Below are 144,179 nucleotides of genomic sequence, written 5' to 3' on the forward strand. Positions count from 1 at the left end.
GTTGAGACTGCTTTTCTGTTGCCACTTGAAGAGCGAAAGTTTCTTCAAGCAGATGAAAGGGACGTTTTAGAAGGGATGCTAAAACCATTCCGATAAAGAAATAAACCAACATTTTGTACAATTACTCTACAGTTTGTTAATAATGCAAGAGTTAAATCACAGTTCCTAGTGATAGTGATTTTGGCACCTGTCCCTAGCTTGGAGAGATCTTGCTTCGAATCCCGTCGAAGGCCCAGGAGGAATTCTTAAAGGGCTCTTAAACTGGGAGCATAGCCGATATCAGGCTAAGAGATTGGGATTTTCTTCGTGAGTTATTCTGATTATTCAGCCCACACAACGTGTACAAGTCGACTCGTAATCACATATAATATAATAAAATGACGATACCGGGTACCATATGAAAACTTTAATTATGATCACAGTGTTCAATGTGCTAAATAGCCCTCATGACAACCAATTAGTTAAATCAAGGTCAAATAGGTCAAGAAAACTGGAGGACAGGTATCGATGAAGGTTGAAGAGAGTCCCAATTCCATCATACTGAAAAAAAATCAGAATTGCGTCTACTGTTCTTAGATAAGCTGTGAACAGTTCTTACATAAGCTATGAACTTGGTTTTCATGGAAGAGCTGCAGCTTACAAATCCTATATAACACTAAGAAACGTTAAACGCCGTTTGGAGTCGAATATTCCTGATATTTCGTGGATTGAGCAATGGAAAGATGTCCTATGGAACGACGAGTAGCACTTCGAGTTTTGATTTTAAGAATAACAGTAGACGCTTTCTGTCATAGAGTATCATCACAACAGACAGGCTCAGAGGTGGAAGTATTGTGGTGTGGGATTTCTTCTCGTACTTCAAATTTGAACATAGCCGAAAATCTTCAATATTTGTCATTACAGACAGTTCACGGTACGCTTACTCTGCGAATCGGGCCAATAGGGCCCATGGTATGCTACTGACACCTAGCACCATTTATTTTTATTTCTATTTAATTTATACACTGCTCTACCATTAATATTCGGACACCTGCCTTTAGACAAAAAATAGAGCTTTTATTGTGCCATTTAATATTTTGTTCTGAAGCCTTTTGCTTTTATGATGGCATTCAACCTTCGCAGCATACTCTCAACCAACATTTTATAGATGTCAGGTGATATGTTCCTCAACTCGGCCTTTAACGCAGCCACCAGCCTTGTTCGGCCTTGTTCTTTGAGCGATCGATCTCGACGTGCACGTACTCGACGATCCAATATATTCCAAATACTGCTCGATAGGGTTCAGATCAGAACTCTGGGCTGGCCAATCCAACTTTTCCACACCCATGTCCGTCCTCAGACCACTCTGTTACGACCCGAGCTGTATGGCATGGCGCGTTGTCTTGCTGATTAGGCATGGGTCTTCCCCGAAGTATTGCCATAATGTTGGAAGTGCATAATTGTGAAGGATGTCCTGGTATTGCACAGCATTCATGGTTTTGGTCGATAACGACTAATGGGCCCAAGCCAAACCACGAAAGGAGCCCCATACCATGACACTGCCTCCACCAAACTTCATTGTTGGGAGGATACAATCAGGAAGGAACTGTTCGCCTGGAATTCGCCACACCCAGGAACGAACATCAGACTGGTAGAGTGCGAATCTCAACTTGTCTGTCCATAGGACTGTTTTCTACTGCTCTACAGTCCAGGATCTCCTTACACCGTGTTAATTGGCGTCTAGTATTTGTTGAGGTGATCAATTCTGTTGAACTGTTGAGGTAATTCTGTTGAACATGTCATCTTGCATGCCCACTTTTTTTAATTGGCTGTTCAAAGTCCAGTGTGCATATTTATAGCAGGTTTTGTGACGTGTTGCATGCATAGGACCTGTTTCCCCCATCCATGGAAGGGTGTCCGGATATTAATGGTAGGGCAATGTATATATATATATATATTATATATTATAGAGGCAATATGGAAAAAAATGTGTAAAATGAGCAACGCAACAAGTGAATAACGAAGATGGAAGTAGAAATGGAAGGAATATGTATCTAAAACTTGTGGACAATATTAAGTATGGGGAAATTACAACCAAAGTTATAAGACAATAAATCATAAATTTAGAACTGCGCCATCTGACCACGCCGAGGCCAAAAAAGTATGAAATATATCACTATATATAAAATAAATATCAATCCACTGTAGGATGGAAGCCTCCTCAATAATTCATGTTGAGGGAAATGGACCATAATCTGCCACATTCGTTCAGTGCGGGTTGGCAAATCGACCGTATTTAGCAGTCAGTGGCTTGAATCCTGGTATACTCAAAGAGCGTGTGCTACTGCACTCCCACTCTTGACCACTCGTCTGCGACCATTATTTATATATGATACGATAAACCAACCACAAAAGAAAAATTGAACAAACAAGCAAAGCAAGGAACAAAAAATTGAGATTTGCGGTCATCTCTTTCTTTATTTATTTATTTTTACTATTAAATATTTTTACAGTTACGAGTATATACAGTATATATAAACTCCTATATATGTAATAATAGGCAAAAATTAATTGTTTTCTTAATAAAAAGACAAAAATAAGCATTTATGGCATTTTTCCTGAACACTGGGGCTTTCACTATTCGAACAAAGACTGGGATTTGTGGGTAAGATACTTGCCTGGTGCCATCTAGATGATTGCTTTCGCCATCAGGTTATTAAAGATGCCCACGGGGAACTAATATTTTTGATTTCGTCATTATTAAAGATTTGTCTGATATTACAGGAACATTAGCTGTCACCGATGGACGTATTCAAGTAAATTACGGTCATAAAGGAAGGAATTTAATTTTCTTATATGGATTATGTAGCCTTTAACGTCAAATCATTTGATTTGATTCAAGAGCAGCTGTAATTTCTGAGAAATACACATTATAAATGGGAGATCTTCAGAAAATAATTCTAGAAGCTGTATACCACCACTTTATGCCTTTTGAAGGATGTGGCACAAGATGGAAACCGAAATGGATAACCAAAGAATTGATGAAATTGGTACCGGAAGAAAAAAGCTGCTTGGGTTATCTAGATCATCATGAGGTTATCGGTTTATAATATAAATTTGAAAAACCCAGTTAAACGCGAAAGTTGTAATCAGGTTTCTCAGGGATAGAGGAAAGTGCTATGGCAGATTACGAAAAGGATTTGACAAGTGTTCTTTGCAATTGTAAACACGAAAAGGAAAGGAAATCATGTTAGCCTATATAGGTGTAAACATCAGGAATCAGTATAGACGACCCCCAAGCGAATAGCTGATGAGTTGAAAAAATTATTTGCATTTTTATACGTTTCCGATAACAATTATCCAACATTTAACGAATTCTATGATTACAGATGCAGCGCAGGGTCACCGCGATAGTAATTATATTATAAAAATCACAAGGTTTTATTAAGGGAAGATCTTGTCTGACAATCCGGTAAGGTTTTATGAGGTAATCACTAAGAAACTTGTTGCAGGAATTAATTTTGATAAATATACTAAACGTCGTGATTGGACAGTGGAACAATGGAAGAAAGTCATGTACTCAGACAAATCACGATACATTTTGTTTTGCATTGATGTTATGTAGAGAGAGTGGCGAGTATCTTACGAAGTGATAGACCCAGCTTACCTTGTTAATACACCCCGAGCATCTAGAGTTGGTATCATGCTATGGGGAACGTTTTGTTGGCACGGACTGGGTTCGTTTATACTGGTGGAAGCTCGAATGTTATCCAGTGAGTACCTAGATTACTCCACACTGCTAATCTGGCAATTACGCACTTATCTACACTGTGAGAGCACTATTGGGGAGGGGAGGGGAGGGGTTCTTTTCTGTTTCTTGGTCATACAGAAGCTTCATTCGCCTTCCCAGAACTCCGACCTTAAACCCATTGGAATTAACTAGAAAGTCAGATTTGGGCCATGCAAACACGCATGAATCGATAGACGAGTTGGCCGTTGTGCTGAAGGAGGAATGGACTAAAATACTACTTCGTCTTGTGAAAAAGTGGTTCGGAGTCTGTCGACAAGGGAAGAATATACAGGTGTATAATTAATGCCAATGTTAGGTCAACATTATTAAATATCGTGTCAATAAAGGGTTACTCGAAACATGAATGTATCCGGTTTGGCAATATAGGGTAGTGATTCAAATTAAGGTTAGATATTTTAGGTGGGACTTAAGAAAATTGACATTTAGGCAGAGTAATCAACTATTGGAACAAGTTACCGCCTAACTTCGCAAAGTAAGAGAGTGTTCAAATTTAAAGAGGGATTAGATAAATACGTGTATCTGGAATAAGTATAGAAAAACTAGGAAGATATTTTCTTTTTATTTTATTATTTCTACTATTACTTATTTTTATGACAGATATTTCAGCCCAAAACTGCTAGGCAAATTATCATCAGATGCTTTTGCAAAGAATATGGGAGGAGGGAACTTGCCCTCTTCGATGACATTATAGTTTGGAATCGAAGAAAATGAAAACTGATTTCGAAGACAGCAGTCATTACCGTCTCAGAGAAATGTTTCCTAGCTACCACTCATCGGTTGCAGTTTTTAATTTTAATCCATGTGCTTGACGTAAGCTTCAAGAACTTCAGACAGTATTTCAAGATGGTTGCAATCAACTTTGTCCTCCTGAGGAGGGTAAAAATGATTTTACCCTCCCGAAATGCTGTCTGAAGACTAAAAACTAAAGTCTAAATAAAAATAATCGATTTTATTGGTATTCTAATTGGTACTTTATTGGTATTCGAGTCAAGAAAAGCTACAAATAACGAACTCTAGGGATTAATCCCGTGGGATGAATTCCTCAAGTTAAAAATCGTGTTACGAAGCGAGACATCACTTTGACTAAAGCCTCCGATTCCTTTTTTAAGCCAGTTTGTTAAAGATCATTCTATGGTAAGGACTTTATTCTTTCCTTAAGCAGCACGTGGTCGGTTGCAAAAATATATCTTTCTTCACTCTCTTTTCCCTTCTCCCTTATGATTAAGAAAATTTGTTAGTTAATTTTACAAAACTTTAGGTTAATTTATATTTATGATCAGATATTTGAGGTTTATTATGTAAGGATTGCAATATTCTGTGCTTCGTGATTTTCACAAAGACGTAGTCTAAGCAAGAGTCAGACACATATCTTGTAAACCTCCATGGATTAAACTGCTTGCATCCAGTGTCCATAGATAATTTTGGTGGAGAAATTCTGGGATAGTTCTATGGTAATTTACGGTCATCACAAAATATGCAGAAATTCTGGATGATTAAGAAGAATTTTCTTAATAACTTCTAAAAATAATTAAATTTTGACTATCAGGATGCGATCTACTGGGAAAACAAGAATATCGTTTTAAACAATTCTAATATACGGTTGTGAAGAAGCTTTGCCAATCTTCCTTACCTTATAAAAAATTAAATTTTCTCATTAATTTAAAATAGCGAAGGCAGTGAAGTAATACCATTGTTTCGAAGTTTGAAATTACTCTTCCCCATTCGAATCCCATTCCAGTTTTGTATTTTCAATCCCCATTCGCCCCCCAAACAGATTTTGTTTCAAAATTGTTTTCGTCAGTCGTCGAAGAAATATTATAAATCTCATTCACACATTAAGTTCGTTTTCTTATAGCCTTATTTCGCAACCTGCCACTTGAACTACACGCAGAAATAATTCTTAAATGTAACAGACAAAATGCTTTTCCCCTAATAACTGCCTCCCCTTAGCAACTCACTCTCCAAGCGTGAAACTATGTCAGGAAGCAAGAAAACCAGCCAAGTATGCCAATATTGCATTTTTCTATCTGTACCAACCCACTGTCTAGTACACCCGGACAATAGTAGTGCATTGCATTGTCCACAGAGAAAGAGAGAGAGACTTTCGCTCTCCTTTAGAATGCCAGCGACTTGCCCAACCCAAATATCGTTCATAGAAAAACAAACAGAAATCACGAGCGTTATTACGGGTCCCCGATGAAAAATGCCCTCCACATAACGTTAAATTATCTTGGAAACCGGCTGCTGACGATAAAGATCATAATAACCGTACGTTTCACGAACATGAAGGGATTTTTATGCAAATACCTGTACTGCGAAATAAAACCAAAAGCAGAGCGAAGTAAGGAAGGATATTGAATCATTAGCTAACAGTGAAGGAAGTAAAGTGACAACCGCAGGTTGGTCCATAGTTTTAAGATAGGATTTTATGAGGACTATCAGGAGCTGACTGGTTCACAAATCAGATGAACAGTGTGAACGAAGAATGCTTCATTAGAATGAAAAGGCAGCTTTCCCTGGGGATTAGGAAAGAGAAACTAAAGTGATTTAAAAGTCAGCTCTTTCACATTATTTTATATACCTTAAAACTCCTCGTATTTTAGTGCTCCTTTCAGGCATGAATAAAGTGGTGTTTTCTGATACTTGTTCACTTCAATTTGTTCAATGAAGACCGCATTCGACATTCTTGCAAGATTTCGTGGATAAGTTATGTTAAAATGACATTATCCTTTCTTAGGATAATAAATGCGAAGTCCACGAAGTAATTGCTATAAAAACCATGCCGTCCATCTCCCAAAAAAAGTAATTCGCAGTAAATTAACGGAGAATAGTGTGCTGTTAAAAGCCACAAAAAGAAACAATAAATCTTCTCGTGACATTTTAGAGAGTAAAGTACTTGTACTGAGACAAAACATTAAGTTTTCTTAAAATCAAGAACTTCTTACCTTCCGAAACTTTTCCTAAAAATGCTGCGTGTTAATCGATAGAAGCGAAGAAGAAAACTTGCAACAAAAAACCTTCATCAGAAAACCTTCACGATAAAAACATTGTGAAATAGAAAAAACGATCTTTTAAAGCTGTTCTGGAGAATTACGGCGCTGAAAACACCATGGGATTCAACTGTAAAGAACATAAACTCCCAATAACCCCAAATAAGATTATATTTTTCAATATTGTATATTATATATACTACTGCTGTCTTTTAGATTGTTATTACTATCATTATAACAAAATCGATTCATTCACATGAGTGAATACGTCTGTGACAATGACAAAAAGAGAATTACAATGTATGTTTGTAGTTCAGTATTTAAAATTTTACTGTTGCATATTTTTAGTAGTTTGCTGTTTATAATTGGTGCTTTATTGAATATATTGATGTATTTTTGTAATTTAAATTTAATTAAATTCAGTTTATATAACGGTAAATATTACTTCTACTAGAGTTGGTAATTATAGTCAAAATGGGGTGACTGAAGAGGAATTTTCCATTGGAGATTCACTGTGGTCGCGATGTCGTTCTAACGGACTTTTCGACTGACTGTGGCATGTATGTGAACCTGTCTCTAGATAACGGTGAAGGATTTATATGAGCTCGATGTAAGGAATCCATGGACCTTAAGTTGAAATTTGAGGATTGACTTAAAGACAGCACACAGAGGTATTCACAAATGGACATTCTTCTGGGTGGACCAATGTAGCGAGTAGATTCAGTCAGTGGATCTGTGACACAGCTCTCCTCTCTTGTTTCTTATCTTCCTTAATGACATTGATGAAGAACTACAGAGGAAGCTGTTAAAGTTTACTGATGACTGGAAGACTGGAAAGGTGGTTAACCAGAACACGCTTAAAAAAGAGTTGGCACTTTTACAAAGTGGTCTGAAAAATGGCTAAGGTTTAACACTATTAAATTAATGTAGTACTTTGGAGGGGGCAACTTACATTCTGGGTGAAGGAGGGTTTAAGGCGGTAGTACTATTTGCAGTAGCACCTTAGAAACGCTATCTTAAAAGAAAAACAAAAAATATGTCAAAGGGAAATAAAAGGTGAAAAGTAACTTAAAAAATTCAATTTTTTTTACAAAACTCATCAAATAGCAGGAGCAAATCGAAAATTCCAGCCTCACAACATAGATAAACGTGTGAGGAGCGGCGCAGCAATGAATAGCCGAGCAGTGAATTACCCGTGCATAGCTTGGTGGGATGTTTGGTTAGGTAAGTGTTTATCAAAATAGGGTGTATCCTTAGGTTAGTTTGCTGCTTTGCTCGACAATAAACCGAAGTATCCACAGGCAGGCATATTTGCGCTCTGGGCTCAAGTATGTTCCTTTCCCCCCACTCCTCTGCTTACTCGTGTATTTAAATCCACGTTGCTTGTAACATGGATTTAAATACACGACATTCGAAATTTGAAGGAAAGCTGCTTTGGATTGTCTATATTAACTTAGGTGTGTGTTTTTTTGGTTGGCTATTGTAGGGTTTTAGGCGTACAGAAACTAGGCTGTATTGCGTCTTATACTATATTTGTAAATTGCGTGTGTTCTGTGGTCGATTTGCTGTTCTCTCTACGAAAAACACGAATTTTCGGGAGAAAAAACCATGTTTTCTTCAGCCACGTTTAAAAAAGACCCATAAAAATTCTTCGCATCACTGACGGAATTCGAACTCTGGTCTTTTCCACCCAGTATGGAGAGGACGGTGATAATAACAACTGTGCTACCCACCAGGGCTCGTGCGTGTTTTTGTGTGTTGTGAGAGTGTGTTTTTTATCCTCATTGGATGAAAAACTCTGGAAACAGTTCCTCCGGTCATACGCGTAATTTGAATCCAAATTTTCCTATTACGTATTCTTCTTTAAGTATCTATAAAATATAAACAGCCAAACGATGGTACACCATTCTGAAAGATGGTAATAACATTTCTTCAATATTTCTTATTCCGTAACTCTTACAAATGTCGATTTTTTTTTTTTTCCAGTGCAATAACGACCGAAATATTAGTAGACATTTCGGTAGTTACAAAGAGCCAAAACATCAGTAGAGTTCGCAACAGACAGAGGACTATAATAGTCGGATATCTTTAATGGAGTAGTTCTTTGCTATCCACAAAAATAAAAGAAAAAAGGGGTAAGATAAATGCCGACCAAACGTCGATGTTCGTCAGGAGAGAAAACAAAGAAGGAACAGAGGCAGCCCCCCGGTTGTTGACAGAGCTTTAGAAGGAAGTTAGTTTGTATAAAGACGCAACCCTTCGGGAAGCCACCGTCGGAGTGGAACCAAACATTTCAATAAAAGTCTGTGCGTTTTGTCTCAAGTTTATCTTTTATTTATGACATTGATGAGTAATGTGGCATCGCTTCAAAGGAAACAGCGCGATCTAACGCAGGGCAACACACACTTCACTGGCCATCTGGTTTGTCCCGAGTTATTGTACACACTTTGCTCTCGGCGAATTTGAAGACCCACGCATAAATCAACCACAAGAATGAAAACGGGGAAGGGTGGAGGGGACAGAAAGAGTTCAGCATCGAACTGAGCGGGTTTCTTGGTACATGCAGGAAACTTAACAAAGAAATGCATTGATCACCAATTCAGCTGGAACGTGCGGTTTTTCTTTGAGAATAATTTATTGAATGGATGTATTATTAGAGCTGTACTGTATGTTAGATCTGAGCCTCTACCTTTAAAAATACGAGTCACACAGAATGGAATGGAAAGAGAGACAGAAAAATTGGTGAAACAGGAATTTTCATTAATCCTGAATAAGGAATGTCTTCAAAATAGCAGCTGTTGGCATTACAGAATCTCGGGGTAAATGGGATGCATCTGCAAAACAATTCTTCCTCTTCTTATATAATATCTTAAGCTGATCAATGCATACAACGCTTGCTGAATAAGTTAAAATTTAATTGATGTTTCGTCATATTTTATCAGGTCAATGAGGAACTAACACTGCAGATGTATTTCACGTTGGTTGATTATATTACTAATTATTTCGGCCAACTAATAAATCCGATTTGCATACTTTAGATTCGTTTTTAATTTTGATTAAAGTCATCTTCGACAAAGATACTTATAATTTGGGAAGAAGAAATAGTGTACTATTAAAATTCAAATTCTGTTTCCTTCTTAGAAATAAAAACTATATTTCTTTATCAAACAGAAACAGTTGACGAAGCTGTCAGAAATATTTTATTTTCCGGTTATGGGTTGCATGACCCTCCTCCAAGGGCGAAGCATCCAATGGTACTAAATAAATATGGTGCTAAACATCCCCATGTAGTTATCAGAGAGGTGTTCTTAAAGCTGAACTTTAAACACAGATCAAGTCTGTCGATCTCGTAACTAAAATTTTGGTTAATGAAGTATCTAATTTATCGTGATTCTTAATAACAGTGTAACTTTTCTTTCTACTTTGGTGGAAATGCTTAATACATTTTTTCCTTGTTGCATTCTCTTCCCTTTTTGTTAAGGAGAAGGAAATTGCACCAACGTGGTGTTTTTTAACCCAAAGTCTGTAATTAAAACTAGTTTATCGGTATTATCTCTAAAATTGCGTATATTTCATTCAGTTTGCCTGTTTTCGGGATGAAAAACACCCTCAACAATTCATTCGACAGCGACCAACCCTAACCCGGTGTGAAAAAAGTTTCTTTCAGTCGAAACGTTTTTCAAATTTAGATCTATGACACACATTGTGGACAAACAGCAATCATAAACCACTGTTAGCCGTGAGCAGAGGAAACAAGAAGTGTGTGCAAAATACAACGAAGAATTTTTCTTTTGATTTGTTAGGAGACGCGCCATATCAATAAACAAATCAGATGATGCAATTCCAGAATCGTATTGCAACAATCTTTTATTTTTAAGTGATAAACCCTAGAACAGTTGTGTGCACAGGATTTAAAATCACAGACTCTCCGGCCATTTATGTACGTAACTGATAGCCAACAGAATGGACAACAAAATAGGCTACCAGATTGTTACAGAGCGATAAAACTGGACTTAAAAACGTACCAAGGATACTAAAAACAAGAAACCTTCAGAAAAATCTACGTCTACTTCTAATGAAACGTCTACGACCAGTTATAAGTGCACCGGAGACCCACCCAATGTTCAACTGGCTCCTGCAAGGTGCATTGCAAACTGGTTATTAAATTATTAGAATTGCACTACACCCTATAGTGACGGAGTGTTTCAGAAAAGGCCGCGATGTCGAGGATATTCTGTAAAATAAGACAAAATGTCAGATTAATTACTCACTCTAATTACGTAGCGTGAAGAAAAATCTGCACGTGTGGCTTGGTAATAGAGCACCTTGTTTTTGTTCTTCGTTCATTATAATAGTCTGGCTTGGAATTATAAAAATCGTGTCTAATTAGGAAACCTAAGCGCATTTGACAAGTAGGCTAATGGACAGCATTTTCAGAACGGAGGGTTTTATTAATATTCACGGTGACGTTTTGGACAAATAAATAACGCGGTAAGGGAACACCACCATTATGTGCGGGTATTAACTTAGCAACAGTAAGAGAAGGAAAAATAAAATGTCTGCGAAGAAAATCGCAACGAAACCTGGCAGAATAATTGCACGAGAGGTATCAGTGCAGGAATGTTGTTCGAAAAAAAAAAAAAGTAATGATTGACCATTGTCAGAAAAATCAAAAATGGAAACAAGTGCTTGAAAAGACCAAATAACACATTTCTGAGGAGGGGAGGAGGCCAACGTTCATGGACCAAATACTCTCCTCCCAGGATGGATAAAAACCAATTCAAAAACAATGCTGCTTTCTATTATCCTCCCCTTCCCCGTTTCCACTTTGTAAATTCCTCTCTCAGGCAGGTCTGGATTGAATACTCTCAGAAGATAACACCAATAAGTTAATATAATGAATAATTTTCTCTGAAAAAGATAAAGAAATGAAACGAATATAGCCCGTCTAATGTAACTTTCTTTAACGTCGCTTTCTCTACTTAAACAGTACTTTAAGAAAGTGTACTAAAAGTCAAAAGCAGTTTATTTAGAGGGAAAAAGCTAGTCAAATGAATTAACAGCAATCGAGGCTATAAAATAATGGATACTTTCACACAAGGCTGGTTTTTCAGGTTTTTCTTCAATCATTGCTGACGTGTGTTTGCATCTTTGTAATTTCTCAACTTCCTCTTCTCTTTGTTGCAGCGAAAACACCTTTCGATGAGGACTTCCCTTTTGGAAATTCCCATTTTAAACTAAACAAATATCGTAAATTGGTGTTATTGTGATTCAAAATGTTAAGAATTTTTTTCAAAGTTTCATTAACTAGAAACCTGACGTGATTCAGTTAATGTGAGTTCAACTTAGCCTCGGCATTAGTATGAGCTGCAATTTTCGGACCGCCGGACTTTTGTACTTAATTGCGTGCTGGAACAACGGGAAACATTCTAATTTCGTTCATTATTCGACGAGCGTGCTTTGTTTTCTGTAGATAGGTGAGTGGGTGAAGGTGCAGTTTGAGCAAGATGTGTATTATCTAAGACGAATGTCTGCGATTACGTTAGATTAAACAGACCCGGCTTAAACAAAAGGTATACAACCGTGAGACCCGACGGAATATATTTAAACAAACAATATGAAGCCGTGGTGACGTCACTAACAACAAAGACTACGTCATTCAGAAGCCATTTTGAAAAACTGTACTTTAAAAAGGTAAATCAAAAAAGTAACTAAAGATAAGAATTAAAAAAAAGATATAAAAACGAATAGAACGGAAGTCTCTTGTAGTCCGAATTCAAATTATAGCTAATAATCGGCCGAATTTTCTCAAGAGGAAATAGGACAATAATCAGCTGGCATTTTCATTTTATCAGTGGCTAATCTGAGAACTACCGAGATGACTGATATTCACTTAATTGAAAATTTGTTAAATGTGCTGCACACCAGTTATATCTTGCGATATTAGTAAAATTCGTATAAAGCACAAATTGGGTTGTTTTTTACTAAAGCAGCTCACTGTGAAAATGTCATCCTTCACTATCCAGAGATGCATTCAGAGGTTGCAAGTATAAAATCGAGATTACGGTGCATGAACTCAAGGAATGGTACAACAACAATGTTCGAATGGGTTACACCCACGCAGTGAATGAAGCACAAAATACAAAACTCTCATTTCACTTGCACACGACAAAAAATGTAAGGTAGGGCCAAGAAGCCATTTGTTTTTTTTTTTTTTTTTTTTTTTGTACAGAGATTCTTCCGCCCACTTAATCGACTTCCAGAGCACCTGCCCTCTAAAGTTTAATTAAAAATGTATTAAAATGGGACTTGTTCCACATTAACAGCCTCGAATACCTGTACCCCTGTTACTCCAACAATGGCGCTGAACTAGTTCCGAAGTCCATTTTGGTCTCCCTCCCACCCCTTTATTCTCTCTCTCTCTCTCTCTCTCTCTCTCTCTCTCTCTCTCTCTCTCTCTCTCTCTCTCTCTCTCTCTCACACACACACATTGCTCTTATCACGATAGGTTTATACAACTTTTTGAATCATTTTTATTCACAGTTGACCTCACTCAACCTAGAAACACTGGCCAGCTTAAGAACGGATGGGAGCCTGAATCTCTACACCCACCCAACAGTTTCTCCCTCGCTTTCGCCCTCCCACCTTTCGATCCATATGGTTGCCCTTAACTTCATTATACAAGATTCGTAGGTGGGCATGCACATCACGATTTTAACGTTTCTCCGGTTAAATGCACGTAAGGAGAGGATTAAGAAAAGGATAAAAATAAGAAAAACTGCCTAAGTGAAGTGTAGTTTCTCGTGAGAACTATGAAAAAGAAATTTTGGTCATCAATTTTCTGTTTGCTGAGAAAAGAAGAATGAGCCAGATGTAATAAAAACCCACATTAGAACTACAGAAGAAGAGTATTTTGTATGTACTTGTTTTGCTTTGGGAGGCGTGGAGGACTTCTGTCCAAAGAATGGCTGAGGCGAGAATGTCTCATATCTATGATATTCCTTATTATAAAACTTACTCGGGCATTGAAAATTTCTTGGATCTGACACTATGCCAGCATATGACAAAATGGCTTTCTGTGGAAGGAGAAATTTTTCTAAACAGGAAGTAGACCAGTTGTATTGTGCCCACGATCTGAGTTGCTGTCTGATTCCCGATGCACCTTGACCGAAATTTATGAACGCGGAAGACAGCTTGACTTCCGACGTACGAAATAATGACACAGAAGACGCGGAAGAGTGTGAATATTATAGTTTCAATTTATTTTCCATAAACTAGCTATAAATGGGTACAAAACCTTTTACACGACGCTAATTAACCCTTAATTATCTCGCGTTAATTTACTACTCAGAATAGACTGAGTAAAACTAGATTCCTCAGACACCAAACTAAATCTTATTCAGACACCAAAATGTATTTACAGTTTTGAAGTATAGCTTATTATTTCACTGGATCTTTCATTTCTATGATGTAATTTTGCAAGCTGAGTCATTTTAAGAATCTAAGTGAGGCAATGTTCATTTTGTGTTTCAATTGTTTTTAGTAGCTCATACACGGATTGAAACCTTGACCTATTTGCCGAAGTGTATTTCCCACTGTTTCTTCTTAAAATAATAAAAAAAAGGGGCCATTAACGGAGTTGTGGTTTGCTATTCTGTCATTAATAACCCTGTTCCGGGGTTAGCCCACGTGATAACAATACCTAAGGTTAAACTGAAGACAAACATAATTTTAATGAACTCAGAAGAGAAATTGTTTCGAAATCCTGATTCCGAAATCAGGAATTTTATTTTCAAAAATACTTTCTTCTGATTTATGAAAAACTGTTAGGAAATTATTTTCCTGATAATTTTTCAGAGAATTATTTACCATTTGTGTTATTAAAAATTTATTGTCGGGCAGTTGTAATTTGCGAAATAAAATTTAGGTAAAACTAGCCTTCTTTCTCTGTCACTTTCCAAATTCGAATGCTTATAGTAAGTCCTTGTTCACGTTCAGCCATAGAAGGAGACGATACGCAAAGAACACTTGCAGTATACTGCAATAGAGAGTTCACCAACGACTCTAGCTGACTTATGGCTACGAAAGGAGTGATCATTCCATCGCAGGAACAACTTCAGCTTGACAAAACTGCGTTCGACCAACTGTCCATTCTTGAAGGAAGGAGGCCAATGACCAAGGGATGGATCTGAGAGTTTACTACGCGCGTGCCTGTGACCCATAAGCGTCCTGGATAATTACCTACTGAACTTGAGTGGTGCTATCATCGGCGCTTCCGAGTTACGAAGTAGTACGGACCGAGGTCAGAGGTGATGACTGTTGCAGTAAGGCACTATACAGTACATAGAAATGGTACAGTCGCGTTCCCAGACTACTGTGATTTCCGTCTTGGTGACCCTGAAACCCGCTACAATCGAATTGCTTTTTTCATAGCCACCCAATTTTGAAGATTTAAGACCGCTTTTTCAATGTTTTTTGGGACCCGGTCGAAGCACCACGAAAACCCTTAAGCCATTGGTTAGTTTCCATAGGAATACGAGGACAAGTCCATTGGGGACAACAGTTTATTAAACTGAAAGGTAATCTCATAAAATTGAGAAATGACTGAATATTTCCAGAGATTTCACTGAGAGTACTTTTCTTTAAAAGATACGAATCATATTAATCGCTGCTTAAAATGGGAATTAAATAATATTCGTATTGTTCTACTCACTTATTGTCATACACTTATTACTACTGAAAGAATTTATTTCCATACATCTTCAATGTTGCTGTATGTTCTTTTCACTCAGAGGTATTTGCAATCATAGAATTTTAGAGCAAAGTTTAATTTAAGGCAGTTAGTTAAGTGAGTATGTTAGTCTATTAGTTAAGTGAGCCTATTTTAGGGCTTCGGGCAAATGTGAATAGACGATTTTCCAAAGAAAATCTTCTATTCCATATTGTGTTTCCTGGCATATTATTTACTCCTGGTCTAGCGTGGCTATCTTTACAGTAGAATTGCCATTCGTTGTTTTAATTTTATTTATTTATTCGATTTGATTTTATTTGTTTTGGATTGCTGATGTGGACGATGAAATTGTTCCAAAATTTTTGCCTAAAGCTAAAAATCACGCTATTAGGTTATCTCCTTTGGTATCCACTGCCTGGTTACCCATACCTTATTATATTACTTGTTCAGCGCCAACGTGGAAGAAGTTCAGTAGCAAAAGCACGGCCGAAACTTCAGAATAAAGGGTAAACGGCATAGAAACAAATAAAATTTGGTATGTATCAAACTTGAACAAAATAGAAAGATAAAACTCTTCTAATCACCAATTGCTCGTTACAAGTGAATTTATTCCTTCAATATCAACACAGTGTTCGCAAATTCTCATTAAACCAACCAAGTGAGGAAAAAAATCGATATGAATAAAATACATTCGTGATGTCAATGCAAATGCCGGCCATTTTGGGTTGTAATCTTCATGAGGAAGTACTCCTATTGCAGAACTGAATGAAAGTTTACATCTTACAGCCTCAGTACGAACTCAGATCTTCCAATGAATTTCCCTTTCTCTTTGACCCACTTCATCCATCCCAGTTCAAGAAACGAAGATCTCTCGAATCGAATGACTGTTTCGCTTTTCACGCCACCATGATCTCCTCGAGCCTTCTGGCTACCACTTTCCCTTCATGGTCTATCGGACTCCGACTGGCTGGTGGCGATGAACCTTCGTCAGGGAAGCGTGGGGGAGACACTTGCGGACAGAGTGAGTAATTTTTTTGTGTTCGCAGGGCGTTCGTCTTGTTTTCTTGAGCAGTGTGGACCAAGCACAGACAAGAGACATCACCAATTACGTGTAACAAAAGAGTTTAAAACGCAAAAAATACGGATAATTTCGTTATTCCGCAAATAGAGGAGATGTCTCAGCCAATTAATTGTCAATGTTTTTGCCCTCCGTATCTTCATTGGTAGCTTCCAAAAGAATGAGACGTCTCGATTCCACCTGGTGTTTGATAAAGCATTGTACAGAATTTTACCTGGATACCTTATAATCCAGGAAATCAACCTCCTTACGAGAACACTACCGGAGTTTTTTTTACGCTATTATATTCTGGAAAATATTACAGCGCCTCAATGGCAGGTCATTATCTGGTAAGTATACAATTTCTTCTTAATTTTTAGTTTGAAAGCCTTTTATTTTATCTTTCTCTAACACTGACTGAAGATTAAGTGTCATTCGTCAGACAAGAGAGAAGAATAATTAGCTTTTCGCTGTGTAAGATGAACTTTATATATAGGTCCAATCGAAAATCTATGCGCAAGCGCACAAATCCACAAACGAAATCTGTCTAATTATAGAAACTCTGCTCACAGAAGAAAAACTCAATCTACTCTTCTTACTAATAAAATATCCAAGACAATAGTCTTCAACAGTAAGGATAAATGATAGGGGGATGATGATAGCGAGTAAAAAAAAATCTCCAAGTCCAGAGCAACTCAGGCGTCATCTAACAAGCTTGGAGTGTCTCTCTCGCCCAGATACTGCCGGCTACAGCAAAGCAGTACTCTTACCTCACCTTACTCTAATAGTCACCTACTTTTTAGCTTCACTATTGGCTATCTGTTCACGTGACCTAGTTTTTCTGTTCTGATAGGCCTGCTTGCCAACTTGCAGAATTTATGGTTAAAACTGAAGGCTTGCTGCAAAGGTTGTTATTCAGTCTTCCACCTACATGTGACAACCGTTTGTCTCAGCTGGATAACTCCGTCTATGGCTCGGGGGACTTTTTCTTAAAATTTCACCCCACCCGTGCCCCCTGTTGTTCGCCTACTTCAGCATAACAGGTGGATTTTACCAAAAATCGAATTACCACATAAAATCTTCTATCACTTTTCTCGGGTTATTACCATAAGGAAAATATTCGCAGCCTGCTGTTTCGATAATTTTGACCTCTCATTCAGCTGTTTGACTTTACACCGTCGAATATGGTAAGTGAAGTTATTCAATTTGTTTAAAATCATTAGATAATCATTGCTTAGTACATGTGAATATGAATTAGTTTTTTAAAACAACAATATGGAAGTTCGATTTAGCAATCGAATCCAATGCACTTAGCATTAACAGTTGAGGTGAATTAACATTAGTGTTGTTTATAAACCAGTAAATTATAAATCTTTCAACAAATAAAAAGCAAAACATTTTTTCTTTCTGAAAATCATCGTCAAAAAATAATAAATAAAAATAGCAATTAATAAATAAATCGGAGTTCTGAAAGCGCGTGAGGCGTAGAAAAGTTCCATATTTTTTTTTAAATTTCAAGCGTTTTAAATGATGATAACTGCCAATAATTAACAAATAAAATCCGATTTTCCAATTGTTCGTTTTAATGACTGGATTTTTCCAATCCAATGTTTGTTTTAATGACTCTATTTAACGTTGAAAGAAACTGAAAAACTGCACCAATGCAAGCAAAAATAATGCAGTAATTCAAAGATAAGTATATAGAGAGAGAATTTTAATTGCGTTACGATAGAATTTAATATTATAATTAAAGTTTCACTATATTATAAATTAGAATTGCTCTCAAAAAATCTGTTAATAGATTTGTATTACATTAAACAGAAATAAATAAGTATATTGAAAGTATAATTATAAATAATTTTGTTTTGTAATTTTCAATCAGGACTGTTTCTGATATTATAGAAAATTTCAGTTATAAAGACACCTTATTTAAACCTTTATAAGTTTGAATCAGTCATAGGCGTATTAAAAATAAACATAAGTGAGCATGCGCCATTTAAAGTATAGCAGACGATGTGTTTTGTAAAATTATAAGAGAGTGCAGGAGGCAGCAGCAGCAGCAACACCCGAAAGGCTGCTTCACTGCTAGTCTACTCACTTCGGGGTCATTCTCTGCGCATGCGTCATTATTATTAAGGAAGACTGAAGGCCGAAATGTAGGTCTGTTCTTCTCGTTTTCTACTTGAGCAAGCATGCTGGGTGAAGAGTGGTCTTAGTGGAGCAACAGGATATAGGACAGATCGATGTATAACGTGGCAGTATTAGTCCTACGCCAGGCGGATTGGAAAACAAATATTCCTGATTGTTTTGTAAACAGACATTTGTATTCGCACCTCATTTTATCAATGTGTTTGCCACTCTGGTTGAAAAATCCATCTTAAAGCAGAAATACGAGATCTTTCCCTCCTCCTCTTTCTTTGCTGTTTGCCTACTTTGCGAATGGACAACGATCATTTTTAGATCACTTTTTTGCACTTGTGGGTGAGCTAAATCGCTGAAAGCAAAGAGGAAAGTGCGAAGAGGAGATGAAACGATTAAGTCCCCCCATATTTTTACAGCTAAACAAATAAGAACGAGTTCTAAACTGTGCTTGATTTGTAACTGAAGTAATGTTGGGAACTTGAGGATATGATCACCAGAAAACATCGCGACATATGAAACAATCTATCTGTTCTGTCACTGACCTTAAAACAAATGTTATTCATGATTAGTGATAGATCGTATCAGAATTACATTTTGAAATAAATTAGGGCTAATGGGAGCAGTTTTCTTCGAGATTTTCAACTTTCAGAAACTCAGAATCCAATGGCATTCGTTGTGGTTCGGAGACAAGTGATCAAGCATCAACAAAACCAAAATGTGGGGGAATTCTAGTTTGAAGTTTTGCGCATGCCTAGCGCGCTAGCTCATAAAGACAAACAGGGAAGTTAACGGTACAAGAAAAATCAGAGAATTCCAGGCTGCCGAGAAAATATATCAATAATAACAACTGATTATTCCATTTCTAAGAGGTCGTTAAACTTACATTTCGTGCTGTTAGGGCTTATGACGTCATGCAAAGATAATAAATCGCAGCAGGCGAGCACGATCGAGGGTGCACGTCTATCGCTCGCCATCTTTTTTCCATATTTTTCTTTCTCTCTCTCTCTCTGTCTCTCTCTCACCAAGGACGTGGCACGTCTTGTCCGAGAGCGCAGATCAACAGCGCGTGTCGACAGACAGCAGCAGGTAAGTAGGATGCTGCTGTCTCTTACGGTTCATTAAGCATCCGTCCAAGGCCTGTGGAAGAGGTGCATATCTCATAGTCTAGTTCGTGCAATGTTCGTCACGTCTCGCGCTGCGGTTTGGTAACGTAGGCCATCCACTTTTGCCGTTTAACCCCACTGACACGAGAATGCTAATGACAAAATTGGGAGGTGGGGAGAGATTTTCTCACACGTAAGAATTTCAACCACTGCCATCTATAAGTTTGCGATCGTTAAAAGGAAAACAGGTACGCATCTAGTTGGTGACGTCGACATTGAGTAACCAGGAACTAGCGGGTTTCGTTTCTCTCCTGAAATATGCGCGGTGGCTCAATTCTGGATGGCTTGAATTTCGGTTTCCTTCGCAAACACCTGGTGGGTACTTGGGATTCCTTAAAAGTTTCCGGGGCTGACTTAAGCTAAGTCTGCGTAATTAATGACCAAGAGTTAGAAGACTCATGCAGAAATTTCTGCTTGAAAATTACTTTGGAATGGAGGAAAAATTTGCGATTTCATGTTCACTCTGTGAATTTGTGTTCTTTAATGAGCAAAGAGATCTATAAGTTGTTTTATCAATCGCTAGGAGAAGTGGCTTAGGTTACATTTAATGAGTTATAATAATGATCACTTTGTTGGTTCCAGATATTTTTTTTTCGTAAGTTGAAGACACGTTCAAGACGAAAACTAGCTGAATCTTTCAGTATTTTCTTCACCACTCGGAGACACACAAAGTTTATCGACCGCTCTGAACAGTAATATTTCGCACGCACAGAGGAAAATTTGGGCACGCTCACATGGTAATATTCATTCCTGAAAAAAGCTACTGAAAGATGCACGCACCATTTCAGGCACAGCTTTGAGAAGTGACATCGGATGGTACAGCGGGTCTCTGGAACGACTGGAGATAAAACTTGAGATTTCATGATATCTTAAGAATAGGATCCCATTGGATAAGACTTGTTGGTTTGAGTATTCATGTGTGAAGTGCGTGCCGATGATACGGTCTGGTAGCCTGATGAAGCAACAGCTGATGTAACGTGCGGCTTTTCATGGTAATATCTTATTCGAGGTTCCGGCCAATTCTTCAAGCTTACACTAAATAGAAGGTCCATTAATAAAGAGGAACTTCAACTTTAGGTGCCGTTTCTATTTCGCTGTTAATAACACCACTGTTTGAAACCTTGATCAAGATGGATTGGTGTCCGACCTGGATTGAAAATCTCTATACATATTTGGGAACAATTATCCCCTTTATGAGCCTTGAAGATCTTTATGAGCCTTGAAGATCAGTCGTTAATTATGTGATATTTACAATGCTTAGATTGACGAATTTAATATATTAATAATGCACTCACATTGTAGGCACATTTCCTAATTTATCCATAATTTTTAGAACATTTAGAAACTGTTAACGAACAAACAGATCCGCTTCATCTGTGAGTTTTCGTCAATATTATCACACTGGAAATCGAAAATGCAAGCATTAGAAGCTAATGAGTGTGTTGCAAAATGTAACAGGTAATTTTTATATTTGCAAAAACAAAATGCGTTTCGGATCAATGAATCAGGCTGCACGCTTGATTGTGGAACCTGTTCTCTGTTGAGGTTTCCAATATTTGCTCTAACAGCATTCTTATTTGGAGTTGGCAGGGGTGGGGGGGGGTGGAGAGAGACTGAGTTTTAGAGATGAACTGCTAAGTCAAAATGAGCAGTAGTTGAGTTTAGTTTTTTTGTCTTAATTTGGGTTAGGAAGCAGAAATACAATAAAATTATTTTTACAAGATCAGTCTTGCCCAAATAGTTTTATATACGTTGTACGCTCATGGAAATCCTCGTCATACTGATTAAACGCCACCTTCAGAGCAGAGACTAACTAGGAATTTTGTAAGGTGTTATTCCCGAATAGCAATCAATCAGCAATGCACTTATTTTCCCAGTCCAGACACTTGAGTTTCCTGTTCTGTTCCAGATACGGGTCTACCAGAATCAAGGCCATGACATGGATAACCGGGGCTATTGGGAAGTGGGGGGATAGAGAGAGAGAGAGGTATAACTTTATTTGTAAGGAATAAAACTGGTTGTGACCGACTGTTTCTTAGTAACAATTCTGCTGTCCAGGCATAATCTAGGCTAGCGACCTCTGTGAACTCAAAGGGTGCGAGATATCATTCTCATATCTGCGGTTATTTCCATCATTCTCCCCCCAACACACTCACGACAAATGCTTATCGAAAACCTTCATATAATTTTAATTCTCAACCCATGAAACTAGTTCCGAATAATTTAGCTGGTGAAGTTCCTTTCTTAGAACATGAACACGTAGGTGCAGATCTGATTCCAATCTATGCTCGCTGTGATCCCACGGTATATACCTCTCCCTACTCCTAGGGGGGGAATATTTCCTGTCACAGAAGTGCACTGTCCGTTATTAAAATGAGACCAAATCGGGCCAAGGATAGCGGAAATAACTGTGGCTTAGACCTCAGTACCTGCAAGATACCATCTGGTGACTTTACTGGTTGACTCATGTTTGCTCACGTGAATCACTGAGAGAGAGAGTTTGCGCATTATTTTGACTCCTACCTTAGTATCTACCATACCACAAAAAAATAGGCCAAGACACGTAGCATAGAAGCGATCACATTTTTTCTTTAAAAGTACCCTTAAAAGTTATTAATATATTTATCCACTATACACAAGCTTGTTTGATTATATCCGTCAAAATATTTTGATACCTATCATCATTTCTGTGATCTGATCATTCCAGACCTTCAGTTTTCGTTTAAGTTCTCCAAATACTTGGAAGTCGTAAGGCGACAGATCTGTATAATGGCTGGTCCGACACTTCTTATCCGAATTTTTTGAGCATCTCAGTTTTTCTTAACGACGATTGGACTTGGTTGTTAAGAAGCCTCTGAAACCCTCCTCACCCCTTTCTTCAACTGCCAAGAGACCTCTGATCTTGTTTTTAGTGTTCTTACACAAACAGTTTAGACTCATCTGACAAAGTGTGTATTTGTTAGGTGGTTCTTGTGGCTCTCACAAATCCGCTTTAAGTACTCTGTGATGATGCACAACTTTGCAAAGCCAGTCTGTGTAGGTTATGTGTTGTTAGACTGGTCTCTTAGTTACCGGGAAGCACGATCACCAGGAAAGGACCTCTCAGCATCTGTCCACTGCACAGGAAGCCGGACCAGGGACAGTAGGAAAAAAAAACCTGCGGGCTGCCTGCACCCTTGCAATAACGAGAGTGAAGGGAGCCAACAGAAGGAGCATTTTATATGGAGGCAGCAGAGCAGAAGGCACCCCAAGGCGAAAACAGGAGAGGAAAATGCTTAGTGCAAGAAGATGGGGATGTCCGTAGAGAAGGGACGTGGGTTGGGGCAGGAAAGAGAAAGTGCAAAAGCGTGCTTGAGTAGAAGTTCTGCCTGCTACGAGGAGTCATCTGGGAAGTTGGGGTATTAGTTGATTTGATTATGGACGAGTTGATTCACTGGTGCTGGAATGATCAGGGTGGTGCAGCAGAGCAGAGCAGGAAGACCGTCAGAAGAGGCTTCAAATCCCACCAGGGTATTCCCCAGTTATCTGGAAGAAGTGAGTACGATGGTGCTTTCAGATCAGTGCGCCATTCCTACGAGGAGGATGCCCAGTTGGGTGTTCATTCATTTCTGATTGTGGCTGTAGGCGATGAGGGAAGAGGGGGTACGCAGAGAGGTAGCGGGGTTTCAGGAACATCTGATCTGGATGTCTAATTTATAGGACCAGCGCCTCTTGAAGACTGCAGGCATACCTGCTAAAAGCTAAACACCCTTCTTTTTAATCTAACAGTTCGCTTTCGGACTGAGTATGTTTAAATTTAGATCCAGTAACAGTTGATTACGTATGTCCAGGTAGATGTTACACAAGTGCATTATGTGATGCCAGTCCTCCTGTTCTTCGCATTCACAATGGGCATCATTTATAAGCCCAAAGTCCTGAAGTCGCTTTTTGAATTACCCGTGTCCTAAGAAGAAAGATAGTACTGTATGTACATTAGAGAAGAACCAGTTAAGTCGCTGTTTGTTGAGGTGGTAGTCACTAGATAGGAAGAGATTGGTAGTACTGCCTTTTGGAATCACCCCAATTTTAGCCAGAGGGTGACAAGTTTCTGCCAAGTACGCCGGAGTTCTTGTTTTGGAACTGCATCGACAAGAGTTTTTATCCCGAGGAGTCCAGCTCTTTTATTCTTTCTAATAGCATGGGAAAGCCCTGTGAAGGCCTCTTGGAGGTCAAGGGGGATAAAGCTTGTCAGTACTTGTAGTGCTGCTGTTGATGTCGTTCTACATGTCCGAGTCATTTTTAATAACATCAACCCTTTATCTGCAGGATTAGGTTCCTAGTGCTGATGATGGGCAAACGATGGAACCATACGGCAGCGTCGTATGTTATGATCGGTACAAAGACAGCTGAATAAAGAAGGTGGAGTGCACGTTCCTTCAGACCCCAAACTTTGCGGGTGAAGCAAGTAAGCATACTTGGCCTTCTCTTTCACGGACTTTAGATGTGGAATGAAAGTTGTGATCATCTAGGGTAACACCTAAATATTTTAATGAACGTTGAACTCTGAAGAAGTAGGATTCTACTTTTATCTGTAGATATTTCCAACTTATTCTCTTCAGCCCAAACCGACGGGGCATTCAAGACGGTGTTGGCTCTGGTCTCAATAGCCTTGTACTATGCTACTGTTTGAGGTGGGTGTGTTCTTCGTTTTCTTTGTAACCCTTTCCTTGCACGCTTGAGAGAGGAGCGGAGATCTGTTAATTCCTCTGACCATCAGGGAACTGATTTTGGATGTCGGGTACAATTTTTCATCGAGGTACGTCATGCTTTGTGGAGTAAGTCTTGCAGGAAATTAGTTTCCAGATGGCTATTTATGGTTCGAAAGCGCTCTGCTGAATGGTCATGAAGGGCATCTCGGATAATGTTCTCAAAAGTATCCCATTTGGTAGTTCTAGTGGAGAATCTGATGGTATCGTGAACGTACATCAAACGAGTAGAGGTACTGTTTCAATGCTGTATGTTATTAGTCGATTATCACTGGTGGTGGCAGTGTCATGTACTTGCCAGGACCAGTAACATTCCATACCTATACTTTCTGAATGCGTCTTACAAGCACCACACAGTAAAAATTTTCGTAATGTTGCTTTCAAGTGGTCAGCGAACTTAAACGAAAGCTGAAGGACTGTAAATTGATGAGGTTCAAAGATATGGCTACAAAGAAAGTGCATTTTCCTAAGGACACAGCACGAAAAGGTTGATGGCACAGTGTGACATGTGTGTGTTAACACTTTTTGATAGGAACTTTGTGGTTTTTCTTCTGCGCTACTTGGTCATTTGCATTTGACTGTCCCTTGTACGTACAATTATCATTACGCATGGAGCTTATAAATGGCAGTACCTTGGAGTCTTTTTCGTAAGCGATCAGTTTTAGTTTGCCGAATAATTCAGCGACCTTTGTAATGTCCGCGAATCTGACTAGGCAGGCATTTAAAATTGGTATTACAGCGCATAATAGCATTTGCTAACTGTGTAATATCTTTTGTTTACGTTTAATAAACTGATCCGCTATTAAATTATTGATTATTGAACATTTGTTACCACGAGAACGTTTAGTCATTATAAATGTTTACATATGTAAATAAGTTCGGTTGTCAGAACTTAATATTCATTGAAATATGCTTCTCCAAAAGTTGATCAACCATTAGGTATATCTCTCTAAAATTCGCCACCTCTCAATTCCAGAGGACGCCCGATTTCAAAAAGTTACTTTTATGAATTAATAAAATGTAAATCTTTAATTAATATGAGTAACAGTAGAGGAGTTTTTGTACAATTTAGTAACAAGAAAACTATTGTGGTAATTTTAACCTAAAATTACAGAAATTAAATAATTTTGGACACGTGCTTCTGATTCGAGTGAGAATGTTGGCCTATCTAGAGAGCCTCACCTAGTCGGGGAATGGATCGTGAATGTAGTTAACGATGTTTTCTGTAAGAAAAAGAAAGGAGAAGGAAAGGAAACGGCATTGCGAATTCTTCAGACAATACCATGTCCGACGACCTAGTCCGAAGTCTCAAAGACCACCACTAACCGGTGCTGTCGTTTGTAGGGCAAACAGCTGAGTAGGAAGGATCTAATGATAATTACGACACGTCCAAGCAGGTATGGACACACGTGGGATTTTAGAGGCCCACACATCGCTCACTGGTTTTATCAATGCTACTGCTTATCGATTTAAAGAAGTGACTCGATGACCTCATTTGTCTTCTGTTCCCATTTGCTCTCTCTCTTAGTGAGAAAATTGTCACTCATTATTCCAACAACGGCACACTAAACGAACATCGAACCAGAGGAAGTCTACTTTTTTTTTTTTCATTTTAATTCGAACCAATTTTAATTGACCACGTTTATACTTACCTAATTAAATACACGTTGGCTGCAAAACATCGACGCCAGGAGTGCCAAAAACCTGATATCAAAAGCACGCGTTCCAATCAGCAAGCTAATGAGCTGAAACGTCATTTGAAAACAAAACAGAAAATTAAGGAACAGAATGGATTTTAATGGCATTCCAAGCGCACATTGCTCGTTTGCAAGTATCAACTCAAGAACTCTTTTTTTCGATCTTTTCAACTTTTGAAAGGAAACAAAAAAAAAACAATCTTTTATTTTTGACGCAAACAAGCCAGGTGTTCTCGTCACACGTGCAAAATGAGAGTTCGTAGAAAGGGCAATGTCCTCTGTGCATTCTGAATTCTTGAGACATTAAAGAATTGGTTCAGAGAACAAATTCTTTTAATGCCTGTTGCTAAATGAAAAAAAAAGAAAGAACTAACTATTCCTGGATCCTTTGGATTCTACCCAAGGAATTTGAGAGGCAATACTTCGGTAAGCCCTCAAGTTTAAAAAAAAAAAAATGCTTTCTTTGAAACAAAAATGCTTCAGAAATTGGCAAAAAACGTCCTAACTGTCGAAATAGGCTACAAGAGGAGAAAGGTCTTTTTACACGTTTGGCCTCGTCTTATGCAAAATGAGCGAAAGATGAAATCATGATAAAATGAAATCAGATCTTGGATCCGCTAGATACAGCAACAAAAAAGAGGAATTCCGCCATCCTAATCTCATGGACACGGCCCGATTACTATTACAAAAGAGAACGATACAAAAGCCATAAAGCAGCTACTCAACAACGCTACTGGAGAGCCGGATAAATTTCCCGATTTTATGAACAGAATTAGTAGTCCTTTTATAATAGATTCAATGCTGCAATGTATACATATATCCGATATTTTAAAATTGGAGTCCTACCGCAAGCACGGACCACATATTTTGCGCAACCGATCCGCAAAAATGCAAATTGAAAAATGAATTCCCGGCTAACTCTCATACACTTACACTGAGTCTTACCAGTCAGATCCACAACAAGCTACCCCCTGGATACGGTCCTACGCATACAGCTAGTATTAAATAACGAAGAACAGTTACATATTATCTTTTTCGATATCTCCTCTGTGTATAATATTTCTACACCGCCTCATTAACATTCAAGAACACAATTTTGACATTGGTGGATACCTACTAAAATGCTTTTCTGAGGAACAGACTATGGCTTTACCATTTCAGAGAGTGGATTTTGTTCCTTTTCACACCCTTTGTATGGCCTATCCAAGGCCCTACCTTGCAGTCTTTCTTGGCTTCCAACACCAATTTTATTGTCTCTCTTGTTGGCTTAAAAATATTTTATTGCTTCTAGCAAGGCAAGAATCAACAGAAGAAGCAAGTCAGCAAGCCAATAGAAACATACGAAGCCTAAAGAACTATTTAGACTTCATTGGAATGCATCTGAACCAAAGTAAACGAGGGCAAATGACTAGCTCCAGTTAAAAAAAAAAAATTAAGAATAATATATCATAAGGCGTGTGTGTGGTTTGCCGGATGAAAAACCTGATTTTCGTGGACTAATGTGGGATGAGGTTCTTACTTTTTTATCGCTTCGCTCATAATGAAACTAAAACATGCTCTGCTCCGTAGGACCTTGCGCTTGCAGTCTAATATATCACTAAATGTCTGCTGCCAATACTGTTATAGTTACCACTTTCAAATTGATTTAGGGCTCGAATATTTGTTCCTGAGATGGCTGAATAGAATGGCTCGGAAACCACTTGCCATCTCACAAGTCATGATGTTTTCGAACTTTAACATCAAGCCCCGGAAGCTGTCGCAAGAAATTTGCTCCCACTCGCTCAGCATTCACGGGGAAGTTAGATATGCCGAAGGTAGGAAACATAATTTCTCGCCCCCACGGCCCCGGGTCTCTGCTGACCCAAGCTTACCACTGCGCCCCTCATTCAACATGCTGTACACGCTTCGTTGATTATTGCCAACAAACATCCCAGAAGTATTTAATAGTTTGATGATTGACCCTGAAAAGCAAAGCTCCCGTATACAAAAGACAAGTTTTTGAGGATTCTTTTCTTCTCATCCAGTAAGGAATAATTCCTCCTCACATTTTATTACCGTCTGAAGTAAGTGTTTTCTATATTTCTACGCAACCAACTGTAACTGGACTATGTGCGTAATTATTCTTTCTGCTGTACTTTGCTAAATTTTAGTGGTATGTGGATTGCTTTAGAAATCAACCTTTCTAAATATGTCATCTTGCAGGGTCTGTCCATTCTTCTTCTTTTACCAATGCTTACTTATTTTGTAAATAGATTTGCTGTCACGCAAACAGATGCAAATAACACATCTGCAAATATTTCGCAGGCGGAGCCCACGTGTACCGCAATGCAAACTTTTATATAAAACCCTTCTAGCCTATGGCTGTCCAGGAGTGTCTTGCAATGATTAATAAACAGATAATAATTTATAGGGTGGGAATCTAACTGCGGTTTATAAGGCTCAAAAGGCGGTTGGTCCAGAAAGATCACGATGAATATTGACGGATTTAAACAGTTATTTCTGAAGTAACCGTTACAAATAAACACCACAGCAATACGAGCTGTTACCATGACGAATGTTTGCTCCTCTAGGAGAAAATCCTCGTGAGATGCAAAATCAAAAACTGACAACGTCTTTTGTATTCTTTGTTTACTGAGGCAAGGAATAAAAAGAGAAAAGTTCTCTGAACCGTGGCTGATAATATAAAAATATTTTAAGCATGAGGTAAACAGCGATGATCAGGACACAATGCAGTCGTGCAGAACTTGCATACTGGATTTGCAAGTGAAGACCATCTGTGTTTGTTAAATTCAGTCTTAACAGTTTACTACAAAGTGTAAAGACAATATTCGAAGGTGAAGATAGTGTACCAGCGCAACGATCTCTCAATTAAAATTATGCAAAATATACGAGTTTTGATAATTCTATCGGAATGCATCTCTGGCTCATTTCTACAGAATAATTCTGTCAAATATTTCAATGCGACTGTCACTTCATCAGAACCTTACACTTTGGCGTTTATGTTGCGTTGGAAATACCTTCTTATGGCTGCGATAGCTTTCACCCGTTATCTCGTTACAAGCACTAATGATAATGAATTCAAAGTTAACAGATAAAGGTGGCAGTAACTGGATCTTAGATGTTGTTCTTCCAATTACGAAGCGAGAATTTATGACCTTGCCAAGCGATATTTGCTTGAAACAGTCAACGAACATAAATGACGCCGAATAAAAAGCTGTAATTATCGAGTTTTCTCTTCCTGTTGTCCTACTAACGAATTCCGGGGCACTCCTGGAAGAATCGCAACACGAACGAATGCATTTCGTATTGCTTTGATGCATGCCTCCGAGGTTGGCAAGGTTGATGCCATACATACTGATTGCGCTTTATCTGCTATTTCACGGGTTATAAACACTGCACCCGGATTTTTTGGGCAAAGGGATGTTCATTTTACTAATGTCAGGGTTGGGTAGTCTCATTTATTTCAGCCTTCTTGGGTTTCTTTAACTTGGGTCAATATTCCAGGAAGTCAGCCTGTACAGAATCCTTCTCCGTGTTTTTCTTTCACGAGGGGGACAGAGGGCTGCTATTTGGTACGCTGCTTGGTTTTATGGGTGGAGAAACAGCAGCTCGATACGATGCTAGATGAACACATACATCCTTAATGGCGATTTCGGAGAGTAATAGCGGCGATTATTGAGCATTGGTGTCAGGGACAGGTCATATGATACAAAACCGAGCCATACACATGATATATCCGTGTCATGAGTCATGTGCAGTGCAATATGGTGGGCTTTCAGGTAGATCACCACGTGCACATTTTTATGGAATGTCTCAGCGTCACATATAAAAGATTCAACGTTCCAAATGGGAACTTACAGCAACCAGGTTCTTATATTCTGTACGTTTAGAAATCTTTTACCCAAATGTTATCTAAAAAAGCTCCATCCGACGCATCTAGGGTAAAATACGAATAGAGCTGCTATGCAGACTCTCTACAGTGTGATGAATTCTAACATACAGTTTTGGGGGTGGGACGAGGGGAGATTTTTCTCGGTTGTATATCACTTCTTATTTTATCAGCTCAGTTATTCCGCTTTTGATGGCTAAATAGAAAAATGCCACTGGAGGATATACTTTCGAGAAAACTAGTCCAATCACAGCACCTGTTATTAGAACCCCAAGGCAGTGTCATAATTTCTTAAGTTTTATCTAAGTTAGTGTCCTTTGTGGTCGAAGAGATCATTTCCTTGTCGTAATCTTGACACACCCCCATAAACCAGCGTGACTGGGAAGTCGGAGCGAACTAAAATTTTGATGTGGGAGTAGCGATTGGTTATGTTCTTACCCGGCGCCTCGTACTGTAAAATGGTTCGCGCAGATTAGAGTACGGAATTTAGGATCATCCTGGATAATTTGAAAACGATGTGTGTCTGTTAAAAGTTGTATCAAATCAAATAAGTCAAAATGCAAATTGTATCCTAATAGTGACTCATCCACATATTGGATTACCAGTTCTGATATATGCACGTAATTGTAAACTAAAAGCACATTCAAGGATCAAGTTCTTTATTTTAAAAATAAGAAACCGAAGAAACCGAAAAAAAAAAAGTTGATACCAGCTTCCCTTTCGAACTATTCAGTGCCGATGGTAAAAAGATAGTACAATTTTTACATATCCATCAGTAAAATTCCGGTGTATTTCTATTCAACAAGCTCGATGTTACTGCTGATCTGGCTATTTGATTCTTCCTTGAAATGCTATAGCAATCTAATGTACATTGGGAAACAAAAAGATTTCCACCGTGCCATCAGTTTGCACCACGAACAAGGAAACATTTCACCTACAATGGGAGTGTGGCTTGGAACAGCGATAACTACGCAAGAAGTGCGTAATTCTACTTCTGTTGAAAGTTTCTTATGATGAGAACACGGCGAGAAATGCAGGTGTTTGGTATAGCACGTGCAATCAGGCGTAGAGTTGCTATCGCTGGTGCGGAAACGTTATGGAGACAAGAGGGGACACGCTGTACCATGTCGATGAAATGAAAAGGTCGGTGGACTTCAGGATGGTTAAAATCAAGGAATTAGTAAAATTTCAATAACCAGACATTATCCGCATCATTATTGGGAAATCCAAATGATGAATCCTAGCTTTAGAAGGCACCAAATAAAACAGGGATAAAAGAAAATCTCAAATGGGGTTGGGAGGTGAAACTGGAACACATAGTTGTTGGTTCTTCTAAAATAAAAATTCCCCATTATTAATTAAATCAGTCGGTTTCAAGCCGGTGAAGGTCTTCTCCGAGTACTCTGATGGTTTTCACACAGACAGACCTCAAAGCACAAGCAGTACGCAGACGACTTGATCTCTAAAAAGCGTAATTTGTTCTTTCAATTAATATATATCGCTGAAAATGTTAAAAACAACGTAAAGAGACTGAATTAAAAGGCTTTCGGGATGCTTTTTTGTGTAATGAAATGTTTTTTTTTTACTAAAAGAAGTTTTGCCTTATTTGTTTTCTGCTCGAATATCATTACGGTTCGTTGAATTCGTAACAAGTGGATCATTAAAGATAAGATATTTGTACATAAAATACGGGAAAGGTTCTTACGAATCGTGCTGGACGCTTGGAGAAAATTGAATGACATAAATTTGTTGCGCCTTATCACTAAAATGTTTATCTACCAGAGCGTGCGGTGGAATGTGAATGCTGTTGGCTCATTACGAACTTCACATGACACGCTAAAACGGTGGAAGTAGATTATGGTGTAATTTTAAATGCAATCGCGGAATGTTTACAACGAGGGAAAAATGCTCTATTAGAAGAAGTGTCAGCAGATATTGCAGCACAGTCAAATGAAATAAATCGGCACACCCTCGGCATCCTGGCACAGCACAGAGACGAACTAGATTCGGTCCACAGCAATGGCCTTTCTTGCTTGACTCACGTGATTGTACCAGCCTGAAGATTTTTATCGAACTATATTGATCTCATTATCTATGTAGGCCCATTTGAACCACACAATACAAAGCGCTCTTTCATGTATTTCTGTTCCTCCAAGTTGCGCTGGAATTTATTATGACTTCAATTCTTTCTGGACACGAATCATCAAGTGTAGGGACATCGTGGAAGCGGTCTCAAGCGAGGGTACCGTGGTTTTTTCTCCCGGAAACTCGGGTGTTTCATCCATTACCAATGTGATCCTCGATTTGTATATTACGTGATTGCAAATATACTACGGTTTCACTGTGCATGGCAAGCGAAAGAAGTATTTTGCGGTAAACCTGAAAACACCAATGTCCAATAAGAGGAAAAAAGCCCATAAAAATTTCAGAACTTTTTCTATAGGTACGCTATTGAGTTCCACGCTTCGCTGGCATGGGCTTCTTTCTCCTCTAATTTAAAAAAAAAATCAGCACATAATAAAACTTCAAATAATGAAAAAAAAAATAATGATAAATGGTCAAAATTCTGTCATAACAGAAGCAATAAACAAGGGAGAGAACAGAACTTTGTAAACAGCACTCGTCTGGCTCAAAATTGGATAAAATATAATTCACTGTGTGGAACGGATACAAGAAAGATAAATTGTTCAATAGAAAGGTCAGTGACATCAGAAAATTAAAAGAACAGCGAGGAGAATAACACGCCGGAAGTTATAATGACCAGTGTGTGTGAAAGGGAAGTTGTTGGTAGAAACTTTCTTCTTAGTAATAGACGGGGAGTCGACAAGAAACGAAATAATTTTTAACGTATTTCTTGTAGCGTAAAAAGTCAAATATATCCCAGTTCATTGTTTCTCAAGCTGTGGGGATTAAATTTGGGGGTGGGAGAACTATTACATTAAAACAAAAGAACAAGGAAAGGCAAAACCATTTTCATTATTTGCTCTTTTTATTGTAAACTGTTTCAGAGGAACAGCGCGCATTTTACTTTTAAACATATGATTTATGAATTTAACTTTCTGAAATTATTTTCGTGAGGTTATAAAAAAATTATACATAAACACATATAAACAAGGGGGTGGGGGCACAGAGATTCCATTACAGAAAGGGGAAATTTCTACCTCTTCACTCGGGATTAGTATAAAGAGATTTATTCTCGATTTTTCATCCTCCAGCATGAAAACTGACTGTGAACTATCAGGTTGCAAATAGTATTCACCTCATCTTCACTTCATTCAAGCTCTCGCGGTAGCACAGGTGATAGAATTGTCGTCTTCCCCACACCGGGTGAAAGAGACCTGAGTTCGAATCGATCAGTGACGTTAGGAATTTTTATGGGCCTTTTTCATAACGTGGATGAGTAAGTCGGTCTCAAGGAAGGGTATCATGATTTTTTCTCTTCACTGTACTGGATGAAACACCCGAGTTTCATCCAGTACAGTAAATCGACCACAGAACACACGCAATTTATAGACATATGTTGCTGATGCGCATGAAACCCTAAAACAACCAAAACCTTCGGTTAAGACAGGGCTAACTACAGTTCCGAGTGAAAAGGTCTGCCGGTAACCAACGCTATTTGAACTCAGACCTTTAAAACGAACGGGAAATCACTACACAGTCACGGAGGACTAATATTGAGCTTTGAGTTATATCCACCTTCGGCTTAACCTACCCCATACTTTAGGGATTAAGGGTTAAGTGTGCGTGTTCGTTCTGCTGTCCGCCACCACCACCACCACCCTTTCGTCTCCTTAATAAATGCGAGACAAAGGTTATTTTAAACAGGAAATGCGTACGTAAGGTTGCTAAGATATTCACCGCGAGGTGGATATCTTTGCTGGTCGCGAGGTTCTTCTACTGCTCTCCGATGTTTCTGAATGTAGAGCAAAAAGGCAATCGGATTGCGAAACTAGCGCGGTATTTGGTGCTCCCTGTTCGCAAATTGACCACAGAACACACGTGGAGTCCGTGAGAAAGCAGCCGTGTTCTGAAAACGGGAGGGCCACGGGGCTTGGAACAGTAGGCCAACGCCCAACCATGACATTATCAGTGGCAGCGCATGAGTGACAAGCTTATCGAAGTCGCAATCCGGCTGTGCCGGTGGTAGTCATTCGGATTTGTACCGCTAGGTCATTACGCTATTAGCGCCCTCTCTCTCTCTCTCTCTCTCGTCGCGCACCAAATTTACACTTTTCTCTCCTAAGAATCTTTCCCAACAGTGTCATTGCCACAGTAAACAAAGTTAACCAATCGAACCCCCAGCTGAATTTCCGATCGAACTCGAGACAAAACAATTAAAATTATGTTACGGTTTTTGTGTTTAATTATTAAAGTATCTTAATTTCAATACACGTAGAAGATTTTAATGCGCTTTGAGCGTGTCAAAAGGACATAAATTCGCACATTGGGCGCCTCTAGTGGTAAATTTTGAGAACTACGAGTCTAATGATCTCGTTGTAAGGCTGAAAAGCATCTTACAGCGCTAAATGTAAGCTAACAGAGATCAGAAGCAGCTTTATTGCATTATTTGCGCTGTGAACTTTGTCCGTGTCGCTGTTCGCTTGTAATTCTCGGACTGCTGCCAATCGCGGGGGTTAAATAAAGTTCGCCTATCAGGCCTTACTTTATTACTGAATTAGGATGTCTGCGATAACCTCGGCAGGCCACACAGAAGCAAAGCACAATAGATATCAGACCCGGATAATGAATCATTCTCGGGTTGGCTTCGTTTCCTTGTGCTACTTCCACTTTTACGACTGGTGGAGGACGATAAAGGTAGATTATCAGAGGAACTCAAACGTCTGCAGTTTCTTTTATGTGCCAGCAGGGTAAGAAGTGAAAAATGCCCTAGTGGAGACGTACTTCCTGAAGTCGGCACCACCGCAAGATCGTTGACCCACACCGAGTGCCTCGCAGCAAAACACAGTGTCACACCGCTGGCAGCGCGCTCCAGGTTCTGTTCCGCCACAGTGGTTTAGTTCTTTTTGATTTTTTTTTTTGCGTCAACCTTCTTCATTCTCTTTGCATTCGGCGAACAGTCTCGTGCATTGTAATTACTCTCGACGTCCTTTTAATTAATTGTAACGCTAACATAAAGGGTATGCAGAACCAATTAAACAGCTGTTGGATGATATTGAAAAGAAAGACAGTCAGCTGGAAAACAATTGCAGTTACTTGCGATGTGGTAATTTAATTACCTCAGGAACGATCGGAGGAATGTCTGTGGATATGTTTCTACACGACTTATATGGCTTTATTCGGCAATCGTTTTAAATATTCCAGTATTGAGAGAGTAGAAAAGTTTCTCAACCATACTCAACTAAGCTAACTCAACTTCTGAGATAACCAAAATGCACCATCCTATTACTGGCCATAACAAACTTGGTTCTAGTCTTCATTGGGGCTATGCTTTTCAGGTTTTTAATTTATTATGGTATCTGGCTATCCACTGGGGAAGGGAAGTTCACTAATTAATGCAAAAAACGATCTTCGTGTAATATGCACGTGTATATACGACAGTAATTTCCAAATGTGGCCCCTATTCAGTTTAAATTTTGTCTTAATTTTTTTTCTGGGTCTCCTTTAGTCGCATTCCTAATCCTAAGTGGGGCCCCCAAGTAGGCCGAGGCCCCTGGCGTCCGCCCATGCGTTAAAACGGCCCAGTCTGCGAAGCATATCGTGTCTTAGTTTTCAGAATAACAAGGGCAAACTGGAAATAAATTTACGAAATACGAATACGAAAAATATACGAACAAACATAAAATTATCTTGTGTCTATAAGAAGAAAGACAATGAAAATACAACAGTGATATACAAAAGAAGAAGTTTAAAAGAACTAGTTTAATCTGTCACAACTATGTTGGTCTGGTTTAAATGGGATAACGTACGATTATTGCTTTTAAACCTGCAAGTTTTACAAAGCTGGATAAGTTACTCGCAACAGTGACGCAATCAAAGATTCCACGAAGATAAACAAGACCTTTCCTTGGAAAACAGAGGAGTAATAGAAAGCCCTTCTCATTTTATACAAACTAGGTAAACACCCTCTTCTCTCCAAACAACACCAACCTGACCTTCTCTTCAATGCCGAAGCAGTTCAGCAGCTGTTCCATTATCAAAATCCTGTTCCTTAATAATTTTCGTTGCTGTATTTTGTTTGAAGAAAGAAAGAAAATTCGCTGCGTGGCCTGTCAACCTACATTCCATTCTGAATCGCAGCCTTGTTCACCTTGGAAAGGCTGATCCTCCAAACAGAATAATTGGAACAGTAGTGAGAAAAGTGGCATATAAACTAGCTGTAATTTGTAAGTTACGGTTCAGAGGTGACGCCTTCAAAGTCAACAGAAGCAATTACCTTTTCTGCTCATCGTAGTTAAGTATGTGTTTACACTGCTAGAAGGTGGCTCCAGAGCGTCTCCTTGAGAATGAGTTATCAAGGGGTTCTTGACCAGCCCTTGCAGTTTCTCAGGGCACTGTTATATAACGTAATTCAGGTGTATAAACTGCAGAAGAACTAAACGATTCAATAGGATTCATAGCGAATTAACGTTTCTGTTAAAAAAGCTGTCATCTACGATTTCTCGTCGAAAAAACTTCTACTATAATAAGTAACATGCGCTTTTATTAAACGAAAAGTTTGGGTTGAATCTAGTCAAAATCCTCACCCCACAAAAAAAAAAAAAAAAAAAGACCAACGGACTTTTGGAACACACTATAGCATTCAAACTAGTTGCTGGAAATATGGATGTGGTTTGTTTCCACTTAACGAGATATTGGCAGAAAGTTGCGTCGATCTCTTCTAGGATTTACCAAGGTACAGAAGCTCCAATGCCAAAGGTCGCGTGGATTCCCAGAAGAACGCAATTACTGTTAATACAGGAAGGGCAATCTTGTTTTTAGGATTTCTTCTAAAATATATACGCCAGGACTTCTTAAGAGGGATTTAAGAAGTCCAAAAACCAGTTTTTCATCAATAATTATAACTGGCTCGTGCTTTTAACTGTATATAACTCGTGATGTGTAAAATACTAAATTAAAAGCCTCGCTTTACACGCTCTTCTGATAACGATCTCTGGAACTGCTTCATTAATCGCTAGCAGTTACCAAGATAAGAAAATTTTCCTCTGTTGTTATAGGAAACGTTTTAAATTCGGAGCAGAACATGTCCTTGACTTGTTCTCCGTGGCCTAGTTTAAAGATGTACCTGTATAAACTAACGGACTTCGCCCGATTTTCTCCAAAATAAGTCGCTCCGATCGCTACAGGAACACTCCAAACACAATGTCGTTTTGTATTTGCTATCTTCATTAAGTTGACCTGTTTCTTCTCCTTGAGCGTTACTTTGGACTATTTACATTGTGTATAGTAAAGGTAAACGTTGCCCACTGTGAGCTAGCAGCAAAGGGTCACATGTTAAAACTAAAGAACAGTTTGTTTGTTTTTTTTATTTTGCAAGAAATCCATATAAGTGCGTACCAGCTGGAATCAAGCACCAATATCAGCCCAACGTTTCTGTGGGAAGAATCGGCATGAGGCAGCGAACAAAAGTCCTGGTAGGGTTCGGGAGAATGCCAGCAGTGAATACTAGAAATGTGTAGGCTGCAGTTATCATCACCGCTGAGGTTTGACTGTGCCATAACTAAGAGGAGTGAGCGGTGCGCGCCACTTGACTTTTGCAGGCTCCATTAGGTCACAAGTTTACTGTGGCTGTTTCTCCAAGAAATTATAAACGTCTCACATCGCCAGCACGCGATTACTTATCCTGTCATCTGTTTCCGTCATCTGTGACGTAATGAGGTCAACCTGGAAGTGTTGTAATTCCTTCATCAAACAGGACCGGATTCAGTCTTCGCAAACACTCAACTTAATAAAAGGAAAATACTGGCAGTACATTGGATTGAGTAGCTTCATCTATTTCAAGACTTTAGAGTTGTAATAGATGAAACTGTGGGGGCTGACGGATAGTGAAAGAGAAGGAAGATGCGTGAATCTAACTGGGGAGAGAGAAAGAGAGTTATATACCCGCATTACAATGAAACAACATCTCTCTGAATGCATGTAAGAAATAAAATTTCTTAAGCAGGTTTATACGTATCGGAAGAGAGGTTTCAAAAACAGATTCTGTGGTAATTATATCCGAGTCTTCTATAATGGCGTTAGGATAGTAGTGTTTTGCTTTTCGCAAGAGATGTTTGGCGCCACCGGATATGTTAATTAGCCAATCAGACCATATCATCCGGTGGGATGGTCGCTTTGCTATGCAGATGAAAACAAGGAAGTGCTTTTCACTGTTCATTACAACCGGATAATTGGCGTTTACTGCAAGAGTCGTCCCCACTTGCATTATTTTTGTTAGGTCTCGTTTTTCTTACTTTTTTGTCTAATAGACGATTCAGATCTAAGGACACGGTGGTAATTAGCGCTGTCCTGGCTTCAGTTCCTTCCTGTTCCCAGGAGTAGGTCTATTTCGACACATCCATCCTTATTAGCCGGTGATTTTCGGACACTCCGAGTCAATAGAAAACAAGTTTAGGTTGCGGCTTTATTTGATAGAAGCGAATGCGTTTAGAGTAAGATAAAGAACGTTTAGCTTATAATTACGAAGTCATTCGTGGGCATCCGCTGTTTTTGTGCGATTCAAGAAAATCTAATGCGTCCATTCAAATCGACAAGAAGCGCTAATGATCATCCAATTCTTTATAACAGCTCTGCAAAAAGAAAAGTTTTTCAAGAAAGTGCTCAGAACAGTTCAATCCCCCCCATAAAAATAAAACTGAACTGCGATAAACGCTTCACTTGATATTCAAAAGGAAATTTGGTTTGCGATTATACTGAATTTTACGATAAATTCAATCCCTGTTGTTACGTCTGAATCCTCTTGTATGAAAATGTTCATCAGCGAAAGTCATCTTGACGTCAGCAAAAATCGTCAACAAGAGCACATTCATTTTTCTTTTGTTCCTGAAAAGGAAATTTTGATAATAATGCCTTTTAGGCTTTTAAATTACATTCCGTGTTGCTCTTATTTACAGGATAGAATTTTCACAATGTATCCATGAATCCTCCTGACTTATGCAACTCTTTTTTTCATCATTAGTTTTAAATTACCCTTATTAGGTAACCTTTTTACGAATATGACTCTTGACTAAGAACCTTATCAAATTAAGTGTGATTCTGGCTTGTTAGCAAATCTTCGTATTCATTTTATGTTGCTGATTGCGTTATGCAAGGTGAAAATTTTCCACATCACAGCAAATGGATCCAGCCTTCTCCTTAATGAGGTAGATTTCGTTATTCAGGCACTTTAGTGAGAACTGTATTTCATAATTTTATGAACTTAACGATTTCATTAGGAACTCTTTTACTGAATTGTGTTAATTTTGTATTTATAAGAACCGATATTATAATCATATGATGATCCCACAAGTCTCGATTTACTCATTTTTGCACAAATGGTTGGGTGAAAGTCGGTTGGTTGTTATAGATATAAAATATGTCTATAAATTCCTTGTTTACTTGGTCGATTTACTGTTTGTTGAAAAAATAAATATTCATTGGGTTATTGGTGAGATTCGAACACAGGTCTTTTTCACCCAGTGTGGGGAGGACTCTGATTATACCAACTGTGTTACCCACGAGGGAGGGAGAAAGTGTGGCGTGAACCTTTGCGCAGTTGTGGGAAACCACCGGTGGCGCCTCTTTCGCAAACACTATGTGGCGTGAACCTCATGAAGCCATGAATCCAGAAAGTTTCGTCTCCACCACTCAAGCCACTGCTGAAGGTGGTATCATGGTATGAGTGTTTTGTTTGTACGGACTGGGTCCGTTCAGCTTTATCTAGCAATGCTTTATTTATTCCAGGATTGCGATGGATTCTCTCAAGACGACAACGCAACTGTCCACCGTGAAAAAACTGTATCTGAATTATTCGAGGAATGTCCCTCAGATTTCCAATATCTACCCTTGCCACCTAATTTTCCATATTTGCCACCATATTTTTCATATGCAACAGCATACGAAAAATCCATAATTTATAAAAACGATGAACTGATTCTTCATGGCCTTGGTTAACCTGGAGTCTACCGCAGCCAGCCCTCTATATATGCAAAGAGTACGGGTCCCTTGGTGCATGTAAAGGGAAAGGGACATTTTGCGGTCCACGTTCATCTTTTACACACGGATTCAATAAATCCTAGATATGCCACTTACCTGGAAAAGCATCAAACTCTCAAAACAAGCATAATGTGGAACAGCAAACGTGTCAATGAAAACATTTATGTTATGCTACCAGTTAAACGCAAACACGTCCTACTCGTTGGTTCGAGGGTATTTTTCAATGACTCGCGAATAAAAACTAAATATTTGTGGAGCTGGCACCAGTAGACCCGAACTCTGTTTCACCTACGACAAATGCATGGCACGCTAAAATTATATAGTTTAAGGTTCCCGAAGGCGAGGAAATCCTTCTGGAACGTGATCCGAAGCAGTTTCACGTGGTTTTCGAAAACCGTGAAACCAGTTTGCGCGTACTATAAACAGAAACACTCCCGACGTGGTAATCAACTCAGAAAATGTCTCAACCAGCGAATTATTATTGAACAGAGAAAAAGAAATTAGGCCACCTTTATTTCTGTTAACATTTCCGGCTGCATGGGGGACAAGTTCTGCTGAAATAATTGGGACACCAACATCAGGCTGTTCTCTCCGCAGAAACACCGATTAAGAAGTTCTTATGAGGTCATCGAGGAAAAAACTAAAAATTTTCCTTCCAAGCCAATGGAAAATTTGGCGTTTTTCATTTGTTCGTGTTTCTGTATACTTGCGTGTGGCTGCACGAGGGTTTAAAAGCGTTAGACAGTTCTGACAGAGGATAAGGGTGGGGATAATCCATTTATAAAAAGCTCGTTATCCTTGAATGCAATTCTGTTTTCTTGTTCGTTTTTGCGAAGTTCGCACAGACGAGTATCGCCCTCTATTATTAGTTATGGTTCTCAACTTGTAATTGAAATGTTAGCACTCCAAACAGGCCTACTTAAGTTCTATTCCATGGCATGCAATTATTCAATTTAAACAAACTCTGAACTCGTAATAACAATAAACTAACACAAAAAGGACATGCATTACTTACTGCAGCTATTTTACCTTGAAACAAATAAGCGGATGGCTTCTTCAGTGGAATCCATTGTAATCAGTCCGTGACCGATCAGTTGTTGAACGTAGATCCACAGTGGTATAGATACCATCACGTGGCCACATAACCGTGTGTCGAGTCGCGAGTAAAGGGAAATACAATAGCGTAAGGAGAAAGAAATTCAAACTCATTCCACATTCCTGGATTCTCCTTAGTCAGCCACTTTCCAAACTGAAAAACACGAATTTGCCTGCTTCCACCATTACAATAGAGTACACCACATCTGCTGTCAGCTTCGATGGACACAAAACTTCATAAAGTTACTCTTCAATGTATTGCACGAGCATCCATGGCTGGATTTATCACCGGCCACCAGTTTGAAAAATCTAAGTTCAAATTCTACCGATGATACGAGCAACTTTGAAATTTTTTGGATATTTCCATCTATTAAGGATTAAGGGTATTAGGATATTTAAGTATCAAGGAAACGAAGACATGAGGTGGAAGTATATCGTGTCTGCAATCTGCAGCGCTGTCCACTGCTGTATTTCTGAGAGCTGAAGGAAGAAATCCAAAAGTCGATCAGCGCACAGACCTTGTAAACAGAACTACAAACTGATCCATAGCTAATGTTTTGTTTGTTTAAAAAGCCTGCGCTCTCCTTTTAATTTTTCTCTTTCTTTTATTTATTATTTTCGCTTTCAAATTAATTGGTTTGCTGAAAGACACCGTTTCTCAAAGAATGCGAATTTCTGCACAATATAGGATTGGACAGTCTTCAATAACACTCAAGAAAGTTGGGGCAAAGAGTTGCACTTTGTATTCAAAACGATTAAATTGTAAAGCTTACTGCAGCTTCAGTTAAGGACGTGAAAATACCAGGAGGACATACCAAGGCGAGATCACCAGAAAATATTAACCAGGTAAAGGAGCCCAAAGAAGTCGATCAGACATGGGAAATCTTAAGTTATTGTGCAGTTCATGAAACTTTTAAAAATGGAAACCATACAAACTGCAATACGTTCAGAAGTGGTGTACAGAAGACTTTGGTAAGAGAATTGAGTTATACGGGCAGAGGAACAATGACTCTCCTGATGTGTTACATTACATTATCTGTTTCTGAAATGATTTCTGATCACTTCAGAAAATGTTATTCGAAAATTTAAACTTCACAAATAAATAAATCAGCATGTCCTTGCAAGTTAACGGACCAATTTTTTTATATTATATCGAAATTGCGTTATGCCAAGATGGAAAAAGAAATCATCCACACAAGAATGTCGAGACCTCGTATTTTTGTCATCTCATTTTCCATTTGTACTGGACATAAAATAAATCGCAGTATGAGAGGTGAATAAGAAGATGAGAGAAATCAAAGGTGGGTTTTTGAGCATCAACAGTTCAAAAGTGTGTATCATGCAATGAATCAGGAACCGCATACTTTGCTAATTATAACTATATGACGATTGAATTTATCTATATTATACCATAATATAATAATTATGCAATTAAAAATGCTATAACTAAACTATAGCTATAACTAACTGGTGTGCAAAACTTAAAAACCTTCAAAATCAGGTTTTCATCTGTAGTTCTCATAGGAGTGGCTTGGATATGGAAAAAGCATATCAAAGGAACCTCGTGAAGTACAGAAATGATGAAGGAAACAACAACGGAAACAAAACGGTACAGAGGGACTTTATTCAAAAATGGCAACGTAGCATTGGCTGCCATGATACAGATGCATCATTGCCGAAGATGGAACAAAGGGAAGAAAAGTGGTCTTCAGTAGGAGATATGTCGATGCAGGCTTTGCACCTCCTCTCCATACTTAGAATAATGTTGTTGATAAGTCCTTGCGGCAACATCGTCCATTCCTCTTTCAGCGCCATCTTCAGCTGGTGAACATTTTCTGGTGGGTGTGAACGTGCCACTAGGCATCTCCCCAGAACGTCCCATATGTGTTCGATGGGATTTAGATCGGCGGAACGGGCAGGCCAATCCATACGAACAGTGTCCTCGCTTTCAAAATGCATATCTACAGCTGCAGTGCGATGGATTGTGGCGTTATCATCCATAAACACGAACTTGGAGCCAATTGCACCTCGGAACAGACGCACATGGGGAAGATTTACCTCAATACAATAACGTGCACCGTTACAGTACTGCCTTCAAGTATCTGGAGTTGTGTACGTCCATCCAAGATAACGCCTGCCCAGACGAGAACACCTCGACCACCATATCGATCCCTTTCAGTGATGTTTGCGGGGTGATACCGTGTGCCAACCTCTCGCCAGATTAGCTGACGTCCAGAATCGCTGCTGAGACTGAATCTACTCTCATCAGTAAAGAGTACCTTACCCATTGCGCTGCTGTCCAGTCCTTGTGTTCGATGCACCACTGTAAACGGTGTCTCCGATGGGCAGGTGTTAAAGGGACACAGCGTGCCGGTTGTCGGGCAAACAGTCCACCTTTGTGGAGTCGCCTGGCCATAGTAAAGCGCGATATCCTGCGTCCTGTGCAGCTGGTTTGCAATAGATCCTGCTGTCTGGTGTCAGTCCCTCTTGGCCTGTAGGAGTGGGCGACCACCACTGGTCCTTCGAACAGCTGTACCTGTAGTTCTGAATCCCGACCACGCACGTGAGACGATGCTATGGACGATACCGAACTCTGCAGCCACACTCCTCGCACTTCAACCTTCCTCGAGCTTCCCAATTATTCCACCCCCAGGGAAAGTCATCGTGATGTTGTCTACTGGCCATTTCGTTGTCTGTAGCACTGTATGAAATAAATCGGACGTCTGTAACAATCGTGCTCACCATTCGGTAATTTGCACATAACTGCTGAACTGCTGCTTTTATCTGTTTATGTGAGCCCTCTCATCACGATTCAAATTTTTGCATGTGCACCAGCTTTCTACTGAACAGCCACAGTTATGCAAATCGCCACAGGCTGTTTCGTTTGATTTTGTGGTTGTAACCTGTAGAAATAGTGTTGGTCCTTAAGTTTTGCACACCAGTGTACATATATCGAATTATTTAAGTCACTTTGAAATTATTTAAACAATTTGTGAAGATATTGATGAAAGAACTTTCATCAATATCTTCACAATAGAACGCCTGCACAATAGTGGCCATAGTGCGCCAAAACGATTACATCGTAATACTCAACTATTGATACTGCTCAGTTGTCTTCTCGTCGTGCCATTTTCTTTCATTCCACTTTCTTTTGAAGGAGGTCAGTATTGCTTAGGAGCAATCGTGTCAGATTCGTGTCGGAGAGTGCGAACTGGCTATTTAGAATAATTTCTTATAAGTGGTAAGAAATGATAAAAACAAAAGTCTCTAAAAACCGAATCCTACTTTAATTGCATGCATTCCTTTGTCGGTTTACTGTTTGCTGGACAAAAAACCCAAATTTCTGAGAGAAAGAACTTGACTGAAACGATTAACTCAGCCAATAGGGGAAAAATCATAATAAATGAATAAACAATACTAATTCATTGACGGGATTCGAATCCCAGCCTATCCCATCCAGTGTGGAAGTAAGATGATCATAGCCACAGCGCTACACACGAGGGACAGTCTTATTCTGAAGTGATTATAAATTTTTATTTTTCTGACCGTGGGACCGAATCCTACTTTTTTATAGATTTGGAGATCCCCCAACATACACTGGCACAAAGCGATTTCTTGGTTAAGATAACCCACATTTTAGGCTTTACTATAAAAATTATCAAAATTGTTACTACTAGCCAAACTCATCAAGAAGAAACCAGATGCTTCTGACATCGCACAAACCTTATTGAAACCTCGGCAGGATGATAATCATGAAATCTGAAAGCAACAATTGGCAGCCTTTTATAAAGTCAGTTGTATGAAATCTCTAGCAAACACATTGTCAGCCAATACGTTACGAATAACCAACAGAGCTTGCAAATTGCTGGAGGCAATACACCAAAAAGAAAAATTACCGAAAGGAAATCCTCCAAAGGACAACAAAAGCTTCCATGCTAACAGCGCAACAAAAACCACTACAGATATGCTTAATTGAAGCTGTACCTAATTACCAAGTAGACTCATCAAACCGTGGTAAGAGGACAATTGACTTTCAGGCGCTGATGGCTTTGCACAAGTAACCGATCAAGTGAAACAGTAAGGATTCACTTCCAGTGATAATCGTTTGTTGCTGAACTCTGAAATGGTAATTTTTTGTTTCTTGTTAGAACCATATAACTAATGGTAATTTGTTTAATGTGTATTATCTCTTTAACTTCACGTTGTACCAATACATCATGCACCATCCTAGCTGTTTCGGCTCAGTCCACGGTGGTTTATGAGCATAATTAGTGATCAGATTTTCATAATAATATTTAATATAATACTTAACTTTTGTTTCTACATCGGTAGGCTATATACAGATATAATTCTGAATCGTTAAAATGCCTGTACGAAGCTGCGCACTGTTTTCAATGGGTTCCCTTCTAAGGAGGAGTAATACGTGGGTTCCCTTGGAACTGAAAGCAGTAAAAACAATGCGCAGTTTATAAGAACCGTATAGCTAAACACCCGAAGAACGATTTGTACTTATAATTTGCTATCAGACAACAAGACATCCAAGGGAAGATCTGCCTGTGATCTATAAGGCGTTGAAGGGGCTAAGTGAAAGGAATGATGAATGTCTGCTCTCCCTCGTAGACGAGAACAGAACCTAGGGGCATAAATATAAAATCTTAGGGAATAATAGCAGATTGAATCTCATGAAGTTGACCAATGAGCAGTGGGTTATTGACCACTAGAAAAATTGCATCCTTTTGTGGCAGAGGCAGTGAGGCTGACTAAGTTCTAAGCGGAAGTGGATGGTTTCCTTTTGAGAATGGGGACAGTTATGGCTATTCTGTTTCTGTTTTTATTATTATTATTATTCATTTTATATATTTATTGTTTTGGCTGATGCAGAAAAAGACCTTGCATGATTTGGTCATACTAATACTATTTACAGTGTTGTGTACTGAAATCGGTACCAATAATTTATATTCTCTTTCAGGGCTTCATCAGCACAGTGTTCCTACTTCTACTATGCGCATCAGGAATGTACATGCGCGGTCTTACAAGTAAGTTCCATTTTCATTGTATTCACATCATAATAAGCACCTTTACTGAATAAAGCAATGTTCCGTCCATTATTTCATCGCCCTCTCTTCGTACACCTGAGCTACTCCTCATTTCAACCACATATTGCCATATGTAATGTATTTTAAATCATCGCCAGTGTACACATTTGCAATGACGACTTCGATTAGTAAGAGAGGTCACTATAAGTCGAATTCTCTATGACCCCTACGATCACGAATTATTTATTTCGTTAAACTATTCGTAGATTTATAGTCTTCAACACTGCCCCTTAATGATTTTATCTTCTTGCAGAAACGTACGTTTTGCATTCTCCAGTACCCTATCATTTTACACAAAGAGGAAACCCAAGGGAAGATGAAATTACTGTTACAAAAATAAACCTTCCTTTTGATTAATTAGATATTTTCGGAATACAACTGAACCATAAAAAAAAATTGCACAGATGGCTTTTCAAGAAGCGGCCCTATAAAAACAATATCCAGGCATTCATCAATGGCAATATAGCACAAAAAGGCTCATCCCTCACAGACCTTGACGTAACTTGGGATGAGAACCTCACTCTTCAGGAGCATTTCCAACAAAAAAAAAAAAAAAACAGGTTGCCATAACTTGTCCCTAATATGTATAACAAGATGTCTCACACCCATCCCACCCTAAGCTTCAGAGACCTCTGCACCGAACGCGGAGGACCAGATCTGTACTCTCCATGCCACCAAGAAAAGTTATTTGGCATCGAATCCTGGGTCTTAAGGTGATTAAACCAACTAGGAAGATGCCGTCTGCCATATCCCCAACGATATTACACACTAACATCAACATGACACCTGGGAAGCTTCTCGTCCTAGGAAAAAGTATCTCCACTCTATCGAAATTACTGGCCAAAAGAGTTGATGTTCCTAACATAAATGATATTTTTACAGGTCCCAAGTCCTGTCGCAGGATCACCGACAATCCTCTCATTCCTTTAAGGATGAAAGTTGACAATGTTGCCTACCTGAACAGTATGTTTCCAGCGAACACAATAAAATATTTCAATGAACTTCAAATTGACCCTTACATACTAACTGAATATAAAAGAGAACTGTATCGCAGCCTTGCTTGGGTCATGCCCACCCTTCAGAGGATACCTAACAATGAAGAACCAACTGTAAAGTCCACTCAATCCAAAGAAACAGTGACGCTCACTTTGTATAAGTGTAGAGTACTGCACTTAATAACCCATCTTCAACTTACCAAACTCCATTCTAGAGGCTCAACTGTCCAATTTTGATTACATATTTTAAATTCATTACATTTATGTATATATCAAATAACAATTGTTGTTGTTGTAATTTGGTTTTTAGGAGCATTAGCAACTAAGGCCATATTGCTCCGGGGATATGCGGTGGTCATTTCCTGACCTTTCCGCATCCTCCGTATTTGGTGGTGACGGGCTCGAACCCGGTCTAATCAAGAAGTGTGTGCTATGCACTGCTGCTCCTTCCCACCTGGCTACGGAGGCGCCTAAAAAAATAACAATTGTAAATATTATCGTAAATCAATACTGTAAATTGTACATATTATTGTAACTCTGTGGCTATCCTTTTTGCCCTTCTAGCTTGCATGCTGTACAAGAAGAGATTGTAAAAAGCAATAAGCTGAATGAACAATAATATTTAATTAATGCTTTGAACGGGGCCGTTCCTGCAGTAATACGTACATACTCCTTCTAGCCCATCGAGCGATGTCGTGCACTCTTAATTTTTTTACTGGGGCAGAAAACACGCAGCCCCGCTTCATCAGCCTTACTTTCTGTGTCGGACCACTTTCTTTCCTGTGTGTCCTCTCAGTCTTCTAATCACCGGCCGCCGATAACATCGCCCTGTACAGCAGTCGGGCAATCTGGATCACCGACATGCCTTGAGCCATGACGCTCCTAACGCGGAAGTACGAAAAGTGTGCCTCAAGGAGCGTGCCGACTATCTGAATTACACCTTAGGAGTGTCTTTCGCGAATTACCACACAATAAATCTATAAATTACACTGAATAAGTCTCATACGCATTTATAAAAGACTCGCAAAAAACACGCGTTTATCAGACTAGTAATCAGACTCGTGCGGAATTGTCTCAGACTACCCTCCCCCCCTCTCCGAAACCCAGTTCCCGCACTTTTCCTAGTTCATTGAATCATGCAGGATATGCTTTATATGGTTATAGGGTTAATTGAATTCGTATTCGTTGACTGTTGACTCCAAGGGATCCACACGGTTCACGATCCTCACTTAATTTCCATAATTATATTAACTGTACAGTGCGAACTGGGACACCAATTCACTCCCTCAATTTGCCTCCTGCAGGTAGAGAAGGGTAAGAACATCTTTAATACACAAGAATACATCGTATAATTATATAACGGGGGATGTATTCTTGACAGATTATTCAACTGCGTGGTGCTTAGAAATATTCTACTTCTGTAAGAAACCAGGAAATGGAATTCTTTATGTCTAGATGAGTTTAAATTTGAATAAAAAATGGACTTCTCTTATAGAAATGTAGTGACACGTTCGGGTTTAATACGTCGATAAAGTCAGGTGTTGTTGAAAGAGTTGTTTCTCCCTTTCGGTTTCATGTGGGCTTGTTATTAATTGGGCCCGACCAGGCTTAGTTTTCACCTTATTCGAATGGTAAATCTACAGTCTGGGGCAGCGGCACCGTCTACTGCATACGAGGTCACAGCGATTAACTTCTACTAAAAAGGAAATCGATGAACGAACTATACGTGCGCCGGTATCTGATCACGTGATGTGGTAACCGGTCTAGCCGGTTCATTTACCAGCCATCACTAATTCTATTAAATGTGGACGTGATTCGGCACGATCGACATGATACAGTTTCTTCCACTTCCATATTTTTGAGCGCGCGCGTCCCCTAAGTAGGTCTGCGTTCGCTGTTCGCTGTTTTTTCTCGTCAAAGCACAAAAATAAGGTAGAAGACACTCTCGTGAGAAAAAGTATGTTTTTTTTTTTAACCGTAACATCCAGACTTTCTTGATGGTACTAACAAAAGCGCTGTCCCTCCATCTGCTCTTTTGCTTTGTTCCCTTTTCCAACCCCACTTCTTCTTTTGACACAAAAGACTGCAACTGGCTTCACAAGATTGCTAATTATTACACAGAAAGAATACGTTTTTGGCCACGCAATTCAACGCTTTTTAGACCTATTGTTATGAACAGGAAGGCACATTCCTACTTTATTCTCATCACTGACTGTTATTGCGACGAAACATCTGCGTGAAACTCTCCTTTTGCAATCGCTGCTATTCAGAAACAACTGCGAAAAATCCCTTGTTTCTTGTTCGCAATTATTCAACTTTTGTGTGTTGAAATAATGGCATGTTGTCAATAGTTTAGGCAGTGAAAGAGTAAATTGTGAAGAACTGAAAAACATCATTACAGCACTTCAGCTTCTTTATTAAATTGTTATTTTTTAGGATCTTGAAGTTCTGTTCTCGGTGAATAAGGCATTCACTAAGGATCAAAATATATTTCCGCGATTATATTTAACAATATGAAAGTCCATTGAAGGAACAGGTTCTTTTAAACCGAATAAGTTCTCTCACGGTAAGCTGTGATTGTTCCGGCCTGCACACAAAAATTAGCCAATGGGCGTGTTTTTTCTAAGTGATGTATGAAGCCATGGAATGGACCAAGAGAGGCATCGTATTTAGTTGATAAATGCGTAACAAACACGTGAGTTCTAAAGCCTTTGTACTATTCAGCTTTCTGTAGAAGAGAACCAAAGTACAAACAGACACCTCCTCGTCCTCAACAATTGAGCAGGTCCGGGGTCAGAACCGTCATCAATAAGTATTAAAACAGAGACAATGAAGTTCGTGGAGTACAATTCTTTCAAGGGAATATATTAAGTGGGTACTTCCTGCTGTTCGTGTTGATGGCGATTTCTAATCGGTAACAACCACGCTGCGCCATCTGCGGCTGGAAATCAATGCATTACAGACGGCCTCACCTGAGGGCTACTTCATTTCCTAATTGTACCTGGAATTTTGTAAGGTCATTGTAGAAACCGCGTTTATTACTGCAATACCGAGCGAACAGACACGGTTGTGACCTAGAGAACAAAGGGTGATCAATACACCATGTTTATAAATTTTGTGGGCGAATGGTTGGTTTATCTGGTAGGATGAAAAACCCGAGTTTCTATAAGAAAGATCAGAGACCAAATTACTCGTTCGCGATGCATATTTGCATTGTTGTGAACATGGAACGTGGGTTATACTGAGGTTAGGGCCACTGACTCTTAATCCAACGCTCTGGATGAATTATATAGTCATTATGGGTGTGGCATGTTTTTGCATAATAAAAGACTGGGCAAAATTGCCCATTCTAACAATGAAAGTTGCTTGGCAGTAATTGAAGCATTTGTTAGAATTACAACCTTCATTATAAAAAAGAGAAATGCTATTCAAAATGCAAATTTACGGTTGAAGCAGCAGACCTGAATTTGTGAAATTTATCTTTTCATTTAAAGCAGTTCTCTTTCTTAGGTGGAGTTTTCTGTACCAGAATATCATCGAGGTTTGAATAATGACATAATAAACTCAAGAAATGAATTGTTTGCGTTCTGTGCACGTAAATGTTACCTTAAATTATTCGCTACCAACAGAACAGAAAACTACTTCAAGAACCAGCGAGGGTCATGGGCCTCCAGCTTTCTCTCTTTATAATTCTTGCATTTATTCGAACGTTAGTAGCGTTTCGGTTCTCTTGCGAAGTCGACATTCCCCGAGAGAAAGAAAAGATCTTCACAGACGAGTGCACGCCCAAAGTAATGGTATGGCAGCGATCAAATTAACACAGGAAACCACCAGAGGGTCCTTCCTGTGTAACACAGAAAATACCGAACACGTGCGGGTCTGATCATTAAGCACCAAGTTGTTGGTTCCAGTGGGCTGAACTCACCGTCTCGGAAAATAGACAAAATAATCTAGGGCTGCAACAAAACGGAAAAAGAAATCAACTATAGAAATTATTCCCCATATTATGGTCAGCTGGTCTTAGGAAATGGCGCAGTTCTTTGCGGACAATACAAACAAAATTTATTTCCTTAACAATGGAACCATTTGAGAAACGGTGGAAAAGATTTGCTTATACGAAGACAGAAAAAATTTGATGAATAATATTGTCTCAAGAAAAGAAATTTCAATAAAATGGCCGCAGAATTATGGGCTCCACCCATCCGCTTGACGAAAATGATCAAAAGTTCAGGAAATTAATTAATCTGCGTAATCAATGGTTATGCACTAAACATAGACTTACTTGCTTAAACCAAATTTAACCAATGTGTAATTAGTCAACCTTCTGAGGGATATCCAGATGCCCTCTAGTTTTGCGTGAAACAGCAGATACTTAAAGATTTGAAAACGAATTCCAAAGTTGAGTTCGAAACGTGTTCAATCTTAGAGCAAGAGTGTCAGAGCAATTGGGTACAGAACCCGCATTTAGCCCTCGTGGGTAGTACAGTTGGTAGAATCTCCGTCCTCCCCACACCGGGTGGAAAAGGCTTCAATTCGAGTCTCGTCGATGACGGGAGGAACTTTTATGGGCATTTTTTCACAACGTGGCTGAGTTAAGCTGTCTCAGGCGAGGGTAGCATGGTTTTTTCTCCGGAAACTCGGGTGTTTTTCGCCCAGGAAGCAGGAACCGGTTTTAGGAGCATCAGCGACTAAGGCAATATGGCCTTAGTCGCTGATGCTCCTAAAACCCTACAACAACAACAACAACAACAACTCTTTACGTGTAATAAAAATCACTCACTATGCAATAAACCTCGAACTTCGAATTTAAGCTCAAACCTTAAGTGGAGTTAAGTGCCAATTTTCTTTATAATTTTGACTTGGTTATTTACAATATACTACATAAGCCTTTGTCACAACATCAAAAATCAAGACTCATTGTACTCAAGTGTAGCAAGCCCTCCCTCCTTTGTAAGTTAATGTCAAAAGCGTGATTGATGTGAGCTACGGACCATGAAGCGACCATCCATTTTTCATGCAAGTAGCAGAAACATCACAGAAACAAATTGAAACTTTGGTCATGGATCATATTACGGCCTTCAACGAGCAAGCAGAACATGTTAACCACTAATCGATACGCCATTTGGCGAATTCAAGCATACTTCATAATAGCCCCAAGGAAGCATCGAAACGACAATGCTAAAAAGTCCCCACTTCTAGCTGCAATCTTTTCCATGCGGCTTCCCTGAAGTACACGTGTATCATAAATATTAGTTAATATTATAATGATTATATAAGAAAACTGAAGCGAGAAACCAAAATCCCCAAAATTTAAAACGGACCATTCTTTCACATGCCTCTTTCCAGATCACATATGGATGTTAAGACCACGAAAGAATTTTTCCCTTGACGGATCTAGTCCACTGACTCTGTAACACGAGAATTCGAAATATTTATAGATGGTCGCTCAGTACTGTACTCAATAAAAGATAGTGAATCTATTATTATTATTTATTCAGGCAAAGGAAAAGTTACATCCACCCCTGGACAACAAACATTTGCTAGGAGGATAAACACAACTATGACAAATTAAAACAATGTATAATGTACACTGTAAAAGGTACAGAGATCTCGTAAAATTAATTACAGCAAGCTAAGACATAATATGTTCAAATAAATTCTCTAAATACATTCAGCATCCCTCCAAGAAGGGTGATGGGGTGTCGGCAAGTTGTAGAAAGGCTGTCCCGAACAGGAGAAGGAGCGCAGGTCATCCTCAAACACAGAAGCCCACGGAGAGCGAAGGAGAATTGAAGAGTATAAAATTGCAAGATGGTATAAGTGTCTGCAAAAGCTTTTGATCTGTAGGCCTTGTCCATGCAAATCGCCTTGAGGTTAATATTTAAGTCGTTCAGGAGTCCAATCATGTTTGCTGGGAACACATGGATGAGCGAGCTGATTTGGTTAGGGCAGGTTGGATCATAGATGTTTGCCGGTTAGTTATTCTGCTGTTCTTCGTGGACAGAATGATGAAGCTATCGATGTTGGGAGCATCTAGTCTACCCGAAATGAGCTTAGAGAGGATAATTACATTGCGAATGGTGATATTTGTTTCCAAGGGGTCATTCCATGCAGCGAATGTAGTATAGTCCTATTAATTACCAAAAAGGTCACATCAGAGAAGTGACCTTTTTGGTAATTCCTATAAAACCTCTATAAATGTTTCTTGTACTTGTTCGAAGTTTCTCGCTGTTTCCTCATTTCATCATTATTCCTTAGTACACCACTATACCAAACTTTGGCATGGTGGTGTACCAAGCATGTATACCCTCAGCATGTATGCATGCAGCATTGAGAAAATTCGGTTTATTGCTAAGTGCATCGATCTTATTTTGTAGGCCTTTCACAACAAGTTGCCTCAGTTTATGCAATTTACTGTGCTTGTACAGAGAACAATGTTCTCAGAAGTAATTTTTTCATGTCCAAGTTTTTTTTATGGGAATCTTAACCAACTGACCTTTTATAAATAGTGATTATACAGGACAACGGTCGTAATTCATAACCTGGAGTTAAGGGTGACCCCCTCCACCACGAGTTGGTTGGTGGATCATCGACCAAGCAGATTCTCAGAATTTTTGAAACAGTAAAGTTAGAGAACTGTTGAAGAACAGAATCTGCAAAGAATTTATTTATAACTCGTGATTATCACGTACATTGTTAAAGGTGCCTGTATTACCCACAGAAGTGTACGTATTTTTCATATTTCTTTAAAATTTCGAAATTTTTCATCTCATGATGTAGAACTTGTACGCCAGCATTCTGTTTTCAAGGATGGCAAAGTACCACCAAATGAAGTTGGATGCTCTTTTTCAAGAATTATCTACAAAAGTTGTAAGTTGGTTGGTTGCTTGGTTCGTTGTTGTAGAGGTTCTGGGCCATATAGCCAACTTTGTAGTTCTGTAAATCTGTGGTCGATTTGCTGTTTTCTGCAGGAAAAACCATGATACTCTCGTCTGAGACCAATTAATTCGGCCCATAAAAATTCCTCTCGTCATTGACAGAATTTGAATCCAGGTCTTTTCCACCCGGTGTATGGAGGAAGGTGATTACACCAACGACGGAAACCGAAGGTACAGTTCTCCAGCTGGACTTCATGATTTGATCTGAATTGGCCCAAATAGTCTTACACGGAGCTCGAACTCATTCCAGTTTTAATATTTCTGCTATTTTAATATCCGAAAATTCAAGCGATACTTAATCCACATCCGTTAACACCTTTAAGCTCTAAACAAAGGTAAAGTACCATTCGCGCGCTAGATAAGAGTCCATTAAAGAAACTAGGTTGTCTGCATCAACAAAAACGGGCAGTGCATAAAGGTCACATTTCGAAGTGAGCTGCGCATGGTAAGAATAGTAAGAACAAGCGCAAGAGGCGAGTTGCGCGTGTCAACGAGACAACCATAAAAAATATCCATCATGTGACATGACAGTTATAGCGGCAGGAAGGCGATCGCAATCCCTGCATATTAATAACGAGGAAATTGGAAGAATGGGTGCGAGTAAATGCGGCCTTTTTTAAGGAAATGCGAACAATAAGATGCTAACCTTGAGATATTTACTGGAGTAAAATAAATGGAAGCAAATAACGAAGGACTAGTGCAATACTAAATAGCACCCGACACCTGTCTGGGTAAATGGGGGGGGAGACACGTCATTTCAGCTTTCCAGCTAGGGAGAAACGTGACTGGAAGGCAGCGATCGGCTTGAATGTTCCTTCTTTGCTTCTTTTATCCTTCGGAGCGGTGGTGGTGGTGGTGCCGAAGGCCTTGTCAGGCTGTCAAATGCGCATGGCTGGGACTGAACGATTAAAATCAAAATAAAAAGAGGAATACTAAGAATGCAATGACCTTGAGAAGGTCAGGTAGTGGAAACTGGTGCGAGAAAATAATAAAGAAAAGAATGATAAAAACAGGTTTTCAAGTCTGAAGCAACTCGGGTTTGTTAAAAAAACCTGACAATAATTTCCTTTTATTGTCACAAAACAGGGACACAATGCAGCGATATCTATTGGAAACAAGATAAATTAATGATGCAAAATGTAATGTTTAAAATCGGCGGACAAAATGTTCTTAAATGACATTACGTACGAACTGGTAACTAACTTAAAAACTGACACTAAATTTCAATGCACTGATTGATGATGACAATTTTTATTATAATATTTGAAATATCAAAGTATTTAAAGTTTGTGCATATCCAATGTATAATTTATTGCGTTAATTCTTAAATTAGGAAAAGAAGTTGTTATGGCAAGTAAAGGTAATCCAGAAGAGTAACGAATTTCATTTCTCTAAAAAAAAGGTTAAGATACTAGCTAAGGAATCGCATTCCAGCCTGTCCAGTTCTCTCTATCCAATTGGAAGTAACTTTAAACAAACGAAGTTACAACGTGGGGAATCGATAAATGGATGGCTAGACACCAATGGATTTTAATATAGAAATTGTTTTAATTAAGTTTTTGCACATTATAATCGTGGCCGTCAAGTATAATTATTATTTATTTATTTATTTTTTTTTTAATGTAAACCCCAAACACGAGAGGTTTTAGAACCTATAGTAGTTAGTACCGTGCTTGCGTTGAAGGTTGAGAAGACGAAAGAAGATATTTGTTGACATTGGACTTGAACTTCTGTAGATTGTAATTTTCAGGAAATACGTATGAAGGAAGGTTGTTCCAGAAAACGGCAGTTGAATGAATAAACGAGGAAGATGAAAAGTTGGTTCTGTGGGTTTGAAGTTGGACAGTAAATGGATGTTGGCTGGTGGCAGCACGTGTTCGGACTGTTTTGAAAGAGAGAGCGGGAATTATAGAAGCCAATTCAGAAGAACAGTGCCCATGGAAGTATCAGTAGACGAGGCATGCAGCAGAAACAGTGCGTCTATGAGAAAGCGAGTGGAGAGACTCTGTTAGAGATGAATCATTAATTAACCTAACTGCCCTCTTCTGAATGGAATCAAGAAGCCTGAGAGAGGTTTTGGGGGCACCACCCCAGATGTGGGAACAATATTCCATGGCAAGGCGGATTTGGGATTTATACACAGTGAGCAGCTGTTTGGGAGAAAAGTAACGCCGAGAGCGAAAGAGAAAACCAAGTTTTTTAGATGCAGAGGAAGCAATATTTGTAATGTGCTTGTGCCAAGAGAGATTAGAAGTCAGGGTAATCCCCAAAAGAGATATATCATTTTGCCTAGAAATCGGAGTGTCACTAAAGATAAGCATAGGAGCAGAAGAATCCTTTTGGCGAGATATAAGACAAGATTGAGTTTTAGAAGGGTTGAAATCAACTAAGTTGTCTTTGCCCCACTGGAGAATTACCTGAAGATCGGCATTTAAGGAATTGGCAGCAGATTTTCGAGAACTTGAAGCTGATTGAGCTGGACAAGGTTTCTCAAAATGGAAAGTGGAATGCAATGTGCTATCATCGGCAAAACTATGGATAGGATTTCCAGTCAATGGAAGAAGGTCATTAATATACAAGAGGAAAAGAGTGGGGGAAAGAACTGACCCTTGGGGGACACCGGCATTAGTGGAGAAGTTAGAAGACAGAGAGCCATCTACCATCACCCTCAGTGAGCGATCAGAGAGAAAACTGGATAACCAATTACTAAAAACAGTTGGCAAACCATAAGATGGAAGCTTGTTTAGAAGACCTTTATGCCAAACACGATCAAAAGCCTTTGAGATGTCAAGAGCAACTATTTGTGTTTCACCGATCCTTTCCATTGAATTAGTCCATAAATGGGTAACATAAGCCAGAATATCACCAGTGGATCGACACTCACGGAATCCATACTGGCGATCGTTGATCAGACGGAAGGTTTCTAGGTTTCTATTTGTATCATTATTATTTTTTATATCTTAATTCATAAATTATTCAACGATTATGCTTAATTACGTATAATTTGTTTGTTCGTTGTTTAGAATTAAACGTTCACTTCACTAGGGGTTAAGCTGTACGTTTTCCTGAGAATGACGCCAAAATATCATCGAATTAATTTGACCTCTGCTCTCACCTTGCCCCAGATTTAATTTCCCATTCAGTAATTTGTATATTCTTATCTACTTTTATTTATTATTTTATGTTTTGGCCAAAAACTTGTGGGTTTTTTGCACTATATGGCTATATTAATACTAATACTGTATCTTAATTTTTTTGTGTGTCTATTTTTATCGTTCCCTTAAAAAAATGTTTCTAAAGAATCTTTGTATGTTCGCAGGTTCAAAAGCGGCCAACTCCAAGAAGATCGTGTGTTACTTCACCAACTGGGCCCAGTACAGGCCAAAGGAGGGGAAGTTCCTTCCCGAAGACATCAACCCTAGCCTTTGTACCCATCTTATCTTCGCTTTCGGATGGATGAAGAAACACAAGGTTTCCGCCTTCGATGCAACGGACGAAAGCAAAAACGGCAAAAAGGGGATGTACGAACGACTGGTGGATCTTAAGAAGAAAAATTCCAATCTTAAAGTCCTACTCGCAGTGGGTAAGTTTTCTTGGGGATTAATGGGGAAAGGGAAAATTCCGTAAGGCTGTTAACCTTTTGGAATAACCTTTCAGAGTTTTTCTTTCTTTCTTTTAAAAAAAAATACGTTTATTCTTATTGAGTAAGACGGTGTGAAAGAGATAAGACGTTTGAACAGTCATTATTAAAGCCACACAAAGAAAGTGCGGTTATTAGGCATGGTTTAGTTGAGGGTAAACAATAGCGCAGTCGCAATGATCTGACCTACATCTACAAGGCTGTACCAATTTACATTCAGACAGTTTTCTACAGAAATACGCAGAAAGCACACAAACTCTTGATAATTTATTCCTTAATTCTTTAAGCCAGGATATTAAAGGACGTATTTTAGGGGAGTTGAAAGTGTGCAGTCTATTTAGCCCAGGAAACAATGAGAAACCTTATCACCGGACACGTGCTGCTGGACGGGTTTGGGTGGGTAAGGCACGCCTGCAGTTGGGACTGGTGTGTTGTACAAGCCTACGTATACTGTACACGATTGATATATGATGAGCAGGTTGAATGGTTTACTACTCGACGCCATAAGTATAATATTAAAGAGCCGCAAACTCCAGGGACATTTATCTAATGTACCGAAAACCAAATAATCCAGCCACAACACGTACGTTTGAACCCACACCTTTCTGAACAAGCCATTATTCCACTAAAACCATGAAGCCAAAGTCGGATATAACATTTTCACGAATGGAAATATTATTACCTTAATAACTGTGCAACATGTACAGTATTATGGTTGCAGATGAGAACTGTCTTGAATGAAAATCGTGGTGAAAATGCCTAAAGTGAATTCCGGTTTATAGAGAAAGAAACGTGTCAGTATAAGAGGGTCACTCAAAAAGTTATCTACCTCGATAATAAAGAAACAGCCTATTTTTAATTTTTTTTTACAATATCTTCTTTTTTCTGGCCTCTGAAAAAAAATAACCATTTACAGCCTCCTTGAAATCGCCCTCACTTGAAAACATGCTAACGCGGGTGTTTCTTTGAACGTCTAAAGAAGAATTAATCACTGCAACACGGGTCTGGACTGTAGGTGTATTTAAGTCCTGGAATCCGCAATCTCTCAGAACGCTAATTGCTTTTATGGGACATGTGTACAGGAGCATTGTCATGAAGAAGCAAGAGAACTCCTGTCAATTTCCCTCTTCTCTGTGCTTTTATGGTCTCCCTCTTAACTTTTTAAAAAAAACAGCATAGGCATCTACGGTATTGTTTCTTATGTGGCATGTAGAATATCAAAAGGGTTCCTTCCATGTCCCGAAAAAGAAAAGAAAAGAATGATGGCAGCGAACTTCTTGGCGGAGATTGAGTCCTGAATCTTTTGGGCGGTAGTGACCCAAAGAGTCCTAGTTTTTTTTTATTTCTTTTACAGATCCCCGTGAAGAATCCACATTTCATCCTCACTAGTTAGTGTTCTTAAAACAATCATCTCTCATGGATCTGCATCATGCATGTGTAAATTTTCCTCAGAAATTTGAGCCCTGAACATATGTGAGCATTCTTGGCATTAAGCGAGAACCCCCCCTCTGACATGACTAAGTGTTCGCGCAAGATGGTTCTTACAGCTCCTGCAGAAATTTTACCTTTTCTAGCAAACACAGACATTTTATTACGTCTATGCTGAATAACCAGGTCACATTTCTGGAGTTGGTACTCCCGTTAGTGGTCAAGAGCACGGGGGTCATCTTCTCCGAATTCTCGACCACCGTTTAAACTGCTTATTACAATATTTTATCTAGTATTTGGGAGGAGAACTTCATCATATACAGCTTCCATGCGTTCATGAATAACTTTTGGCTCTTTCTCTTATTTTGTAAAAAGTTTAATGATGGCCCCATGTTTCAGATTCGTGATTTCCATGTTTTCCTTTGAATCGACTACTTTAAATATCTTCTGTTCTTTTGTATTTCATTGTATTGTGCTGGACCTGCACAAATAAGATATAGACATTTATGAGAATATAATAAAACCAGTTTTATATAAAAGTACATTTACAATCACGGCAGGTAACTCATTGAAGGTCCATTGTAGGCCTTATTGCGCATGCAATAAATGTTGCTGGACATTCTCCTACATCTGGACATTTGATCGATCACAGTTGTAGCGGTGTGGTAACTACCATACTGCCTCTATCAATACGCGAACCCTGTCCAACCCAAAGAGAACTTAATGATCTAAATGGTTCCCAAAAATATACAATTTATTTAAATCTTTTGAAGCTTCTAAAATCGGACAACGCCAACTTCCTCATAGGCATAAAGATATCATTGATATGTCGCAGCTAGAAGTTGGAAACTGACCTAAAAACCACACCTCATTAAGGGACTGTATCCTGTAAACATAAAAAGAAACCTACTGGGTATCATGTATGTCCTCAGATTCCAGTATGAAGGAAAGAAGGCAGGCTGGCCACAGTGCATAAATAAAGGCGTACTAAAGCGGTTTAATGTTAGTTATGAAATACTCAAGCATGCGTATTTCCTTCTTTAAAGCAAGTTACACGTGGCTGAGGGTTTCGCTTCCTATTAAAAGTATAAAGAGACGGGTGGAATCCATGAAGTACTGTTTAGCAACTTTTTCTTCATCGGTATGACTTCATTCGCATGGATAACCAGGTTACTGAGAAAAATTAGCCTCTTCTCAATTCCACAGGTGTGCATACATTAAGAACACTGAGTCCATTGTTCCAGTTCCACGGATGTTTAGAACCAGTACTAGCCTTGGCTCAGAATTAAATTTACTGCCACTCAAGTGTTTGGGAGTTGAGGAAATTAAGGATTTCGCCACACTGCCATCTCTTAACATTCCTTTTAAAACATTACACGGTCTACGTAACGGACTATTCAGCGCCACAACAGAGCATTAAAGCGACATTTGTAGAGAAAGAATGATTACAAAATGATTTTCCTCTTTCTTTATCCTTTTATTACTGTTTGTTGATGGGGGGTTTTATGGCAGGTTATTCTCCTTCTCACTACGATAAGGGAGAGGAGTGTCGGAACCAATTATCTTTGTAATACATTGTTTGCGACTACCGTATATAACGAAGTATATAACACACCCGATTAAAATTACTGTAACGTGAGGAAAATATTAAGTTGGTGAGTCTAATTTTGAAATGTTGCCATTTAGCGAGTTTAGTTAAATCCGTTTGCTAATAACAACGCATGAATGGAATATAAAATACACAGAGGTTTTATACAGTTCGTTTTTAAAAACGAAAGTTTCGTATTCAGTTTATAATAAATAAGGTAATGTGAACTTACCGATGTAAGAGGAGAAAAAAAAGTTTTCAACACCGGGCTCACATTACATTAAGAATTAACACATGGATTAGAGGACTAGGTGGGATATCAGACAGGGGCACGCAGGAGACAATCTTGATCCTCTCAACCAAACTGTTTACGATTCAGTTCAAGACGCCCACTCTCCAACACGAGCATCAGGAGTTGGAAGCAGGAACAACCTGAACAAACCTATATTTCTTGAATAACTGTATTTCCAGCGTATTTTATGAATCTCGAGGAAGTTGGGTTTAAGAATTGATTGGAAAAACGTTTGTAAAATCACAAGAAAAATGGTAAAGGGTGATTTTACTGCTTTAAAGTAAAAAAATATTCACTGATTTATAGGCAATTATATTAAACAACTTGTATGTTTCCAAACTTAATGCTAGGGCGATAAGAGGTGTTTATACAAACACCTCTTATCAGCTAAAGATTTAATTTTTCTTTATGAATTCCATACTCGTAATTCGCCGCATGACCTTTATTATCGCTTGGTTACTTTGTACAAGTATCCTCAATAGTGGTAAAACAGTACGATATTATCAGGTGTTAGAACGACTCTAATTTTAAGTTCAACTTGAATTACTCCAAAAATCCCACTCAGGAAACCGTCCCATCCATTGATCTGTTTGTTTGTTCCAGGAGGATGGTCATTTGGCACTCAGAGGTTTAAGGAAATGTCCACGAACCGGTATAACAGACAGCTGTTTATTTTCAGCGCACTCAAGTTTCTTAGAGATCGAAACTTTGATGGACTGGATCTGGATTGGGAATTTCCCAGAGGTGGAGACGATAAGAAGAATTTCGTCACACTACTCAAGGTGAGATTTCCACGAGGTGTGAATATTTAATTATTACACACACACAGAGACAGACTATCGATGCATTACGGAACCAGATCTTTCTTTAAAAAAAAAAGAAAGTAAAAAATTACTTTTGTATTTTCTTCTTTCCAGGAACTGCGAGAAGCTTTCGAAGAAGAGGCCAAAGAGAAACGCCTTCCCAGATTGCTGCTAACTGCCGCTGTGTCAGCCGGAGCGGAGACTGTACGGACAGGTTACGATGTTCCCGCTGTTGCTGCGTAAGTCTCATCCTCACTCAATGAAACTGGGGGGGGGGAGAGAAGAAAAGGGTCTGCCTTAGATAATAACACCACTTTTTCTGGGTTAGCAGTTCATTCCACCAAAACGCATTGCTCGATTCATTTAAAGACAAACTGAGAGCCTCCTCACATTGGAAAAAAACAATTTGAAAAAATTGTAATTCTTAGAAAACCCTGAAAATATTTGATACTGAATAATATACCGTAATAATCACTTTGCGTCATGTGGCCGAAGCTGCTGACCTCCCGTGGTATACCTTCTCTTAATGAACCAGATGCGGTGATTCAGTCACCTCCTCATATTCAGGAGTTTTTCTCATCCATTGTGAAATAAGAATTGCGTGGTATGTCGGAGTTATCTTTCCACACGCGTTTCATGACGGAATACGAGATGGGCGTTTCACCTCGCTTGCTTAGCAAAGTGTAATTAAGAGCGTATGATTCACAGCGACACCCCCCCCCCCCTCTACTTTCATTAACATGCGCCGATTCGAAAATGTAGGCCAGAATGCTTTGTACACTCCTGACCTCCCTCATTACTTCCGCGACACACAAACTCAATGGGGAATGATTTAAGATTAAAACAAATAATAATTTAGTAAATTGAAAATATTTAATAGGATTTGTTTTGTCTTTACAGGTACTGCGACTTCATCAATATCATGTCGTACGATTTCCACGGTAAATGGGAGAGCCAGACGGGACACAACAGTCCTCTGTATGCCCTTGCCAATGAGTCCAACTGGAGGAAACAATTGTGCATGGTAATCACCAAACATTACAAAATTTCCTAAATTCAAAATTTGTATAACCGTGGTTAAATGTATAAAGGTTGTGATCCCATTAATATTCTCTTTAAACATAGTTCATTCACATAATTAATAAATAAATATAAATTCAACTTCTTGAATGAATAAAAATAAGAACGTTTAATTTTTGATTCTAGAGAGAATCATTTTTTTATTGCTAGAAATATGCACAATATATAACAACTACAAGATTTAACAATTTGATCCTCCACGGCCAGGGGTCCAGATAACAGTTGGAAGAGCATAACCGGTAATTAAAGACGTGCTGTAATGGAAGATTCAGCTGAAATATTACCACTGAAATCGATAGAGCTGCAAATTATCATAGGAGAGCTGCAGAAAAATCCTTCGATTGCATTTAAAATATCATCCCTTAGATCGCAATCGAATAAAGAACTATCAAATTACTGGTAGGATGGCTGTTAAGGTCGTGGTAGCAGGAAAAATGTTAAAGACATCCGACACCTTATGAAATGCGGTAACGCAATGTTTAAGGAACAAATCAACACTTTAATGGATGAACGAGTCATTTATCGGAGTGGTGGATCGCGATACTGAACAGTATATTGTTCCCGAGTCAAATAAAACCTTCATTATTATTATCAGTTTGAGTGCAGCCTTCCAAATTTCTCGCATAGGCAGAAGTTACAAACAAACATCTTAATCGACTTCATTTGTCAAGGTTAAGAAAATGGTTTATGTTCGAACTTCAAGCAGTATGCAAAAATAAACACTGTTGGTACCAACAAGACGGAGCTCATTTATTTAATTTATTTTAATTGTCATCATCTGAATCTTCTGTGGATTTCTCCTTCCCGAAATACTCTCCCTTGAACTTTACACACACTTTCGCCACCGTCGTACCCACGCATTAAATGCTTCTTACAAGCCATTTTCCGAAAGGCTGCGAAGTGCTCCCATTGTGGCTCTGGGAGCATCGTTGTTGGACGCGAAACGCTTGCCTTTCAGAGCTTTCTTCAGACGTGGAAACAGAAAGAAATCACACGGGGCTAAATCCGGAAAATAAGGAAGATGTGGCAAAACTTTGGCACCTATGGCAGTGATCACTGCCTGCACAATATTAACCGCATGGAGCCTGGCATTGTCTTGATGGAGAAACCACTTCACACCGGAAAGTTCTGTCACACCAGAATATGGCCGTCCTACCAAGACACGCATTACCATAGGCTTCAATCATCTTTTTAACTGTTTCCAATGCATTTAAGCCCCATCTGGCACAATAACGAATCACATATCGCTGTTCAATCTGTATGTCCAACATGATGCTTGCTTCAAAACGATCGTCAGTGATACGCGACCAAAAAAAAAACTCTTCCCACAACACTAGCTGGAGAAGTACTGGCATGTGCACACAGAATCTCCTTTATGGCTACTGAGCGATCAATGAGAACACCTCTAGCGGCAGTTATGGAAAGTTCGCGCTGAAAGCATAAAATCTTGCACCGCTCCTCGAATTAAATGATCACCCCCCTCGTATTTATGCAGCAACATGTATTTACCTAAAATAAAGACTACATATTAAACTTAATTCTTTATAGTACGGATAAAGTACTCACATAACGCTTAATATCTGGCTATCTATTAACTTTTTCTTTTACTGTGTATAAACCATAGCGTATGTGTTCATTAGGCGTTGGTTGTTTCTGAATTGTAGCATGGCGTAGATTCCGAAACGATGTTTCTACAAATCGAAAATCCTCCGATCAATGTCCATGTCCTTGACAAATTTGCATGTGTTGCTGGGAAAATGCTACCAAAATAGCTCAGCTGATCAAGGGAGAATGTATTTGCGCTCTCTATTGATCTGTAATTCTTCTGTTAGTCTTAGTTTGCTTGATGAATCTATGGATTTCCAGCCTTCCCGTTATAAATTTAGTAAGGGGTGCTTATGTTCCGGGTGGTAATTATAAGCATCCGTGGGGTTGTGTCCAACACTAAGACTAAGGCCTGTCTTGGAGATGGTGAGAGATTTCCAGCTATTCGGTTAATCCACCTTAGTATCCAAAACTCCATCCTGATATACTGTTTCAGACATGTTGGTGGGGGCCAATGCCCAAACCTTCTGAGAGATAAATAGTAACCGGGGTGATACAACTCTATACGTATTTTGTGACTAGTTTTATATCGCGAAATCGAACCAGTTCTTGACGAGCAATGCAAAGGGTAGCAAGAGATTTATTTTTTAGTTCTCTAAAATTATGTTGGAAGAAAAGGTTTCTGTTCTATATCAAGTCTAGATCGCTGTGATAATCGACGTTCCGAATTCACTAAAAGGTAAACGTTCCAACAGTAGAGGAATCTTCCTCCTCCTTTTAGTGAAGGTAATCTGCACCGATTTCAATGGATTTATCTCCAGCCAGACTGACTGCAAGTAGCTGTTGATATCCGATATTTGTTTCATTGCATTCTGGAGGACTGTAGGCGCTTCTTCAGGTTTGTCACAGGTGAAAAAAATTTGAGGTTGTCTGCATACGATAATATATTATGGTTGTTGGTAAGAGGAGGTTTAAATGCTGCAGCAAAAAAGGGCAGCAGACAAGATTCCTCCTTGAGGAACTCCTCCGAAGACGGCAGAACAGCACTGGAACTGTTGATGAATGACAAGAAGATGCCTTCTTGTAAGAGAGCCAGTTATTGCGAGTTTCAAGAAGATTAGTAATAGCAGATCGTCCAGGGGTCACTGAGTACAGATGTGGAGGCCCATGATCGGGGATGGTCTATTATCTGTGCAAGAACGACTTTTTCAAATAGTTTACGGAAGGAACACCCAGTTGAAATAGGTCGGAAATCCTTCACGGATTTTGGTCTCATATTTCATTGTGCATTATTGTCTCATCCATTATGTATTATTAGTTAGAGAAGATCTTGTTTAATTTTGCTCTATAGACAGATAGATTGTGGATCACTTCTCGTTGGCCTCACTCTATTGGCCAGTACGAAGCTCCAGATTCATCCACACGTGACAATTTAGTATGAAACTTTATTAGGCAGAGAAATGTTTTGCTTGTCTAATTTACCTTTCTAAATGTACCAACAACGACTCGAGGAAATGCCGCCGAAATGTTTTCGATCAGTGTATTTGTCAAAACTGCACGAAGATTAGAGGCGCTCGATTTGTATGTTCGATATCCTCACAAAGAAGTAATGTTCTTAAACTGTGTATGATCCAACCGATTATATACTTCATTAATACAGCAGAGAAAGAAAATAGCAATTGTCATCATAGGTGAAGAATTCCCTTATACTAGTCATTAAGCAGTTTCTACTGAGTACTCGCCAAATACTTCGAGGAATTCCTTATTTTCAGACCCTCTTAAGAAACAGTAGAAAGCAATATTAAGATGTCTACTTAAGTACGAGTCAATATTTCTGTTTTCGCATTTGTACATCAGGCACCACCGATTCTTCGCACACGAAAGAGAAGAAAGAAACCCTTCGAGACGTCGTGTATTTTCTACGTGAAAACCAGAATTATTCATACAAGGAGTGCTATTTCGCTACTTGGGTTGCAAAGAGTACACAGAAAACCATCATCTAATTATCTGATTTCGCTCTAAACAAGGACGCTTTTTGTGGTGGTGCCAATACTGGACACGCGCTCACAATTTACAATATCTTGGCTTTGCCGATATCGGCTACTTCCGCTTGTCCATAGCTGAGAAAATTTCTTGCTGTTTGTTTCCCTCCATCCCTGACCTGATGATGTTAGTCAGCCTGATATATAGATCGTAGGGAACCTCCTTCCTCTAAAAATTCACTTTTCCTCCCCTTCATCTACCCTGCAAAATAGAGAGAGACTGCCTTTTAGCACACTGAAGTTTGCTGGCACAGTGACTGATGCATTTCAACCTGACTGCCTTTGCATTTTCCCAGTTCTTTTCCAATTTCATTAAATTGGAAAGGAGCCGTAATTTACAAATCAAAGGAAAGTCAATTTCCATGGTGTCTGGAGATGAAGCCTATGAATTTCTCCACTGGATTCGTCAGATAAGCATTTCACGCAAGATACTTCATTATAATCGTGTGTCCCTGGCGAGCTTTTTTTTGTGGGATCCTCAGTTTCCAAACTCACATATTAAGTATTGAAATATTAATAGTTTGGTGCTGTTTCCTGTGAACATAATATCAGGCAGTTTTTTCTATTTTTTTTTAAATATCACAAACAGCTGCTACGCTTTGCGATGAATTAATACACGAGGCTGTTTTTAACTTGTAGACTTTAAATCGGTGATAAAACTGATGTAAAGAACATCATAACAATTAAGAAAGATTTCTCACCTTTACTCTTATTACTAGTTTGCTTATTAAGGAGTTTATACACTTCTTCGTTGGTGAAGAAAACATCTTTAAAATGTCTGCAGCAGCGTGGGCGTGCACTTTTCAAAACCCGTTTTGGAATCTCTTTAGGATTTCGGAGTCAAGTTGTGGGAACGGATGGGAACGCCAAAGGAGAAAATCGTGGTTGGCATGGCAACGTATGGTCGAAGTTTCACACTATCCAATCCAGATCGGACGTGCGTAAATTGTCCTGCTAAAAGTGGAGGAACTGCGGGGGCTTCTACAAGGGAAGAAGGATTCCTCTCTTACTATGAGGTAATTGTTCCTACTTCCTTTTCACCACGCGATTGTTCGTATTTGGTTCAGTCTACTTGACTTGGCATTAAAACTCTCCACTAAATAAATACTTTTAAAATTAAAATTAAATTAAATTAAAATTAAATTAAAATTAATTATTAATTAAATTAAAATTAATTATTAATTAAATTAAAATTAAAATTAATTATTAATTAAATTAAAATAAATATTAATCAAATTGAAATAAATTAAAATAAATATTAATTAAAAATTAAATATCAATTAAATTAAATTAAATATTAAATTAAAATAAATATTAATTTAATTAAATATTAATTAAATTAAATATTAATTAAATTAAATTAAATATTAAATTAAAATAAATATTAATTTAATTAAATATTAATTAAATTAAATATTAATTAAATTAAATATTAATTAAATTAAATATTAATTAAAATTAAATATTTATTTATTTAATAATTAATGAAATATTTAAAGCTTATTTATTTATTAAATATTTAAAATTTTTATATATTTAAAAACGTTTAAATGTTTTTAAAAAAATTAAATATATATATTTTATAATTTAAATATATATTTTATAATTTAAATATTTAAAAATGTATATTTTAAAATATTTAATTGATTTTTAAAAATTAAGAACATTTAAATTAAAGTTTTTTTTTTTAATATTTTTAGCATCTTTTAAAAACTTTTCCACAGAATTCCCAGCAGAATTTGACTGATTGCATAAGCAGAGTTAATGTCAATAGAAAATTTAAAAGTTTACACGAGTTTAATTTGATAATAACTCACATTATCGTCGAACACAACATCAACATCGAATTTATCGTTTAGGTGTGCGAATTTCTGAAGAAGGGAGCTGCCTACGTGTGGGACGACGAACAGCAAGTTCCATACGCTTATTTGGGTGATCAGTGGGTTGGTTTCGACGATGAAAGAAGCATTAGGATCAAGGTAAGCCTTCTCAGATACAACAGAAGACATTAAAGTGTTAAAATCAGGAAAAAATGAACTTTATTTATATATCAAAAAATGATACGAAATGTTATTATTGTATACAAGGACACCAATAAGTAGGAATTAAAGTAACAATTTCAATAAGTTCTCTTTTATCTTAGGATTTAATTTCACAGAATTATGTTATACTTTTAAGAGCAGATGGTCGTCTTTCCTTGAAAATAACATAAAAGAGATGGATTTAATTCTTTACTGTTTATGCAGTCAACTGATGTTAAGAGTTTCTTCCAGTAGACTCAACCAACTACGCCACTACAATTTCTTGAGAATTAAATGTTCAAATGAGACGGAAGCCGACGAAAGAAATTCATTTCATCCACCATTTGGGGGGGAAGCCTGTTTCCTCTAATTAACGAGTTAGACTGAAGAAAGTTAGACCTCGGTCGTAAATACCATAGTGGTGGAAGCGATATTCTCTGGTGTTCAATGCACTATTTTTTCTATGAGTTTTCTATCGTTAGAAAAGTGCCCACAACATATTTGATTACAGCAGCCAAAATTTAAACACTTTCGTTTTACCTTACAGCTAAAATGGCTGAAACAGAACAATTACGCCGGAGCTATGGTGTGGACAGTTGATATGGATGACTCCCGAGGGTCCTGCACTGGCAAGACATATCCCCTGATTGGTGCAATGGGGGAGGAGCTGCTAGGAAAGCCCCGTCGATCTTCTCCAGATCTCATGTCCATCGTCAAGGCGGTTCGTTTAACAACGCCCGCACCCCCACCGAAAGCAGCCGCAGTTGTTCCAAGGAAACCAACTGCTGACGCTGAGACCACAACAGCGAAGCCAGAGCCAGGTAAATGTTTCTGTAATTTGCTTTGCAATAAAATGACCGACTCTCCAACCTAAATCTTCCTTTCGCTATGATAATGAATCCATTTGAGGTCCTCTCTCTCTTTTTTTCAGACACCAATGCAAGGATCGCGTGTTACTACACCAACTGGTCGTCCAAAAGACCAGGTCAGGGAAAATTCGAGCCGGAACACATCGATCCCTTCCTCTGTACCCACATCATCTTTTCCTTCGCCACCATCAAAGAGAACAAGTTAGCCCCGATTGAAGAGGCGGATGAAACAAAGGGGAATACCCAAGGGTTGTACGACAGAGTCCTGGCCCTCAAGAAGAAAAATCCCGCTCTGCACATCATACTTGCTGTAGGGGGATGGATTGTCGGCTCAGCTCCCTTCCGAGACCTGACGAAGTCTTCCTTCAGGTATTCTTTAAACTTTCTTAAGTGTGTAGGGAAGAAATAAATGAAAGAACAGAGTGAGAGAAAGCTTAAAATATGCTTTTTATAAGGTGTGATAGATTTTGCAATGTTGAAAAGCAAGGTTTTACTCAGATATTCTCTTTCACTTTGTTTCTCATTTTTTTCTGAGGGCTTATACAAGGAATAATCTCCAATATTCGCGAGAAGACCTCAATTTTCTTTTATTTCCATTTACCAGGCAGTCGCTGTTCGTATTCAACGCCATAGAATTCTTACGACAGAAAGGCTTTGATGGACTGGACATTGCGTGGGAGTTTCCAAGAGGGGCGGATGACAAGGAGAAATTCACCAACCTGGTTAAAGTGAGTGCACACTTGTGCTAATGCTATTTCGATGTAAGAAAACATTGACAGGGTAATGTCTATGACATCTTTTGTAGTAAAAAAGCGTTCAAAACTAAACTCAGTATTTGTGTAACGTGCAGAATTGTTTAAAATCTCAAAATATAGTTTTGCGGTATGAGAAAATTTGATTCTTTTGGTAAGATAAATTCTGAAAATTTCACTGTTTGTATAATTGGGCTTAGCATCGCACTGAACACCCCAATTTCATGTCCAACAGGATCTGCGAGAGGCCTTTGATGGAGAAGCAAAGTCATCCGGGAAACCAAGGCTGCTCCTGTCTGCCGCAGTACCTGCCAGTTTCCAAGCCATTGCTGCCGGATACGATGTTAAGGAAATAAATAAGTACGTGGAAAATTAGATATTACTCTACTCGTCTGTGTTTCTTATTGCCCGAGTTTTCAGTGAAATTGGTTTATCTTCTCCTTTCAAGAAAAAGGATTTCCATATTTGGAATATTTTTAATAGTTAAAACGTTTAAAAAGCTTTGTAATACTTGCGTTCTTTCACGACGAATGGGCATTCATTGATCCCAAGTTCGATATCACACGTTGCCCTGACAAGTCTCCCTTCTCGAGAACACCACGTGGCAGATGGTCTTGCTCCAGCCTATTTGTTGTGTGCAGAATTTTGTGCTAGCCTTTTTTAGTTCCACGAAGTCGCTGCTTATTTGTCTTCATTTATTTTTTTTTTAATATATTACTAGGTGGCTCGGCCCCTTGCTCGCAAGCCCCCATGCACGTTTTTCTACGGAAAATGTAGAGGTATACGGAGTAAGTCAAATGTGTTCTACGTAAGAAACACACCAATCGAAACGCACTGATCGATATCTAATCATGAAATGCTATGTAATTATATAGCTGCGCATTTGTACTGACGTAATTGTCCCGCCCACTTGTAGTCCATGACCCGCATCCCTCTTCTCCCATTGACTACCCCACCTCCCACCACGCGGCATTCTCAAGATCGAATAAATATCACTATGTAATTATTTACCTGCGTTTACATACGTCACTTAAGAAAAGGCCTTTTGCTTCAGGTTCTGTAATGCATGAGGAATACTTTTGCATCCGAAAGAGCAGGACTAAAATATTTAACTAAAATATTTACAAACTATACAAATATTTAAAATATTTACAAAATACTAAACTAGTTCCAAATGTATACAAACCATATAGGGTCCCTTCATCAGCTGACATTACAATGGAACATCAAATGATGCCGGATCATGTATTAGACAGCGAAGCACATGCACGAGGTTGGTGAACGTGACAGAGGCAGTTGTAATTCAATGCATCCCAAGTACGCGCTCTACACTGTCAACAGCAAGTGTCTGATTCTGCCCAATAACCCATTTGTGTACCTTCCATTTAACGTTCGCCAACCTCGTGCACGTGCTTCACTGTCTAATACATGACCACGCCGGGCATCATTTGATGTCCCATTGTAATGTTTTTTGTATATTAATGTCAGCTGATGACGGAACCCATCATCCCAATATAGCAGAGGTATGATTAGTTTTTTGTAAAAGTTTAGTTTTGTAAATAGTTTAGTTTTTTGTAAAAGTTTAGTTTTGTAAATAGTTTAGTTTTTTGTAAATATTTGTATAGTTTTGTATTGGATAATATTATTATTTGTATAATAATAACATTATTATACAAATAATCGTTCATTATTGTATAATAATGAACGATTATCTTTTAGAAAATGAGTGTCATCCTCAGCAAAGAACATTTTTAAACTGTGCACTAATTTCGCTCTTAAAATGAAAAAACTTTAAAAAACAGATTTGAGTAAATAATCAAATAATGTGTGTGAAATGAAATCTGTCTGTTTTATTTAAGTGCACTTACGTGTCATGCACGTAAATACGTTGCACCGCTCTCACGCTTTTACAGTGCAAAGGTTCCTTTAGGTTTAGTTTATGATTAAACCAGTGAGGTGGACCCAACCACATATAGTTAGAAGCATAACTCTGTTATAACGCAAACAGTATATGAATCGGTTATACGACTGTAAATACTTTTATGGGATAAAAGATTTATCGAATCGAATTTAGGGATCTTTCAAGAAACTGTTGCTGTCGTACCAATCTTTAATAGGTGAGTAAAATTTCACGTCTTCGCTCGGTTCAAAACTTGTGGAAATCGAGCTGGGAAAACTTTCCTTCAAAGTAGGTCTCCGTGTTTTCTTATCTAAATTCAACTGTCATTGGCACGATCTATCGCATGCTGTTCCTTAGGGGACGGACTGCTGTGAGGTCGAGAGTATTGCTCGAGCCCAATCTGTAGATATGGTTGGTGGGACCGACACGGCCGTTTGTGTCGCTGCTGACTGGCATTTCTTTGCTGCATAGTTTTGGTGAAGTGAGCATAATTTGCTTCTTTGCCTTCTAATAGGTGACTTTCCGCTCTACTTTTGGATCCTTTTCTCCTGTTTTGCACAGTTCACAGGACTTAGAGAAAGCGGGGTGTTTGCCTTGACAGTTAGGATAATGTGGTGTTGTGGTTTCACAGTCCATTTGTAGATGGGATGCGGATCGTAGTTTGGGCACACTGCGTCCCCTCGACAGACAATTTGAGAGTGACTAAATTTTCGGATATTAAAACATCTGATAGCGTTAGGAATACAGGGTTTTACATGGCAGTTGGGTGGCCGGCGTTAACACTGGAAGATAAATCTGGTTTACCAAACGAGATGGTATTTCATGTGGGAAGAAACTCACCATCTTTTCTGATCGCTTAACTTGCGTAATTTTTTGATCTTTTAACTCTTGGGCCAGTTCATTCTCTGTGACATTCATCAAGTCCCACTCTGAAATTACCTCTTTGGAGGTATTTAATGTTTCATATGGAGTAACTTGTTGGGTGAGAAACTTGTACCCATTGACAAATGGGTACGAGTTACTCAAGACCAAAGGTTGAAATTTTCAGCAGTCTCAGATTGCTTGTGATTCGCAGTTTCAATTAAAATGGTGAGCTTGCTGCAATTTCTAAGCAGTTTTTTTATGAGAAATGGGGAAAAGTATTCATATTATTTGACAGAGACATTTAACAGGGAATGGAAGACAAGGAAAGATGGGCACACCTTTTTCTCTGTGTAGTAAGCAATCTTTTCAACTGTGATGTGTCATGGTCAGTTTCATTTAATTTAGAGTATGATGAGCGTCGAGTTTCAATTGGAGGGCAATTATCGAAATCCACGTTTTGCTCCTTTTAGCCTTGGAGGAAGTGACTCTTTCCACCGACATGGAGGCAGGAGATGTACCAACCAATCGGAAGAGTAGAAGAGCATTGCGTTGCTAGCGGAGAATAAGTTATGAAAAGCTAGTACTCGCACTAGAAAGACATTAATAAATCCCTGTAGGAAAATCGCCTATCATCGAAACCAATTAAATCCATGGCGAACTTAAAAAATTAATGTGGTACATTGCAGTAACAAAAATTCTCCCGTAGGAGTAAAGTTCAAATTCAGAAGGGGAGATTCAAAAGAAGTGCCAGAGAAGGGCAGCGGGTGTTAACTTGCAACGCATTGTGCAAACTAAACTAATTAAACGGTAACACGTTCAGCACATCAAGTGCATATGGCTTGAAGTACATAATTAACTAAACTAATAGGCTTAGCAAGAACGAGCAAAATTTTAAGTGGGGGAAATAATTAAGTAGTTTTTAAAAAGTTGAAGCCCGACGTGCTTTTGTCCTCCGGATGAATATTCCTCTTATATTAATGTCTGTTTTGCCAACCCCCCGAATAATAAACTCATCACGAAATCTCTTCCACCCCAGGTACCTTGATATGATGAATGTGATGACGTATGACTTCCATGGCAACTGGGAACGCCAAGTGGGACACAACAGTCCTTTGTTTCCCCTTATCAGTGCCAGCAGTTTCCAAAAGAAGCTGACAGTGGTAAGTAATCAGAGACGCCGTCTTATTTTTCAGTTAAGAAGTAATTAACACGAATTAAACATCTTCTTTTGCAGAAGGCGACATGCGAACTGTTTTTTCTAAGGTTATTCTAATTTTTCCAAGGTTTTAAGGCTGTTTCAACAAGAGGGAGTAATGTTAATCATATTCGTTTGTCCCATAATGGACTTAATTATTCTCCCTAAAGTTAAAACACTCACAATTTAATGATTAAATTTCAAAAACACAATACACAGAAAATACTTTGCTAAATATTGATTTCATTACTTCTTACCTGAGAGACTTCTTAAGTATCGCAAGGTTTGTTATCTCCTCAGGATTTCAGTGCCAAAGAATGGGTGGAGAAGGGGGCTTCAAAAGAAAAACTGCTCATAGGGGTGCCGACTTACGGACGGTCTTTCACACTGAGTAACACGTCCCTCACGGATATCGGAGCTCCCGCTATCGATGGTGGCAAAGCAGGAAACTACACGGCTGAGCCTGGAGTCTTGGCATTTTTCGAGGTAAGAAAGGGTTGTCTGTGATAATATAATGCGCGTGTACTTTTTGCCTAGAAAATTAAGTAGTTATTTATTGCTGTAAAACAGGTTAACTGTTTAGGCCTAATTAAATGATCAGAAATGCACTTAAGAAATCTTAGCTACGTCTTTGAGGAGAAGTTCTGTGGAGAAAATTGTTCGAAGATGTGTGTTAGTATAATGCGTGAGTTCACTGCTCTTTTCCAACACCTGAGAGGTAACAAGATCGTTAGAATCAAATAACACGTTTCTCACGGATATAGCGCATGCGTTGTTAGAATTCATGTGATTTTGAATAATCTGCGTGGTAGTAGTAGGTTATTTGTTACTGGATTTTCTGTTTATAATTGAAATTTGCAGATATTGAAATGAAGGAAGACGTTGTGGACATCGTAAATTACGGACAGCAAGAGCTTGAAGGTTCAGAGCGTAATACACGGCTACGCAGAACTCTCCAAAAGATATAAAATTCAAGAGCGCCATAGTTCTATAAAATTGTTTATCAAATTTAAGATATTTGACTTTTGATTATGCATTCAAATAGACAGTGTTTGTGATATTATGTACAGAACCTTTGCTAGGTGTGCAAACTGTAAATTAGAATATCCTACATTCACAATCATCAATCATTTTTAATTTGTTTTATGTCAGGTATGTGATCTGCTCAAATCAGGAGCAACTCTTGTTTGGGACAACGAACAGATGGTGCCCTACGCTTACAAAGATGACCAGTGGGTTGGCTTTGATGACCAGCGTAGTTTGAAATTGAAGGTTTGTGAACTTTGTTTTAAGAGATCTTTATAGAATATTTCATTGAGAATTGTAAAGAAGCAAACTTTTCAGGAAATTAAATGAAAAGGATTTCTAATGTCTTTATTATTGATTTATTAAGATTCTCATCGTTCCTTCGGTGGAACCAAATTTTAGTAATAGCGGATTGCTAATTTGAACCACTTTCCCCAGGTCCAGTGGCTTAAGGAAGCTGGATATGGAGGTGTTATGGTGTGGGCCATCGACATGGACGATTTCCGCGGCACCTGCATGGGAAGCCAGTACCCCCTCATCAGCACAGTGAAAGAAGAATTCAAGGGATACAAAGTGGCCAATCTGGAGGTGGAAAGCAGCAATGTTCACAACGCTTATGGACAGCTTGTGGGTGAGTGATTTTAGCACTCCAATTCTTGTTTGCGCGTCAACATATTATTTTGGTTATTTAATTATGTTGCTAGCAAAACAATGCGACATTTGTATTATTTTGATACCAACTTACGGACGATTTATAATGAATTTTGAGGGCTTTGTACAATAAACATTGTGAACCGTTGACTTTCGTGGCATGGACAGATCCTTAGATCTACCATGAAACAGAACACCCGAGAGTACGGTACAAATCACAGTATACAGGAGGTTCCAAAACCCAATAATAATTTAAAAAGTTTATTCAGTTACCATTTGTAGGACCAACCTGTATATCCTAGTCTGGGTAAAAAAAATTTAACAGTTCAGAGAAATCGCTGTGTTCTCTCTCATGACATTAAAATCATATTCTACATTAAAACCCATCATAACAATTTTTTTTTTCGACCAAAAATTAGTTCCAAACTTGTAATCTATTGTGTTTGATTAATACGTGTTCGCTTTCTGTTTGTTTCAGAGGATGACGAGGTCATCTGTGAAGAAGCCGATGGCCACATTAGCTACCACAACGACAAGAAAGACTGCACTATGTATTACATGTGCGAAGGAAAGCGACGTCATCACATGCCTTGCCCATCAAACCTCGTCTTCAACGCCGAAGAAAGCGTTTGTGATTGGCCAGAGAACGTAGCTGACTGCAATCAATCAGGATGAAACTGTGAAAATTGTGGATGCGTATTGTGCATGCATGAATGGATGGATGAATGAATGAGTAAGTGGGTGGGTGAGTGAGTGTGTAAGAGATTCATAAAAACTTCGACTATCATATTTTCATCACTCAGCGAAAGTAGGCACAAAGTCGTGCGCGACTAGAGGGCCACCTAGTGTGAACAATTTGAAGAAAAAAAAAAAGATGACTGTTCATCGTTGTACATTGTCACTTGTGGGTTCCTCTTCATCTGCGACCCAACTCGGAACATAAACCATCCGCAGAGAACCGTCAAAAGACAAAAAATAAATCTGTGAAAGAAATTTCGAAGTGTTTTTCAATGAAACCCTCATTGGTGTCGTGATGTGAACTCCGTTACTAAGTAACTTTATGTTAATTTTAATAATGTTCTTAACCAAACTTGTTTTAGTTAATTTGTTAAGATATATGTATATTTTATTTAACATGCGGCAGTACACGCGTTTGGCTGACTTTCCGCGCGACCGTTGTTGCGTATTTAAAAAGTGAAATTACGTCACTGTTTCTTTAAGGATGGATGTCCTTGCGGCTATAAACCACGCTGTTTTTTTTTGTATTTTTTTTATTGTAAATCTATCGTGGCATTTTCTCGGAAAAAGGTCACTTCGGTCATAAATTAACGGCTGCGCAGTTTCAGAAATTACTGCGCAGAAAGGAAAAATCCATTCAGGAGAAGGAACAGCATTCTCAATTATTGCTATTTAATCAAAGTAGTTCTCAGCTGAAAGACATCGACCGTTCAGTTAAACGCTTAATGAATTTTCGATGGAGAAATGAAATTTTTCCTGTTTTTATTGCCACCAACAACGGAAAAAGAATGTTTTGTTTTTTTATTGAGTCTATTGGGTTCTTTGTAATGCGGCTCTTAAATTTTACATTCATTTAATTCAAAGCGTTTGCATTTATGAATGCAGATTTAAATCGGCCTCCTTAAAAAGAGCCCAAACTTTCTAATGGACGATTGCAACTATGTAAATACAAGATAGATAGAAAAAAAAACAACTAAACGAGACACTGTTACTAGGTGACGTTAATACTACTTATGGCAATATTATTAAGTAAAGGCGAATTATTTAATTTGTTAGATACGTAATAGTTTATTTAATCCAACGAAGAGATTCACTGAGCAGCTGCGCAATCACAGCTGCGCATTATTGTTGTTCTTAATGTATTCGTTTTTATATGAAGCAACCATGCCACTCCAACCATATTTTCATCGTTAAAAAATTATTATTGTGAAATTTATTAGAAAAGTGCTTAAGAGACGGTGATTTTTTTTTCTTTTTCAAATTCAACAGGACCCATATACAGAGTGAGCATAATATAGCTTCCCACGGTGAGTTAAAATTTTATAAACGGATATTTATTTATTACGTCAAGGAAAAATTGCAGATGCATTTGGGACAAAATATCCGTAGTCTCAAGTGTTCGACACGGTTATCCTCGTTTTAATTATTAAGGCTGATCGAGAAACAAAATCATCCATACAGCTATTAAAGTGCTCTGGTTGAAAACCTCTTCTTATTGCATGTTGAAGTGTTACTCCTCGTTAATTCCATTGGTCCTTATAACAAATCTATCAGGTCTCGCCTCAACTAAGATATATGGCTACCAAACTTTGCAGTCTGCACATTTTAAGGCATTCTTCGTATGGACATCGATTACCACACCTTACCAATCTGGTTACTCTTTCTAGAAGCTCTATATCTTAAAGTGTGGCCTCCAGACCTCCACAATGCTCCAAATTCAGTGTCACCATCGTCTTATATGAAGGGACAGTGACATACTTTTCCCTACCGGCAAAGATCCAGTCTATCACAAACAGGACACCATGCGCTCTCCTTGATATTTGTTCACACTGCACAGAAAACTTTGTAAAAAACTGACTTCAAAATTTCCCTACGTCTTTTTAGTCCTGAACGACTTTTAACTACGTTCCCCCTCCCCTATCTTGGATAATTCCTGGATTTTTATTCTCCACGCTGCAAAGCATTTAAATTTAGAAATCATTAATCTCCAGATTACAATTTTGTGAGATGATTTTGAAGCAAAATGATTTATAGTAATAAATGTTGATGGCTAGACATTTCTTCGATTTCTAGAGTTATTTCAAAGCGATTAAACAGAAGACACAATGTTCATGCAATCTGCCGTTGACAATTCTTCTTGATGTTTCGGCATCCCCTATTTATACTGGAATTTCATAGACAGTCGCACGACCGTTAGCTCATATCACCGTAACAGAGTGAAGTTCATCGTGGGAAGTTGATTTATGCTCAGCCTGTGTTACCTTTCTGAGCCAAACGAAGAATATTAAAGGCCAGCAAATAACTGAAACAGGAATGCTGGCCTTTATTAAGTGAGGTGAGCTAGCATCAGCACAGAATTACCATATTGTGTTCATAACATGTAGTTTACTACAAATATATACTGAGTAGTCTCTTTAGTAGGTACACCTACTTAAGAGCTAATACGCCCATTAGCCTCGATTCCAAAACAGCCTCGATTCTTAGCGCTACGCATTCCACACCTCTCTTAGATATCGAATGTATGCCACAGTGGTGCTCATCCATGTTAATTCAAATGCCTCCCACTTCGAATAGCTTGCTCCAACTGATTCTGCAGGCCCTCGGTTCTATGCAATTCTGGTAGCGTTAGCTCTTCGGAGTAGAGATATGCGACCATTTAATTTGCAACAAATGTGGGAAGAATTTGAATCAAAATAGACCAGCTTCACTGATGTGCACACCACGAAATCACTCCGAACACCATTATACTGCCACCACCTGCATTGTTGACTGGTACGATTGGTCCATGCAGTCATGCTGATCTTGCCATCTTCTGGTCTTCTTATCGAAATGAGACAACAGAAACTGAGGTTCGTAAGACCAACAACAATTTTTCATTCTCCACTATGTCCAGGGATGTTCCTGAGCCACCGTACCCTCTTAATTTTTTGTTGAAAGGGGTGGAATCCGGTTCGGTCTCGACTGCGATATCCTATCCACACGAAGTAATTAGGCGTGCGTTCTGAAACTGCTCTTAGTTACTACCGTTGTGGTTGTTGTTATTTGAGTGACTGTTGGCCTCCCACATCGACAAGCTATCTCCGACCACAGGACCCTTGTTTCAATGTCATTTGGTTGTTGACCAGTCTCCATACACCCGAGATACAGTCGTATGTGCAAACCCCAATGGGGTTGCAGTTTTCGAGAACATGTCTGCACGTCTGGCGCCAACTACAATGCCACTTTAAAAGTCACTAAAATCGCCACTGAAACCACTAAAATTGGTCTTCCCATTCTCGCACTGAATTGCATACAAGAAGCATCCTTACGTATCGACCCATCGCATGCCACGAGCAAGCGATGCTGAACTGAAGGAGCGCTCCATTTCATGAAAAAGGTAGGTGTGCTTAATGAAGTGACCACTCAGTGTATGCTAGCTACAAATTAAGCTTAAACTTTCTGGAAAAACAAAAATGGACTCTGCAAGCAAACCGATTGCGCTGAAACATGTTCAGGTTACAGTGAAATAATGAATTTGTTCAACTTGTTTTCTTTCAAATTAACTCAATTTATTACGAACTAAATATAGAACCAATTTCCTCTTGGCTATTGTTCACCTAATTTTCATGAAGACAGAACAGCCTCGAAACTAATTAAGAAAATGAATTGTATGATGTGTTTATTTTTGTTATAATAAAGGCCAAAGAAAAGCGTCTTTTGTTTTCATATAATTGCTAACATATTCTTTGCCACCTGCTAAGATCGTAAAAAGTATCTTTCCGCTGGATTTCTTAACATAACATTAGCACTACAGGCTCAAGGGGCAAATTTTCAAAACAGTGTCGTATGAATCTAACTGTAGCTAAGGGAAAATATCAAAATTTAATGGAACAGTGCAAGTTTATTGAGTAAAAAGGCTCACACTACAAACCCTGAAAATAAACTGTATTACAACAGTACTGTAACAGTAGAAAAATGACCAGAATATCGGTCCATTTTATCTAGACATCACAAAGAGGACCCTCTTAGGGACAGCCCAACTTTGTACAATTCTTTTTTAAGAAAGTTATGTAAGTTTCAGGAACGATTTAACTTGCTGATTTGGCTCCTTAGCGGCTTTCTAAGGCCTCTAGAGTAATTCAACTTGGGGCTGCGTGTACATCCGCGCATGTTTGAAATGTTGGCCTCTTCGAGTCCAGTGATATTGAACTACTGTATATTGCTATTCTGCTGTTCGTTCAGGAGATACATCAAGGCTCTTTGGCCCTCGTCGGTAGGACAGTTGGTAGATCGCCCTCCTTCCCACACAGATGGAAAGGATCTGAGTTCGAATACTGTCAATGACATGAGGAAATTTTATCCATAAAATTTCCTCTAAAAAAGAGTAAATTTTATGGATAAAAAAAAAAAAGAAAACACTGTTCATTTTATTAATCCTTTTCTTAATTCTGAACTAATTATGAAATAGCTACGTTCGTTACTACTGTAGTGGTTTCCTAATTTAAAAAAGTGCCGCAGTGCGTTTCTTCGCCACACACACACATCTATTTGAAAATATCCTTCGATGCCCTTTATGTCTGCTTCAATGCACTGGAGTCATTTTTATTAGTCAATTGTTCCATTTTGACACCCTCACCTTAGAAAACACGAATTTTAATGGAAAAAAACTAAGTGATAAACCCTATAATTGTTCCCCAGTGAACATCGATCTGTCACGAAACACTTTTGACCAGGCTATTGCAGCAGGCATATGTCCATTCACCCCCCTTCCCTTTATTGCACTTGCCATTAGTTCATCCCAATGGCATACCACCGCGGGTCTAGATTCTGGACCAGCCAGTTGAGTTATTGGATTTAGTTTTCCTCGTGCTAGGTTTTAAACTAATGGCTCAGTGGGTGGGAAAATAATGGACCTTTATTTTCCATCCCACTGAAAATGGAAAGGTCCATTTTCAACGAGCTACCGAAGTGTGGACACTATACTCTGGCAGTCCAAGTCAAAGTATCCGAGGCATCAGTGGATACCTCGACTTGATGGTTTTTGCCACTACAATCAACGGTCCGAGTCCGAACCATGAGAGCAGCCGCACACTGTGACCTCCACGTCATGTGAACTTCCTAGTGGACGTAGTGCATTTGGATATGATATCGCCCAAGTATTCTCCACACTCGAGTATAAGGTCTTACGACCTGTGTAATGTCATTCCGTTTCTCACTGTTTCCTAGCCCAAGAAGGATAGCCGGAAAAACACTGCAAACAATGTCTGTTATTCTTAAGCGTGATGTGGACAGCAGTTCCGCATAAAAACCTTGAAATCTGCATGAAATACGAGGGCTATGGTGCGCACAGGCAACATAGCCTCGTATTTCTATTGTTTCTACTATATCACTACAGTTGACTTTGCGATATGGCATATTCCTAATATGACATATGACTATCCGAAACACCGTCTTGCGTTACCCATTCTGCTTTTTTACGATATCTAAGCACACTTAAATCCTCTTCTGCTTTGCCTGAGTCTCGTTCACTACATTTGGAGGAGGGTCCAAATACTTTTGATGGATAGTGTTCTATTTCTTATACACTGTTTTTTACTTTTAAATCATTAGCAAACTTAGACAACTTCACCGCACTCCCTCATCAATGTGATTAAGGAAGATGAAAAACAAAAGTGACCCTAATGCTCATCCCTGAGGGTCTCCACTTACAACCGTGGTTCATCCTGAGGAATGTCCATTATGACTACACTGACTTCTGTCTTTCCACCAGCCCTTGATTCAATGAAGGGCATTAATCCCAATATTATCAGTTTATATAATAACCTTTCATCGGAACCTATTAAAAGCTTTACTGAAGTCAACGTAAATAATGTCAAAGTTGTTTCTTACACAGCTGTTTTATGACTTCCTCTAATTAACTAGATTGGTTCAGACAAGCCCGCTTAGCGAATCCATGCTGTCATCATTTCTAAGGATATTATTCCTATCGAGATGATCTTCTATCATATCCTTAACCAGAGACTCCACCAGTGAAGTCAAACTCCATGAAGTCTTTTGTACCTTTCTTTGTCTCCAGAGGATGCGTTAGTGCACCTCCATTCCAGGGTACTTATCCATTACAACAATCTACAACATGCTGCCCTGTTATAGATTTCCACTCTCTAATAGATTTTCGAAGTCTAATGAGATCATCAATCAGCTCCGGAGCGGTCTAATGATGATCTCATGAACATTCACAATAGGATGATGCAGTCACATGCAGCCTTTTTTTTTTTTCCTGGTGCTTGACCTTCCCTGAGCTTCACCAGTTTTTTCCGTAGACTCTTCTGTGAAGATTGATATATCACTTAAATTACAGCATTCTGATTCCCTGTCACTCTTCCCTTGTTGTTTTCACGATAACCCCCTTAATACTTCTCATAATGAACTCGTATCCAACAGTGCGTAGTTGCTTCACAGTTAACAGAGATCTATAAATATTTACTCCTCGTGAAGACCATATTTTTCTTTGAAAACATACATCTCTTTCGACAATATTCGTTTCTTGACATTGTGATCAACTGTTAAACAATTACAAATCGATGGATGAATGCCCAAAGCTTCGCAAGTCTATTTGTTTAATTTTTTTCAGAGTTTTTTATGATAAAAAAAGCTAATATAATCTCGCAAAAAAGTCTTTCTTAATAAAGCAGAAAGTTGGAAAATGAGAGAAACACGCATCTGAATATTTGTTATTCATCTGAAATACGCTGTAAAGAAAAATGCTGCTTTATTTATACACCTATTAATGAAATGCCATTAGAAGTATCTTACATACATCATAAAGATGGAAAGGGTTTTACAGTTAAGAATAATAAATTAAAATTTATTTTAATATTTATTAAATGCAAATTACAATTATGAATAATAAACGCAACGCTTATAGAAAAGAAATCAGAGACAAGTAAATTATATGCATTATTTAACTGGGGCTGAATAATAAAGTTAGAATATCGCCACTTATTGAATAATTTATAGAAAACAGTCCAAGAAGGACTTGATAAATTATGTCATCTCAAAACGAATGAATTAATAATGGCTGCAATGTACTATAAAACAGATGAATATTTAAGAAGTGAAGCTTCTGTAAAAAGTAAATTTATGTATGATTATAATGATAAGTTAAAGTGCAGAGTATAATTAATTAACTAAACAAGCAGAATCTCATAATGTATCGTAGTTTTAAAGCTCCGCGTGATGGCCCTACTATCCTTCCAAATTGCACAGTAGCATTTATATTACTCCTGTATAAGAGCGACGGTCTCTCACAACTCTCGTTGATAATCCACTTGTGTTCAAATTTTAGGAACCTTCACACTGTACATAAGAATGGAGTTGGGGCATAATGTCCACAGAGTCAGCTTTAGGCCATTCTCAAAGAACAGATGTATGGGAGCCATTTAGAAGGGCCTCTTGAGTAGGGTTTCATTTAATCTCGCCTGTTCTTCCCACACAGGGTTGAAAAGACTTGAGTTCGAGTCCCGTTGATGTCGTGAGGAATTTTTATGGACTTTTTTCACATCGTGGCTGAGTTAGTCGATCTCAGGCGAGGGTACCATGATTTTGTCTTCCCGGAAACTTTGGTTTTTCACCCAGCAAACAGAAATTCGACCTTTGAAAACACGCAATTCACAGACGATATACACGGAGCAATATAGCTTTAGTCGCTGATTCTCCTAAAATCCTACTACAACTACACCACACCAGTCTCGCCGCATACTCTTGAGCATATCGAGTTAACCCGCTGGTGAAAATCCAAGAGATAATGAAATGATAACAGTTTTTTCAGGAAATGGATGCAGCAAGACGTGCAATGCGAGAAACCGTTCCATGCATTCTCCATCAAATTCAAGCAGCGGTTACTCGATTGATTCTGTTGTACTCAAGAAATCGTTCAATGAGGTGTACAAAAAGGAAGTATTTCCTCATTGCCTCGAAATTCTAGAAGACGGAAATCGAGCAGTTATTCTTGATTTTTCTCCTCTGCAACTAAGGCCCTGAGGTACCTCTGTGTTGGTGTCTGTAAATTGCGTGCATTGTATTGTAGCCTCCGCTCGTTGTGTTGCAAACGCGACTTTCCGGGAGTACCTTACAGCCCCACGTCCGAGATCTTACTCCGCTAGTGAAGCCCATAAAAGTTTTCTGGATTCGATTCCCCCGATGGAAATTGAATCCAGAAAACACCACGCCACGTAGTGAACACCTGGATTCGATTCCCCCGATGGGAATCGAATCCAGGAGTTCACTACGTGGTGTGGAAGAACGGTTATTGCAATCACTCAAATACTCGATCAATGGTCCTACTCTCTAAGGACACAGATCGAGGATTTCATCCCAGCCAGTGTTTTCTTGTGCGACAGAAGCCCCCTCGGTAAACTATTTCTCTTCAGGATGTCCCTAAAATGTGATGCCGATCCACACCATATCCCCAAATCTAAACTGACCCATCTGACAATATTATGAAGTACCTGCTGTTTCCGCGTTCTTTGCAGATCAGTATGCATCAGTTCATATGAACATTAGAACCTCCTTCCAGTCTAAAGTCCACTTCCCCTTGTGTTCAGCATCATGTTGTACTCACTGTCTCTTTTGCATGCCATTAAGTAGAGTACAGGCACCCTGGGGTCTCCTCTCATATTAGCCATACTCACGTAGCCATCCATGCACAGCAATGTGAGAAATGCGTACCCTGTAGATAATTATATCCTCAAAACAGTGGTGTTCTCTGACTGCTCCTGTAGATCGAGTTGTTCTAGATGGACCCTATCATGGTTTGTTGTAAACTGAAGTTCAATCCTATTTCAATTGCTCGATCATTGACCTGTCGTATCTGTACTGATTTTTCACGAATATCTGCTATATTGCACTAACCATATGCGAGCTTTCCTACGACCAATTCTATTCTTATTTTAAAGACAACAGAGTTTTAATTCTGCAGTAGCGTGTCTCATCTCTGTCTTTAAAAAAAAACAGGGAAGTGTAGAGCAATTGTCAATATCTACATGTTTTAGGTTTATTACAACTTCCTTGTTGTGATTTTACACCGATGAGCCAAAACATTATGACCACCTACTAATACACTGGTGTGCAAAACTTGAGGACCAGGCAGGTTTTCACCTGTAGCATCTCATAGGAGTGGCCTGGATATGGGAAAAGCACACCAAAGGAACCTCGTGAGGTACAACACTGACACAACAACGAAAACAAAACGGTACAGAGGGACTTTATTCAAAAATGGCAACGTAGCACTGGCTGCCATGATACAGATGCATCACTGCCAAAGATGGAACAAAGGGAAGAGGTGGTCCTCAGTAGGAGATATGGCCACCCCTAATGCCGATGCAGGCTTTGCACCGCCTATCCATACTTAGAACAATGTTGTTGATAAGTTCTTGCGGTAAAGTCGTCCATTCCTCTGTCAGCGCCATCTTCAGCTGGTGAACATTTTCTGGTGGGTGTGGACATGCCACTAAGCATCTCCCCAGAATGTCCCATATGTGTTCAATGGGATTTAGATCGCCGGAACGGGCAGGCCAATTCATACGAACAATGTCCTCATTCCAAAAGCATATCAACAGCTGCAACAGTGCTATGGGGTGTGGTGTTATCATCCATAAACACGAACTCGGGGCCAGTGGCACGTCGGAACAGACGCACATGGGGAAGGATTACCTCAGTACAGTAGCGTGTACCGGTTATAGTACCGCCTTCCAGTGTCTGGAGTTGTGTACGTCCATCCAAGATAACGCCTTCCCAGAACACCTCGACCACCATAACATCCCTTTCAATGATCTTTGCGGGGTGATACCGTGTGCCAACCTCTCGTCAGATTAGCTGACGTCCAGAATCGGCAGAGACAGATTCTACTCTCATCAGTAAAGAGTACCTTACCTTATTGTGCTGCTGTCCAGTCCTTGTGTTCGATGCACCGCTGTAAACGGTATCTCCAATGGGCAGGTGTTAAAGGGACACAACGTACTGGCCGTCGGGCAAACAGTCCACCTTTGTGGAGTCGCCTGGCCACAGTAAAGCGCGATATCCTGCGTCCTGTGCAGCTGGTTTGCAATGAATCCTGATGTCTGGTGTTAGTCCTTCTTGGCCTGTAGAAGCATATAGCGGTCATCATCAGTCGTTGTTTTTCGTGGATGACCACCACTAGTCTAGTCCTTCGAATAGCTGTATCTGTCGTTCTGAAGGCCGACAATGCACGTGAGACGATGCTACGGGCGATATACCGAATTCTGCAGCCACACTCCTCCGACTTCGATCTTCCCAATTATTCTACCCCGGATAAAGTCATCCAGATGTTGTCTACTGGCCATTTCGTTGTCTGTAGCACTGTATGAAACCAATCGAACGTCTGTAACAATCGTGCTCACCATTCGGTAATTTGCACTTAACTGCTGAACTGCTGCTTTTATCTGTTTACGTGAGCCCCTCATCACAACTGAAATTTTTGCATGTGCACCAGCTTTCTGCTGAACGGCCAGTTATGCAAATCGCCATAGGCGTCTCTTTTTTTTTTTATTTCGTTTGATTTTGTGATTGTGACCTTTAGAAATAGCGTTGGCTCTTAAGTTTTGCACACCAGTTTATGATATTGGTCCACATGCAGCCAAAACAGCTCGTACGCGGCGAGGCATGGAAGCTGCAAGATTTCTAAATGTCTCTTTTGGTATCTGGTACCAACACATAACCAGCAGATCCTTTAACTCCTCTAAGGTCCATGGTTGAGACGCCGCAGATCGGAGTTGCTGTTCCAACAGAAACCACGGATGCTCGATGGGATTGATGTCTGGGGAATTTGGAGGCCAGGGCAGTATCTGGAAATCTTCCTCATGTTCCGAGAACCAGTCTTGAACAATACGGGAGGTGTGGCATGGCGCATTATCCTGCTGAAAGACGGCACCGCCAGAGGGGGAAACCGTTGCCATGAAAGGGTGTACCTGGTCAGCAACGATGTTTAGGTAGATGGTAGATTTCCCGACACATGGATGACTGGGCTCGGGTATCTCAGCAGAGCATCGTCCAAAGCATGAAACCGCTGCCACCGGCTTGTTTTCGTCACCTTGGTACATCCAAATCCATCACTTCCCCAGGCAAACGTACCCGGCCGTCCACATGGTGCAACAGGAAACGTGATTCATTGGACCAGACGACCTTTTTCCAATCACTCAGAGTACAGTTTCGATGGTCGCATGCCCATTGTTGGAGCTGCCGCCGGTGAACTGTGGTTAGCATGGGCAGTCGGAGCGGCCTGCGGCTACGCAGCCCCATTTCAGCAGGGTTCGATGTACTGTGTGTTGTGACACATTACTCCTGTCACCAGCATTCCAATTACCGGCTAGTTGCGCTACAGTCGCCCATCTGTTACCACGTATCATCCGGGAGAGCCTTCACCCACCTCGATGAGCCGTGGTCGCCCAACACCTCGCCGGCGGTTCGGGGGGTTTTCCTCCTCGGACCACTTTCGGTAGGCAATGACCACGACTGACCGTGAGCATCCCACCAGCCATGCCGTTTCGGATGTGCTCAGACCCAGTCGTCTGGCCATTACAATTTGGCCTTTGTCAAATTCGCTTAAGTCCGCTGTCTTTCCCATCTGAAGAACAAGAGTAACACTGATTAACGGGCTCGGGTGTTTTTTTATACAGTGTCCCGACCGCGCCCGCGCCGTAGTTCACGTGCACTTGTTTCGATTTGCATAACGATTCACTGGTCATAATGTTTTGGCTCATCGGTGTATGTCTGCTACTTGAACTGTAAACATGATCATACATTCCAACCATTTTTTGTGAATTACATAAAATACGTTAAGCATCTATAATCTGTCAATTTGTTAACGCCAATTAACAAATACACAGAGGTAGAAATTCTGAGGTTAACTCCAGAATCTAAGTAAGAACTGAATCAGAGTTAAGGGAATTCACTCAGAAATGCGTTATTTTAAATTTTATCATAACTTTATGTAACTAGTTAGTTCAAACTAAGTATTGTGCTGGAATCCCCCATTATTTTACTCTTGTTGTAGTTCATTTGATGCAAACCACTTTCACTATGTTGCATTCAGTTGCTATGCAATTCGGTACAACTGTAATTGAAATAATTTTCTATTAAATAAATAAAACTGCTAATCGTTAAAATTATTCAAGGCTTTGTTTCAATGGAGTAGACAGAATTGACGCAAATTGTGCTTCTTTTCTTCCATCAACTTCACAGTAACTAGCTTAGTTTCGGGCCTAAACTCGCGACAATTACCATGATGGTCAAACATGGCTAACCCAGAGTCATTACAGATTCCTGTAAAATCAATGTCGAGCTAAACAAAAAAAAAAATTTTTAATTTTGTACAGTTTTACAACTGAAATTGTCTATCAGAAATATTCCCTACACAATTTTTGTGTCAGTCTGCTCCTGAAGTGACACGCACTTCGTAAGAAGAAATTTTCAATATAAAAATGGCATCCCTAGACTTCAGATAGTTTATTAACAAAATGTACAACTCTTCAATTACAAATTAATGGACAGTTACAATTTACTTCCACTGAGTGTCCTCAAACCGCTCACGAGTTAGCTGAAGATCTCCTGTGCATAGTCCAAAGGCTGCCGGCGTCCCAAGGTAAAAGCGAACCACGAAGGCCTCGAATCCACGCATAAAGCAAACTGCCCCTCTGCTTATCCGTTCTTCACTTAAGAGACTCCATTCAATACAAAAGATTAAAATCTCGCATGGCTCGCGAGATTTCCAGGTACACTAAGTTGCTAGCGTTGTTGTAAATGTATTTTCCGTCGCTGTAGTCGATGTACTGTTCTTTTCCTTTGACCCAAGGCTTGTTTGAGCTCTGCTGTCTTCCGTTTTGCTTATACGGCTGACAAAATAGGCCTTTATTTGAAGATGCTGGTGCAATGTTTGAAAAACTGTGGCCACTTTTACCCCTTTGTTTATTTGCATTAAAGTCGCTAGCATTCATGGGAGATCGTGGAACGCCTGTGATGTCGGCACATTTTGTTTCGCTTATCCCCGCTGGTTTGAAGGTTATGTTCCCGACATTGGGCGTTTTGGTGAATCCTGTCTTCTTGGCTGCAAGGCGTCCATTGTTCAAGCGTGTCCCTTTGATTGTGGTGACGGCGGGTAATTCGGGGTACTGCCAGTTCAGCCACTGATCCACCGTGTAGTCGTGGGTCTTCTCCGGATACTCCATTCTCGACAGTTCCGGAATCGATTCCAAGTTAGACCTCTTGGTTTCGATAATCTGTTTGTCTTTCCCCATCTGCAAAGTTTGGAGTTTTGGAGCTTCCGAGACAACCTCTTCGAATTCTGGATAACGCGGAGATGTTGCCTTGCGAGTATCCACATCCGTGCTGGTGAATCTTCCGGAGTCTGTCGTCGTTGGAGCATTTGCACTCACGTTGTCGTCATTCGGAGACTTTCGTGGACAGGAATCTAAACACTACAGGAAGGAGAGGATGCAGAATTACGGATAAAGACAACAAAACATGCACACTGCGTTCGTAATAAATAAATAACAATAGCAATGCGCTGTTATTTTCAAAACGCTCATAATTATAATGTTTGCTTTCAATTAACATAATTTATAATGTCCATTATTCGAATAATGGACATTATAAATAATGTCCATTATTCAAATATCATCAAAAACTTAGTTTATCAAATATCACTGGTTTTTCATCACGTGCAAGCGTGTTGCAGACATTATCCAATGTTAGCATTATCACACTGAGGACTGTGTTAATAGTTATGTGTAATAACAAGTTGTACACATCGGTAAACAGCTTAATAAGAAAATCAACTTTCTTGATCTCATTCCCAGGCAATTTATAAGTAATGAATGGAATATAAATTTTTGTTGGAAATAAAATGAAGTAAGGAGAATTTTTTGAGAATCGTTATGTAAGTTTAAAGCCGCTGATGCAGAAATATTTCCTAAATCATTTGGTCACATATCCATAGGAACTTTCCTACTCAAGTCTTCTGTGTCAAGTACTCTCTAGCACTTGCAGTGTACTATCTGATCCGGGGTTCCACACATGCTACTTCACATCCCTGTAGTTGGCCATTTGGCCACCCAAAATGTTTTCCTTAATGAGAGATGAGAAACAGGGGTCGAAGGGAAATTTACGTTTTGATCCATCGAGAAATGGGTCCATCAAAAGCCAAAAAAAATTTTAAGCAATAATATATGGATTAGTGAAGCAGCGGGGTTGGTACCTAAATGCTAAAAGTTAAACAACACCTCTATTGTACAAGGTTTACCTCTTACGTTTATTCAATTACTTGACCTACCTTAGACGTGCTGGAGAGCAACGTTCCCATCCTCTGGTCCATTCCTTTGCACCTGTCGCTTATCTGAAACAGAAAGACATTTTTGTTAAACACAGAACTGAAGAGTTTTAAAACAAGCGGAGTTCAAATATGGCGTCGGGTAGATAATCACAGAAATATTTATGGCAATTGCAGCGAACAGATGGCTGCGGATAACTGTCCATGGCCGGCTATCACTATCACCCGATTGGATGTTTCGTTGCCAATCGCAGTCAGTGATCTGTCACTTATTGCTTCTGTTAATTCTGACTGTCAGCGACTGTCCATCAAGATCATTATTTCAAATGTACGAAAGACATTTGTATGAAGCATGGTGTAGATGCACACATTATATGATGGGAACTTAAGAATTTAATAATTTGTGAAACCGAAATTATTAAACACGTGTGATTATTGTTTCGTAGAATTTATAAGGTTGATTTTATTAAAGAAAAAGTAAAGAAATTCGAAAATGCCCGTCAAATTTATCCATAAAAATTTAATCAGTCTGGTGTAGAGAATATATGCGTAGTACATTCAAAAAGTGGTCAGTGGAGATTGGGTGGAGTTGGATTTTCGCCTACGGCCCCCAGACCAAAGTGGAATCATCCGAATGACACACAAAAATATCTCCACCTCCCAAGAGGTCTCGTGCAGCAAAACCCAACGTCAAACTCTTGCTGATCGGGTTTTTTTTTTTTCGAAAAAAATCAGTCATGCAACAGCCTTCCTACTCCTCGACCATACACCATCCGACTTCTGGTTACTCCTTAAACTTAACATGGGACTTCGGAGTTGTCCAGTGGACAACATCAAAGAAAACGCCAAAGGGGCTGTACGTGCTCTAAAAAAATAAAAAGATTTTGAAGAATGTTTCAAAGCTTGGGAAAACCATGGACGTGCGTGTGTGTGTGTGTGTGTGTGCGCGCACGCACTCGCAGATGGAAGGTACTTAGAAGGTGATTAGGTTAAGTCCAACTGTTCACTCAATTTCAATAGTAAAATTCCGGGAACTTTTTGAATGTACCTCATATTATTATTATTTTAAATTGTCCCAAAGCTTGGGACAATTTAAAGCGACAAGCCCCAAGCTTGTCGCTTAAACGATGAAATTATTATGTCAATCCCGATACAAAGTTTCAGTAGTATTCTCATTACCGCTGGTCTTTCCAAGAAACACTAAAGGGATATTCAAGGTTGAAGGCACAAAGGCTCTTGTTGAACGGTGGTTATTAGTTGTTAAAGTTTCAAGTGGCGGCTGTATTTGTGAATTTATTATCTCATTTTTTTTTTTTGACCTTCCAAGAAATAAAAATGTGACCAGAATAAATTACGATAACATCTTCCTGCAGGGGTAAGAAAAATTACGAAACTCCCACATCAATTCTGCAACTCTGTAGTTTTCTCTTTGGTCCGTGATAGAAGTCGAAATGAAGAGAAATTTATCAAATTTATACACTTGGGTATATCAGCGAGTCTCCAATATTATGGCTTTTCTCTGTGGTATAGATTTATGTTGGTTATTGAGACTACAGCATATACGTGCCTTTTACTAAAAATTTGTTTAACTAAACAGTAGGATGGGAATGTCAGAACATGATCTCATTAAGCCATAACTTTCACTACAGGAGGGGTCCGAGTTATAGCGTTAATAACGCTCTAACTAGCACATATTTAACAAAAAAGAGAGAAATTATGAAACTCTTATTACCTCTTTCTGCAGGTTAAGCATACTTTTCTTCTCATCTTGCAGTTTCTGAAAGTGAATAAAGATTACCAGCTGAAAGGCCACGACACGTAAATAAATTTATTCCAATAAAAACAAGATTAAAAATAAAATTATTGCAATAAAAACGAGAAAGCATAAATTATGGAAAAAATTAAAACCTTGAAGAAATTAGGTACCCATTTGAATCGTTATTTTTAACTGGTCATCAGAAGCGAATATTGGGGGGGGAGGGGGAGCAAGTACAGTCGCTAGATAGAGGATGATTGTCTTTGAAAGAATCGTATGGAACAGTTGCGCGCAATTATAATTTTGACGCCTATTAGTCAAATATCAGAAATGCGCCTTTGTTTTCACTATTTTTTATTAAATTATTTGACAATTAAAATTGTTTATTAAATAACAATTTCATAAATAAAGTTGTGATTAATAATATTTAGGTGTTGTTTTAAATGACTGATTAATTATATTATTGAATTAATTGAAATAACTAATTACTAAAACATTATCCAAAAATCTAGCTTTTATTTAAAAAGGTAATTTTCCTTAACTTCATTGGACAGCTGTGGTCAGAGACACATTCCGGCAATGCAGGGGCGCCGACTAATTTCTGTTAGCGGCGAAAAAAAAAAAAAATATTTTTTAGATTGTAGGGAGCGCATTATGAATAGTTAGCATTTTTAAAAATTGTCACCATGTTCTTCACATAGCCTCATTCATTCAAAAGAATGAATTAATTAAAACACTTCTTAAAGTGCTATTGTTGTTAATCGGAAACCCTATTTCATATCTGTATTGGCAGTGGCGTGTCATCGTTATTTGCATAAATTTAAATTACTTAACACCATAGCGCAAAGTAATTTATTTTTATGTAACTTTGTCATTTTTTCTTTCCCTTTTAGATCCCCTGAGCTCAGGGGCCCCGATTAGCTACATTCCTGCACCACAGGAAGATACACTGTGTATTTGCGAAAGAACAATTTTTAAGGACCGCAGAATTCAAACACACGACCTAATTTGCGAACTGACTGCATTATTTCTACTAACCAATAGAGGGCACCACTTGCCTCCTCCTAGTTAATCATCCCGAGAAAGAAATTAGGTATTTAACCATGGGTCGCGATTCAAACTGGACCATCAACCCACTTTTGTAGGTTGCCAAAGGTGACTGTCCGCACTTTCCTGCACAGTCTAGGACAGCAGCTTTCCCTCTCCCCCTTTTTTGTATACCATTTATTTATGTCTACTTAATATACGAAACATTTGTAGTTGACAAATGTCCCCTTAATTCTCTCAGCGCTGGCCAATCACTTTGCAACCACCGAACACATGTTTCTGCCGAATGCCACTGCAAAAGAGTCCAGGCTGCAGACTTAAATTATGAAATATTTCGCACTGCTAATCACTATAACACAACCATAACACATCCATGATAAGATCTAATTCAAATCAAAAGGGACTATGAAGCCCAATAAGTCCTATTATTATTATAATAATCTTAAATTATAGGTGAAAACCTCATACCTTTGAGTAGACCGTTAATCTCTCAACACTCAATGGCGAATGATTATAATATGAACTTACTTCCCCCCGGGTATTGTCATAAATGAATCAAATGAAAATAACTATTAATTAAAATAAGCGTGTATTCAACTGTCATATCACGTCAAGGGAATTGGCCTCCAAAAACCAACCAACACCACAAGCCATCGTGAGAATTGAAAAACAATTGTCGCGAAATTCTAAAAACGACGACACTAATAAATTAATTCACACATAAGTTAAACTTTAAAATCGTTATTAACTTCTTTTAAGAGACCACCTTATTCGGTTTGTTACCGCGTTCACAAGAAGTACAAAACTGATTCGCGAATGCTATCCCCCGTTTCATATCAAATTAACGACACCTGACACGAGATTATTTATATAAGCCAATGTATGAATTGCTATTCATGCATGCGCCTAAGAGTCCACGAGTCCGAAATATTATAAGGTCTGCGTATATTAATAGAATTAACATTTAATCTCATTTCTAATGTTTCGACAATTAATAATTTAAAATATTCACGCTGTTTATTAAGAACCTTGGATTCATTAAAAAGAAACACGTGTCCATCGGTGATTGCATGAAACGCAAGCTCAGATGCTTCCGTCCTACCTGCTCTAACTGATGCCAAATGCCGCTGTATCCTTACCGAAAGTGAATTTTGGGTCGAGCCAATATAAGTAGAATTGCATCCACCACAAGAAATACTGTAAACAATATTGTGAGCTTCCATGGTAGGAACTACATATGATCTATATTTCAAGGTAGCGTGGAGCTTACTCGTGGGTTGTGGAACAATCTTAAATTCGGTGTTCTTAAATATGTTAATAAATTGTCTATACCAATGTTGTATTACGGAACTTTAATAAAATGTTTGTGATCCGCCCTGTCATTTGTCGTACTCGTCTCTAATTTATATTTGGCTTGTTGACTAATCTGCATAATGGTACCTAATGAATAACCCCTATTTAAAAATCTTTTTATAATTTCCGCGAGCTCATCCAATGAGGATTCTTGAGGAGAGCTGTATCTAACGGTATATGCATTATGTAACTGGTTAAAAATAATGCTCCTTTTATATGTAAAAGGGTGGTAGCTCGAACGGTGCAAAAATTTTTCCATATTCGTTGACTTCCTATAAATTTAAAATAATATGTTTTCATTAATTCTGGTTAAAGTAAAATTTAGAAAATTTATGGATTTGTGATGCGGGACTTCCATTTCTAGAGTGAACTCAAGTCGAGTATGAACGTTATTAAATGTATCCAGGACCTTCTGTACTATTTATTTATTAGTAATTATTAAGATATCTGCCGTCGAACAGGGAGATGTGGTGTTAGGTATCCTTGCTCGATCTTATTCAGATAAATTTCAGCCACCAATCCACTCGAGCTAAGTCCCATTGGTAACCCGAATATCTGCTTGTAAATTTTATCTTGGAAATTAATATAATTGGTTTGTACAAGAAATTTAATCGAATAAAATATTTCATTTCTGGGTAAATTTGACACGTTTAAACAGATTGTCTGATCATTGATAAGGTCCCATATTACGTCAAGGGCATATTCTTCATGTACGTTGGTGTACAAGGAAACGACTTCTAAAGAGGATAATTCGTCATCTCCATTTAGCGTTTTTCTTTTAATTGGTCGAATAACATCTCTGAATTCTTTAGACTAAACTTTAATGTTAAACGCTAAGGTTTAATAATGTTGTAAAGATACTCTAGAAATGGAAATCCCGCATCACAAAATTCACCCCTTTCATTGTCGGGATGGCCCACCCCTGGTGTGTATATAAAATATCTGTAAAAATGTATCGTACGGAAATTTCGTTCTCTCTCTCTCTCTCTCTCTCTCTCTCTCTCTCTCTCTCTCTCTCTCTCTCTACATATATAAACATTCTATTTCAACTGATATATTTGTATTGTCGGCTTTGTTTTTCTATCCGGCTATGTTTACACAATTCATTAATACCGTTTGTAAAAATCTGGCAGAAATATGTAATTAAATTACAAGTCATTGAATCCAAATGTTTAACAATAATAATCTTACATCTTTCCCAGTAATTATCCCCACATGCCAGTGTGTGAGATTGAGCTGCGTCTTACATAATTTTCCTCCACGCGCTGGCTCAAATTCATTTGCTGTTAACATACCCCCCCCCCTTCTCCGGCACTTTTTTGCCCTAATGGGTAACATTGTACGACGCCTTCACCTCTTCAGACAATAAAGATTTCCTATTTTCAAATAATAAAAGCATGCGACTGCGGTGGAAAGGAAAAATGCGCTTGGATATTTTCGTGCATCCCTCGAAAGGACCTGTCACACCCACAAGGATATGCGCACCCTGGTTTACTGTCTTCACAACAATTGTCTGTGAGATACCCTCACATCCATCATCATTACAAAAGGAGAGCTCATCCAGACCATCGACAGTATCAAGAGTGTGTCGGGACTACGCCATTTCGGGAATAACATCTCATCGTGGGCAGCGCCGTGGGCAGGAGAGGTGGTGGATGAGCGTGGCCATCGATGTCTGTCTCTCATTGTTTCAGCCGACCGGAGAGCGACAGTGGCACAAATCACCGTCAATTTCGAGGAGGGGGGTGCCAGAAACCTCTCCACCAAGACCATCAGGCGATCATTAGTCGCAATAGGTTAGGGAGCTGCCGACCCACCAGAATCCCTTTGCTGACACCACGACACAGGACTCTATGCCTCAACTGGGCGAAAGAACATCGGCACTGGACCTTGAATGATTGGAGACGAGTTTCTTGGTCCAATGAGTCCCGTTTACAGTTATTTCGAGCGGACAGAAGGGCACATATCTGGTGGAAACCGCACGAAGCGCACCTGTGATGTCAACAAGGAATTGTTCAGGTAGGTGGACGGTCAGTAATGGTCTGGGGCGCGTTAAACTGGCACACGTTGGGACCTCTGGTACGTCTAGACGCATCTCTGAACGGTCCAAGTTACGTGTCCATCCTTGTCAACCACCTTCATCCCTTAATGGTCATCGTGCACCCACAGAGCAATGGACTCTTCCAGCAGGACAATGCGCCTCCCCACAGAGCCGTGGTGACTAGAACATGGTTCGAAGAGCATTCCGCAGAATTTACCACTATGGAATGGCCTCCCCGTTCACCAGACAGGAACCCTCTGGAGCATCGTTGGGATGCTGTGGAAAGGTCCGTTCGAGCTTTGGATCCTCCACCCAGGAATATTATTATTATTATTATTATTTTAGGGTTGTCCGTAATTAAATACATTAACCCGTATTTGTGTCTGTAAATTGCGTATGTTCTATGGTCGATTTGCCTCTTTTGTTGGACGAAAAAACCCCAGTTGCTGGGGAGAAAAACCTTGCTATCTACGCCTGAGACCGACTAACTCAGCCACGGAGTGATAAAAGCCCATTAAAGTTCCTCGCGTCATCGACGGGATTCGAACCCAGGCTTTTTCCACCCGGTGTGGGGAGGACAGTGGCTACCCGCGCAGACATCCACCCAGGAATGTGACGGAATTATGAACAGCGGTGCAGCAAGCATGGATGGAAATACCTGTGGAACTCTTTCTTGACCTAGTAGTCTTAATGCCTCGCCGTGTGACTGCCCCAATCCGGACGAAATGTGGGCCTAACCCTTACTAGGTAGGTATCCCATGATTTCTGTCCACTCAGTGTAGTTGTATGTATGTCATTTATGCGGTTATTTTTGCGTGCAAGCCATCTGATCATCCAATATTTGCCAGACTGAATGATGCGGAGAGTGGATGGGGACCAGATTTCTGAGCCAAAGGAGACTGTGCGATGAATCATCCTATAAACATATCTGATGTTATTGTTGGCATGGTTGTTTAATGACCCAAGGGCTGCCAGAGCGAATTTGTGCCTATCCAGAGATTGAATGTCAGGCAAGCTAGTTCACGAAGAAGCTATAATAAATCAGAATTTATGATAACTGGAACTGTTTTAAATAGTTGGAAAGGTCGGTCAGATTTGCATCATTTCCTAACAAATATATTTGGTGGAAGTTGCAGACACTCGATTGTGATGCTGCTTTGCTATCTAACTCATCTACACATTTTGATGTGAAGATATCTATGGGACTTGCAGCTTTGGTTCAAATATCACCCTTAGATCTGTGTGGTGATAGACCCTCGAGATTAAAGAGCTGTTTAGCATCACTGAAAGATGTGGTTGGTTCGGCTTCAGCGAGAAGATCATCAATGCAGATTTTGAAGGATTTATATAGTGAGCGAGATGGAGGAGTTTTAAGTTCATTGTTTCAGTACGATCCTGATGGGTGGTTATCTGTTGAGTGGACTTCTGTCAAAATTTTTGTATCATCGGCACAGCAGAGTATGCTCAATCTGTTGGTGATGAATGGGATGATGGATGATGCGAAGAGTAAGCCAGATTAAGCCAGATAAAATACTACTGTGCGATTTATGATCAGAAAAAAAAAATCCACCATCGGCACATAGTGATCACACTAGAGCTGAGAACAAAGTCCATTAATAATAATATTCATATTTGAGGAGGAGGAAAATTTATTATTATGAAGGATATCGTTTCCAACAAATACTTCGGTGTAGCTCCTACCTGGAAATCTTGACCATAGCCACGGGATTTCAGATGTCTAAAGTATCTCTCAGTCACTCCAGTTGGTGTGTTGGTTAGTTTCACACAACTGTTGGCAAATATGACCAGCTGTCGACGGCCAGTGAAGAACATTGGTAATCATACTAGCTGTCCACTGACTGCTGCGCATCGTATAAAGCAAACTGAATGACGTATTGCATTGCTTTATATTAGTTATATAAAGCAATGCTTGTCAATCAAACGAATATTAGCGAAAAGCAAAAACTGCATATCGAAGGTTAAATAAAAAAAATCTAAAGGAAATAATGTCTTCAGGTGACTAATCCAATCCTTACGGAGCCAAGCCAGCGATAAAAGAAGCAGGCGATCCATCATTCGCGACACAGACCTTTATGGTGCCTATTTAGGCCCGCACCAGCGCCACATAAGAAAGCTTCTTGACCTGTATTCAAGTTAGCACTAACCCTGTATTAGGATACATCCTATTCTCCAATAGGCAGTTGTCTAAAGTCGGAAAAATAATGTGATCGTTATGATCTGCGCAAAATACAGTGCAATTTTCATTGGAATCTCCCCCAGTTACATTCAGTTCTGTTCCTCGGGTGCGAAGCGTTCGACCAAAGCAAAAGAAAGACAAGGGTTAGATGATTGACAGCGGGCCGAATTTGTCATTATGTTCATCAGTTATAATTAATGACGAGGTAAGTGATGAAAAGATAAAAGAATTATCCGATATGCAGCAAAAAACTTACCTTAATAATATTCCTCAGCAACTCAATCTGAAAGAAATTAAGGAAACTGTTAGTTCTAATTTCACATTATGCGAGTTGATAAACTTAGATAAAGAATGTATTTTATGAATTTTATTTTGCAAGGGCGTTATCGAAAAAAAAAATTAATTCCCCCGAAAATTAGAACAACAAAAACCACCACGGGTCTCCATACAATAGCTCTCTTCAGGGTAACAACCACCCTCATCCCGCAATATCACGTGAAAAAAACACACCGCATGACAAAAAAATAAATTTACGTCTAGACTCTGTGAAGACACTGCGGCTAGAGATGAAAACCTCATTTTGTTACCACGGAAAAGCCATCTCATTAGAAAATGGGCAATACTCTTTCGACAAAATAATCGATCTGTCAACATGAGGTCCAAACAAAAGTAACCAGGCGATAGGCCCACCTAGGTCAATTTGCAGACCCAGCACGTTTTCACTCGGGAGTGAAAATCAGGAGACACTATCTTACTGGAATATAACATTGCACCCGGATGGCCTTCGCAAATTTGGAGACAGGAAAGTTTGCTACCACAACAAGATACACAAAACCCCTAATGGAGTATATAAACAAAGAATGGATCACGAAGTCTGCTCGGTGCACAAATTTCTCGATTTTACAACTGTCTTAGCATGTCAATCGTGTGTGTTCTCAGAGCCCAGAAACCTTACATTGTGCTAAATATCTTTTCGAGATATTTAGCACAATGTCAAAAAAAGCTTTTTTTTTGTCATTTAGGCACAGAGCACTGGGTGGAATAATTCTTACCGTGATTAGTCCTAAATTTACATCGTGCTTCTGTTGCTTACTTTGGTTTTGCTCAAACCAAACATCACCAAGAAAGAGAAGAATGATGATATCCAGTTCAGGACCCTGGCTGTGCCAAGCCCATACTCACCAGATGAGAGCCCCTGGGATTAAATTTCTTGAACAGAAGTTACAGAGCATTGTACTACTTTTGAATTACCCAGTATCTATGTGCAGTATCTCGTTGCTGGACAGTAGTTACTAATACTGTTTGTCAAAAGGAAACGTCTAATTGGGGTGGGGAGGACGATTCGTATTAAATATTCCGCCATTCATATGGCAAGCATTGATACCAATCGTAAAAATAAAGACGTAATCCTTTAAGAAAGGAAACCAGCCCTTTATGACAAGATAGATTCACGCATATACTGTGGTATGTAGTCTCCAGACTAATCTGGAGGTGTATTTGTGTGAATACGGAGGCCAAGTTGAAACAGTCAACAGACAAGTCGAGGGTAGACGCCTGGACATCCGACATGATCGAAATTGTGTTCGTGTCGACGCGCATTGAAATGCACGTAGGCTAACTTCGTATCCATTCTCAAACGTGTTTAGTTTCCTGTGTGCCTATCAACAGTATGGCTCAACCAGAAACTGAAAATAGCGGAGAAATCCGAAGCACTCAATCAAATACGACTTTAATAATGACTATAAAAAAATAATCAAATTGAAATGGCGTCAGTACTTACTAACCTCCTTCTTTAGGCGTAACGTTTCTTGATATTCTTGTAGCACAGTGCCCACATTCGCATGCATTATTTTAAATCTTTCGATCTCCCTCCACACTCTTTCGCTATTCGCTGGGAATTTAACCATTAATTTCTAATAAATGAAACAAAAGAAGAGATGTTAAGTCCGGTTCCAAGAGCAAAAGGAATCCTTATAAGTGATTAATAAAGAGATTAATGAATTAAATCTGTACGAAAATAGCATGAACCATTTCAAGCATTATTCATGTGTAGTACTTTATTTGCTACAGGCTCTATACTGGATAAAAATTCAATATAAAACTTCCAGACAGAAATCAATAAATTGACGAGAAATTTTTTAGTCTTCTTTACCAACGCGGTGCAATGTCAACAATCGGTTTTTACTTAAAATCTCGTATTTCTAAAGGAATCCTTAATCCTTTCTATTCCCTCCTCTCCTCAACAGACGTTGAATAATCTGTCGTTGACCACATTGTCAAAGGCAGATTATTCAGCTATCGGAGCCTTCACAGTGCTTCTCTCATTACCCGTTTAGCTCATCACAAATTCTATTTCTTTTTCTATCCTAACTTCTAAATTTGTTGTTCGTCATCTCCTTCATCAATTTCCTCTTTTAGCTGGTTGTTTGATTATTTTATGAAAATCCTGAATGTTAACTTTCCTGCGATTCATAAAACATATTATGAGCATGAATATGTAGAAAAACAGCACAAAATAATGTCCCAGTTCATCATAAATGTCTTTAAGAATATTAGAAACTATTTATATCAGTCTATCGACTTGTAATGGTATTGTATCCTGTCCGCGATTTTCAACCACACTCAGTCATTTGTTATACAAGTAATTTAGATGTAATCACCCGTTCTGTTAAAAATCACACAATCTGCGAATCTTTCCTTGGCAGTGATGTCATTAGGTTCTTTCAGCCAACTGTTAAATCCCTCTAAGGCACGTATGTCGCCGATGATGGATCACGAAGTGGTTCATTCGTGTCTGGTTCCTTTCTCCAGAAGCAACAATAATATTCGAGCGATATTCGGTCGTTGTCATGGCAACTCTCCCCTCCGGCAGGTGTCTCACTCTCACATGCACTCGTTTTAGGTTTTATCAGGTCGAGTTATATTTCGCAGTTATTATATCGAGGAGTTTTTTTTTTCCGGCTGTTATCCTTAACACAGATGCATTAGAAAAACATTTTATGCGTTGCGTTAAACAAAGTAATGAATCTGTTCAAAAAGTGGTCCGCCCTGCTCCAAACAAAAAGAAAAGGTATTGCCACCACATACCCCCAATTGTGCTTGATAATTCACAGGTGATAGATACCGGTATATCGTGTGGTGTTCCGCATCTGTTAAAATCCGACACTAATGACTGAAAGTACTCTTCGTGTACAAATTCTTTCTTCTCGTATCATTCTTCAACCTAAATACCACAGTAGCACTTGCTGTTATTAAACTTTGCAAAGGAATTTTCACAAAGTTCCTTTCATTAGTTTCTACGTGATATTCGCAGCAAGGATCAAGGTGCCATGATACAGTATATATACTCACATAGGTTCAATTTAGGCTTACAGCACCAAATTGAAAACATATATACGAGTAGTCTATCAGGATAAACAAGTGCAGAAACTACTGATGCAAAGCCTGATAAAACTGCTGTTTTATGAAGATAATTACCAATAACTATTCATCGTGTAGTTTATTCCCAAGTTCATCGGTTCAATAATTACGACGGGACGTTTTGCTTCTAGGGTACTTTCTAACTTATTTTCAAAATCTTCATGAGAATTCTCACCATCATAAATTTCGCAGATTACTGCCACTTCTGCACAGTTAAGGTTTTCACTCTCAGGAGATTCATAAACCACCATAATTTTTAGCAAATTATGAAACTAAAAGCGATGCAAAAGAAACAGCTGCACTATCACCACGAAGCTCCTAATAGTAACAGACTTAACCAATCAATGAGCGATCATTTGTAGTTTACAAGAGTAAGATTCAATGAGGGTAAACTTTACATATAGTATGGTTTACACTGTTTGATATGCAATGACGTTGTAGAGTGAATCAACGAGAATCGATTTTCCACCACGTAGTTCGCTGTCCACTCACAGTGAGTTGAACAGGCCAAGCGTGTTGAAAGAGCACATACATTAAACACCCTTGGAATGATTAGGACAAACTAAGTACAGTCTGCCTAATTGGTTATTACAATGGACTCATTGGAATAAGGAAGACCGTTATCGTTCATTTGGCCTCCCCTTCACTCCTTGCATAATACTAGGAATGAAGCATTATGCAAAAAGAAAATTGGAAAATGAATCGCAAATATCGATCTTTGCTGCACCTCAATGAAGTTTGCAATTTTTTTTTCTCTTAATTGTATCCGTAACACGATGCACATTTTGAATGTGACATTGGGTTCATGCTGATCAAAATAAATAACTTAAAAACATTAAACCGCTTTAAAAGTTAAGCTAAAATGTTAGAATCGTAATACTTTATTTTAAATAATTACAAAGCTTGTAGGACTACACAAGACGTCATTAAGCTGCTTAACTCAATTACCAATGAGGGTCCTTAAAACGTTACCTTTTCAACGGCGGCAACATCAAATCCTGCTTCTTCCAGTTCACACTGAATGCGAACCCTGTCAGCGACACGAGGAGAGTTGCTGAGAATGGTGTTTATGAATGTCAAAGCAACCACCTGCAGAAGGCAAAAAAATTCAGAAATGTGCTCTAACTGAAAGAAAACAAATCTTATTTACTCTTACTTAAGGCCCGTTTCAGTCATTCAGCCTTCTACATATCACTGTCTGTGACATATAGACAGTATTACTGAAAGCAAAACGAATAAATAAATAAAACGCCTTTTTTTTTTTCTTATTCTAAGGAATTTAAATAAATAGTTAAAACAATTATTTTTGCACGTAAATTCGACGCTGATTTAACCGAATTTGGTCCGTATATTACTCACTAATTATCCGTTTGATTTACCCTCTTGGAATGCTTAAGCCTTTGCTCTTGCTAGCTGATGCGTACAGGCTTGTTTATATGTGCATGATGATGATGTTACCTCAAACCTTCGGTGCCTAGGGACCACCGGAGGTTCTTAATCCTCCACTGTATCCCTTCTGCTGTGGGAATTATGTATTCCACTCATATAAATAGATATACCATTTGAAATCCTATTTAAATGGCAGATCCTATTCCCTAAATCATTTTGCAAGTAAAGTTGATTATTATATATGCCTGTTATATGCACAAAAGGTGTTCTTTAATTCTAACTTTAAAAAAAAAGGTTGGACACCCCTGTTGTAGGGTTTAGGCGTATCAACGACCATATTGCGTCGTATATATATTATGTCTATAAAGTGCGTGTATTCTCTGGTCCATTTGCTACGTTGTGAAAAAGTTGATAAAAATTCCTCCTTCACTGACGGGAATCGAACCCAGGCCTTTACCTCCCGGTGTGGGGAAGACGGTAATTATATGCGCCATACCACCCTCGAGGACTTTAAGGAAATTGCTTCATTCTAAATTTTAAAATGTTTCCTGCGAGATTTCACAAACCTCAGATAGGCTAACAATGACATAAACAATATATGGTATTTTCAACTGAGAAATATGGCACAAGCGCTTGGAGTACACACCGTTTCCAATAATTCTTTCGAGCCTGATTGTATTGGAAAAGATGTATACTCCACATTGAGCAAACTCTCTGGAACCAATTCCAAGAGACTAGGATAATAATAAGAAGAAAACGAGGTCAAGGACGTTTACTGTCAGTTTTTCCAGAAAAAGATCGAATTCAATTTTGCGTCCTTCAGTGGAATCAATAGCTAAATGGTATTCAACTGAATACGAGTTGTCTGCTCCTAGGGAGAGTTGCTCAACTGAGATGATATGGAATCATATTCGCCAAAGATGGCTTTATGCTCCGTGACTGATGCTCTTGTTTGTTTGATCACACATTACCAAAGGACAGCAGGATTATGCTAAATCGTACCCTGGTTATAACAATGGAACCACGTTCCCCTTATGAACAAGCCCAATGTCAGTTTCCAATATGATTCTGGAAAATGCAGCAAACTCGCAAGAGTCCTCTCCATGTGCAGGGTTTGCATGAATTTAGTGGGGGGAAGGAAGGAGGAGGATGATGAACTGACAATCTAGAGGAAGAATCAGCAAGTGCACGTAATTTGAGCACACGAATTACTTTCACAGATTAAAGGATGGAATCCTGACGCCATTACTCCTTCCTCCCACACAAGCACCAGAAGAGATTGTTGTTAAGGTTGATAAATTCTATCTCATAAAAAATGAGGTAAATAACATCCGAGGCAAACAATGTTATTACAAAATCATGTTCTGCTTCGAAAAAATACTTTAAATGTATTAAAAGGTTAAAATATTTTAACCTCTTTCCTCTCAAAACCACCCTTGGCATGTTTTTTTCTTTTTCTTTTTTTCTTTTTTTTTTTGTATGTCCCTATGTGCGGCGTCGGTGGTGTTTTCCCACAAAACCACCTCTTGGTCATTCGCTCTCCTATTGAGAAGCGAGAAGTACTGAGTTCAGATCAGGATTAGGGTGTCGCCACGGAAGCATTTGAATCGTTAGGAAAAACGTTAAGGATGGCCTAAATTCATATGATACAGTCAAATAGGCGGAGGAGTTGCACTTCAGAATAACTGGGTTTTGCACAAAATTACGTCCTCCTAGCCCTTGGGCAGCCACTTTATAAAGTGGCTAAGATATGCCAGAATCTCTTGCCCATTTCGATACGACATTAATGTGAAACACATATAGGCTATTACGGTTATTGTTATTACTTATTTACGAAGAGTTAAGGTCATTATTGCGCTCAGACCACGAGAGAGATTGTAATCAGACAGCAGGTATCTTTTTGGCACCATCTTCCCACACGAGACAGTCAAGGTCGAAATCTGAATCTCATCAACGACGCCAGTAATTTTTATTGGCTTTTTTTCATATCGTGGCTGAATTAGACTGTCTCAGGCGTGGATTACCTGGATTTTTCTCCAAAAACCAGGGTTTTCAGCAAACAGAATGATGCAAAGGTAGGCAGGGTGGTTGATATATTAATCAGGATATGCTACTTCAAGAAAGTTAGATAAACTGGGCAGATAGGATGAAAAACAGCAGTTAAGGTTTGACATTGATAAATGCAAGGCAGTAGTAGTAATCCTGGCATTACATACTAATTGTGGTACCACAATCTAAATAATGGATAAAAACTCACCTAGGAGTTATTGTACAGTCCGACATGAAGTTCTCTAGGTAATGCAGACAGGCTGCTGGAACAGACCATGGGGGTTCTATCAATTTATTGCTCAACGTAGAACAAACTTTGCAATAGCAAAGTTTGTTCTACGTTGAGCAACAATTACTCAATTTAAATAGTAGAGTAATATCCCACCTCAAATCCTACTGGTGTCTTTCCGTCCGTGTTTAGGAGAGATACTAGAAATTTGAATCGCACTGATTCACCAAATATCAGGCGAATGGATGAAATGGCTTCGAGCACTCTGTAATAACCGTATTTTGGGACATCGCACACTAGAGTCAGGAGCTACAAGAAAAGATAAGATCGCCTTAAGTACGCTGAAAAAAAACTTATTTAAAATAATAACAGTCAATTAAAATAGACTGAAATCATCCGGCGTTATCACTGGATGATTGCAGAATATTTTAACGTTTAATACTTTAGAACAGGGTTCTGAAAGCGATGGTCGCTGATGTATTTCAGAAGTCAGTCGAGATAACCCGTTCCTAAACGTGTTAAGACAATTTGCGACAAGAGGCGAGATATCGGTTCTTACTTTGGCAACATGTATAAAAATTAACGTGTTGATACAATAGTTTATTAATGGATATGTATGCAGATTGTTAATAATCCTTTATTCTTTAATGTACGCTTCTTGCGTTTTTAAAAATATTCACTTTGATGTTTGTGTGGTTGTCCGCCTGTCCCCCTCAAGAATTTGTGGCATACCCGATGGAGATGAAAGTTTGAGCAACCCTGCTTTACAGTAAGCTCTGTGATTTTAAATATTCTTTTAGCGGCATGAAGCGAAAGTATATGAAGAACTATAAATTGGCGAAATAATGAGCACTTAAACCTGCGTGGATTGTAATCTGGCTATAATTTCTTAAAGAATTACAGTTTATTCTCGGACGTTTCGTGGTACTTCCCGTGCAACTTCTTCAGTGAACTCCTGCAATGCCCCCTCGACGTGGGCACCTGTACGTGGTGAGGGGACCTCCCAGTGACGCTGCTGGACTTCCAGACTAGCATCACTGGGATCCAACGCCCACAGCCTAGGTTCCGGGCTTACATCAATGGAATCCGGCGTGTTTGCCGTGCGCTGCGACCCGTGGAAATTCGGAAAGGGGGATCCTGGTGGTTGAGGGGCCCAGCTTCAATACACCACTTTGGCCCCTGCTTCGACAAGACGGGTGGTCCTGGAAGGCCCGGCTAGGATCAATCGGCTAGTAGGCTCGCCTGCGAGGGTCAACCGTGTCAATGCCACGCCCCTACCCTCATGGTCCGAGGGACAGGATTCAGGCTGGCGGCGGTGCGGGTATAGTGTCTGGGTAGCCCTGGCGTCCCACTCCCGAGCGCATTTATTGCATGCCGGGTAGTGGGCGTCCCTTTGGGCTCCGTGGTGGGTGGGGAGCCCGGGCACTGAACAATTTAATAAACTACATGAATCCTGATAAACTACCTTCTTCAGGGGCCCCAACCCGGTCCCTATCTGAAACTATTGAGAAAGATCCAGATAGCATTATTGCTAATAAGAGGCAGCGAACCGAACTACCATCAGGGCCAGTCCCAAGGTTCTTAATCATGCACTCAACAAGTGAAAAACCGATTGGAAAAATGTCACCCTTCTTTATCCAAAAAGGGTTGGATGGGTTAGCAGGTTCACCCAAGTCAGTTAAGAGGCTCCGTTCTGGAGACCTCTTAATTGAAACTAAAAATGACAGGCAATCAGAACACCTACTCCGAACAACATCAATCGGAGGAATCCCTATAACAGTGACACCACACAGAACACTCAATTCATCTAGAGGTGTCATTTCGGAGTGGGACCTTCTCGACGTATACGAGGAGGAAATCTGCTCCGAATTAAAACCACAGGGAGTCATTGCCGTCAAGAGAATCACTGCGCGAAGGGATGGAAAAATTGTTAAAACCAGGAGCGTTATCCTGACTTTTAACACTCCTAAACCTCCTGATGAGATTAAAGCTGGATACATCAACTGTTCAGTGCGTCCATACATTCCGAACCCTTTACGGTGTTTCAAATGCCAGAAGTATGGACATTCTCAAATGGCCTGCCGTGGAGTCCTTGCATGCGCTCGATGCGGTGCAAAGGACCACGAAACAACAGCATGTTCAGCCGCAAAACCCACCTGTATTAACTGTGAAGGCGAACACCCGGCCTATTCACGAGCATGCCAGAGGTGGAAAGAAGAAAAAGAAATTCAACGGCTGAAGGCAGAGCTAAATATATCATACCAGGAGGCAAGGAAATCGGTCAAACCCCTGAATATCAACAAACCTACCTACGCCCAGAAGGTAGCAGGGAGATGTTCCGTCGAAACTCAGACGGACATGACCATTCCTCCAAAGGAGTCTTTCACTCCCATCGCGCGGTATCTCTTAAGCTCTCAAAAACCTGCACAAAAGGACCAATCAGCTGCCACTCCTATATCGGTACCTCCTAATGCTCCACAAGTTCCAAAGGTAATTATGAAAGAAAAGAATAAGAAAGGGGAAGTCCCCCCTAGTACCCAAGAAAAGATGGATGTAGAGCAGAAGGAGGTAACCGAAGAGTCAGTCTTGGAACTCTTTGCGGAGGAGGAAATGGACACGGGACAGCGTCCATTCTTCCCCAAAAAAGATAAATCCAAGACTGATAAAAGTAAGCCCTCAGCACCTCGGAAGCCGCCTGATGGACCCACCAAGCCAAAATAATGGGTAAATTCCTACAATGGAATTGTCGTGGATTCCGGCGAAATATTGATGACATCAAGGCCCTCCTGCACAAACACGAGCCAGTTTGCTTTTGCTTGCAGGAGACATATCTAAAGGCAAATGATGATCCCACGATGCATAACACCACAATTTATCGTAAGGACAGAATTGCGGATGGCTCTGTACATGGGGGAGTGGCTATCCTTGTGGGTAACCAGACCCCAGTGCAGCCCTTACTAATTACAACTAGCATAGAGGCTGTTGCAATTCGCCTTACGGTGGGATTTTTATTAACTGTGTGCTCTATCTATTTGCCACCTGGGACCGACATCTCCCAGGCAGACCTTGATGATCTTCTAACGCAGTTGCCTCCCCCTTTCTTACTTCTCGGGGATATGAATGGACATAACACCCTGTGGGGTAGTGCCAACATCAACGGAAGGGGACGAGTCATAGAGCGTATGCTCAATGACAATGACCTTACCCTTCTAAATACTGGAACAAACACCTTCTTCCACATGCCTACCCGTACCTTTTCTGCCATTGATCTCTCTATCTGCTCCCCCTCTCTACTCCCTTCACTCACTTGGGAAGTGGAGGAGAATCCATACGGAAGCGATCACTTCCCTGTGATAACCTTGTTATACAGTGGGAGACCATGTCTTCCTTTTAGGTTACCACGGTGGAAGATTGATCAGGCTGACTGGACTGCCTTCCAACAACAGGCAAATTTCGATCTTAGCACAGTCAGTCAAGAGCCGATCAATGACGCAGTAAGGTACATCACAGAAATCATCGTCCACGCAGCTGCTAACGCTGTCCCAAAAACATCAGCCCGGTTTCCACCATTTCCCAAACCTTGGTGGAATTCACATTGCACAACAGCAAAAAAGGCTCAAAACAAAGCGTGGGGGATATTTCGCCGATATCCTACCACGAACAACCTTATAGCCTTCAAACGTGCACGAGCCAAAGCACGCTACATTCGTCGTCAGAGTCAAAAGGAATCATGGATCCGTTTTACGTCATCTATTAACCAGTCTACCAACTCTAAGGTAGTCTGGGATAAAATCCGGAAAATGAAGGGGAAATATACATCCCACCCTTATTCAATCCTAGATTATAATGGATGCGCTATTGCAGATCCAACTGCAATAGCCAATGCTCTTGGGGAAACATTCTCTAACATCTCTTCAACATCTTCGTATTCCCCAGAGTTCCTGGTCCTGAAATACAAAACCGAAAAACAGGCACTTAACTTTAAATGTAAGAGCATCTATCCCTACAACGGGGATTTCACTATTCTGGAACTAAAAAGAGCCCTCGCTCTTTCCAAAGCAAGTGCCGTTGGACCAGATGGCATCCATTATGAAATGATTAGACATCTTTCACCAAAATCTATGGATTGTCTGCTCCTTCTGTATAACAGAATCTTTACTGAAGGGCAGTTTCCGGACTCCTGGCGAAAGGCAATCATTCTTGCCTTTCCCAAGCCAGGAAAGGATCCAAAAGTCACCACCAACTATCGTCCTATTGCTCTGACTAGCTGTCTGTGCAAAATCCTGGAGAGAATGGTCAATTCTCGTTTAATATGGTATTTAGAATCGAATGACCTTCTCTCCAGCATCCAGTGCGGCTTCCGAAGGAACCGGTCCACTTTGGACCATCTTATTAGAATGGAAGCATCCATCCGGGATGCTTTCCTAAAACGGGAACACTTGGTGTCGGTGTTCTTTGACATGGAAAAAGCGTATGACACAACTTGGAGATTTGGCATTTTAAAAGACTTACATAGCCTAGGCCTTAGAGGGCATCTCCCTTTGTTTATTAAAAACTTTTTAGCCAATCGATCGTTCCAAGTTCGTGTGGGATCCTCACTCTCTCGCTCCTTTAGCCAAGAGGAGGGAGTACCACAAGGATCAGTATTAAGTGTCACGCTTTTTGCCATCAAAATAAATTCCATCACAGAACAACTTCCTCCAACTGTAAACAGTGCCCTCTATGTTGATGACTTTAGCATTTTTTGCCAGTCGTGCAACATGAGGGTTATTGAAAGACAACTGCAGAAAGCCATTGATAGTCTGAATTCCTGGGCACTTGCTAATGGCTTCAGGTTCTCGCCGGAGAAGACCGTTTGCGTACACTTTTGTCGCAAGCGTAATCTTCATCCTGAACCTGAATTAAGGCTCGGACAAAATGCCATTCCAGTAGCAGCGAACATAAAATTCTTGGGACTCATATTCGATAAAAAATTGACCTTTTTGGATCACATTCGCCAACTCCGCACAAAGTGCACGCGTGGGCTTAATATTCTCCGCTCGCTCTCCTCTACATCTTGGGGAGCAGACAGATGCACCCTACTACGGCTGTATCGTGCACTTGTGCGATCCAAATTAGATTATGGGTCCCAAGTATATACTTCAGCCAGAGACAGTGCCCTTCGATGGCTGGACCCTGTCCATCATCAGGCTCTACGTATCGCTACTGGAGCATTTCGAACATCTCCTGTCCAGAGCTTATACGTCGAAGCAAACGAACCACCGTTATCGCTTCGTCGTAAGCAGTTGTCTCTAAAGTACGCCTTAAAACTGAAATCCCTGCCAGACCATCCTACGTGGCCATTCGTTTTTGAGCCACGATGGGAAAATTTGTACAACACCCGTAAGACTGCCAATCGTCCTTTTGGTATTCGTCTCCAAGGGCTACTCAAAGAACTTGATATGAAGGTAGACAAGGTTGCCCAAACACCAAAGCAACCCTTTCCACCATGGCATGCTCGTGTCCCGGCGTGTGACTTGTCCCTTAGAAATTGGGGAAAGTCGGACACTCCATCTTCGGTCTACCTGCAGCTTTATTCAGCACACCGAGCTGCATATTCCGACTTCGCGCCAGTCTACACAGACGGTTCGAAGTCGGAATTATATGTGGGATCTGCTGCTGTCTTTCCAGACAGCACTACATCGGAGCAGATTCCCTCTGAATGCAGCATATTTACTGCAGAGCTGCACGCAATTGAGTTAGCCTTGGATCACATTAGTAAATGCCAATACCAACGGTTCATTTTATATTCTGATTCTCTCAGCGTGTTACAGGCTTTAATATCTGTGAGATATAATCCTCATCCAGTTCTGTCTAGTATTCAGCAGAAGATTCACGTTCTCCATGAACGCGAATATGACATCCGCTTCTGCTGGATTCCCAGCCACATTGGGATTAGGGGAAATGATTTGGCTGACGCCGCAGCCAAATCAGCAATTCCCAATAATAACCGTTGCCTGTTAGTCCCCTATACAGACTACAGGCAAATAGTACATCAAAAGGTTCATTCCCAATGGCAGGAATCGTGGAATAAACAGACTGGAAATAAATTATATCGTATAAAGCCTGTAATTGAACCGTGGCAGTCTAGTCTGCGCAGGAATCGTAAGGAGGAACTTGTTCTTGCCCGGACCCGCATAGGACACAGTCATTTAACTCACTCGTTTTTGCTGAGGGCTGGTGACCCTCCTATGTGTGTGTCCTGTGGCACAGTTTTAACGATTAGACACCTTTTAATTGACTGTTCAGATTTTAACAATATCCGTCTTACCGCTTTTAATCATCTGACTGAGCCGTATACACTCAGTCAGATTTTATCTGACAATGACAACGTGTCGGCTGTTTTTAGCTATTTTAAATTAATAAAAGTTTTTAATTGTATTTAATTTATGTTATTGTTACGTTTTTACTGATTTATTTTTTATATCATTGTTATTATATATATGGACATGGTGGCCTTACTAATTAGGTCACCGAGAATTTAAAAAAAAAAAAAAATTTTTAAATATTACCTAGTCTTGGCGCACCATAGCCGTAGTTGCTAGTGCGCCAAAAAATCCAAATAAACCAAACCAAACCAATCCTGCAATGCCATCTTATGACACTATCAGTCTCACATACAAGTGGTACAGGAAGTACCATGAAACGTCCGAGAATAATCTGTAATTCTTAAATAAATTAAAGGCAGATCACACTCCATGCAAGTTCATTATTTCACCAATTTCCAAGCTCTGTGATTGTGTCATGGTAAAAATGTTAACTCAAATATATCCCAAAGGTGAGGAAGAAGTTTAAAACTGTTCACTAATCGGTAAACGCACTGTAAACTATTTTAGGCAGCCGATATCAAAGGACAACGGTTGACACTGGGTAGGTCATTTATGTTCTGCTGCAACTTGCGGATTCACTCACGCTGCTTTCGGTATTGCAGCTATTCTATTCAATCTTCATAGAGCCAACCCTTTTAAAATAAGAATAAGGGAAAAATATTCAATCGTATGCGCTTTTTATGACTGTGTCTATCTGTCCCTTCAAGAATATACACCGGTGTTCAAGGAAAGTGCATCACCCCTTAAAACTAATTGCCGTCCGAATAACGTAAGTAAAGGCAATATTTCTTACAGATTGCATCAGATAATATTGAAGGGCGTAGGTGATGACGTAATATTGCATCAGCTGTTACTTTTGGCTATATAAGGACGCTCTGCAAGAGTTGCAGTCATTCCTTGCTTGTGTCAGGATGGCGATTACGTGCAGTTGACGCCACGAAGAAAGGCTGCTATTGTTGCTTTACGTGAGGAAGGATGTTCTTCCCGCAATATTGCTTATAGAGTGTCGACTTGTAATCAGTCGACAGTGAGTAGATTTCTTTACAAACTCAAGAATACTGATTCTGCTGATAGGAAAAAAGGAACCAGACGCAAACGAGCCTCTACGCCAAAACAGGACCGTGTTTTGAAGCGCTTATGCCTTAAAAACCGTAAAGCTTCTTCGTCTGAGCTGAAAAGAGAACGAGAAGAACATACAGGAGTGGCAGCAAGTGCAGTAACGGTCAGAACACAGAACACGCCTCTTCAAAAATGGACTTGTAGCCCGTCGTCCTAAGAAGAAGCCCCTCCTCACTCAAAAAATGAAAAGGGCCCGATTAATTTGGTATAAGGAGCATGTGAAATGGACCCCCGAGCAGTGGAAATCAGTTATTTTCTCGGATGAAAAGAAATTCAACCTGCATGGCTCTGACGGGAGACAAACGATTCACGATAGACGTGGTGAAGAATACCATCCAGGCTGTAATGGTGTTTACAGTGAAATTCTCTACCAGCCAAATGATATGGGGGTGCATTTCGTATCGCGGAGTAGGTCACCTGCAGTTTATAAAAGGTTCCGTAAATGCCATTGGATACCTGGCTATATTGGAAGGCAAATTGCTGCGAACCATTGGAGACCATTTCAACCTGCCAAGTAACTGCATCTTTCAAGACGACTCTGCTCCTTGTCATCGGGCGAAAAGCATAAATAGGCACTTCTGTTGTTACTTTAGCTTCATTTCTGCATTAGAGGTTCGACAGTTATATGTCGACGGTGTGCTGCTGTCATCAGGGCCAGAGGCGGTTCAACTAAATATTAGTTTGCACCTGGTGAGCTTTTCATTTTGTTTTCCATTTAAAATGAAACTGAAGCAAATTGAGGGCTTCTGATATCAGCTATAATTGTCGTGTTTACCAAAACGTTTGTATAAAGGTTGCAAATGCTCATTTTGGAATATTTTGAGAGCACCTGTCAAATGTTACTTAGCTTTGCCTTGACTATTAATAAATATCTTTTGTTTATATTTCTATTTGTGATGCTAGTCACTAAATGTAATATACCATCGCGAAAAAGGGTTGGAAATGTGAAATTCCTAGGTGATGCACTTTCTTTGAACACCAGTGTATTGTCGCATAGAGATAGAACTTTTATCACCCCTGCTTTAGTTCAGAATTAGAATTCTGCAATCCAGATATATCAGTATTTACCCTGTGTTTATTCGGCATAATTCTGCCGTTTTCTACAGGTTATCTTATCATCGGATACACAACACTTCAATACTGACACTCACCTCTAGTGCTACCACACGCGACCTTCCATGGGTGCTCATTATGCACGATGCCAGAGATCCCAGGCCATTTTTATGGCACGCCATCTTCTCCACTGCTTTCTGAAATAAAACGAACAACACAATTAAATCTCATATGCCTCGTATTAGTTGACAAACGTTTGAAATTCTTGGCTAGGGTAAATAGCTTATGCGGTTTCCTCTAGAATGTGTAACAAGGGTAAATAGCGTAAGTTATTTACGTTATTAGAACATATTTTTATAGGAGTGAAACAGCAAACAATATTATATTTTAAATAAATCTTTTATTCAGTTTATTTAACCAAATGGTTTTTGTCCCTAAACAGTAGGTTGCTAGTTGGGCTTACATTCTATTATTACAATAGAATTACAGTGAAATTTAAAATTAAAATAAAGGTAAATAAACAAATACAGTAGCGGTAAAATTACAATACATTGGTTGGTACAGATCATTTAAATTTACATTTACTTACAAATTGTGCTTGTACTATAGAACCTCATTATATACACAACAATTGTATTCACAAATTTCCTCTAAATCTATCAGTTAATTTGTTCAAACGTTCATTAAAGATGGGAGAGTTTCAACTCATTCAATGGCTTTTGAATCCGAAACATATTTATATATGTTTTCCTGAATTTCTCTTCTATATTTCTTATCCTCTGCATACATAAAGAGATCGGCCTCCTTTTCATTGACTGATGCTAATGTATTAGCTGGGAACATTCCTTTTATAACAGCGAGGTGTTTGAAGAAATGAGACGAAGTGACAAGTAACTATTCAACGAATGTCTACTGTTTATTTTGGGTCCCTCGATGACTTTTGATATTGGCGGATATCCAACTTTCCCATGATAAGTTTTGAGAACGTCAAGATATTTTATACTGTTACCATATGACTCCAGGGATGCAGATCGAGGTTTGCAAGAAATTTTGATCTTGAGATGGTAAGTGGGAGGCCACAGATCTGATTCAACCATCTCAAGGTCCAGTATTCCATGGGACATGTGTTTGTTTTATAGCATATCAGGCGATAACCAAATTTCGGACACAGGAAAAGGATAAATATAATGCATCACTCAGTGGTTTGGCAAATTACCTTTTTATCTGTAATGCCCCTGATCTCTGATTGAAATTCAATTTCAATCAGAGTGTAATTCCGATGGAGGGTACTTTGCTGTCTAGTGATATGGAATCTCGTTTTTTCATTCACTTAGGGTAAGAAGTAATGGTTATCGGCAAAGATTCTTCCAGTTAACCTGTACAAAAAAAAAAAAAAAAAAAAAAAATCATATCAGGGCCACTTGAGAATTACTTCATCTACCCGTGAGTATTAGGTCAGCAAACTGCGTGTGCCTTCTGGTTTGTTTGCATATTTTTCTGGACGAAAGACCAGAAAACTGAGTATCAGCTGTATGTAATGATGACTACAGGATTTGTAATTTGGGGTTGCTTAATGACATGCGACTTAAGCTATGCATTAATGGAAAACAGAGGCTGGTCGTCTGATAACCGCTTGTATTTCATCCATAATTAAATCATCTGTTTAACGAAAAAAATAATAATAAAAACACACTGGAACAGCTTCAAAACAGCGTGTTTGAGATCCTTTGAACTCACTTTTTCATCAGTGGGTGCGTTATAAAACAGGTCGGTAAACCCTGATATTTGCTTCCCCAGCAGTAACGTAGTTGACAAGCAACAAGTAGTTGATCAACTACCCTCCTTAACGGCCTTCCGCAAATAGCATAATGTTCAACTCTGCGCGCTGCACTTGAAAGTAGGACGGTCCGTATTATGGCGCCATCTACTGATGTATGCATTAAGTGTTCACAAAATAAATACAGTACTGTGCATGGAGCCCTCGCGGTTGCACAGTTGGTAGAATCGCAGTCCTCTCCACACCGAGTGAAATGACCTGAAGTCGAATTTCGTCGATGACGTGAGGACTTTTTATGGGCTTTTTTCACACCGCGGCCGAGTTAGTCGGTCTCATGTGAGGGTAGTATGGTTTTTTCTTCCAGCAAACAGACCATAGCACACACACACGCGCAATTTACGGGCATAATATATTCGGCGCAATACGGCCTAAATCGCTGATGCGCCTGAAACTCTATAACAAAAGAACAAAACCAGTTATACAGTGGAACCACCGAAGCATTCTAGAAACGTGAGCCTTGTCTGATATTGGTAAGTTCTTGATTTCGGGCAGTCATATTGCAGTAAAGCATAATATAAAAAAAAACAAAAAACACAGGAATACTGCATGTCTATGCTATAGTTTATTTCACAGTAATGTACTACACAGTGTATCCTACAGTATATCTCGAGAAAAGTAACAAACGAGGTGTTTTGCCGTTCCTTTCTCTGCGTTTAGACCATCACAAATTTTAAAACAGCTCCCATCTGCCTTTCTTCACGTCATACAACAGTTGATGAACGAACGTGAAGTTTCACAAAATTCATGAACTTTCAAGAAACCTTTTTAATGCTAACGAAACTGGACAGTTCAAGAAACTGTCCAGTTTCGTTAGCATTAAAAAGGTTCAAGAAACTGTCCAGTTTCTTGAACAACTTAACCTTTGTAACAAGAAATAATAACCTATTTTTTGGGCTTGGAATGCTGCAATCGTTTTGGCCACTTGTTCTTCTTTTAGACAGCTTATTTAAGAGCAAATGTAGTCCAAATATAGTGGTAAAATGAGTATAACTATGAGGGACGATGTATAAAAACTGATTATATCGCTAGCCAACTCTGAGTACAAATTTGAATACAGCTGGGATGCTCCATGAGATCATCTAAAACAGATCATTCTTTTTTCGAACAACCTTATTAAAAGTTTCATATTCTTGAAAGCTTTTTCAATTAAAAGCACAGTACTCATAGAGTTGGTTTTTTCGTTAATTCAGGACAGGGTCATTCACATATTACATAACGCAAGAAAAAAATTAGTATTGACGGCAATTTGCAAGTCATGCGGGCCAAAAACCCAGAACAACTCAAGAGGGAAAACCTACTCCTTCTTCCTGAGATTGGCTAACTACAGCATCGATTGAAGAGGACTTGAGTAATTACTACAGTCGTAGACGGACCAGAACCCAGATGATGCATCGCTGACATGATTCATCACCGTATGCCAAACGAATGGCAGACTGCGGTGTACCGTGCCAACTAAGCTGCCACAAAGGTCATTTATGTAAAGCGAGGAGAGGATGGGACCCTTAAGATGAAAGGTTGAGATGCATTACGGATGAGAATAGGGTTTCTCAGAGGTGCAGAGAGGGCCTCCCTAGCCTAATAAAATAATGAGGATACATGAAACAAAGTGGTGCACAAAAATATGAGATAATTTGAATGCAAATTATTTTAACAAAAACTTTCTTCTAGACTTTTTTTTCCCTTGAAAATACATAAAAGGGCTAGAAATGTAAATTTAATTTGAAAAGGAGTAATCGGCTGCATATGGCAGATGTATCAACCGAAAAAAATCCAAACATAATCCACGTACATGTTTTAAATTATATAATTTGGGCTGCTGCACTGCCACTTGAGATGAACACTAGATTTATCCCCTCCACCAAGCTTAGGTAGAAACAGAATCACGTTGAGTACTATTTTGGCTTTAGCACTGTCATGTATTGCCTAACCAAAAATGAGGAATAGGACAGCAGCAGAAACTTTACTACAATTAAAACTGACGAAAATACGATAATCAGTACAATGTTGATTTTCCTGAGTCCTCTAAAAGCCACCTCAATAACTAGTAGGTATTATATATTAAGAACAGAAAATTAGAACAATAAGGATGTCTGAATGGAATCAACTGAAGTCTCTAAAAATAAAATGACTGGAGATTCGGTTTCCTAAAAAAGAGAACCCTCACGGGGCTAGTGGTGGAAGGACTCGGGTGAATTGAAATCGAACCGCTTTATTTCATCTTATGCGATGGTTTTTCCGCACTTAATTGAAGTATTTTGAAAGTGGGTTTTAAAGAAATTTCCTACGAAATTAACAAAGTAACATCACAACCTATGGAATTAACAAAAGCAACTCAAAAGTCAATCAAGTTGTTACCAAACTACTTACGATGTTTCTTGCTGAAGCCCTAAGACACAACAGGCAGTAATATTCATCAATCTGTAAAGAAAGTTATTGAAAAGATATTAATTGTGTGAAAGCATATACAACGCAATCTCCTTATAATAATTATTAGGAAAAAATATTTTAAAGAAAGTTCTTAAAGTAAACTTCTGTAACAGGAATAATTTACTCATCTTTGTCCTACTGCGATACATACAAAAAACTTTAAACTAAATATTTAAACTGGAGCATAACTTATAGTTTATGCACCAGTCAATATCCACATAAAATTTCCGTTATGGGCCCGCATAACGAATGGTGCAGAGCTACGGGTGAATAATCTCAGTAATTCTATAAAAAGGGTGACCCATCTCTAATGTGATTTGAACAGAGAAATATTTTTAGCTTTTCAAACAAGAAAAAAAAAAAAGGAAATATAATAAAGGATGCACTGATTCTCTGATTTATTCAATCAAAAGTAATGGAGATTATGGTTATGCTCTTATTAGTGGAGACTTAAGAAACTGTTTTAATATCACTAAGAAGCTAATAACATTCCCGATTTCGAATGGATTCTTCTACCTGTCCAGGCCGACAAAATAACTTATTGAATCTTTATTGTATATAGTTACTGTAGTATATAAATATCCCATCACATAATTCATATTCAGACCCATGTTCTCACCTTTCAATCATGTTACTATTTGAAGTAAACATATGCAAACAAGCTCACATTACCCCAATTGATCGCTCTGTTACTGGGTCATTTTAAAAGGACTCCAGCTTTCCTAAAACCCACCTTTCCCAGAGGGCGTTGCTAATTTTATCCGCCGTTTAATGGAGAATGTGTTTGTGGAATTCTGAGTAAGAAAACAAACCAGCGTAGCTACTCCCGCTGGACTCTTTGGCCTCAGTTCCAGACGCCTAAGCTATGATAAACGCATTCACGCAGTTATGATGGCTGCATCGAGCCCTCAAGAAAATTTATGAGCTTTCCTAGCACGTTTTCAAAACAACAAAACCCGACGGCTATCTTCTCGAGATGAAGCCCATTCAAACGAAAAAGGAAACTCGGTGGTTATAAACAAGCGACTGACTCGTCCCGATAATTGCTTGGGAAATGAGGTTGGAACACTCACAGAAATATATGCTTTATCTGCTGACATCACACAAAAAGAAAAAAGAAACCCTAATCGAGAAATTGTGACCAGCTACACGTTCGGTTCATGCAATTTATCACCAGGTTTTTCTCGTCGGTCAGACTACGCTGTTCCGGTCTCCCGGAATAAGATATTCATATTCACCACTCAGTGGTGCTGTCATAAGAGCTTGCTCGATAAACAAGAATAGTAACCGCTACGTTTATTAACATAGTATCTACATTTATTATTATAATTTAACAGACTTCTGTTTCCACGCGATGTCATGAACATTTATACAGTTTAAGGTCGCTCATTGACAATTAAGGCCTATAATTTTCCTCGAGGATTAGACCTGTAATTCAGAAGAAAAGTTCACGGACTCACAGGGTTTCCTCGAAACAATAGGTGCTCAAGGTCACTCACTCCACATCATGGAGCAGATAGGACAATTGAATGACCTTGAACCACCTATTGTTTTCCTATCTTAATATAGTATACAAAATAGCATTATCACCTTAGAATTAAAACATCTGTCGCGATTCTTTATAAATACTCGTATTCTCAGATTTACGTTAAGGATGTGTATTGATACAACGTAAATCGAACATTTTTCCCTCCCTCATAAGTGCATTTATATTATAAAGGAGAGATACGTTCCCCTAGTAAAATTTTTAGAGTCACCGTAATTTAAGCTTCACTTATCATTAAATAAAAAATTAAAACAAATTTTTTTAAGTCTCAACAGAATTTTACTTTTTCTTCTCTTGATACAACACAGTGAAAAAGCTCACTCGTTATTACGCAGTTGAAAAGGTCACTCAGTCCTCGACCGAAATTGTAGCTCCGTTCAACGTTTGGGTGACCTTAAACGATAATTGGCTATTCCTTTGACCTTTTTTTTTCTCAAAGAAAACGAAAGCTTCAGCCGTTCTGTTGTAAAAAGGGAAAGAAGAAATGCTGGCTGCATTTCTTCTTCCTCTTTGCACCCTTATACTTTGTTGTTCTGCTTCAGCATCTCCAAAATCTTATTTTCCACTTCCACAATGTGCACCTGAATTTCCAGGACACTCCAAGTTCCTGAAAGCACTCTGGCCACACATATATCACGCCACTCATCGTCGCCCGAGTGACTTCCTCCCATGATTCCACAGTTTTGTCTATGGCTTCCTTAATAATGTATCCCCAGCGAGAATACTCCAACTGACGAAAAGTCCTCGCAGCCTATCTCGGTGATCAGTTGTCGCAAGGTCCACAGGAGTTAACAGGTTTGCTTGTCGCTGTCATCCCTTGGTCCATTAGTCCCGGGAAAGAGGTAGTGTTGCTGGCACGCAAACAACTTGTATGTTGTCATGCAGGTCTTACGTGTGGGAAGCATGTAATTTGAGTTTTCTTATCTATTTAGTTCGTTATTTTTATTTATTTATTTTATTTCTTTTTGCCAGTACAACAAAAGCCTGTGGCTTTCTTGCACTATAAGGCGATTGCTATTACTATTACAACAGAAGCTTGGTGTTTTTATCAGAAAAAAAAATTCTGTAGCATAATGTGTCCTGCCACCTGCATATTTAAGGTGTTTTACATTTAAGAGTCATCGGCAGGTGTTAAAAACGTTTTAATTCTGAGATATTAATAAAATTCATGGATAATAATATAACAATGTTTTTATTTGATTAATAATAATTACATATCGGTTACTGAAAATATTGGTCTGTGATCACTAAAGTAGGATATATAATTTTTACATTGAAGAGTTCAAGACTAAATACACCATCTGTAGTTGTTCCATTACGTGTAGTATTTATCGAAAGATCTGATGACGTGTCCAAGTTGAAGAATGTTTTCATAAATGTGCACAACTCTTTTCCAGCCTCACAGTTTAAATGTAAAGAAAATTCATTCAATCTGAAAACACCAGGTGACTTGAAATCAGATGCGTTTTCCAATTAACGCATTTCAGTTTTTTGTATCTTAAAACCGTAATATTTCTGTTTCTAAATTCTTTAGCTTTCCAACGATATGCTATAAGTCCACATTATCCCGTTTATTACGTGAGAAATTCCTTGATCATATTTTCCACTATCCTGGAAAAAACTTCTGCAATTTTTGGAGGTTTGAAAGTTTTTCCTCCAGTATAGAATAAAGATTAAGCTCCGTGCAAAATTTCATTAAATTTGGTCCAGTAGAAGATAAATTACAATAATTCGCTTCTGGCGGAAGCTGGAAATGGTCACTTCCGTAACGCTTTTCGCATGACGGTTTTTCGTTACAAAGTTTTTGGAATAACGTCAGTAAAAACGTTTTTAACGTCAAAAAAAAAAAAAAAAACACTGAAAACATCCACCATTGTTGACATTTTGTTTCTTACAAAACTTCGTGGCGAAGGGAGAGAAGAAGCGAAAGTTTTTAATTTATAATTTAAAATTTCAAAAATAAAGACGATGTAGTTTGAAACATCAGAAATCGGAGACTGCCAATTTAGTAGGCAGTCTCCGATCTCCGACGGAGACTGCCTCATAATATAGGCAGATATATTGACGTGAAGCCTTTCTACACGAGCGAATGAAAATTTGTAGAGTGCAAATTATTTATTTCTGTTCTGCCAATATTCATAATAATCCAATAATGTTATTCCACACCGTGTAGAAAGGCTTACTTCGATTCGAATTTCGGCGAGACTGGAGGGATTTTTATCGGCTTTGCTCACACCATGGTTATAGGGACGGATTTAAGTTTTCAGTGACCCGAAGTGCAAATTCAACAGATGGATACTCTCCTTAGAGATTGGGAACCATTTCGTGGGAGACCCTCCTCCAGTTAACGCTTCATGCACTTGTGCATAAATCGTGATCGAGTGACAGTCACATGTTTTTTTTCTCTCACTAACCCTCCAAACTACGGAATAGAAGCGATTTACAGACAATATTCTGGTGCTTCGTGGCCTTAATTGCCTCAGTGCAAACAACAATACCAATGTTTCCTGAAAGTTACAGTAAATATTAAATTAAGCCAAGAAAGTCATCCCGTTGGCATGAAGAAAATCGGGTAATTATGAACTTTAACAGCGGGAAAGTTTGCATCAAGCTGATCAACACTAGCATTTGGACAATCAACTCTGTACATCGAGCTGCATGCGGGTGACATCTATCACTGGCAGTAGCTGTCCAATAAACTGTACGCCGTTTCATTTGTTTAGCATTTCTTTACAGTATTTCTATAACGAGATGCGAATGGTTTACAAATTTTTATTTTCATTAAGATTAATTTTCTTCAAAGTTAGCCTTGAAATAAATGTTCCTCAAGGTCAAGGTTTAACCTGCTTTTACAAAAGTGAGATCAACTACTGGAAAGTTTACCTCTAATTAACTGAAATTCCTGTGGTCCTATTCTGTAGCCATTATGGAATATAAGCAGAAAATTTATTTATTTTAAAGTTGGCAATCGATGAAAATCCTTTAACTGGCAGTAAAGAATGTGCTTGACGCGTTCTGTAGTTTCGATTGCACTACGGTGGTAATTATTGTAATTTTATTCGATGCACTTTAATTGTTTACTAACATCAGTGTGCACACTTCCAATAGGAATGCTCCTCTGTGATGATCCCCTCGGAGGAGATTTGAAAGGACTGCAACATCCAGTCAGATCAACCTCTGTCAGCAACGACGACATGCCTTATCAGGGCTCATCCATGCTCGATACTGTTCAGCAACCAGCTACCATCACAAGAAAAATCATCCGCAAATTTTTTGTGGAGTTGCCCGTGCAAACCTTCGTACGTTCTTAAACATGATCCATCAAAATTATTCGTTGTTCGATTGTTAGAATCAATTTAACTTTGAAAGAATAAGAAATCACCACAAACCGTCCTGTTCAAAATACTTTCTCCCCACTGTATCCTATCCCACCATGGTGCGCAATTTTATTAGATTCTTTTGACTGTAATAAATACGTGAGAGGTGCACAGGGACTTTTTGATAGCCCTACAATGTTACAGTTTCTATAATGAATTTAGCTGCCATCATTGCCAATGAAGTTAGAGATCAGCATCTGGATATCTGTTCACAAAATGGGAACAGATTTCATTTCAATTATGACCCATTTATCAATGCCGAATTTAAGTTGTCTGGGGGAGCCTGGCGCTCATACTTTTAGAAGTCCTAAAATGAAGATCGTAGTGGGCTGGACGAAAAGTAATTGTTGTTCCAGGAACCCCACAACCGTGGGCCTCTTGAGCAGCTGCACCCGGATTTGCAGGGGTGCATTCCATTCAAAGCCTTAGACACCTCAGTGTCTAAGGCTTTGAATGGATTGAGGTAGCTCAATGTTGATGGCAGCCTTACTGCCCAGACCACACATATGAGGAAGTATAAGTTTCAATTGAGGAAGGATGATTGCAGAATAGATGTGCGGAAATTTGCTTTCAGCCGGTGGATAGTTGATTATGGCAAAAAACTTCCATCTGTTGTGAAAGTGGGTAATTTGAATAAGTGGGTAGTTTGAATAAGCTTGCTTTCTTGCATAATTTGCCACTAATAATGTTAATGTCCCAGCAACTTATGGCCCTAATTGATGAAAATAATAATATTCCAACTAATAAAACAATTAGTTCATAGGTAAATGCCTAATTTTCATCTCTTTCAACATGGCTTAGACGTGGCGCACCTAGAAATTTGTTTTTGAGGTGGAAGTATGCTGCACATTAGTAGCTTTTACAAGTGTCATGACAGTACAATTATATAATGTAAAGAAAATGTTCTTAGGAGAAATTTTTTCCTCTAAACTCATCCCCGGTTGCGCCTATAATGGTGTATAATGGAAGTTCATTCAAACTTGTTTCAAAATGGCAACAAATAAAATACAAAAACAACGATAGACAACATTAAGATTCTTTCATATTAAAAAAGAAATGTTTTAATCAGAGTGTAAACACAAGTTATGACTGGGTGACGCTTACAATTTCAGTGGACACCACTCCGTTTTAAGGTGTTGGATCTAAATTAACATCCCTATCAAGGTATGTTATAATTATTATGTTATATCGTGTGTATTATATTTGATTTTATCGGACTGTAAACGAAAATCCAATCAGAAATATGTTATTAAGAATACACACACAGTAATCTCATTAGCTTGCATACCATTTTTCGAAAGTAGGTTAAAAAAAAACAGGCCAGCAGTATGGTCATCAGTATCAGCAATTAATCTTAGTTATTATAAAGGAACAAATTAAATTGATTTACCAGTGCTCTGTTCATTAAACTCTGTCCGCATCTTCCATAGAAGTTGAAAGCAGTGGCTCCTTTTGTTAATCGGGTATGACACGTCCGCAGAATGTCCAGTAGACACCCAACGCCGTCGTGGATGTCACACACAAATTCTTGGATGAAGCTATGGAAGAAAACATATTTTAGAATAAATTAAATATGTCTATTAAATATTTAAATACTTTCTTTCAAAGGTGTCTTTTGGAAGATCTTTAGATACTTGCAGACAAATTCCTGTCGTGAAAATTATTTAAAAAAATAAAATGTTTTACTCTTTCACCAGTCCTTACTTGACGTCAAATCAACCTTTCCTTTTTCACTGGAATTTGAGCTGTTTAACAATCTCTTAGTTCCAGCTCGAAACAAGTGATCAAGCTGTACCTGCATGTTCGCCCTGTTTGCCTGATAACAATCTTTCAAAAATAATAAAGAACATTACATTTGAAGAGGTGAGAGTCGTTTTCTCATTAAATCAATATAAATCTTCCACATAAATCCATGAAGAACATAGTGTATTTATATGGAAGTTCTACTCTTTCCGATTATATTCCCTTAATCTTTGACACAGATCTTAAAATTGCTTTTAATAATGGTCAACAATTAGATGTCCTCTACTTGGATATTTAAAAGCCTTTAATTCAGTGAACCATGACATTCTATTACAAAAATTGCACTATTAAGGGAATTCGTGGGCTTGTTAAACTAATTAAAGAATCATTTATTAAATCGTTTTATTACTATAAAATAAATAATCAATTTTCCAGCTACAAAAAATGTAACTGAGGCTCAAGGGTCTTGAGGTACACCTCACGTCCATTATTATTTCAATTTATTTAAATGATAATATAGTCACTGATATAAAGCACCCTGAAATTAAAAAAAATATATATATTAAATTAAGTAAAATTAACAAAATAAATAAATTATTTAGTTCGTTAGTGTTTAAATAGAGTAATGAGATTAGAAAATCAGTTGGAATTGGAAAATTCTTTTTAACAAAGGTTTTTAAAATATTGATCTTTTTTGTACTGTTTTTTTTACTTTGACTGTTGTTCTAAATGTTTTATTATTGTTATATTATTTCTCCATGATGGGGATTCCATCCCATGACGGGTGCTGGTACCAAGTGCACGGAGTGGTTGTTATGTCTGGCGTTACCGTTGGTCGAGGAGCTTTTTTGACTATCCTACAGATCTTCAAGATTGAAACTTTCTGGAGTTCCTTGTAGGTGTTCTCTGGGACACCTATTGCTGCTAGTCTGTTATGTAGAGTTTTTGGCACCATGCCGGTGGTTGATATGATGATCCGGATGGTCGTTATTTGTTGCATATGCCACATCTCTTTGATCTCCTGTCCTAGATTCGTGTACTTCCTGATATTTTCCTCGCGGGATTTCTGAAGGTTCGCAGTGTTGAGCACTGCTACTATGTCAATCAGAGAGGTAGCCTTTTCCTTCTTGTCAAGGGTTTGCCCAATCTGTTGTGCAAGATTGTCTTGTGCGTTATTATGGCTCGGTCCCAGTACAGCTTGTGGGTTGGGGTTTCTATTACGGCCTGGAGTTCGTATTTGTAATAAATTACACTTTCTTTGATCAAGTGGTATTTCCTCGCTAGTTTCTGACGTATTGTCCTAGCTACCTGGTCATATCTACGAGTGTACTCCATATGCGCGATCACCCTGCATCCTGTGGTGATGTGTTAGATCGTTTCTGAGGCCAAGCGGCATCGTCGACATGTGTCATCTGACACTCCAGTCTCCTTTGCGATGTATATTCTATAGTTCCTGGTGTTGGATGGGGAGCATGAATCCTGCAGTCTTGGTGGCAGAGCGTCCCACTCGTGAGCCATGCATTGGAAGCCATTTTATTTATATGGTCCTGATGGAAGTCATTGTAGTGTCTACCATGGAGTGTCTTCTTTGCCCATCTTTCTAGATTCATTTGCTCTGTCTGGGCGTGAGGGGGCTTCTCGGTTTGGTTGAGTAGGGTATGCCGCTTGTCTGTCTTCTTTATGGCCTAGTAGAGTACTGTGTTTTTCTGGAAGTAATCCTTCAGGTTAACTATCGCTGTCTTCTGTTGCTCGTTGAGGTCTATTATGTCCCTTCTTCCTTCTTTCCGAGCTATTATGAGTCTCTCTGCGGCTGACTTCGGGTGGTGTTGGCGGGTCTTGGTTATCATTGTCCTTGTCTTTTTTCATGATATCCTCCAGCTCGGTGCTTGTCCAACCTCTCATCCCGAAGGAGTATGTTAGCACTAGGACTGCAGAGGCGTTTTCGGCTTTAACTGTAATCCCTCCGTTCAGCTTTGCTTCGAGCAGGTTTCTGAGTCTCTGATGATATTTTTTGATCAGGCAGGTCTTGATCTCCTTGTGTTCTAACTGCTAAGCGTGCATCATCCCCAGGTATTTGTAGGTCTCTCCTTCTGTCATCGCTTCGATCTCTTTACCAGTCTGTAGATGGTAGTTTCGGCCGACTAATTCCCCCTGCTGCAATCCGTGTGTCTTGCATTTGTACCAGCGTTTCCCAACCGGGGTCCATAGAAGCTTTGAGGGGGTCCACAAGAAAAAAATTGTATTTCGGGGGTCCATAATATGAGCTAAGGGGTTCATGATAAAATATTATAAATAAAATAGTTTGTTAAATAAAAATAATAATATTAAAATAAACTAATGTCATAGAAAAGTCCAGAAATTCGCAGTTAGAAGATATTCGTATTTTCTGGAACCTTCTTTAGTTGACGCAAAAAAAAAAAAAAAATTTCTTTCCATAGAAAATTCTCGAAGAAGAAAACATTATTTGAGCACCGACTAATCTAGAAAGAGTCAGTCATTTCATTCTATAGTGAGTAATCGGCATCGTCGTGGTGAAATCTATTGTTTGTGTTATTGAACGTTATTGTTCTAGTGAACTATATTTCCATTAGTACCTACAAGCATTTCCAAGATTAAATATTTGAGGTTAATAATATTATTTTGTTTTCAGATTATCCATGGCTCATGCAAAGAAGAAAACGAGACAATATTTGACTGAATATCTGTCGTATGGTTTTATTGAATCACCAGAGAGTATCACAAAACCAATGTGTCTTAAATGTATGACTGTGCTGTCTAATGATAGCGTGAAGCCAAATAAGCTTCGTCACCATTTGGAGACAAGGCACAGCGAAAAGAAAAATAAATCAGTAGAGTATTTCCGAAAACTACGAGACAATTTTCAAGGAAGAAACAAATTGGATCAGATTTTTAGTAAACAAGCAAGCAAGCAATAAAGATAGCGGTTTATTAGTATCATATGAAATCAGCAAAATCTGGAAAGCCACATAGCATTGGTGAAAATGTCATCTTGCCTTCGATATCAGTTGTAATTTCAACAATGTTAAACAAAAATGTACGTGAAATTACCGATAACCTTCCTTTGAGCAATAACACAATATCCAGACGCATTGATGAAATGTCTGAAGATGTAGAAAATCAACTTATTGCTCAGTTACGAGTGAAACAGTTTGCAATGCAACTCGATGAATCAACTTTGTTATTGTTATGTTGTAATTTGGTTTTTAGGAGCATTAGCAACTAAGGCCATATTGCTCTGGGGATATGCGGTGGTCATTCCCCGACCTTACCGCATCCTCCGTATTCGGTGGTCACGGGCTCGAATCCCGGTCTAATAAAGAAGCGTGTGCTACGCACTGCTTCTCCTGCCCACCTGGCTACGGAGGCGCCCGAATCAACTTTGATGGGCAATGAAGCACTTTTGTTGGCATATGTAAGATGTATGGATGATAATCAACTCAGAGAGGAAATGCTTTTTGCAAGATTCCTCAAAACAGATACTAAAGGTGAAACAATATTTAAGAAAGTCCAGTCTTATTTTAGAGAAAAAAATATTCCACTCGAAAATTTAATGGCTTGTACTACTGATGGCGCTCCTTCCATGGTTGGTAGGTACAGTGGGTTTGTTACTCATTTAAAAAATGCATTGCCAAAAGTATTTTGCATACATTGCGTGATTCACCGCCAACATCTGGTGGCAAAGAGATTGAGTGGATGTCTTCATGAAGCCTTAACTCTTGTAATAAAAGCTGTCAACCTCATTAAGGCTAATGCTCTTCAAGATCGTCTCTTTCGCAAATTTTGTGATGAAAATGAAGAAGGATTTGTACTGCATACAGAAGTGCGATGGTTGTCTAAAGGCGATTGTATTCGTCGCTTCGTCGTCCTTTGGGACAGTATTGTATCATTTCTAAACGAAAAGGAGATTGGAAAACAGTTGGTTGCCATGAAAACAGACATATTTTACCTCTCAGATGTGTTTGAAAAACTGAATTCTCTTAATAAGCTGCAGCAAGGACATAATTGCGATTTCATATCTAGCAAAGAAGCCATTAATGCATTCCTAGGCAAACTCAAATTGTACAGTCTTAATATCTCACGCCGTGCGTTTGACCAGTTTCCAAACCTTGCTTCAGTTAGCAGTGATTTAAAAGATGATGATTGTGTTGTGTATGTAGATCATTTAAAAAAAATTTATGAAGACACGCAAGTTCGGTTCATGGACCTACTAGAACTGAACATCCCAGATTGGGTGCTGATTCCATTTGAGGTAAATGTTGCTGATGTTGAAATTGATTTACAAGAGGAACTTGTTGAATTGCGCTCTGCTGAGACAGTCCGAAGTCTATTCAAAAAAGGAAAGCATGATGTATGGAAGAATAGTGACATTGCATGTAAATATTCGCTTTTATGGGAGAAAGCTAAAATGTATGTCGTTATTTTCACATCATCTTATCTTGTGGAATCTGGCTTTAGTCGTGTAACACAGTTGTTAACAAAAAATCGTAATCGCCTTGATATAGTAAAAAGAGATGATCTTCGTCTGACTCTCACAAAATTGGAGCCAGATATTAAAATGCTAATATATGAAAACATCAGCCAGAAGGATCTCATTAGTAAGGCCTATTTAATAGCCTTAGGAATAAATTTATATATGTTGTTTGAAATAGTATTTTTTTAAAGTATTTTTTACTAATTCTGTCATTACAAGTAAAAATATGTTTCAGTTTTATCAATTAATTTTCAAAATTTGTAATTTACATTTTTTATATTATATTGGAACAACTTTAATAGCTTTTACTAACCTAAAAATAAATATTTCATTTAGGAATATTACATATGCGTATATGGGGGTCCACATACGTAAAGTTAGGACTCAGGGGGTCCACAAGCAAAAAAAGGAACCCTTGGTCTAGATCAAATTCCATCCTGATATCATTGCTAAATTCTTCGGTGATCTGGAGAAGTTGCTGGAGTTGCCTCTCGATTGCTGCGTAGAGCTTGATGTCATCCATGTACATCAGGTGGGAGAGAGGCAAAGGTTTTTTTCCTTCCTTCCTTGAGGTTATATCCATACTTGCTGTTGTTGGGCATGATGGATAGCGAGTTCAGTGCTAGACAGAACCACAGTGGGCTCAAGGCATCCTGAAAGATTCCTCTCTCCTGATGGGGATCGGTCTGGTTGTGATATTTTCGACCTTGATGGTGGCACTCCATTTCGCCGTGGTTGCTTCTAGAAAGTTTGTTACTGTCGGATTGACCTTATAGATCTTCAGGGTCTCTATTAGCCAACTATGAGACACGGAGTCGAAGGCCTTGCGGTAATCGATTTAAGCTGTGTAGGTTGCGGCGCGTCTTGTAGGCTTGCTCTATATGTGTGGCATTTATGGTTAATTGCTCCTTGCATCCTTTCTGCTGTTAGGCCATTATTTTCTGATTCTCCAAGTGGTCTGGATATCTTCTTGGTTATGCGGTTAGGATCTTTTACACCGTTGGGAGACAGGTGATTGGCCTGTATTTCGCCGGTTTTCTTGTATCTTTCTTTAGCCTTTAGATATGTGATTTTTTGAGTAAGAAACTCTGGGGTTGTCTCCGGTGACTTATCATCCGGATGAACTTCTCTGCTTTTGTAGGTGCTTCTGTGTGCAAGTGAACTTCTTGTACCGGTAGTTGTGGATGTTATCTATTGCTGGAGTTCGCCAGTTGTGGGACCTTATCCTGATCGCCTGTTTTACTTCTTCATCAATCTTCCATTATGTCATCTCTTGTATGCCCTTAGTTTTCTTCTGTTCCAGTTCTATCCAGTGGGTCGGCTGTCATGTCTTACTTCACTGCTCCATACTTTGCTCCTGAACTCCTTAATTGTCTCCTGCTCGGATGGTCCGATACTCCTATAGAAAGCGCCTTGGTTTCCATCGAAGATTCGGTTGTGTATTTTCCTCTGAGAGCTCTCTTTGTATCGGCGTTGTCTCTTGCTGAGTGCGAGGAGATTCTGCTTTAGTGTGTCTAAGTATTCTCTTATTCTCTGATCTTTGGTCTCGTGTTTGCTGTGGACGTTGTCTCTCTTGAGGATGCTCTTTACTTTTCCAATCAATTTCTTACTCTTATTACCCCCTTAGTACTGGGTCAATTGGCCTATCTTGACTCTTAATTCTTCTGTCTTCTGCTGAAGTCTTCTTTCCCAAGCTAGCGGTTCCTTGTTTTTTCGATTCTTCTATTGCTAGTCTCTCGTTTCTCTTCCACTATTATAAAAAACACTGAGGAATTTTATTGTGGCTTAAACACAGAGCGTACAGATAAAGCAGAAATATATGAGCTTTCGGCTATATGGTAGCCTTCGTCAGAATTAAAATACATGAATGGCAGTTGGAATGAAGATGTGCACTGCCAGGTGCGTGAGACACGAGGTTTAATTGTTTGTTGACGTCTGTGGCTGTGACGCATGATGACGTGGCCAGCGCTTGTCCAATGACAGAACTACTGACTCTGTGATCGGGTTGACTTGGCAACCACTGTTCCTGTTTAAGGATTTATCCGAAGATTTTATATTTAATGATTCCAACCAGGTACGCTTCAGGTAATGGTGGGATCTGTCTACCACCACGACATCGCGGTGTGGGTCGATGTCGTGGTGGGTTGTCCAGACATGTTCGGCGATAGCTGAGTGTTCTATATCCGCTAAACGGATCGCTCTTTTGTGCTCCGAGAGACGTTTCTCGAGTCGACGTCCAGTCTCTCCGAAGTAGCAGCTAGTGCAGTCACGGCAAGAGATGCGGTAGACTAAACCGCTCTGCAGAAGGGTGGGGACAGGTGTTTTCACGTTGGAAATGAAAGAACGCAGTTTCCTGCCTGGGAGCTGGATGCACTTTATTCCGTGCGTTCTCAGGATTCTACCGATCTGTTGTGACAGGTTGGGGTAGTATGGGATGAATGCCCTTGTGGATGGCTCGTCACTGTTGGTGTTGTAGCTGGTCGTCACGATGTCACGTGTCTGTAGATCACACCTGTCGAGGACGTCAATGGGGTAGCCACACCTCGTAAGGTCTACTTTGACCCTAGTGACCTCTTTGCGTCTTTCATCAGCGGAGCTGGAGTGTGTCCAGGCGCGAGTAAGCAAGGTTCGGGCCGTGGAGAGGAGGTGGCCTCGCGCGTGTGCTGACCGGAAGTTGGTAAACTGGCCAGCACACATGGGCTTACGATAAACTGTAGTCCTCAGGTATGTGCCTTCACGTCGGACAAGTGTGTCTAAGTATGGTAAAGAGTTGTTCGACTCCAGCTCAATCGTGAATTTTATGAAGGGTTGACGATGTGTTCGTGGTCATCCCTAGAGACTCAGGTCAGCGACTTCTATCATACCTCAACTCACTATCGCCCTTCATAAAATTCACGATTGAGCTGGAGTCGAACAACTCTTTACCATACTTAGACACACTTGTCCGACGTGAAGGCACATACCTGAGGACTACAGTTTATCGTAAGCCCATGTGTGCTGGCCAGTTTACCAACTTCCGGTCAGCACACGCGCGAGGCCACCTCCTCTCCACGGCCCGAACCTTGCTTACTCGCGCCTGGACACACTCCAGCTCCGCTGATGAAAGACGCAAAGAGGTCACTAGGGTCAAAGTAGACCTTACGAGGTGTGGCTACCCCATTGACGTCCTCGACAGGTGTGATCTACAGACACGTGACATCGTGACGACCAGCTACAACACCAACAGTGACGAGCCATCCACAAGGGCATTCATCCCATACTACCCCAACCTGTCACAACAGATCGGTAGAATCCTGAGAACGCACGGAATAAAGTGCATCCAGCTCCCAGGCAGGAAACTGCGTTCTTTCATTTCCAACGTGAAAACACCTGTCCCCACCCTTCTGCAGAGCGGTTTAGTCTACCGCATCTCTTGCCGTGACTGCACTAGCTGCTACTTCGGAGAGACTGGACGTCGACTCGAGAAACGTCTCTCGGAGCACAAAAGAGCGATCCGTTTAGCGGATATAGAACACTCAGCTATCGCCGAACATGTCTGGACAACCCACCACGACATCGACCCACACCGCGATGTCGTGGTGGTAGACAGATCCCACCATTACCTGAAGCGTACCTGGTTGGAATCATTAAATATAAAATCTTCGGATAAATCCTTAAACAGGAACAGTGGTTGCCAAGTCAACCCGATCACAGAGTCAGTAGTTCTGTCATTGGACAAGCGCTGGCCACGTCATCATGCGTCACAGCCACAGACGTCAACAAACAATTAAACCTCGTGTCTCACGCACCTGGCAGTGCACATCTTCATTCCAACTGCCATTCATGTATTTTAATTCTGACGAAGGCTACCATATAGCCGAAAGCTCATATATTTCTGCTTTATCTGTACGCTCTGTGTTTAAGCCACAATAAAATTCCTCAATGAATCCAGAGCGCGTAGGCCTGTTTCGTTATAAAAAACACTACTTGCACTCTGAAATGAATTATAAATAATGTGTAAAAAATATATCGTTGCGTAAATTGAAGAGTTGTGACGTAATTACCTTTTAAACCATAAGCACGCTTCTCTCCTTTCCACTTAGTAGAATGCCAAAGGGTTAAACAATGGCGTGATGAACAGAATGGAGAAGGAAACATATTTAAATTTCAGGACTAACACAAAAAATTGACCGACTTCATCCATCAACACAAAAACGTAAACGTTAAGACTAATTTGACACTAAATAATTTCTGAATGCCTTTCATAACGTTGAAAACGAATCACGCAAAGCAGCACTTGAGATAATGTTAGCGATTTAAGTAGAATTCTTTTAAGTCTGAACAATGAACAATGGTGGACTACCGAATACTTGGGAGCAATTAAAGTTATCGGGACAGCTGTCTGCAGCCTATCAATAACCGGAAATGGCTATTAACACGCTTAATATGTCATCAGCTGCTATTTTCTATTCACCGTGTAATCCAAGTGTTTGCATTAATAATTAAGGCACTCGTTTGCGTGTTTCAGATGATTGACTCTGCATGAACCCAACAGCAGCGACTTCCATTATTACTACAACCTGAATTGGGGAGGGGAGGGGATATTCCTGCTGATGCTGTTGCCAGCAGAGGCGGGACTGCTTTAAAGATGTAGCAGGCAACCTAATTTCCACGCTGATGCCATTTGACTCCAAGTGAACAAGCAGGTTTGTCGTCTCTTAACCCGAATGATTTTCTAAATATTGTTTACTTCACATTATACTGAGCATTGCATTATGCAGAGAGGTACTGCCATTGCTCTAAATAATTTCGAGGAGGGGCACATCAATGTAAATGATACCTTGTTAATCCAAGAACGTTGTTGTTGTTTTTTCCAGTCGTGTCGAATTCAGCATTTCTTGCTTGAGGGAAAGAAGCCGAGGAGTTTTAAAAGTGTCCTTGGAATTTTTTAAATAAAATTATCCCCCACTTTGATTTCCTTTTTTTTCTCTTAGCATCCCTCCTCTTCGTAACTAGCCCGAGTTTTTAATCATTCGACATTGCGACATTCTCGATTGCTAGAAAAAATCCCGTAGTGCAATTCTGTTCACTCGCGCCAGTCAAAAAATAAAAAAAAAAGATGAAGATCACTGAAAACAATCTTGGCTGGCAGACAGGGAGGAATAAATTACGGTTAAAGCCTGTTTTAATTTTCTTAATTACTGTCTAGCAAAGATATCTTTTGGAAGGCAGATTCTTGTAGACACATTGTCAATAAAATGTTTATTTAAAAAATTAAAATGAAAATAAAAGCGTGTCCTCCGGTTATTCATATAAAAAGAGGCTGTTGCAACATCACTGTACATCATTGCAACATCATCAGTGTACCAGGACTTGGAATTGGGGCTTACTATACCCAGATACCGAATACCGGGATTTTGATATAAAAATACCGGGTTTTCGGTACTATTATTTCAAAAATAATTGTTTATGATTTATTCGCACAAAGGTTATAAAATCACCAACCAAAAAATGATAAATATTTACAAAAGTATATTGAGCAGAATTTCGCAAAAATCATGCAATTAGACTCCAATACAGTCCATTTTACAGTTTACAGTCCATTCTTGAAAGCTTTTTTGAGTTGAGATATTTTGTGCAGAAAGCTTTGATTTAGATTCAAGTATTCATTTCTGTGAGGATGAATTTAATTTATTATCTGCGGCTATATCTACACTAATCTTTTAAGTGCAGATGCTGCCATAAATTTACGATGAAAACTCTTGGCAATCAAAATTCTTAAGTAGCTTGAGAATTACATGCGGAACTGAAACTTCGTATTTCGCAGAGGAGTTCAGATTTATCACAGGTTCTTCAGTATTTGCAAAGCGGGACACAAGATGATAGCAAATTATTTCCCAGACTCAGTAAAGATATTATAGTGAAAATTATACTTCGCTTAATAAAACGACTTTCTCCTTCAGAAAATGATGAACAGAATTCAACCTTAGAAGAAGACCAACGTGGAACAAAACATCAATGTTCCGCAAATTCTTTCCAAAATAAGAAATTGCACAACTCTAATGAGATTTTAAAAGATAAACTTCAATCAGCAATTAATTAAAAGAAGAAATGTTTATTGCAATAATAATAATATTACAATTCAATACAATGCAATATTGCCCTTCATGGCCACCAGGCCAGGGGCTAACAGTAAAATACAGAGGGTTGATTCAGCCTTTTGATAAAGATTTTGACATTAATCCTGCTCGTGACATACAGTAGCAATGTAAATTTTTTTTTTTCGTGCAGGCGCAGTCTCAAACCTTATGAACAGGTGCATCAGTTGTAGAAGTTGTTTTAATGTCGACATGCCTCGGAAATTGGACCCATGGTTGGAGGGTTACATAACCGTGCTTTCCGAAGAAGGGTACATTTATGCGAAAATTATTGATAGGTGCAAGTCGGAAAAATTTTAGTGTATTGAAGTTTGGTATCCATAAGGTTTTGAATGGCAAAGAAAAATTCTGTGAAGCTGCTGCAAGTGGGCTGAAAACACCGAAGAAACTGCAACCTGCTCCAAGTCGAATGAGGAAGGTAGTACGAAAAGTGGAGTCACTTGTTGGTGGTGAAAATCCAAAAACCCAAACAGCTATAGTGTCACGTGTGGGGAACAGTCCCAGTCAACCGTTTGTCGCATAATCAATGAAAATTTGCAACTGGAGAAGAAGCACAAGGCCCTGGTACACCACCTAGGAGCAAGGCACATTGCAGAGCGGCAGGTCAATGCTCGAAAACTCTACGAAAAATATCTGACAGCTGAAAGGTGGAAATTCGTAGCGACATTGGACAAAGCGTGGGTATACCTCTCCGATTGCAACAAAATTCGGGAAATTTATTACCGTCCACAGAGTGGCAAGGTCTTTCCAACATGGCCGCGTCAGTGCAAGGAAAGTTTTGGCCGAGGTTTTATAGTTGTAGCCGGTTTTTGTTATAACGGCAAATTTGAGTTGCGTGAAGTTGCTAAAAACGTGAAAGTCAACTCAGTGTATTATCAGATTGAAGTTCTACAGGCGTTGTTTGAACGTGAAATACCCACATTGTACGGTTCTGACGCTGAAAAGGTGCACCCGGATAAGGCTCCCAGCCACACATCACGTTACACCCGCGTTTTTTGCAGAGAATGGAAACGGCGACAGGTATTCGTTCGATACCGTTTGAAGATATACCTGTTAAATCACCTGAGGCAGCGCCCATGGATTTTCGCGCATTCGGACTTTTGAAAAGAGCTCTCAGAAACCGCTGCCCCAGAACTGTTGAAGGTTTGTGGAAAGTCTGCCAGCAGGAATGGAACAAGATCGACTTGGCAATTTTGCAGCGCGCTTTACTTCAATGAAAATTGCGATGCCGTGCGATAGTCCATGAGCAGAGAAAACAAATAAACACAACCGGTAGTGGCAGCACGGAATTTCGTAGTTTTAAAGGACAGTCAAAATCGTTATCAAAAGGCTGAATCAACCCTCCGTAATAAATATAGAACATTGGTACATCAAACATAAGGAAGTACATATGTGGAAATACAGCTCAAACCTCAAAGTATAATACAGTTATTTACAGTACAATACACTTTGCTGGAACTTTATTAGGTACACCCCTGCTGTGCACACAAATGGTATATTCCACAACGTTGCAAGTCAATGTACGTTTGTGCGTTTTATGTCAATGTACGTTTTATGTATGTAAGTTAAGCGTACAAACCGTAGCAAGAATGGAGAAAAGGAGTGATCTAACGGACTTCGAATGTGGCATGGTAGTAGGTACAAGAGGTGCTGGACAGAGCATCTCTGAAACGGCAGTTCTCCTGAACTCTTCACGCAGCACAGTTTCAAGGGTGTATCGAGAATGGTGCAACGAACAGAAAACATTTTCTCAACGGCATTCCTGTGGAAAAAAATCGCTTGTTGATGAGAGAGGTCAGAGGAGGATGGCTAGAATTGGGCAAGCAAACAGACGGGCCACAATGTCGCACATCACGTTACAATCTTGGTGCGCAGAACAAAATATCGCAACGGACCACTAGTCGCACTTTGTCGCGAATGGGCTACAACAGCCGACGGCCACATCGCATACCACTGTTATCAATGAAGAACAAGAGAGTACGCCTCCTGTGGGCACAGCAACACCAGCACTGGACTATCGAGGATTGGAAAACAGTTGCTTGGTCTGACGAGTCGAAGTTCCTGGTGCATCATGTTGATGGAAGGCTCAGAATTTGGCGAAAACAACATTAATACATGGACTCGTCATGTCTGACGACTCATGTGCAAGATGGTGGGGGCAGTGTTATGGTGTGGAGAATGTTTGGCACACGTTGGGTCCATTGATACCCATAGATTCACGTCTGAATGCCACATCGTACCTAAACATCGTTGCCGACCAAGTGCACCGTTCATGTTGACAATTTATTCTCAGTCAGATGGTTACTTCCAGCAGGATAATGCGGCGGTGCACAAAGCCCGAATCACTAAGGAATGGTTCCAGGAACATGATAATGACTTTTCTTTGCGGCAGTGGCCCGCTGAATTCCTTGAATCTCAATCCTATTGAACATCTTTGGGATGAGCTGGAAAGGGATGTTCGCTGCAGGCCTACACCTCTGTCGAATCTTAAGGAACTGCGTGACACACTCATGACGGCATAGTACTCCATTCCTGCACAACGTTTTCAGCATCTTGCTCAATCCAATCCATGCCTAGATGAATTCAGGCTGTTTTGAAGGCTAAAGGAAGCTCAACACGCTACTAGGTAGGTGTATCTAATAAAGTGGCAGCACAGTGTATATAAAGAAGATACTGGCGGAAACAAATAACTTCATGTAGTAATATAAGACAGGCAACATTCGTTGCACTGAACAGAAGTAGTTAGTTCATCATTACTCACTGTCATACTGAAAAGTTAGAGTGCCATCTTCATATCAGGTGGTATTGTTGGCTTACAGCAGTAAGACGAGCTTCGAGGAGAAGGATCAGGGACAGGGAAATAAAATTCAAGGATGTGGCGTCTGTATTCCCTGTCACACGTGAACTTATTAAGGTCACCATTGCGGAGCACACGAAAGTAGTTGAAAAGGCAGGAACCTATTGGATAGGTGGAGACGGCTGAGATGTAGGCATAGAGGAGTCGCTCTGAGGGAAAGCTGAGGGACTCCCCATGAGCACAGGTCCCAGAATGATAGTGCCGAGATCTCGCCAATGATAATTTTGATAGTCGTGGGCGTTTCACCCTAATCAGTGTGGGGAACCTGTGAATTTGAATCAAACTGGCCATTTCAGTTGTCTTTAATTGTGGAGGAAGTTTGTTTGTTTATGGCCCGTTTTAAGAGCCAAAACTCGGCAGAAAAAAGTAGCCTGATTGTGCTAGGGGCAGCGGATGTCCATACCTCTGCAGCATATAAAAGCGGAGAGTATAGTGTGGTTTTTATATATTTTCTAGTAGTTGTGACTTCATTAATATAATGCAAATGCTGTTTGGCAATCCATCGGAGTCGAGCTGCCAGGGTGAACAGCTACCAATTTTAAACACACACACCAACCGTTTATGACTGGTTGAATAATGAAATAAAATAAAATAAAATGATAGAAAAGACTAAAATAATATTTACAAAAAACTTTTAGTCATTTACAAAAAACTAAACTATAACAAAAGTAAAATAAGTAAATAAGTTAAAATGCATTAAAATATAAATATAAAAGCGATAAAAAGACGATAAAAAACACTAGAGCTTTCGGAGGTGTCTTCCTCCTTCCTCAGTAATAGTGAGACTTAAATGACACATCCTTAAATACCAGGTTCACGGCACACGTGGATGACCAGGCGCATACTCAGCATTCCTTTCACTTGTACCGGAACCGGAAGTGGACTGGACACGTGGAAAATTAAAACGTTTGTCTCTTGTCAAAACCACCGCCTCAAAAAGGGGGTGAAGCCTAACTCCCCTGTCTCTGTTTATACTATTGTTACCAGAGGATCCAATCCACAGACTTTCCAGCCACTTGCGGTCCCAGAATCTATGCGCCCGGTCAAGGCGGTGGTTTTGACAAGAGACAAACGTTTTAATTTTCCACGTGTCCAGTCCACTTCCGGTTCCGGTACAAGTGAAAGGAATGCTGAGTATGCGCCTGGTCATCCACGTGTGCCGTGAACCTGGTATTTAAGGATGTGTCATTTAAGTCTCACTATTACTGAGGAAGACACCTCCGAAAGCTCTAGTGTTTTTTATCGTCTTTTTATATTTATATTTTAATGCATTTTAACTTATTTACTTATTTTACTTTTGTTATAGTTTAGTTTTTTCTAAATATTATTTTACAGTCTTTTCTATCATTTTATTTTATTTTATTTCATTATTCAACCAGTCATAAACGGTTGGTGTGTGTGTTTAAAATTGGTAGTATGAATAATCCCAACCTCAGAGGCCTTATTGCAGATATAGGGTGAACAGCTTGTCTATGTGGTAACTGAAGCAGAGCTTAGGATCAAAAACAACCTAAAGATCAGTATGCTTATATACGATGGGAATAGGAGAATTACACCGAATTGGTTGAATATAAGAAGGCGTTTTCTTTAAGGAGAATATCATAAATTCATATTTTTCTGGGTTTATTTTTAATCCGAACTGGTTGAGGTAGTTTTCTGTTTCCATGAGTGCATTATTAACGGGTTCTGTTATCACGAGAGGATCATTGTAAGGAGAAATCGGCGTGAGGAGCTTTATATCATCTGCATACATAAAGTATCATGCCTAGACTCAACAAGTGGGGAGATAGTGCTGTAAACAAGAGCTCAGATAAGACACCACCCTGTGGCACGCCTGAAGAGATACTTCGCTCGTATATGTGCCCATGGGCAGCAAGCTGGATTATTCTGGTTTGAAGGAGTGATGTGAGGAACTGTAGAGTGTCTCCCTTGATCTGATAGTGGTCTGAAAGTAGCTTCAGTATTGCAGGAACTTTTATAGAGTCGAAAGCTGCTTCAGAAAATAGAGTCGAAAGCTGCTTCAAGATGGCGTTTCGTGGAGTCTTTATGACGCCTCGTAGATAAGAGCAGAATATTGTCTTACGTGGCTGTGGCCGACCGGGCTAGCCGGGTGGGTAAAGTGCCTCCCTGGCAACCCAAAGGTCGCGGGTTCGATTTCCGCTTCGGGCTTGGATCAAAGTACTACAAAACTTCGGGAGGTGCATTATAGCCACAGAAGCCTATGCGCCAACAACTACCAAAAAAAAAAAAAAAAAAAAAAAAAAAAAGAAACGTGGCTGTGACACGAGGATGGCCGCAAACAGTTCTGCGTGTTATCTGGTCAGCCAATTTGCATATTTTAACTGGTTGCGCGCTACTCTGTTTATGAGTTTTGTGTTTGTTCCTTAACTTTTGAGCGCCAGTTTATTTAGTAGGAAAGAATAACAGGACATGTACGAGACGAACTTCCCGAATTCCTCAAAAGACAGAAGCAAGCTCAACTGATGCAGAGTTAATAATGTGTCGTGTTGTTATCCTCTACGCTGGCTGTGTTTCTGTTAAAATTAGATTAATGGTGTGTGTGTGTGTGTGTGTGTGTGTGTGTGTGTGTGTGTGTGTGTGTGTGTGTGTGTGTTAAACTTAAGAGCAACTAAGGCCGAGACGTGAGTAATTGTATCTGTCTGTAATTCCATGTATTCTTAAGTAGGGTTGCCTGTTTGCTAGACGAAGAATCAGTTTCCGGGAGATGAAACCATGCGACGAATTCAGACATGTTGTAAAGCAAAAAAATTAAAAAAAAAAAAAAAACGATAAAAATTGGACGGGATTCACACCAGGATCTTTTCCATCCTGTGCGTAAGGACAGTGAGTTACTACTTTGCCAACCAGAGACTTTGTACTAAACCAATAAAAACAAATTATACAATGAACAGTACGACGTTGAAAGCAATTTTCGTCCAGTCCATGGCTCTGAACACAAGCAGTTTCTGTATTTCAATATTGATGCAGACTATAGAGACGCGATCTATCACTCAGGAGTGGGACTACTATGCAGAGGAAAAGTTCTTGAAATGGATATGAATGAAGACATTGATCCACTGTTCATAGAGATGAACGATAATTATGATAAAACACCTGAACAGTTTGAACTTGCGAGGTTGGTAAACTGCTCTTTTCCTCTTCCGGGAAAAATAGCAGTTTACTAACCTCGCTCTACCCTGGTATTATCAAAAAATTTACTACAATTGTGGAAAGTTTAACCGAATAAGGCGAAAGCAGCTCCTTTTCCTCTTCTGAATAAAAATTCAAAATTTTAAAGGTGCACTCGGCAAAGTAGGCAGCAGAATTTGAACTTTTTAGATCAGAGTTTGTTTAGAACCAGGTTCCAAGACTTCAGACGGCATGGCGTATCTCTTTGAACCACCCTTTGAAGAAAACATTGAACCAGTGAGAGAAAATACTAATTAGAACCATATAAAACTGAAATCAAAATATCTTAACTCACAGCTTATTAGACACATTGCAAAACTATCTCTCAAACAAGTTACTTAGCAACTTCTTTCAACTTCTAAGATGTACTTTCTTTGACAGCTCCCGCATGTGTGCGCAACTGTTTTCGAAACTAAAGTACGTACTTCAAATCAAAACAGAAACGGGCTTACTGGCAAACACTTGCAGAGAGTAACTGAAAAAGTTCCACCACTTGACAACAAGTCCAATGTTCGTGACGTAATGAGCGACAAGCGGTACCAAGTATCCCATTAGCAAGGTTACATTTAAAGTTTTCCTTAATTCTACAAAGAAACACTTGTTTTTCACCCTCCTTACCTTTTCCATTTATAACCCCGTGGGCAGCAGCGATGGTAATATTTCCTGATGTAGCCTAGGTTCTTGAATGGTTTTAACCGAAAGGTTGTACACCTTCCTGCTCCTTTACCTCAAATTCTCTATAGAAACTCTCACGTGTGTCCTAATGATCAATTCGAAGTTGTCAGAAGCACATTTTTATTCATTTATTATCGATCTAAAGCAGTGTGAACACGCCACCACTCTATAATGAAACATATGAAAAATCGTCCGGCGTGTAGAATGTCCCTTAGTGGCCATTAAAATGTCCATTAGAAAGAGTCGCACCGTGGAGGATTGATTTTCCAAAGCAAAACTCAGTAATCAGCCCCCTGATTACTGAGTTACTGCTCCCAGAACTCATATTCATGATGAGCCAGAAAAATGAAGTCCGTTGGAACAGGCTACCACTCATGATTAGAAAAAAATTGTTGTTTTCGCTGGAAGTGTGCAGTTCATTTATAATTGGGTACTCTCTGAATAATGAAAAATATCTAACAATGGGGATATGACTATTTGCCAGTGGTTACTGCAGGACGAACAACTTATTTAATTGGGGAGGATTAAAAGGTTGATTATGCTATGGATTGTGGATTTATAGCGTACTGTACGCCAATCTCAAATGTGTTTTAAGGAAAGTTTCCTACCTTAGGGGAGCGTTCTGCATGTCTTCCTCCAAA

The 144,179-nt window shown here is 39.3% G+C and overlaps 2 protein-coding genes across 2 annotated transcripts in view; one reads left to right on the plus strand and one right to left on the minus strand.

The window, feature by feature from the left end:
* The first annotated feature begins 17,496 nt into the window (after positions 1-17,496).
* On the plus strand, positions 17,497-77,445 carry LOC150079151 (putative chitinase 10). Its single transcript, XM_090383682.1, has 17 exons — positions 17,497-17,755; positions 46,424-46,490; positions 57,803-58,066; positions 62,035-62,213; positions 62,349-62,473; positions 63,135-63,258; positions 67,732-67,917; positions 68,761-68,880; positions 69,470-69,743; positions 69,854-70,160; positions 70,396-70,519; positions 70,779-70,903; positions 74,344-74,467; positions 74,803-74,988; positions 75,655-75,774; positions 75,967-76,159; positions 76,658-77,445. The coding sequence occupies exons 1-17, from the start codon at positions 17,753-17,755 to the stop codon at positions 76,852-76,854; spliced, it is 2,718 nt and encodes a 905-aa protein (XP_090239808.1). The 5' UTR covers positions 17,497-17,752; the 3' UTR covers positions 76,855-77,445.
* Positions 77,446-89,500: 12,055 nt separating this feature from the next.
* Positions 89,501-144,179, minus strand: part of LOC150079152 (uncharacterized) — a 61,644-nt gene continuing 6,965 nt past the window's right edge. The window contains exons 3-13 of the mRNA XM_090382580.1: positions 144,147-144,179; positions 125,836-125,983; positions 119,463-119,513; positions 115,357-115,455; positions 106,875-107,027; positions 104,024-104,140; positions 101,416-101,544; positions 99,888-99,914; positions 92,970-93,014; positions 91,241-91,303; positions 89,501-90,386 (exon numbers count right to left, since the gene is read on the minus strand). The exon at positions 144,147-144,179 is cut by the window's right edge and continues 155 nt beyond it. Coding sequence (XP_090238706.1) covers positions 89,640-90,386; positions 91,241-91,303; positions 92,970-93,014; positions 99,888-99,914; positions 101,416-101,544; positions 104,024-104,140; positions 106,875-107,027; positions 115,357-115,455; positions 119,463-119,513; positions 125,836-125,983; positions 144,147-144,179 — 1,612 coding nt within the window. The 3' untranslated portion in view covers positions 89,501-89,639. The remainder of the gene's footprint in view (positions 90,387-91,240; positions 91,304-92,969; positions 93,015-99,887; positions 99,915-101,415; positions 101,545-104,023; positions 104,141-106,874; positions 107,028-115,356; positions 115,456-119,462; positions 119,514-125,835; positions 125,984-144,146) is intronic.

Source organism: Mastigoproctus giganteus, chromosome 10 (genome assembly GCF_048544385.1).
Source record: "Mastigoproctus giganteus isolate SK-2022 chromosome 10, ASM4854438v1, whole genome shotgun sequence".
NCBI lineage: Eukaryota > Metazoa > Arthropoda > Arachnida > Uropygi > Thelyphonidae > Mastigoproctus > Mastigoproctus giganteus.

Excerpts from the sequence above, each read along its gene's own strand:
- LOC150079151 (XM_090383682.1), top strand. Across the intron at positions 63,259-67,731 it reads GGAGGAAACAATTGTGCATG|GATTTCGGAGTCAAGTTGTG; the intron begins GTAATCACCAAA and ends GAATCTCTTTAG. Across the intron at positions 76,160-76,657 it reads CGCTTATGGACAGCTTGTGG|AGGATGACGAGGTCATCTGT; the intron begins GTGAGTGATTTT and ends TGTTTGTTTCAG.